Source organism: Scyliorhinus canicula, chromosome 8 (genome assembly GCF_902713615.1).
Source record: "Scyliorhinus canicula chromosome 8, sScyCan1.1, whole genome shotgun sequence".
NCBI classification, from domain to species: domain Eukaryota; kingdom Metazoa; phylum Chordata; class Chondrichthyes; order Carcharhiniformes; family Scyliorhinidae; genus Scyliorhinus; species Scyliorhinus canicula.
The window spans coordinates 56,116,323-56,260,501 of NC_052153.1; the positions used below are offsets into that span (position 1 = coordinate 56,116,323).

Sequence of the window (144,179 nt, forward strand, 5' to 3'; positions counted from 1 at the left end):
ACATGGAGGAAGTGTGTGCACAGTGATCTTAGAGGTCGGTAAAAAGGTTGCAGAAAGAAAGAGGTTTTCCATTCGCTGGGCCTCCACCCATGTTGGAGTTTGACATGAGGAGAAACAGGAGTTTTCATCAATTATTGGATCACCACTATCACATATTGTAGTTCAGATCTAACTCTACACAGACAGGGATTAAACAGATGCACCTTACTGTTCCATAAGGTTCAGAGCCACGTCGAAAGGTACATCTAATAACTGAGTAATTTGCACTAGAAAAGGATTTCATAGAAAAAAAATCAGCAGTTTACTAACTCCACTGTTAACTTCAATAACATACCCATTCACTACACAGTGTATCTGGCAGTATTTTAAAAGTGTGATGCTGTAATGTAAAACACCATTTTTTGGTAACTGTATTTTTAACATTCTCAAACTAATGTGCTGAGAGGTTAGATAAACGCGGTCTGTTCTTTATTTTTTAAAATTTAGATTACCCAATTATTTTTTCCAATTAAGGGGCAATTTTAGCGTGGCCAATCCACCTACACTGCACATTTTTGGGTTGTGGGGGCGAAACCCACGCAGACACGGGGAGAATGTGCAAACTCCACACGGACAGTGACCCAGAGCCGGGATCGAACCTGGGACCTCAGCGCCGTGAGGCGGTTGTGCTAACCACTAGGCCACCGTGCTGCCCTGCGCGGTCTGTTCTCACTGGAATGACGGAGGTTGAGAGGCGACCTGATAGAGGTCTACAAGATTATGAGTGGCATGGGAAGAGTGGACAGTCAGATGTTCTTTCCTAGGGCAGGAGAGTCAAGTTCTAGGGGACATAGATTTAAAGTTCATGCGGAAAAGTTTAGAACAGAAATGCGAGGCAAGTATTTTACACAGAGGGTGGTAAATGTATGGAACGTGCTGCTTGGGGAGGTGGTGGGAGCAGGTACGATAGCGGCATTTATATGAATAGGGTGGGAATGGACGGATACGGACTCTGGAAGTGCAGACGCTTTTGTTTATGCAGGTAACATGGTCGACATAGGCTTGGAGGGCCGAAGGGCCTGTTCCTGTGCTGTATTGTTCTTTGTTCTTTGTACTCACATCATACTGCTTCTTAATTTAACTTGTATTTACTCGGGAGTTAAAAAGTATATGACTTCCCTTCCCTCTACAACTGACAAGCTTGGCATTAATTATCCATTAGAGACAGTGAGGGATGCTGTCACTGGAGAGAGTGCATGTGCCATAAGGTCTTGAAGGAGAGGAAAGGGGTGGTGAAGTGGAAAGAAACAAACTTTCTAGTTTGTGGGTCTGTGGCTGTGGATCCAATGTGACTCTCTCCTTAAATGTCTTTACCTTGAGTAGCTGAAGGCGATACCATGATTTTCTTGAAAGATCTGACATGGAGCTTAATATGGCCAGGTACTTTCCCAATCGATCGACAGGAATATCTGAGACGACCTGTTTCTTTGTGATGCTGCCAGCTGTTGTGAAGGCCTTTGACCTCACAGAAGCAGAAACAGTAAGGACATTTATAATTATTTTTAAATGTCTGTGAAATCTGTAATTTTTTCAAAAGAAGTATTTTTGAAGGAGTTTTGAGCATTTGTATCAATTGTACATGAATCAAATGTTATTTTGTTGCCGAATACAAAAATTGATGTGTGACTTGATGACCCTTGACCTGCAAGCAGTACTAACAGGAAGGAAGTTCAAATATGGAGGTAGAGTCATTCAGTGTTGCAGTTGGATGCTGTTATAAATGTTTTAAAATAAATTCAATGAAATAAGGCACATGACAGGTGGACAATCAGCATTAAATGCTGCCGAATGCACAACAGATGCTTCAAAAGATATAAGCATCGAGTTTAACCAAGATCAGTGGAGTTAGGACACAGTTATAGAACTCCTGATGTGTTTAGGAGTAAGTAGAACTCTCCACAAAAAGGTCATTTTTCTCTTTGGCAGTAACAGAGGCAACTTACATGTGAGCTAAAAGGGACTGAATCTTAAAGTGTGAATAGCTAAGACGTGATAAACAGCTGAGGGTATCAGAAGTGACCAGATTGTGAACCAGATATTGTTGGTCAGCGAGATAAAAAGAAAGCTATGCCATTAGGACAGTCGTGACCCGAGCGGAAAGGGATTTGTAGAACTGCACATTGTCAGTATTAATCATATCCCGGGAACTCGGATGGAATATGACTGCTGGTGAAAATGACTCAAATGCCAAATCCGTTGACTGGGAAAAGTGAGAGATCCTGGGCTGGATTCTCTGATTCTGCGGCTATGTCTGCAGGATCCGTCTGGTCTTACGACCAGAATATCGGCGGCGCCCCCACTCCAATCCTCCACCCGATGGGGGGCTAGCAGCCGTGCTGTGAAAAGCCTCCAGCGGATATGGCCGTGGAATGGCCGCGCATGCGCACGGCGGCGGCCGCACCGTACTACATGGCGTCAGGTGTGCACGGATCCAGCCTGCCAAAAAGTGCCCATGTGTAACCTCCCTCGCCACCTCCCACCAGTCCCCCCCAGACCCGCCGAAGCCCCCCTCCCCCACCCGCCAGCAGAATGGCTCCCGCCCCCGACTGTGGCGGCGCTAACAGAGTCCTCAGCCGCCATGCGAGGCCCCCTGAAAGTTGTGAGGACACGTACCCCGCAGCGTCAGGGACTCGGCCCATTGGGGGCGGAGCATCGGGTGTGGGCCGCAAGTGACGTCCTGAGGCCATGCCGACGGTGTGCAGCATACTCCTCGAGTATGCCATTTTTGAGGGGGCGGAGCATCGCAAAAACTGCGCCACCCCCAATTCCAACGTAAAAGTAGATTCTCCGGCCGATCAGCGGGTGCAATTTCAGCATCAGCGATCGGAGAATCCAGCCCCCTCTGTGCCAGTGGTCAAGTTCGAAAGACTGAGATTGCACATGGTACCATATATGTGTGGAGAATGATGCAAGTGCTTGTAATTGTGTGAGGTATATCTATGTAGTATCAACTGTTTAATGTGGAATTCATCTTTTCAAGTGAAGCACTATCATTTGTGTGTTAATTCATGTTTAATTTGCATGTTTTCCTGACTCACATTAAAGTTAAAGTTACAAAAAGTTAATTTTTGCCTGGTAATATCTTGAAATTAGAGGTTGATTGGTAAATTTGATTATTTTGGTTTACAGATTCCCAGATCGCAACGGTTGCCTTTTTCACAAGGATTCATGGCGATGAGGTTATGTGAGTAAAATCACACAGTATCCTATTCATATTTCTAGATCTCTCATTTGCCATTCAGCGTCGACCATTACTGGTATGGTTAATATGAGTTACAGACTTTCATGGCCATTTTGGGATTTGATATCTAAATAAGAAGGGATTTCTGTTTCCAAAGTGGAGAGTGTGGTCCCTGAACTTGAGTTCAGTCCAACCTAGAGTATACAAAATGAATCCGTCCGGTTTATTTCATTTTAAGCAAATGGTAATGATGTGGAGTGGATCTCAGGTTGCAAAAGGCTTTAATGTAACTGTAGAATGTAATAAATTCTTCTTTTTCTAAAGTGCAATATAAATATTTCAGCAGGAGCAAGAAAAATTAGGAAGAACTGGAGAAATTGTTGACACCGCACAGTCAATACCCGTTTTTGATTGCCTCAAAAGAAATAAAGCTACAGGGTGAGATACAGAATTTCCTCCACTGCAGGGTCTGATTGTGCACAAGTACATCCCTCCTGGCGAAACCCACATCCTGCCCAGTGGTAGTAGCTACACTCAGGACTGGGACCAGATGAGGCAGCATTTTGGTTTGACCAAGATGTCCCCCATGGCCCCCATCTGCGGAAACCATAAGTTCCCACTAGCCATGCTCGACACCACTTTCCAAAAATGGAGACAGGATGGGGGGGCCGCAAACAGTCAGGGACTTTTACACGGGAGACAGAGTAGTGACACTGAGCGTACTGACACAGGATCTGGAACTACCGACAGGACAGGAACAGGTTCTTCCCAGAGGTGTAAGATGAATGTGAACCGTGCCAGGGAGGCCTGGCCAACCACGCCCACATGTTTTTGGGTTTGCCCCAGACTTGCAGGGTTCTGAACAACCTTCTTTGAGGCAATGTCCAAGGTTGTAGGGGTGAGAATGGAGCCGTGCCCGAGAGTGGCAATCGTCAGAGTATCAGAACAGCCAGAACTACACATGGGAAAGAGGGTTGACGCCCTTGCTTTTGCTTCACTAATCGCACGCGAGAGAATCTAGCTCGGCTGGTGATCAGCAGCACCATCTACAGCTGCAGATTGGCTGGCAGAACTGGCAGAATTTCTCCGTCTGGAGACAATCAAGTACACCATCCTCGGGTCAGAAGAAGGCTTCCTCAAAGCATGGGGACAATTCATCGGCCTGCTCCAAGACCTATTCAAGGCCAACAGCGCGCAGGGAAAATGAGAGGCAGGGGAGAGCAGACAGAGATACACAATTCTAAAAGGTAAAATGGGAAGGGGGGAGGAAGAGAGGAGGAAAATCAGGGGAACTACAGGGAGAAGCCTGGGGTGAGGGGTGCGGGGGGGGGGGGGGGGAGCAACCCACAAGGCCTGCAACAGAAACCAGAAAAGGGGGGGAGGGAGAACAGGAGCAGGGGGATAAGGCACACAAAATGAAAGAGGGAGATACCAAGGAGGGGTCAGGGAGGGGGGGGGGGGGGGGGGTTGAGAGGGCAGAGAGGAAGTGGGGGTGAGTTAGAGGAAACATCAAGACAATTGTATGTACATAAGAACTGCATAAACTGTAAATATTGGATGCAAATTTTAATTATGTAAAATTGAGAATGCCAATAAAAAGATTTTCTTTAAATAAATAGTGAAGGCCCTGCGCCTCAGAGGAGATGTTGTTGCATTGTCAGATGAGTGTCAAAGCTCTAAATGTTGTCCAACTGTTAGCTGACCCTGGGACAGATGGCCAATCATAGGCTTTCCCTGTGGTAGAATTGTCATCGTTGCTACTTAATCACAGTGTACTCTACTGAACTGACTGAAAGCATGGAGTGGATTCTCACGACACAGCCATGGAGATGGCATTATCCTGCAATCACTGCCTGGTATAGATACCGTGCAGTCATGTAGTTCGCTGCCAAGACTCAGAGGGTAATGAATGATGACCAGTGCCATGCTCATTTTCCCATTTTATTGCCCTCTTCCCACATAACTATGACGATGTACCCACACCATTAGCCCATGTCAAGGCATAACAGTGTGATTAAGGAGGAAACCTGTTGGGCTGTCAGTGGTCACACAGCACAGCGTGCTACCTCTGAGTCACAGCCATGACGTACATGGCACCAAACATTTGCACAAAGCTATTTTCTCCAACAAATTTTACCAATAATCATTGATGATAAGGTGCAAATTATTAGTGCATATAAGCACAAAAGTGAACGAGAACAATGTAATCTGAATGGCTCATGGCCCTTTTAACCTCACATTTTTATTATAAAATCTCACACAGAGGAAATGCGGGGAAAGGGGATGCGTCCAGCTGCCAGGGCCTTCTAACCAGGGCCTTCAGGTTTTGGTGGAAGAGATCCAGAAGATGAGACCAGTCCTCTACCCTGCTGGCTGGGGTAATACCCTTCAGCAAATGAGTTGGCCTGGATTCATGTACCCGCTATGATGAGCGCAGCAACAGACCATCAGCGCTCCTGGATTCAGTGCAGGAAAAGGTTCAATGACTTGCTGCATTTTAACATTGTGAATGGTTCATCCACACAGAGCTCCAAGGGAAGGGTCATATCTGCATGCATCTAAGGCGGGAGCTCTGGCACATAGCCCTGCTTTAGCATTGTAGATGTACACACAACAGATGTGAATGGGCAACGTGACGCACATCATTGTGAACAGAAATATCCTAAATGCACAAATATCAGGCTGACATAAATTGATGTTGTTGCTGCAGTCAAAAATGGTGAAGAATGCCATGTTGATTGTAGACTAGGAATGGGTCAGTCTGTCTGAGACCCAGGTGTCTCATAGAACAGATGGCCAAGGAGGATGCCAGGCTGCCTGAGAGGTTGTCTGTTGGTGATGGCGCATTACCATTAGCCATTGATAAAAGTGCCATTGAAACCACCTTTTGTTTTTTAAATTTAGTGTATCCAATTATTTTTTTCCAATTAAGGGACAATTTAGCGTGGCTAATCCACCTACCCTAGGTCATTGAAACCACCTTGGCAAATGGTGGTAATGGTGGAGATCGTGACTTCAGTTCACTGAGCCCAATGAGACATGAGCATGAGAGTGCCATGATGGGGTTACATCATAAAGACACTATGAGTATGATTATGGCAATGACGTGCGTCAGAGTGTGATTACACAATGAGAAAGGCATTATCTAAATGAGACCTGCCACACAGGTCCCTCACCCAACCATGCCAGATCATCCCTCAGGCAGAAAGAGGAGAGAGAGAGATATCCAAGGAGACAGTGTCACATCATATTAACCCACACTCTGCCAACTCTGATAGAAGTACATCAGAGGGATGCAGCACAAGTGTAGAGTCATTGGCACAGGGTGAAAGTCATTGGACCAGAGTGTAGGAGGTACAATGGGAAGGGGGGATAAGAGAGGAGGAAACTCAGGGGAACTACAGGGAGAAGCGTGGGGTGGGAGGTGTCAGAGTCAGAGACATCTGTGCAGAGTTCCAATTGGAGGAGGGAGGAAAGTTATGATGATGCTCCAGTGGGCAAGAATGTGAAACATCAGGAACAACCTTTTGGGGAATAGTATTTAGATAATCAGCAGCAGAATTGTGGACATCTGGCAAAGTTCCCTCGAGGTAATGGGAGCTCCAGGACTACGAATGGAGGAGTCCATCGCCATCATGAGTTCCACGTTGTCCCAGGGGCTTAATCGTGTGAGCTCCGACCATGAGAGATTGTCCAATCTCATTGAGAGACATATGCAGCAACCTTTGGAGGGGATGCAAGAGCAGCTTCTTGGTGAGGAAAGGGTGCAAGCCTCCCTTAGTAACCTGTATCAGGCTGCTCACAGTATGAGCGCTGACATCCGCGGAATACATTTACATTCCAGGTGTCACAGGATGTGCTCTGTGCAGTAAGCAGAGGTATATGGAAGTCAGCAAAGTTTCATGTCATACCTACTTCAGATATTGGACCATTACGCAGAATGGATGTTCTGCAAATTCTTTCAAAGAATTGTTGTTGCTCAGTTATGTGTTCCTCGTGTGTGCAATGCCTTAGCTTTATGTATGCTACAACATACAATCCTATCATAATGTATAGGGTTTGAATTCTGATATTGTGCCACTCTTAGACTGGGGTCATTATTTGATTATGTCACCAAATTTTTCATCAAATCAATCAATAATACCCTGAGGGAAGCCAACTCAATGGGCAAATGCCGTGGCTCTCTGTGTCTGAGATGTCAAATCTCCAAGGAAATTAATGTAACCGCCCTACCCCCAATGAGCAAGCAGGATATTACTTACAACTTTAATGTAGCTGTGTGCTGCTGATTGGGACATATCAGACAGGTCTCCTGATGATCCCTGGAAAGATCCTAAGGTATAGAGATTGAAAGTGATGGCTACCTTCATAGCTAGAGGCAGGGTATGGGGGTCGGTGGTTAGAGTTGCTGCTGGACCATGTGACATATGACTGTCACCATTTCATGGCTTAACCTCAGTCGCCTTTAGCATTGGTTCACCATTATATTGAAGTAAGATGCCCTGATTTGTACAATCCTCCCCCAGGGTAGTTAGTACCTGCTTGTCCTGCCTCTCTCCCTCCTTCCTGGTGTAAGGGCAGCAGCTGCTGCCTCCTGACCTTCTGGCCCTTCCTCTGGCTTTTGGCTGCTCATGGTGACTAGCTTCTATTGTCTTTTTGTGTGAGGGTGCCGTATCCAGTTTAGGTCTTTCTTCACACAAAGTATGATGCGCCCCTCTCTCACACAAAACCTTCCTGGTACCAGGGTGCACGAGTCAATAGGGGCGAAAGGAATTAATCTGCAAAACTGGAGCCCCACCCTCTCACTCCATTGGGTTAATTGAAGGCAGTTGGAATTTGTTTTGTGCCACTTCTGGGGACTGTGAATAACATTTTAAGGCAAATCCCACAGATGTACCCTAACTTTCCAAATGGGTCCCCTGGCTATTGAAAGGAATACCCCAAATTCTGACCTGCTGTTACCACATCAGCTTTGAATTTCGCAGTGCTAGGCTACCAAAATCCGAGTGGAAGCAGCTGCTGATTGAAATATCTAGGTACCTCCATGAAACATGCATATGTGAAACACCCCTATTCCCACACCGGTGAATATGGGAAGTGCCATGCTTAGGGGCAGGACTTATGATTTTCAGGTATTAGAACATAGAACATACAGTGCAGAAGGAGGCCATTCTATTGAGTCTGCATCGACCCACTTAAGCCTCACTTCCACCCTATCCCCGTAACCCAATAACCCCTCCTAACCTTTTTGGAGACTAAGGGCAATTTATCATGGCCAATCCACCTAAAATGCACATCTTTGGACTGTAGGAGGAAACTGGAGCACCCAGAAGAAACCCACGCAGCCACGGGGAGAACATGCAGTCTCCTCACAGACAGTGACCCAGCGGGGAATCGAACCTGGGACCCTGGCGCTGTGAAGCCACAGTGCTAGTCACTTGTGCTACCATGCTGCCCCATTTGGGCAATAACAGGCAGTTCTGTTATTTTCACCATGATGGAGAGAAAAATTCCACGCTCATGTGTACAGAGGTGAGAATGCTAATCTTGAGCGAGGATGCTTACCTGGACAGTTCATTCTAGAGAAGAGGTGCATACTTATTTAACTGTGAAGTGAATATGTTAAATAAACCTATTCAAGGAATGAGAACTCTTTTATTTTGTTCAGCATGAACATATTGAGGCATTCAAAGGGAAACTGGAAAGTGTTTGTGGGGGATCTACAGTTATAGAATCAGAGAATCCCTGCAGTGAAGAAGGAGGCCATTTGGCCCATGTGCTCTGCACCTCCCCTCTGAAAGAGCATCCCAAGCTCATTCCCCCGCCATAATCCCACCTAACCTTTGGACACATAACCATGGCCACCTAACATGCACATCCATGGACACTAAGGGTCAATTGATAATGGCCAATCCACCTAACCTGCACATGTTTGGACTGTGGGAGGAAACCGGAGCATCCGGAGGAAACCCACGCAGACAGATGGACACGGTGCAAACTGCACACAGTCACCCAAGGTCAGCAATGAACACAATGGTGAGCAGCAGTGCTAACCACTGTGCCACTCTGCAACTGAGCTCTTTGAAAATGTTGATGTAATCAAACCCGCAGATAGCGGTACATTTCTGGTCTGCACAATAAATTTAGTACTTAGTCTTCAGAACTTGTGGTGGAACAATCTGCTGCACAGCTGTGGCCTCCAAACCCCATTACAGAAATGGTCATTGTTAATCCTGGCTCAGTACTTGGTCTTCATTGATGTAAATGCTAAAAATCCAGCTTTGCATAAGTAGGTTGTACCTAATTGGTTCAATATTCAGTGCTGTAGAAGAAAGAGTGCTGAATTCATCAGAATATTCAGACCAAAATATCTCACATGGCATTTCAGTGAATTTGGTTCTGTTGGAGTTGTCTGAGGAAATGTCAATGAACTCTTCTAATAGTTTTTCTGGGACCAAGGGTAAATTAGCTTTGCTACTATAAACAATCGCAGATACATGGTTGAAAAAAAGCAAACGCGGGAAATGGTAGATTTCAAACCGATATGGGGCTTTCTTTGATAATTTGTTGTGGGAGGGGGGGGGGGGGGAGTGGAGTTAGTACCTGTGAAATAAAGAAACGTTTTCTCAGCATGATGAGACCATCAATTCACAAGACACGTGATTGGAAGTGAACAGTGGTTTTAATAGTCTTACAACTGAGCCTGCCTGCGACAAGGTGAACTGGCAGCAGGCTCACAACTGCAGATCTTTGTACTTCTGGTTAGTGGGAGGAGCCATGTGCGGAGCCATGGGCGGAGCCAAGGGTGGAGCCCAGTACAAACTCCTCATCTCCCACTATGGGAAGAGCCGTGCAACTGCTCGTATACTGAGCTTACAAAGACACAACACATATAATATAACACAGTGTGAATTACTAGGATTATGATTCACCACATTCACCCCCTGTAAAAAAATCAAGTCCGGCGGGGGTGATGGGTCTACACATTGAGCCGGTCCGGCGGCCGAGTCCTCCTCTGCGATCGGCGGAGCACCGAGGTTGCAGCCTCTTCTGGTGGCTGGGTGGTGGCGACCGGTGAGGGTACGATGGCGGACTCCGGGGGTGATTCGGTCCGAGCTTCGTACCCGACTTGTTTGACTGGCGACGGGGAGTGTCGGAAATCCATAGGCGCGGGGGCGCGGAGCACAGGCAGTGAACCTGTAGGCGTGGGGGCGCAGGGTGCGGGGGGTTGGGTGAGGTGTAGTGTGAGGGGTACCTCAGCGGTAGTAGTGTTGGAGTTGGATCCTGCAGGGGCCAGGTCCCGGAGGGAAACAGTGTCCTGATAGCCGTCAGCGTTTTCAATGAACGCATATTGGGTGTTCGAGTGGAGCAGGAGCACTCTCTCAACGAGTGGGTCAGTTTTGTGTGCCCGGACGTGCTTCCAGAGGAGAACCGGGCCCGGTGTTTTCAACCATGCTGGGAGCGAAACCCCCATGGTAGTGCCCCTGGAAAAAACAAATAGCCGCTCGTGAGGGGTCTGATTGGTGGCCGTACATAGGAGGGGCCTAATAGCATGGAGCGCGTCGGGGAGGACCTCCTGCCAATGGGAGGTTGGGAGCTTCCTGGACCGGAGGGTCAGTAGGACGGTCTTCAAGACTGTCGCATTCTCCCTCTCCACCTGCCCGTTCCTCTGGGGTTGTAGCTGGTAGTCCTGCTCGAGGCGATGCCCTTGTCGAGCAGGTACTGATGCAGCTCGTCGCTTATAAAGGAAGAGCCCCTGTCGCTGTGTACATAGGTGGGGAAATCAAACAGGGTGAAGATACTGTGTAGGGCTCTGGTGACTGTGTGGGAGGTCATATCGGGGCACGGGATAGCAAAGGGGAAGCGGGAGAACTCAGCGATGACGTTTAGGAAGTACACGTTCCGATTGGCGAGGGGAGTGGCCCTTTGAAATCGATGCTCAGGCGTTCAAAGGACCGGGAGGCCTTTACCAGGTGGGCCCTGTCTGGTCTATAGAAGTGCGGTTTGCACTCCGCACAGATTGGGCAATCCCTAGTGATGGCTTTTACCTCCTCGGTGGAGAAAGGCAGATTTTGGGCTTTGACATAATGGGCGAGCCGGGTAACCCCCGGGTGGCAGAGGTCATTGTGGATAGCTTTCAAGCGGTCGTCTTGCGCGCTGGCGCACATGCCACAGGACAGGGCATCTGGGGGCTCGTTGAGCTTCCCCGGTCGACACATAATATCGTACCTATAGGCGGAGAGTTCGATCCTCCACCGTAGGATCTTATCGTTTTTAATTTTGCCCCTTTGTGAGTTGCCAAACATGAAGGCTACCGATCTTTGGTCGGTAATGAGGGTGAACCTCCTACCTGCGAGGTAGTGCCTCCAGCGACTTATAGCTTCCACGATGGCTTGTGCTTCCTTTTCGACTGAGGAGTGTTGAAGTTTCCGAAGCGGAGACGGTTCGGGAGAACAAGGCGACTGGTCTCCCTGCCTGGTTTAGTGTGGCTGCGAGAGCGACCTCTGAGGCGTCGCTCTCCACCTGAAAGGGGACGGATTCATCCACCGCCCGCATGGCCGCTTTGACAATATCCTCCTTGATGCAGGTGAAGGCCTGGCGAGCCTCATCTGATAGAGGAAAGAGTGTGGCCTTAAATAGTGGGCGAGCTTTGTCCGCATACTGAGGGACCCACTGGGCATAATACGTGAAAATTCCCAGGCACCTCTTGAGGGCCCTGGGGCAATGAGGGAGAGGAAGTTGTAAGAGGGGGGGCATACGGTCCGGGTCGGGGCCCAGGGCTCCGTTTTCCACAACAGAGCCGAGGATGGCTAGCCTGGTGGTGCGCAAAAACGCATTTCTCCGTGTTATACGTGAGGTTGAGTTTCTGGGCAGTCTGGAGAAATCGACTGAGGTTAGCGTCGTGGTCCTGCTGATCATGGCCGCAGATGGTGACGTTGTTCATGTACGGAAACATGGCCCACAGCCCGTACTGGTCCACTATTCGGTCCATTGCTCGTTGGAACACCGAGACCCCCGTCGGCCTCGAATGACGTGTAGTGGCGGTCCTCCGGGCGGATTGGGAGCTGGTGGTATGCAGACTTCAGATCCACCGTGGCAAAGAGCCGATACTGGGCGATCTGATTCACCATGTCTTCAATCCTGGGGAGGGGGTATGCATTGGGGAGCGTGAACCGATTAATGATCTGGCTATAGTCCACTACCATTCAGAATTTTCCCCCGGTCTTGACGACCACCACCTGAGCTCTCCAGGGGCTGTTACTGGCCTCTTTGATCCCCTCACGTAGAAGCCTATGGACCTCGGTTCTGATAAACACCCTGTCCTGCAGGTTGTACCGCCTGCTGCGAGTGGCTACGGGTTTGCAGTCCGGAGTGAGATTGGCAAAGAGTGGAGGGGGGGCGATTTTTAGCGTCGCTAGACTGCAGATAGTGAGTGGGGGGAGGGCCCCGCCGAAGCTGAGTGTGAGGCTTTTGAGGTTGCACTGGAAGTCGAGTCCCAGTAAGAGTGGGGCGCAGAGTTCAGGGAGTACCTATAGCTTGAAGTTCGAGTAGCTAGCGCCCTGAATCATTAGGGTCGCGATGGTGCGCCCTTGGAGGTGAACAGAGTGTGAGACCGAAGCGAGGGAGATAGTTTGCCGTGCAGGGAACATAGAGAGCGAACAGCGTCTTACCAGATCTGGGTGTACGAAGCTCTCGGTGCTTCCGGAGTCAAAGAGGCACGGTGTCCTGGACCCGTTGATTTTAACGGTCATCATCGAGTTGCGGAGGTGTTTCGGATGCGACTGGTCCAACGTGACTGCGCTGAGTTGCGGGTAGTCGGCGGCTCGATCAGCTGTGCTGGAGTAGCCCCGTGATGACTGTCTGCTGAGGTTGTAGTCTTCGAGGTGAGTTTCAGAGTTTGAAGAGGATGGATCCCAAGATGGCCGTCCCCGTGGATCGCAAGTGGCGGGCGGCGAGGAAGATGGCGCCCAAAATGGCGGCCCCCATGTGTCGCAGGTGTCGGGTGTGGGCGGAGTCGGAGTACAGGCCGCAGCATTTCGGGGCCTGCGGGCCTGTGAGTTTTGGAAACGAGTGCTCTGGGCTGCGGGAGAGTTTGGAGAGGGGGAATTCTTCGCCAGGCAGACCCGGGCATAGTGTCCTTTGCAACTGCAGCTGCTGCAGGTTGCGTTGCGGGCCGGGCAGTGCTGCTGTGGGTGCTGGGGCTGCCCACAGAAATGGCACACAGGGGTTGCGTAGTGGGTGGGTGGTCGCATGGTGCAGGCCTGGGGCAGTCGCTGGTCGGGGGCCCAGGATGGGGTCGCTTGGTCCGCGGGGAATGAGGTGAGGCTGCGGAACAAGACCTCCATGGTGGTTGCCAATTCTACAGTGTCCTCCAAGTTCTGGGCCCCTTTTTCAAGTAACCGCTGGCGCACATAGTCTGACCTGAGCCCTGCCACGTACACATCTCGGACAGCAAGCTCCATATGCTGTTCGGCTGATAGAGCTTGATAATTACAGTCCCGAGCTAAGGCTTTTAAGTCACGCGGGAATTCATCCAACGAGTCCACGGAGCGCTGGCGGCGGGTCGTAAAAATATGGCGCGCGTAGACCTCGTTGATGGGCCTCACATACATTCGATCAAGCATGGCCAGGGCCGCCATATACGAGGTAGTACTGTTAAGTTGAGTAGAGATACGGTGGCTCACCCTTGCGTGCAGAAGGCTGAGTTTCTGTTCCTCTGTAGTTTCTGATGTGCTTGATTCAGCCAGGTAGGCCTTGAAACATCTGAGCCAGTGTTGAAAGATTTCTTTCGCCTCTGCAGCCTGCGGGTCGAGTTCTAGTCGATCAGGTTTGAGGGCTGATTCCATAGTCGTTTTCTTCAAGTTCCCTAAGACTATTAAATTGATGAGACCATCAATCCAGAAGACACGTGATTGGAAGTGAACAGTGGTTTTAATAGTCTTACAACTGAGCCTGCCTGCGACGAGATGAACTGGCAGCAGGCTCACAACTGCAGATATTTATACTTCCGGTTAGTGGGAGGAGCCATGTGCAGAGCCATGGGCGGAGCCAAGGGTGGAGCCCAGTACAAACTCCACATCTCCCCCATGGGCAGAGCTGCGCAACTGCTCGTATACCGAGCTTACAAAGACACAACATATATAATATAACACAGTGTGAATTACTAGGATTATGATTCACCACACAGCATTAACGCATTAAATAAATATAATTTTAAAAGGGCGCCAGAGACCTGGATTGGCCCCTCTTGCAAAACTATTCATTACATTTAATCAAGACGAGGTTTACAAATGTTTCCTAACGGCAAAGGCAACATTAGATGTGACTGAAGCCGCCTTCACCACGAGGTCAGTCAGGCATTTTTTAAAAATCCAGCCTGTCAAACATCGTTCTGTCCTCAGAGACTCGCTGACTTCATTTCCTTAACAGACCGTTGCCCCGGTTTCTTTTCCCTTTGCACTTTTTTTTGCGTATTGAGGTCAACTGTTCTAACACTGTATATGCCATTCGAACTTGCTAACAGCGGAGAATGAAACTGTTTTCAGCAGTCGAGAATATTCGACTTGTGTATAGAACCCATTTTGTACTGGTTGCTGTCACTATTTCCTTCCCAGGAGAGATTTGGAAATGTATTTGCATCCCTGGTGTCAGTTGGTTCACTACAATTATTTTTAATCTTGCGTCTGAAAGGCAATTTTTTTTTTACTGTTTACTAATTACTCTTTCTTCCCTAACGAGCATTTTTTTAAAAACTTACATGAGGTGTGTGGACGTCACAACAATGTATGTCCATTTCGATTAGCCCTTGAACTGAGAGCATTTTAGAGTCAACCACATTGCTGTGTCACATGCCGACCAGACCAGATAAGGACGGCAGATTTCCTTCTCTGAAGAACATTGGCGAACAATGTTTTGTTTTACAACAATCAATGATAGTTTCATGGTCACCATTACTGAGACTAATTTTATAATCCCAGATTTATTCACTAAATTTAAACCCCTGTTGGGATTTGAACCCCAGCCCCCAGAGAATTAGCCTGGGTCTCTCATAGACTCATAGAATTTACAGTGCAGAAGGAGACCATTTGGTCCATCGAGTCTGCACCAGCCCTTGGAATGAGCACCCCATTTAAGCCCACACTTCCCGTAACCTAGTAACCCCCACCCAACATTTTTGGACACTCGGGGCAATTTAGCATGACCAATCCACCTAACCTGCACATCTTTGGACTGTGGGAGGAAACCGGGGCATCCGGAGGAAACCCACGCAGACACGGTGAGAACGTGCAGACTCCACACAGACAGTGACTCAAGCCGGGAATCGAACCTGGGACCCTGGAGCTGTGAAGCAACTGTGCTAACCACTGTGCTACCATGCTGCCGTTTCACAATCTCTTGTCAAAATGAACAGGCCAATCCTGATCAGCTTCAATTTGAAAGTAGGGTTCTAGCATTGATCTCTTTGTTGTTCCAACGCTTAGGTTTGTTTAAATCCGTTCAAAATCTTTTAGTAATTCCAGCGAGGATTAATGTTTGATGAAAATACTTTTTCAAATAATACTTTTTTTTTAGCTATTCTGAAACTTTCCTAAGCATTGGATGAACCTGCCATTAGCAATGCTCCCATAGGTTTTCAGATCATTAACCCTTGACAGCTTATCGCTTTATGCGTGTTTTGAAAATCTTTACAAATAAAAATCTTAGTTTTTCCACCAAATTAACGAGTCATTGCCATATCAATAAGATTTTGAGTCGTTGAGCGAGATTATCCGATCGCAACACTGACCCATTTTGTTTTAATTGATTGCAAATCCAAGATGGCGCTGGAGCGAGGCGCCATCTTGCAAGCTGTGCCCAGCATACCCTCTAACTCTATCTTTTACTCTCGTTAACATTACATTCTGCAGTCTCTCCTTCCTTCTCTATGCACGGCATGCGCTGTCTGTACAGCATGCAAGAAACAATACTTTTCACTGTATACTAATACATGTGACAATAATAAATCAAATCGAATCAAAATATCAGTGCTACAATTGAAAAGCTGGGCTATTGACTGTTGGAACTTCCTCACATCTATGCCAAAGAAAATCACATTTCCTGGAAGATAATTTAGTTCAATCCAAATGCAATGCGTTCACATGTGCTTTTTACATTATGTCAGAATGCCCATCATTCCTGTCAGTGAAGAATTCAGACAGTGCATTAAAATTGAAAATATATGAAATAGGTTTAGAGAACACACATTTAAGGTGGCCCTCCAACTCATATGTAATGTTCCGCAATATTTCAAAGCCGTACAGAAATACTCCAATTTTCTTCAAATTCAACCCTGCAGTCTTTCAATATATTGGCTAGCATTTGTCTTAGAAGATAACATCCATTTAAAACTGAAAATTCTGTAAATATTCTATTGTCTTCAACAATGCTTCTGGGATACCAGATCATAGGTCATAGAATTTACAGTGCAGAAGGAGGCCATTTGGCCCATCGTGTCTGCACCGGCCTTTGGAAAGAGCACCCTACCCAAGCCACTCTATTCCCACACCTTCACCCTATCCCCGTAATCCCATCTAAACTTTTTTGGACACTAAGGGCGATTTAGCATAGCCAATCCACCTAACCTGCCCATCTTTGGACTGTGGGATGAAACCAGAGCATCCGGAGGAAACGCACGCAAACACAGCGAGAGTATGCAGACTCTGCAGCGACAGTGACCCAAGCTGGAATTGAACCTGGGGCCCTGGAGCTGTGAAGCAACTGTGCTAACCACTGTGCTACCGTACAAACAATGTAGTAAGACTAACAATATTCACAGAGATATTATTCACTTGTTTGTTTTGGAAAAAATTTTTATTGGCTTTTCTCACATTTATAAACAGTTGTTGTGCATATTCATTACATTTTTCTTCACCGCGCTAATTTACATTATTTTGCAGAGAGGTTTATTTTGTCCTTCATTTAACTAGCTTTATGTACATTTTGTTGCCCTCTAGATTGGTCTATGTTACCCTCCCCCGCTTTCTCCCCCCTCTGCCCCCATTGGCATCAGCACACTTCCTCTTCTCTTGTGGTTTCCCCATTTTCTCTCTCTCTCTCTCTCTCTCTCCCCCCCCCCCCCCCCCCCCCCGCCCCCCCCCCCCCCCCCACCCAGGTTGCGCAGTCCTTCGGTTCTTCATCTTTTTTTTTCCATGGCTTACTCCTTGTTGCTGGCCTCCAACAGGTTTTGGAACAGGCCGACGAACTGTCCCCAAGTATCCAGGAAGCCTTCCTCTGACCCTCAGATGGCGTACTTAATCTTCTCCAGGTGGAGAAATTCCGAGAGGTCAGCAAGCCAGTCTGCAGCTTTAGGTGGTGCTGCTGATGGCCAGCCGAGCAGGATTCTCCGGGGTGCGATTAGGGAAGCGAAAGCAAGGGCGTTGGCCCCCTTCCCCATGTGTAGCTCTGGCTGCTTCGATACCCCAAAGATTGCCACTATTGGGCATGGCTTCACCCTCACCCCCACAACCTTGGACATTGCCTCGGAGAAGGCTGTCCCCACCCCAGCAAGCTTGGGGCAAACTCAAAACATGTGGGTGTGGTTGGCAGGGCCCCTCTGGCACCGTTCACATTTGTCCTCCACCTCGGGGAAGAACCTGCTCATTCGGGTTCTAGTCAGGTGTGCTTTGTGCACCACTTTGAGCTGCATTAGGCTTAGCCTTGTGCAGGAGGAGGTGGAGCTCACCCTGCTCAGGGCTTTGCTCCAGAGTCCCCATCCTACCTCTCTCCCCAGTTCATCCTCCCATTTTTGTCTGGTACCATCCAGTGGTGTTTGGGCTCTGTCCAGTAGCTGTCCGTATATTTTCCCACATAGCTCCCCCTTCTCACTGCTTGTGCCTATCAGGTCCTCTAGTAGTGTGTTTTCTGGGGCCCTGGGGTACCCTACTGTCTCTTTGCGGAGTAAGTGTTTTATTTGGAGGTGTCTCAATTCCTGTCCTTTTGCTCATTTCCACTTCTTCGTCAGTTCGTCCAGTGTCGCCAGTCTGCACCCTATGTAGAAGTCCCCGACCGTAAGTGTGCCCCCATCCTGCCTCCATCTTTTGAAGGTGATATCTAGCATGGCAGGGGCTGATTTAGCACAGGGCTAAATCGCTGGCTTTGAGAGCCGACCAAGGCAGGCCAGCAGCACGGTTCAATTCCCGTACCAGCCTCCCTGAACAGGCGCCGGAATGTGGCGACTAGGGGCTTTTCACAGTAACTTCATTTGAAGCCTACTTGTGACAATAAGCGATTTTCATTTCATTTTATCTGTGATTGCCGCAGATGGCGGCAATGAGGGACATTTTGATTATCGCAAAGTATTGTCTCAGCTGGGTCCACGTTCCCAGCGTGGCCACCACCACTGGGTTTGTTGTGTATCATGCTGAGGAAGATGGGAGTGCTGCTGTGGCCAAGGCCCGGAGGGTCGTTCCTTTACTGCAGTATTTTTCCAAAAAATTTTCCAGGGAGCCATTTTTGCCAACCAGCCAATCTTCGGTACCCAACCCGGCCGACCTTCGTGACCCACGCCGGCCGACCTGCGCGACCCACCATTTTCTCCTACATTGTTTGTTGCTGACAAAAATGGAGGAGATGGTTTTGGGTCCCTTTGGCCCCAATGGTCCCTTTGGCCCCCCCCCGAACTTGAAAGAAAAAGGCTGCGACCATGTAAAAGAAATGCAGCCGCACTGCACATTCGTGCCCGATTATCAATGCGCAGAGTGGCCAAATTTTAAAAATCTCTTCCTGGCCATTTTGAAGACCGCTTGCAGCCGGCATTATTAAAAGTCGGCTGCTGTGGCTGTTCCACACGGATTTGCGCAATTGGGAGCGCCGTGACAGACGGCTCCGTGACCATCCCAATACCCGCCCGTGACCCACCCGCGGGTCTCGCCCATGAGTTTGACAATGCCTGCTTTACAGGATGCCTCCTCCATTTGCACCCAATCTGTATTGGGTTCATGTACCCATCCCCTTACTTTTTCTGCTGTTGCTGCCCAGTGGTAGTATTGTCAGTTCGGTAGAGCCAGGCCGACTCTGACTTTTCCTCTTTGCAGTGTCGATTTGGGAATTCTTGAGTTCTTACCCCCCACACAAATTCCATGATTAGACTATCAATGTTTTGGAAAAAGGCCTTGGGGATGAAGATCGGGATGGATCTAAACAGGAAGAGGAACCTTGGCAGGACGTTCATCTTGATCATCTGCACTCTTCCCGCCAGGGAGAGTGGGAGTGAGCCCCACCATTGGAGGTCTTTTCTTACTTCCTCCACCAGGCTGGTCAGGTTCCACTTGTGGATCTGTGTCCAGTATCTGGCTATTTGGATCCCCAGGTAACGGAATCTGTTCTGGGCCATTTTGAATGGGAGCCCCTTCAGCTCTGCCCCTCCCCATTTGGGTTCACTGGGAATGTCTCATTTTTGTCCAGGTTAAGTTTGTAGCCCGAGAAGGTTCCAAACTCTTTCAGTATTTACAGTATTGCCTTCAGTCCCTCCTGTGGCTTTGAGACATAGAGGAGCAGGTCATCTGCACAGAGTGAGACTCTGCTCTCTGTCTCCTCTCCGGATTCCCTTCCAGCGTTTTGAGTTCCGCAGGGCTATCGCCAGGGGTTCGATCGCTAGCGCGAACAAGAGTGGGGACAAGGAGCAGCCCTGTCTTGTTCCTCTCTGTAGCTGGAAGTATTCAGAGCAGGTGGTGTTAGTTTGGACACTCGCTTTGGGAGCATTGTACAGGAGCCTCACCCAGACGGTGAATCCCGCTCCTAGCCCAAACTGTCCCAGTACCTCGAGGAGGTATTTCCATTTGACTCTGTCAAAGGCCTTTTCTGCATCCAGAGAGATGGTCACCTCTGCTGTTCTCTCTCCGGAGGGGGTCATTATTACGTTCAGCAGCCGCCTGATGTCCGCTGTGAGCTGCCTACCCTTGATAAAGCCCGTTTGGTCCTCTGCGACCACCTCTGGTACGTAGCCTTTTGGCCAGGACCTTTGCGAGTATTTTTGCATCCACGTTCAGCAGTGAAATGGGTCTGTATGATTCACATTCTGTCAGGTCTTTATCTTTTTTGGGTATCAGTGAAATTGTGGCCTGCGCAAGCATGGAGGGCAGGGTGCCCCTTGCCAGTGAGTCTGCAAACATGTCCATTAGGTGTGGGGCCAGGACTGGTGCGAAGTTTTTGTAGAAATCCACCGGGAACACGTCGGGTCCCGGGGCCTTCCCCGTCTGCATGGAGCTGATGCTCTCCATGATTTCTTCCAGGACTATTGGTGCTTCCAGCTTATCCCTTCTGTCTCCTGCCACAACTGGTAGCTCCAGTCTGTCTAGGAACTGTTTCATTCCCGCGTCTCTGGGGAGCTCGGAGGTGTACAGTCCCCGGTAGAAGGCCCCAAATGCCCGATTGACCTCCTTTGACTCTGTTACCAGTCTGCCTCTGCTATCCTTAACCTGCGCTATTTCCCTCGTGGCTGCCTGCTTTCACAACTGGTGAGCCAATAGACGGCCGGCCTTGACTCCGTGTTCGTAGAAGGTCCCCCATGTCTGGCGGGGTTGGTACACTGCTTTCCTAGTGGTTAGCAAGTTAACGTCCATTTGCAGATTTTTCCTCTCCGCCAGCAGCTCTACGGGTCGGAGCTCGGTGTATTTTCTGTCGACTTCCAGGATGGAGTCCATCAGTTGTTGCCTGGCCACCCTCTCTTCCCTATCTCTGCTTGCCTTGTAGGCTATGATCTCTCCTCTAATCACGGCCTTCAGTGCCTCCCAACGTGGAGCATGTGATCTCCCTGTTTTGGTTGTTACTAATGTAGTCGCCTATGGTCCGCGATGTTTTTTGGCAGAAAGCCTTGTTGGCCGGTAGGTCCGTGTCCAGCCTTCATGTGGGGCGCTGGTCCCGGCCTGTCTCCAACCTACATCCATATAGTGTGGAGCATGGTCAGAGATAATGATCACGGAGTACTCTCTTCCCGTGATCCCTGGAAGCACCAATTTCCCCACTGCAAAGAAGTCGATACGGGTGTATACATTGTGTACTTGTGAAAAGTATGAGAATTCCTTCTCACCCGGGTGCAGGAACGTCCATGGGTCCACCACCCCCATCTGCTCCATAAATGCTCCTAGTTCCCTAGTCATGCCAGTCTTTTTCCCTGCTCTGGGGTTTAATCCGTTGGTCAGTGGGTCCTGCATGCAGTTGAAATCACCACCCCCCATAATCAGTCGGTGTGTGTCCAGTTCGGGGACTTCTGCCATGGTCTTCTTTATGAGTTCTGTGTCGTCCCAGTTAGGAGCGTACACATTTACCAGTATGACTGGTGCCCCTTCCAGGCCACCGCTGACCATGACGTACCGCCCCCCCCCTGGGTCCGTAACTGTCTTGGTTTCCGTAAACGTCATCCACTTACTAATTAATATTACTACCCCCCCCCACCCCTCCCCCCACCCCCACCCCAGGCCCTTGTCCCATAGCATGAATGGTAAGTCTGTCCCACCTAGCCCTTCCTTACCAGCAGTCAGTCCTTCTCCCTCAGGTGCGTCTCTTGTAGGAACATTATATCTGCTTTTAGGCTTCTTAGGTTGGCGAAGACTCTGGATCTTTTAACTGGGCCGTTGAGTCCCCTTACGTTCCAGGTAACAATCCTGGTGGGGGGTTTTTGACCCCTCGGTCCTGCGGGATCACCCATACTTACCTGGTGGACGCGCCCCTGCACTCCGGGTTTCCCTTTGTTAGGGAGCTGTCCAAAATGGCCGCGGTCGCCGCTCTCACCATTTGGTCAGGCCCCAGCACTCCAGGGTTTCCCTTTGTCTGGGACACCCAACATGGCCGCCAGTTATGTGTATGCCACGTGGCTGCATCCCTGCACACCGGGATTCCTCTTCGCCCTGAAGCCCTCGCAAGTGGCTGTTTGCGGCCATCTTGATTCCTCGCCCTGCTCCATGCCTGCCAAGGCTTGTGTTTGTGTTGCTTATCTAGCTCACCCTTCTCTTTGCTTCTCTTTTGTTCTGCGCTCTCCCCCCACCCCATAGTCCCTGTCACTCTGCCCCCCCCCCCGTGTTCTTCCCCCTCTTCTGCCCCCTCCTCTTTGTGCCAGGCGCTCCCTCTCCCTTGGGCGCGCCACGTCCTCCTTTCCTCCTGCCCTCCCGTGTTGGCCCTCCTCGCTAGCATGGTGGCCCCCCTCCCAGTACTTGCCCTGCTGTGGCCTTGTTTTACCTTCCTCTTGCTAGCCCTTGTCTCGCCCTCCTGCCCACTTTTCTCACCCTCATTCCCTTGCTCCCCCCCCCCCTCCCAATTGCATTGAGAGAAGAAATGAGCCCGGAAACGAGTCAGCACAGTCCCACACAATATACCAAACACGAGTGTACAGGTCATGATCTTATTGGCTCTGTTTGCGGTCTGTACTCCGCTCTTTGTTACGATTCTTCCTTTCTTTTTCATCCTCGTCGCTTCCACAATGGCCGTTGCGACTATTTTCCTGTAGTTTGTTCAGTCTAACAAACTCCTCAGTTCCGCCGCGGTGTTAAAATTCAGCTCCTTCCCCTCAAATGTTACCCAGAGTTTGGCCGGGAATAACGTCCCAAATTTCACATTACTTTTGTAGAGTGCTGATTTGGCCCGGTTGAACTCAGCCCTTAGAACATAGAACAGTACAGCACAGAACAGGCCCTTCGGCCCTCGATGTTGTGCCGAGCAATGATCACCCTACTCAAACCCACGTATCCACCCTATACCCGTAACCCAACAACCCCTCCCCTTAACCTTACTTTTTAGGACACTACGGGCAATTTAGCATGGCCAATCCACCTAACCCGCACATCTTTGGACTGTGGGAGGAAACCGGAGCACCCGGAGGAAACCCACGCACACACAGGCAGGACGTGCAGACTCCGCACAGACAGTGACCCAGCCGGGAATCGAACCTGGGACCCTGGAGCTGTGAAGCATTTATGCTAACCACCATGCTACCGTGCTGCCCCTTTTACATAGAACCTTTACATAGCCCTTCTTTTACATAGAACATACAATGCAGAAGGAGGCCGTTCAGCCCATCGAGTCTGCACCAACCCACTTAAGCCCTCACTTCCACCCTACACCCATAATCCAATAAACCCTCTTAACCTTTTTGGCCACTACGGGCAATTTATCATGGCCAATCCACCTAACAAGCAGGTCTTTGGACTGTGGGAAGAAACCGGAGCACCCGGAACAAACCCACGCCCACACGGGGAGAACGTGCAGACTCCGTTCAGACAGTGACCCAGCAGGGAATCGAACTTAGAACCCTGGCCCTGTGAAGCCACAATGCTAGCCACTTGTGCTACCGTGCTTCCCACTTTTGGCCAGGTCCACCCCAATGTCCTGGTACACCCTCATGAACTTCCCTGCCCACATGTTCGATCTCGTCTGCCAGGCCCACTTTAGGATTTTTTTCTCGGTCTTGGAACCGGTGCAGCTTCGCGATAATCGTTCTGGGCTGCTCCCCGGCTTTGGCCCTGGGTCGAAATGACCTCTGTGCCCTGTCTGTTTCTGGGGAGTTTGGAAATTTCTCCCTTCCTATTAGGTTGCCCAGCATTTGGGAGATGTAGCCTGCTGGGTCTCTGCCCTCCATCCCCTCTAGCAGACCCACTATTTTAACATTCTGCCATCTGGATCTGTTTTCCTGATCCTCCACTTTTCCTCTTAGGGCCCCCGGGACATTACCAGCCTTTTCACCTCGGTTTCCAGAGTTACAATCCTGTCGCTCTGGCCCGTGGCGGCCCTCACCTGCTCCAGAATAGTTTTCTCTTGCGCCTCCACCTTCCTTCCCAGGCCATCAATGGTTCGCTGCATTGTCCCCACCAGCATCCCCTTCATCATTGTGTGGAGCTCCGACCTGAGTGCCTCCTACATGGCGTTTATCTTTGTTTTTATCTCATCCTTTATGGCGTTTATCTCCGTTTTCAGCACACTTCTCCATTCCTGTGGGGGGGTTGCCGCATCCAGTACCTGCTCCGCTGCTCCGCTCGCCAGCTTTTCCGCTTCCTGGGGTTCCCCTGAACCTCCGCCTCGCCTCGTGGGGCTGACTGCCTGCGCGGCCGCAGCTCCTGCCTTTTTCCTTCGCCTTCGCCGCTGCTCCTTCTTGCATCTCGCTGTCCCCTCGATTTATTATTTGCAGGCATATTTCTGTTATGTGCTTTTCTCTTTTTGCTGGGTTTTGGTGCGAAAAAGAAATTATTTTTTTCAAAGAAAAAACTCCAAAGGGTTTTTCTTTTTAAATTCCCCTTTTAAAAAAAAGATTTTTTTCAGTTTTTAAATCTTTTCAGGAGAGGGAAAAAAATTAAATTAAAAAAATTGTCTTATCCTCTTCGTGCTCTCTGAGTCCTCCGACTTGCAGGCTGCTTCTTGGTCGCGATCCCCACTCCTCCTCCACGTGCAGCCCACCGGGAAACACCCCGAAAAAGGCGCGATTTCGTGGACTTGCGGGAGCCCCTTTGCTGCGGCCGCCGATATCATTCACTTGTGAACTGTTGATAAGAAATCCGGAAGGGTTGTTCAGTTAAATAGAACAGGGAATGGGAAACTTTCATTTTCAAAACAAAAGATATGAGGAACATGCACGTTGAATGTGGTATTAGACGGTGCGAAACATGGGGAGGTTTTATCTACATAAAAGTGTTTGTGAAAGAAAAGTTTGATTGTGAGTGTGTTGTAAAAATAGTTCAAAACGGAGGTCTAACAAGGCAAAACTTACGAAGTGAATATAAACTCTTAGTGTTAGTTAAAGTCACAAGGCATAAATAAATGGAGAATATGACAGCTCCGTCATTCTCGGCAATACAGAAACCCTTTCATAACTCGCCCAGCATAGTGAGATTCATTAGTAATTACAGAACCCGACTTTTCTCTAAATGACACGAACTAGATTTTCTCTTCATAAATATACTTCTAGTGCTTTCTGCTTTTATTTCGATTCCAATATTTGCAGTTTTCCTTTGTTTATATTAGCGACAGGCATTAAGATATATTAAGGGTGGAAATATACAGTTTATGACAGAATATATGCAGAATCGGGCACATTATTATAAACCAGTGGCATTTACAAATAAGTATTGCTATTACATAAAATTAATTAATAATAGTCTAAATTATATACTTTTCGTCGATAAGACATATTTCTAATGCAGCGCCCTAATGGGTACAACAGAATTTTATTCAATGTTTTTTTTGGCGGGGGGGGGGGGGGGGGGGCACATTGGCATCGCTATTCATTCTGCAGGACAATCATTGAGATTAGGGCCTGGATTTGTGACATTTAGACTTCATGAATTATATTTAATGTCTAGCGTGTTACTATAGAAGAAAACGGACCCCTTAGGAAATGATTCACCCGATACTTTCCACACATTAAAAACCGCCTTCAGATACTTAACGAAACAGCCTGGATCTCAAAGCTAAAAGATAATTCTTTACTCGGGCTTTCTTAAGGAAATGTAAAATAATACAATAAAGTGATAAGGCTCAACGACAGCTTCTAAGATCAATGATGATAGCCTTCAGAAACATATACCCCGAGTGACCGAATCAAACAGAAAGAACACGTTCCTCATGATGAGAGAACTCGCATTAAAATCAGTGTATAAGGGGGAGGCAATGGCGTAGTGGTATTGTGTCTGGACGAGTCATCCAGATGCTCTGGGACCGTTTAGATTGTTTTGCCTTTTTGCGAATCCAGTATATTTTTCTGTGTCAAGGCGACAAGACGAAATGGATCTCGCAATTGAAAATGGATCAGACGGCAGCTTGCAGGACGGAGATTTGTCCACGGTGCGTTGAATATATATTTAAAACAAGCACTTCCATGTAGTGTCTGGAAACGCCGTGTATGGACGGGGAAGGTCAGCAGTGAGTTGAGGCGATGGACAGACATGCAGCGAATAAACCCGGCTGGGTAGCCCGCTGTTTGGCCCAGGGTCAGAGTCAGCGGACACATCAGGTCGAATGAGTTAGGAGGCAAATCTACTGAAGGAAGTTAAGCCGCACTACTGGGAGGACATCGGAAGATGGGCGATACTGTTGGGGTACCCCCCCCCCCCCCCCCCCCCACCCACCCAATGAAACAGTAACATTCTGCTCCGGATCCTTCTACATAAACTGCATGGTTTACAGAATTAATTTACTTAAACTCTTCCAATTCTGTCTTCAATTATTTCTAAAGATGCCGTTAAGTGTGACATAAATCAAACAACGATCTGAGTTTTAACTGAGCCCCCAAAAGACAATGTAGATAAATTACAGAAATGAATTATTTTTTAAATGGAAATTAATAGAAACATAGACAGCCGAATAGTCCGCCTGTTCTACACTGGTTACTGCAGTCATTAACACCAGGTGAAAATCGAACAGATGTATTTGGAATCACTAGATTTTGGATTAAACGACAGGTTAAACAACATCAAAGCGTGCTTTAAAAGTAAAAAAAGATACAATTGGCTCGGTATTAGCAAATGCGCAGAAAGTGACCTGAGATTGGTTGAGTCATGTAGAGAATTTTTCTTTTTTTTTAGAAATCATGAACTGTAAGCACGTAATTGCTGTAAATGTAGTGATTTTTCTATAAATTAAGTGTCGAAAGATTTTAGGCTAAATATTTCATTTGAGCCTTTACATATTAATTCCTACAATATCGTTGTTGTATTTACAGTATTTTTATTTTAAATTTGTACATTTAACAGCAATATCAAAGTTTTTTTTTAATGTCCCTGCCGTCCGCTATATCTTTTAGTACCAAAAGGGAAAAGGGAGGCGGGGTGTCTCTCTGGAAAAAGACAGCCACTCAATCGCTTTGTGTTAAATTACTTAAATATGTCACCACATCCCCGTGGTTATTTTGCATTGCCAGATCGATGGGTAGACGGTTGTTTCTGTCCCGGAGATTGGTGTCAGCATTCCCAATTTCTACCAGAATTTGCAGCGTGTCCAAGAAACCCTCTCTGGCTACATCGTGGATGATTGCGATTTGTTGATTATCCTGCCGGTTGGGATCTGCGCCGTGTCTCAGGAGGAGCTGACAGAGTGAGGGACAGCCCATTTTCATCACCTGAAACAGGAGGGAGATGGAGAGAGAGAATGAAAGACATGTGCCTCAAAATTGCTGCTAAATAATTAAGACCCAGTGTTTAGCAGCACACGGAGCTGAATTTACCACACCTAAATTTGTATTCGATTTTTTCCTTTCCAGTTAATAGCCATAGAATCACTCCAGCACAGAAGGAAGACATTCGGCCCGTCCAGTCTGCACCGACCTTCCAAAGGAGCACCCTACCCAGGCCCCATCCTTATCCTCGTCAGCCCACCTAAACTTGTGGACACTAAGGGACAATTTAGCGTGGCCAATCCACCTAGTCTGCACATTTTTGGACCATCCCGATGGCCCTTGTTCACAACTTTTTAATATTCGTCTATTATATCAATGGGCTAGGTGGATAAATGCTGGTGTGTGGATAAATCTGTCAGCAAATGCGTTGTTTTCTTAATTCTATTTCCTTCCTTGATTTAAATGTTCGGATAATTGAATTCTCAGCTCCCCATCTTTGTTACTTCTGGGATTTAATGTAGTTCTAAAATGATTCAATTCCTTAAGAAGAATTAACGGTATATGTAAAAAAAAAGGCAACAATTACAGCAAAGTCTAGCCTCAGATAGTTATCATGGCACTGGAGGAACAGAACAGAGGTTAAAACATTCCGTTTTTAACATACTGCCTAATCCCAGTTGAAATTGCATTTCCCAGGTGCCTGGATTATTGTCACGTGTACGGAGGTACAGTGAAAAGTATTTTTCTGCAAGCAGCTCAGCAGATCATTCAGTACATGGAAGAAAAGGGAATTAAACAAAATTCAAGAAAATACATGAGAATACATAATAGGGCAACACAAGATAACGAGTATAAATTAAGTTAAAAGTGGATCTGTTGTGGAGAGCTTGCTGAGAGTCACCTCGCTCCGGCGCCATCTTGGATTGTCTGTCAAATTGAATGGGAGAAATCGACAACAAAATTTAAAGTTACTTCAAAACAAAAATCATCCTGGTAGAGGTTTGGACAACACATTTCAAATATAAATATTATAAAATATAATTAGATGAAGCTTTTAAATCTGTAAATTCCAAATAAAAAATACTACAAACGTACAAAGATATTTTAGACATGGATATATAAAAAACAAATAAAATATTTACAATGACGCTTTTCGGCATTTATTTACAGTTAATTTGCATACGATAAGGATTAAAATAAATGATAGCTTATGGTTTTTAAAATGCAGAAAAATCTTCTGCAGCACATAGTTAAGCTTTTGTTACTTTTTCTAGTCTCTCTTTCTGGCTGCACATCCAATTTTCCCCACAAAGCTCCTTGGGCTCGGTCTTTACTTTTAAGGCCCGATTTATAGCGATTCATTTGGGTTGACGCCGTTTCCCAGTTAAATTTAAAAATAACAAATCTCAATTCGTTCAATGTCCAGAGTCCACCATTAAAATAATTTATTGTGAATTATGCGACATCAGATTCAATCAGTACGGATTAATATCCTTGATCAGGAGTGGAAGATTAATTTCTCCTATTTGGACTGCCTTGGAGTCATTAATTTATCTACAGCTTATTGAGCGAGCCTTGTTCCTTGTTTTGCTTCATATTGGTAGAATTTTCAGTATTGGATACATATCCATTTCGTTAGTTTTATCTGCCGTTGATATTAATAAAATACACACTCCATTAAATACAGACTCAATTTAAATTGATCGATATTGATAGTTTCCTTATAATGTACAGTAAGAAGTTTTACAACACCAGGTTAAAGTCCAACAGGTTTGTTTCAAACATGAGCTTTCGGAGCACTGCTCCTTCCTCAGGTGCTCACCCCAGTCCAACGCCGGCATCTCCACATCATGGCTACCTTATAATGTAGGCATCAAATGACACCAAAAATAACGTTTCTTTTGTAATATATTAAAAATAATTTTACAGTTAGAATCTTCTTCGTTTTATTTGGATCCCTCTATAAAAGTGCGGGTCGGTTTAAAATACTTCCGGTATTTAAAACTGCCAATGCTTTAAAATTGGAACATCTCCTGCCGCAAAATTATATTCCCTCCTCCAAAATGAACCCAAAATTTGAATCAGCGAATTAATTGAACAGGTAATAGAGACTGAGGAAAGTGCTCCTCAGAGATATCGGTTGGCAATTGCTTAGCCGTGCAAAGATTAACAGTCAAGTTGCGTAAATCACAAGGAGGAAATGCATTTTTATGATGAGCGAAACGCAATAATAGAATATTTTTAAAAATATGTACCTGTATAGGAGTCCTGTCAAAACTATTGATACCATTTGGGTCTGCTCCATTATTCAACAATTGTTCTACCTTGCCAATGTTCCCTTGAGCTGCTGCATTTGCAAGTTCGTCGTTATTGGCCATGGTGCCCGGTTAATTTGTTTTCCTTCTGCACTGTTCAGAAAATAACAGTAACAATAATGAATCCAAGCTGGCTACTTTTTCAGCCTCCAACCTGTTATCGCACTGAGTGACAGGTCCCTTTGTGTGAGAGTATTTAAATAGTTTCAGAAGGTGGAGTGATTTCAGTAAACCATTCTCTGGCCGGTTTTTTTTTGAGTGACAAAGATACATAGATTAGGTGGGAGGAACTGCTGGCTGGCTCACTCTGCGCATCGACGACAGTGGGGGGCCCGGCGAGGGGCGCTGCTCCTTGGCCGACGAGCCGCTTGCTGAGATATGTTCAGACTTGCCTGTGCGCATGACTGGGAGGAGGGTAGGGGCGGAGGTCTGACGTCATGTCACGACAGTGATCTGGCCCGAGAGAAAGAAGCCGTCCAACTGAGGGCGGCAATCGTGCGCATGCGCAAGACCGCAACCGCCAACGCGCCTGCGCTGGGCTGATCAGCAGGTCAGGAATGGGTGCCGGATTATGGGGGGGGGGGGAAGCAAGAGTGCTGACTAATGATCAAGTTCAACACAAAAAGAAGCCCTCCCCAGATTTAACAGGGTTCACAGATAGACTGGCCTCACTGCCTGCAATTCCAGCAGGTTCCCTGCGGAGTAGCAACCTTGGGGCGCGTGCGCGGTGGAGGGCGCGAGAGTTAAGAAAGGGAACATCCTCGTCCTGAGTTCGAGTCCAGATTCCGCCGAGGACCCCGGGCTCAACTCTGCGCCCGCTGGAAGGGCATCACTGCCGCCGTCTGCAGCAGCTTCCGGTCAGCGCCTTTTGCAAGCACAGAGCTGTTTGATCATTTTTGCACGAGAACGTTCACTGATGTAATTTAAATGCATGCGGATAATCTAACTTGTGTTTGTTTAAATTGATGTTCTTGTGCGGTTGCGTTTATAATTTGAGATAACGGCGAGGCCAGGCTCGGGCTGACAATAGCTTTACTGTCAAGTTCGCAATCTGGAATAATGACCTTACGTTTATTGGAAAACCCGGAACCCAGACCTCCTGAATAACGATCATGTAGGTTAGGTTGTGAACTGCTAACGCGTGCTCCCATTGTTACTGTATAAAGTAACGTTTCCTCCAGTTCAGCACCCTTTCGGCTCTGTGAAGCACGTTTAGATGTCTGGAGGTCCCGAAAATTGCTCAATAAATGCCGGGATCATACTAAGAATTTTTCAATAACCGGAAAATATAGGCCAGAAAGATAAGTATAATACGAACAAATTAGAGAAGAACATAGAACAGTACAGCACAGGCCCTTCATGTTGTGCCGAGCAATGATCACCCTACTCAAACCCACGTATCCACCCTATACCCGTAACCCAACAACCCCCCTTAACCTTACTTTTTTTAGGACACTACAGGCAATTTAGCATGGCCAATCCACCTAACCTGCACATCTTTGGACTGTGGGAGGAAACCGGAGCACCCGGAGGAAACCCACGCACACACGTGCAGACTGGGCACAGACAGTGACCCAGCCGGGAACCGAACCTGGGACTCTGGAGCTGTGAAGCATTTATGCTAACCACCATGCTACCGTGCTGCCCCAGAGTTTAGACCCGTCACACATAAATCCTGCCGCAGTGAAATAAATATAAATATTCACTGAAAAAGTGCCAAAATGGAAGGAAGGGGTGTCAGTTGGGTTTATCGTTTGGAACTCATCCGATAACTGGGACCACGTAGAGCATTTCGTTTTAATAGTAATACTGTGCAGATGTTATAACGCATTCATGTGCATAACTATGAATTATAAGTCCACCTTCAAATATCAGATTGTGTAAACTGCCGGAGGCGTGATACAATCATTTAATGCAATAATTAGAACAAACACTGATATTGCAAACGCCGCCGAGGCAAACGTTCCTCGCAGATTTCAACAAAAAAAGATCAATCCCCATTACTGTGAGTTTACTGAGGTCGTGCAGTTTTTGTTGGTCTGTGCCATTCCAGGAAGAACATTAATTATTTTTTTTTTAAACTCGCGATAATCGACAATCATCAAGTGGGGAATTTTTTTTTTGTTTAAAAAGCGGTGGTTGAAATAAACGCATTAATATTCTCCCTGGCTCATAACATCAATGCATTGATACTGAAAGAATGTATCATTCACATTATTGCTACATAGTCTTAGTGTGAGCGAGCATTTTACCTTTTAGCTTGGTTGCCACAAGGAATTTGTTCCTCTGGTGAGGTGTCCGTTCCACTGACTTGTGTATGTGGATATTCTGCTGGTTTCTTAATTCCGGGTTCCCAAGCCCACCCTCTGCGGGGCTTTCACGATCACCACTTTACCTGCCATCCTCAGGGCTGGTGTGAGTTCCTGCCCGTTAATCATCACACATAAAGGCATTGCCTTTGAAAGTACGCGATCACCACCCACCATCACTCTATAATCCAAAGTGAATAACTCTTCCCCCCTCAGGATAAAATTAGACTTTCAATTGAATTGATGCTGTTTTATTCAATGGAGATGATTTTCTCCTAATACTGATTACTTCGGGGACCCGAATCGAATATCGAAATTAGATATCTCTTTTAATGTTCAAAGAGAATAGATATCCAATGCTGTGTGCAATGATTGGCTGCCACTATTAGCTTTGTTTTTTTCACTTGCACTGCACCATTCCCGATATATAGTTTACATTCCCCCAGCACCCGAGTCAGTATTTTTCTTTTCAAAATGGCTCCCTTCTCTGCTATATTTTAAATTGTTTAATAATAAGGATGAGCACCTATATTGTTTTATCTCAATTCCCACCGTCACACGTGATAATCTGTTCATTGATAATTGAACAGTGACAGCTGCCAAATGTAATTATTTCTAGCTGAATATTCTAAACAGACGTATTTATGGCAAAAGTGGAACTATATTATTCCAAGCAAATTCGTTTTTGGATCGCAATTTCCCTCTTTGCGTTTGCTTTCAATACACACATATATATTTAAAATGACATTGATATGAATGCAAACTTTGCAAAGAGGCAATAGTTGTATGAATAAATAAGGACAATGTTTTCTTTCACTATTTGCAGGCTGTGGTCTGATTTAGTAACATGCTAGCCTTATTTGCCTTTTTCATTACCCCGTGTCGGCGTGGGTTTCCTCTGGATGCTCCGGTTTCCTCCCAACGTCCAAAGATGTGCAGGTTAGGTGGATTGGCCATGCTAAATTGCCCCAAGATGGAGTTATAGGGATAGGCTCCAGGTGGGTTGCTCTTTCAGAGGGCCGGTGCAGAATTGATGGGCCGAATGCAATGTAGGGGTTCTATGATTTATTGCACAGCCCCCCAAAAAGCGTGACCAAAAGGTCTTTCTCGATCTCGGCTTATGGTAGAAATTATTTTATCCTTACGCTTTATATTTTGCAAATCGGATTAAGATCAACGATAGAAGCTATGTATTGCTCACCGACCATGCTTCTCATCGAAGATCTGAGGAATAATTGCCAGCGGCGACTGCATCAGCTCAATAAACAAGTTAAAAGACAGTGCGGGCTCGTAATCGGCTATCACAGGCCAATTGCTGTGAGATAGCTTAGCAACATTAGATAGGAAATTAGATAGGAAATCAAAGTTATTTTAGGAAATAAATAAATCAACACTTGCCTAATGTGGATACACATGGCGAATATGTTGTCTCTGAGAAAAGCCTGTCAAGTTTTTTCTCAATTGATGATGCTGTATATTTGCAAGTTGTTATAGATGAAATTAATCATCACACATGATTTGTATAATAGAATTAAGTAATGTATAGAAGTCACTTGAAAATAAAAAGCTATCTTAAATGTGATATTTTGGCAAAGCAGGAGGCTGTTCGACCCTGTTGTCATGCACTGAGTTGGAATTAGTACAAGTATCTTGAGACATTAGAATCATTCAACCCATCGAGTCTGCACCGACCTTCCGAAAAAGCACCCTACCAAGGCCCACTCCCCCGCCCTATCCCCATAACACTGTAACCCCACCTAACCTGCACATCTGCTGACACGAAGGGGCAATTTATCATGGCCAATCCACCTAACCTGCGCATCTTTGGATTGTGGGGGAAACTGGAGCCCGGAGGAAATTCACACAGACAGGGAGAGAAAGTGCAAACTCCACACAGTCACTCAAGGCCGGAATCGAACCTGTGCCCCTGGAACTGTGAGGCAGTACTTTTAGAAACGTAACTAGTGTTCAGATTTCCCTCTGTAGTTTGGATGTTTTTCCTTTATAGATTCGTAAGTTATGGAGAGATATAAATAATCATATTCAAGCTATTGAGATGAATGCAGGTCCACTTTATGCTTCTAGCATGACATCATCATGTGTCAGTTGTGCATATATCAATAAACACAGTATGCCTTAATAGCCACTCCGCCATGAACATCAGTTGGTTTTCTGATACATATGTTTGAACAGTTGTTTCAGTGGTATCAGTCACAATAATAAACACACAGAATGTAAACATGGCCTGACTATGAAGTCACATTTCGAGTTATATTCCCTTAGTTGTTTAACATTTAGTTCCCTTTCCGAGATTTGGAGCCAAATGTTTATATTACACTAAAATGCAATTCTATTCCACAGGTTCCCTGAAATCAGGTCATTCAAAATTATCCTATACATGCTTCATTGAGTGACCTCTAGTAAGATTGTTGAAACAACTTTGAACAACTCACACAGTCCAATGAGTCCCAAGAACATTGGATGGGAATTAAAATCACATTTGTAGCATTAACGCTACCGTTCTAGTACGAATTTGTCCAAGCAGATACACAACTAAATTATTTTGCAGTATATTTCGGGATATTCACGATGAGATTATATGAAGGGAACAACATAGAGCCATGTTCCAAGTCTGAATGCTGGAATTTCGAATAGAATGACCATCTAAACAGTATGGGTGAATAATTCACATTTTCTAGCTTATCTCTCACTCACACACATACACACACAATCATTATTTTAGGCTTTCAGTATAATTTTCCCCTATATTTATTTTTAATTTGTTAACTATGTGGGGATTCGCCAAATCATAAAACATTGGAATGTGCGGGTTGGTTTATGAGGAAAGCTTGGACAAGTGGACAAGCTAGCCTGCATCCGCTGAGAATTAGCCCAGTAAGAGATGACTTGATTGAAACTTATAAGTTCCTGGGAAGACTTAATGGGGTGGATGTGGGAAGAATGTTTCCTCTTGTGGGAGAAAATTCAGTGTTTAAAAATAAAGGGTTCCCCTGTTTAAGACAGGTGCAAGGAGACGTATTTCTCTCTCCGAGGGTGGCTGGTCTTTGGAACTCTCTCCCTCAAAAGGCAGTGGAAGAAGAGTTTTGAGTGTTTTTAAGGCAGGTTAGATAGATTTTTGATGGACAAGGTGGAAGGTTATGGGGGTAGGAGGGGATGAGTTTAAGATCGGATCAGCCGTAATCGTACTGAATGGCGGAGCGGGCTGGAGGGGTCGAGTGGCCTACTCCTGTTCCTAAATCATATCTTTGTATTGCCTGCTTCTGAGCAGCCTGATGCCCAAGAACCAAGAATCTCCAATAAAGTAGTTTATGATCTGAAGCCTTTGATTGCTAAATATTACTATCCACTCAACTATTGTAGAACTATTATAATGGGACGCCTGGCGAGTGTATTCTGAGTGCTTACAGTTAATAACTAATTAATTTACTTAAACCAGCAGGCCTTTCCCAAATGGACACGAGTTATATAAATGTATCTAATTTTAAGTCATAAAAGGTAGTATTTTATGGTTTTGTGCATAAATGTAGAATAATGATTGGGAAGCGTGTCTGTTCACACGTGGAAATAAATGCATATGGTGAATCTGTGTCCTTTGCCTCTTTGTTTCCTCTTTTCTGTACCGCCATCTGACTCCTACCACCAACCTGCTTTGAGCGTTGTTTGTGAGTGGGCTCTGTTGTTTGTCTGAGACCTTGCTGCCAGTTTCTTTAAACCATAAACTCGCTTAAGTAAAATATATGACCTTCCGGCGCTTCGAGCTGATTTAGGAAATAGTACAAAATATGAGATTGTTTAAATACTGAAAAGAGACATGCTTATATATCAGACGAATAAATACACGTGGAGTGCAATAGACTAGTGCAAGAATTAGAAAGAATTCACACCATTGTCAGCAACATTACGGACAAGAAATTCAGTAATGCGTGGTTTTAGTACGGAGCTTCGATATCTTACAGGCATTAATTGACGTCTAATTTAAAATGTTTCGTCTTGGTTTCATGCAGATTCTGCTCTTATATATACATTTCTAAAATATAGCGAGCATTATCTTCGGCAATATTGCATAAGGACGTAGTTAGGTTGAATTCCTGTCATGAAGCTTTGCAGGGTCTACATCTGATACTTTAATCTTGCGCTCTTGCATACACTGCACTATCGAATTATATATAACCCGATAAATTAAGGGAGTAAAATGCTGTAGGTGTGGTCTTGACTAAATTTAACAAAATTGGCAAACGGAGGATTTCTTACGTCGCTTTACGTAATATCTTTAGTTCGATATTTATTTTCAATTTTGTTTAATTCCATTTCAGCTGGAAACAACCGTGGCGGAGGGATGGATGAAGAGGGTTGTTTGCTGCAGGAGTTGTGATCTGCTATGAACTGTGTAGAAGGGTGATGGAAGCAGATTGAACAGTAACTGTCAATGGAAATTGAAAAAACTACTTTTAAAGGAAACATTTGTGCAACTAAAATCAGGAGGATTAGCATTAGTTAGACAGCTCATTGAAATATCTAGCATGCATGATGGGCTGAATGGTCTCCTGTGTACTGATTGTGTGATAAGTACCAAAGAGGAAATCATTACAAATGTATTTACTATTCCGGAAACATATACACATAATCTTCGTCTTTCCTTAGAATTAGTACTGAAGTGCCTACCATGTATACGCGTTGTGAAGCACTTTGGGACGATCGACGGCAGTTTATATCTCATTCCTATAAATGACTGTTACTAAGTAACTTTGCTTTATTTGCAACAACACGTGAAGCTGGAACGCACTGTGACACCAACGTTCAATATGTTAAATCACAGACGTCAATTATGATTCAGCATCAAGGCAGCATTTGACCGAGTATGGCATCAAGGAGCCCCAGCTAAACTGGAGTCAATGGGAATCAGAGGGAAAACATTCCACTGGTCGGAGTCATACGTGGCAGAAAGGAAGATGGTTGTGGTGGTTGGAGATCAATCAACTTAGCTCCAGGACTTCACTGCAGGAGTCCCTCAGGTAGTGTCCTCGGCCCAACTATCTTCAGTTGCTTCATCAAGTACCTCATTGATCAGAAGTGGGGATGTTTGCGGATGACTGACTGTTCCGCACCATTCGTGACTCATCAGATCATGAAGCATTCCATGTCCAAATGTAGCAAGACCTGGACAATATCAAGGCTTGGGCTGATAAGTGGCAAGTTACATTCGCACCACACAAGTGCCAGGCAATGACCATCTCCTACAAGAGAGGATCTAACCACCATTCCCTGACATTCAATGGCGTTACCATCGCTGAAGTGCCCACAATTAACATCCTGGGGGGTTGCCATTGATCAGAAACTGAACTGGACTAGCCACATCAATACTGTGGCTACCAGGGCAAGTGAAAGGCTAGGAATCCTAGGGCATGTAACTCACCTCCTGATCCCCCAAAGCCTGTCCGCCATCTACAAGGCATAAGTCATAAGTGTCACGGAATACTTGCCTGGATGAGTGCAGTTCCAACAATACTCTAGAAACTCAACACCATCCAGGACAAAGCAGCTCGCTTGATTGCTACCCCTTCCATAAACATTCATACCCTCCACCACCGTCAAACTGTGACAGCCATGTGTACCATCTACAAGATGGACTGCAGTAACTCACCAATGTTCCTTAGTCAGCATCTTCCAAACCCACGGCCACTACCATCTAGAAGGACAAGAGCAGCAGATACCTGGGAAGCCACCACCTGGAGGTTCCCCTCCAAGTCACTCACCATCCTGGCTTGGAAATATATCAACGCTCCTTCACTGTTGCTGGGGCAACATCCTGGAACCCCCTCCCTAATAGTACAGTGGGTGTACCTACAACTCAAGAAGGCAGCTTGCTACCACCTTCTGAAGGGCAACCAGGGATGGGCAATAAATGCTGGCCTAACCAGCGACACCCACATCCCACAAATGAATTTTTAAAAATGGCATGTTATCCTCATGGTACACACTGTAACAAAAATATAATGTGTATATTGGTGGGGATATTAGTCAGTATCTAAAATTCCTTAAAACATGATCATTAGCTGAAGACATTGTGTAAACATTGACCTTGTATTGTTTTGTCGTGAGTACTAAGTGTTATAATGTTGCAGTAGACTTTTAGCTGTCTGTATAAAATGCATTTGGAAGTGACAACTACTCAGATCTGACTTTTTATGAAACAATTGCAACTGGTGTATGTTTCGAGGGAGAAATAATTTGCATTTGTATGGCTCTTAAGATGTTACTTGGTAGATACATGAATGGGCAGGGAATGGAGGGATACAGATATTTTTAGCAATAAGTAGTAGGTCTAAATAAGGAATCTGGATTGGCACAGGCTTGGTAGGCCAAAGTGCCTGTTCCTATGCTGTAATGTTCTTTGTTCTTCTTTGAGGAAAATATGGTAATATTTTCCATATGAAAAATGAACTGAAAAATGAACTGCTTACTAAATAAATCTGCAAATCCAAGGCCACATGTAAGGACAGGGTGGAAGAAATAGCTTTCTGTTCATTTATACCAGTAAATTATTAGGATCCTTATGCCTGAAAATGATGTTTATTTAAAAGTTATTTTTCCCATCAAATGAGTATCATAACAGCAAGCCATGATACACTATCATTGATAACACTCATCAAGTAAAATGGGCTTGACCTCCAGATTAACAACATTAGAGACCCACATATTGTAAATCTTGTGAATTGTAGTCTATACCTCCACAGGCTACCTTAAAAATAGAAAGGACTGCTTATCACATCTTGCCTTCACTGTACATGCTAAAAGTAGAACCACGCTCACATGTTAATTTGGATTTTCTTTTAAAGCAAAACACTGTTTTGGAATGAAGTGCATTAAACCATATCTGTTTTCATTATGCCTGCATGTAAGGCATGTGTTAGTGTAGTGTTGGGTTACTATATTATTTTCCTTCGTTAGCACATGATGAATCACTTATGGGTGAGGATTAGCTTTGTGGTCAAGAGGAAGCAGTAGAGGCAGTTGAACCCAACTTATTAGAAGGTTTCAACTTGATGACAAAGATGACAATGAACGTCTTGCAATTGTTAGAGGTGGGGACAGAGGGAACAGAGGTAAGGGTTTTAAGGACATAACGAATATCACAGAAAACAAGCTGGCGGTTACATTTGTTTTCTGGGACAATCCAGACAATATAGACAGAGATAGATAGGTTCTTAATTAGTAAGTGGATCAGGGGTTATGGGGAGAAGGCAGGAGAATGGGGATGAGAAAAATATCAGCCATCATTGAATGACGGAGCAGACTCGATGGGCCGAGTGGCCGAATTCTGCTCCTATGTCTTATGGTTTTATCTACCGGATTGAGTAATTGTTGCAGAGCAGGGTGAAACCCTACAGTCCTTGTTATGTTGGAGGCAGCTGAGGTGATGGATGGCTAAGCTAGCTGTGCACCAGACATTCAGGCCTTTATCTTTTGGACTTTATTTATTTATTATTTTGGGGGCTGTGAACATCTTTGGCAAGGCCAGCATTCATTGCCTGTCCCGAATTGCCCTTGAAGTGAGTGACATACTCAGTCATTTCAGACGGCAGTTAAATGTCAACCACATTGCTCTGGATCTGGAGTCAACTGCAGCTCCCCCCGGGTTATTTACAAAAATCAACATTGGCTGGCGGTCACCATTATTGCGACTAGAATTAAATTTAAATTACACCAGCTGCCATGGTGGCATAAGGCCTCTGAACACTAGCCCGGGCCTTTGGATTACTTAAGGAAATGAAGGTGACAAATTTGTGGGGGAAACAATTGAGATGGGAGTGAGTAAAGAGCAGCAGCAAATCAAAAAGTAAATTGGATGGGTGCACAGAGGTGGGGTATCCTTTTCAGTAATGCTTTTCTGGTAATTTAAATATAGTATGAAATTGCTAAAGGCAATTTGTCAATTTGTCTCAATTTTGTTAGAGTGAAGCATTTTTATATTGGAGGTCCTGCCATTTGGAATTTCCTGTCCACACTTTGCACATCAAATCAATCAGTTTGTCGTATGTTTTGCAGAAGACAGGGCAATGAAAAATATACTTTCTATTGTGTTGAGCAGCTGAACTGTTTCTACTTGATTCCATGTCGGAACAAATGAATGATTTTGCAATCCAGTGCCTTCATTGCCGTCCACTACTTTTCATGAAGCAAATAAAAATTTGTGAATATTATTATTATTTTTTAATTTAGAGTACCCAATTATGTTTTTCCAATTAAGGGGCAATTTAGCATGGCCAATCCATCTAACCTGCACAACTTTGAGTTGTGGGGGTGATTCCCAGACATGGGGAGAATGTGTAAACTCCACACAGACCGTGACCCGGGGCCGCACTGTGAGTATTAATTATAAAACAATTGTGCATTCTTTAATGCTCAGTTGATCAATAGCTATAATTACTGTTTGCGTCTGCCTCAGGTACAGCCCAGAAATTGCACCAGAGACAGAGACTACACTCGACCCTATTGGAACATGACATCTTTGACCACACGTGCACAATAATAACATTACATTTAGCAACAGAGCTTCATAGTAATAAGACATCTCAATCCTTCACAGAACCATCAAACAAAGCAAAGGACTTTGAAGAACTTTAAAGAGGGAGTTAGACCATAAGACATAGGAGCAGAAGTAGGCCACTCGGCCTATCGAGTCTGCACCACCATTCAATCATGGCTGATATTTTCTCATCCCCATTCTCATGCCTTCTCCCCATAACCCCTGATCCCCTTATTAATCAAGAATGTATCAATCTCTGTCTTAAAGACACTAAGTGATTTGGTCTTCACAGCCTTCTGCGGCAAAGAGTTCCATAGATTCACCACCCTCTGGCTGAAGAAATTTCTCCTCATCTCTGTTTTAAAGGATCGTCCCTTTAGTCTGAGATAGTGTCCTCTGGTTCTAGTTTTTCCTTCAAGTGGAAACATCCTCTCCACATCCATTCTATCCAGGCTTTGCAGTATCTTGTAAGTTTCAATAAGATCCCCCTCATCCTTCTAAACTCCAATGAATACAGATCCAGAGACCTCAACCGTTCCTCATACGACAAGATTCTCATTCCAGCGATCATTCTTGTGAACCCCCTCTGGACCCTTTCCAAGGCCAGCACTTCCTTCCTTAGATACGGGGCCCAAAACTTCTCATAGTACTCCAAATGGGGTCTGACCAGAGCCTTATACAGCCTCAGATGTACATCCCTGGTCTTGTATTCTCGCCCTCTTGACATGAATGCAAACATTGCATTTGCCTTCTTAACTGCCGACGGAACATGCATGTTAACCTTAGGAGAAGTGTGAACAAGGACTCCCAAATCCCTTTGTGCTTCTGATTTCCTAAGCATCTTCCCATTTAGAAAATAGTCTATTCCTCCATTTCTCCTTCCAAAGTGCATAACCTTTCTACATTGTATTGCATCTGCCACTTTTTTGCCCACTCTCCTAGTCTGTGCAAGTTCTTCTGCAGCCCGCCTGCTTCCTCAATACTACCTGTCTCTCTACAGATCTTTGTATCATCTGCAAACTTAGCAACAGTGCCTTCAGTTCCTTCTTCCAGATCATTAATGTATATTGTGAAAAGTTGTGGTCCCAACACAGACCTCTGAGGTACACCACTAGTAACCGGCTGCCATCCTGAAAAAGACCCCTTTATCCCCACTCTCTGCCTTCTGCCAGTCAGCCACTCTTCTATCCATGCCAGGAGGTTACCCTGAACAAAAGTACAGTCAAAGAGATGTTTAGAAGGCTTTTATTGGAGTGTGACATGTAGGAAGGTGAGAGGGTTTCAGAAAGATTTTGTAGAAGGGAAAAGGGGTGGCAATATGGGTGGTTTAGGAAAACATTCGTTAGTGTGAAGCTACAACAGCTGAAAGTTCTGTGATCAATGATGGAGTGAAGACAAGCAAAGGAATTTAATGGAGCCTGTAAGAGTGGCAAATGTGGTGTGTGGGTGACTTAATTAGGAAGGGGGAAAAATCTTGATTTTCCAATGGTGGGTTGAGATGCAGAGGTAAAGTCAACGGCATGTGTCGGGCCTCACACCAGTTGGTGATTAGGTAAAAGTTGTATTCCATGAACATTCATTGGCATAAAACTTTCTTAAAATGATGTCCTAGCTTCAAGATGAGGTCAATGCCACATCTCATGGCACCAGTCCACATTTGTTTAAAGGTGGCATGCACCAGTTGGCTTTGTGCAGTTGTGCGTAAATTCAATGATTTTAATTGTTTAACTTTAATGCACAAGGAGAGGGAAGGAGAATGGAAGCTTGCATGGAGGCTTGGGACTGGCAAAGGTGAGTTAGTGGTCAGGGAGGGTGTGGAATGGGGTCCTGAACATGGAAGAGTGAAAGATAGATCCAAGGGAGGACAGAGAGTGTCGTTGGGGGCATGCAGGAATGAAACGGGAAGGGCACCCTTGGTGTGGTGTGTCAGTTAGTGGAGAGTCATTCATGGTAAGAAAATGAGGGGCATAAAAGGTGATGTTAGCACTGTCCACGTGCTTACCCATCTTAGCTTGTGACTGGCAGAGTCCTTACAGGGCATTGAATTCACCCACAAATTTCAATTATCCCGGCTGAGAGTGATAATGTCCTTGACAAAGCATAGGAGGGCGAGCCATCTCAGCCTGCAAGTTCAGCCATGTCCTACAGAGTGGCAAGTATTGGGCACTAAGTTGAGCAAAATAAGTGTTTCTTCTGCAATAAAGGAAATGTCCCAAACTACTCTGTAACCATCAATGTGTGCTAACCATGAGGCATGCCAGTACATTTAGCTCTCTGACAAAGCTAGTCAAAACAAATAATAGTGATGCACACATGAATAAAGTAAAACCAATATAATATGAAATTTTATTTTGAAAATACCCATGCTGCTTTTGTGGACTCAACCCATATGTTCATGGCAATGCAGTTGGGCAGAAACATTTTGGTTGTGATTCAGAGCTTCCTTGTATGACTAGGAGGCTCTTTTCTAGCCCAGCTGTAGCGACAGCATTGACAGCTGATGGCAGGGTTCACTACTGAAAAGCATCCTCTCAGCAAAAGCACACGTGTCTTTTGTGCACACTGCTGGAACTTTACATTTTAATTGTAATTGCATGGAAAATGGGAAAAATGCAAGACAGCAGAAGTGGTACATACTCCTGCCATCAGGGAAGGCATGCGACTGGCAAAATGCCTGACTCTGAAGTGGTGAATGCAGAGAGTAAGTCCATCTACAACTGCAGGAATCTACAGAGCTAAGGAGCAGGATGCCTACGAAGGGACTAAAAGAGGAGTGCAACCATTTTCAAATTGATGCATTGGAATGTAAAACCATTACCTTGTTATATGCGATGAAAAAGATTGTCAAGACGCACCATATGGACGAGTAAGAGAAAGAATGTCTCAGAAGGAAATTGAGGCACACCCTCTGATTCGAAACTGTAAGTGCTACCAGCTGAGAGATCACCCGAGAGAGTTTGTTTAGTTGCAATAGATCACATGTAGCTGGGGACTGAAAGTATAACTTTGAGGGAGGGGGGATGTACATTAATTGTGGGATTTAACACCATGTTATGGAAGAACAGTACTGATTCACTAGTTGTCGCCTTCTCATTCCAAATGTTTGTAACACAGATGTTGGGATGTGTAACAGATAGGATATGACACATGCTGGTGTGCATTGCCAAGAAATAACACATGGGCAGTTCAAATAGTTTCAAAAATTCTAAAATAATTTGAGTCATGAGATATTTGAATCGCTGAAACAGAATTACATACAAATAAAGCACAGAAACAGGCCTCAGGGCCCAACCAACCCCTGCCAGCACTTATATTCCACTTCCTCACCCTTCCTCATCTAGTTCCAACAGCCTAACTTTGTATTCCCTTCTCTCTCACCTTCTCTGTTTATCTAGCTTCCGCCTACATGGTATACAGGAGTAAGGATTTCCCTGTGGTAGCACGTTCAACATTCTCAAGTGTCCCTGGGCCAAGACATTTCTTCTGAATTCCCGATTTGATTTTTCAGTGGCCATCTCGTATTAATGGCCCCTTCTCAAGTTCTTATTTCCCAAGTAATGGGGAGCTCCTTCACCCTCTTGCCAAAATGTAAAACCTCACACTTACCTGTATTGAAATTGGTTTGCCAATTATATGTCCACTCTGCAAATTTGTTAATGTCCTCTGGTTTTTTTTGAACCTGTTTGAACATTTGAACCTGTATTAATTTGTGTGATAATATGAAAGATAGTGCAACTATATTTTAATTCTCTGTGGCGGATCTTACCGTTTCATTGTGAGTAGAGTATTGCTATAATTTTCCTGAGCAGAAGTTTGCCACCGTCAGTGTGCAGTTTGGTTCCTTCATACTTCCAGCAGAGAGAGAGAGGGAGAGAAAGAAGCCTTTTCATGTCTTCGCTATATTGAACTTCTGTTCTATTTGTTATAGAAAATACAACTCTTTAAAAATTAACCCATCAACATTTCCAGATTTTAGTTGCAAGGAAGCTTCCATTTAATATTTACACAAATTTCCCATGGAACTTCACAATACCATGCACAGTGCAATAGGGGTATGTTTTGAATATTACAGAAGGTAGCTATTTTATTTTAACATGAATGGAAATTTCCTAAACCATTCTGATTCTATAATTGTCCAGATTAATCTGAAATTCCCTTTATACATCGAGACAGAAATACCATAACGTTTTATCTCCAGAACTCATCTGCGGAAATGAGTTGCGGCTACCAAGTGGAAATATTTTTATTTAAAGACAGGTTTTTTTCAAATTTGAAATTTCGCAATTGCTTTGGTATTTGAAAATTTGTTTTCAAAATGACATTGCGGAAAGTAATACAATTAAGATGCAAGCAGCTTTATCTGTACAAGAACTTCTCCAATGTCAGAAAAACATGGGTCCTCAACATCAAATGTATCACTTTACCAGTGCCCTGACCACTGAGGTCACTTTCTTGTACTGGAGGATTTTCCCCATCGAGTACAAAGCACTCCTCCCTCCCCCAACCCTCACTGGACTTTACCAAATTCCCCGCTCAATTACCTCGTATCTCCCCCCTCCCACCCCCATCTTTCTTGGGTCTGTACTCATCCTACCTCACACCCTTATCCAGATTTTCTCCCCTCCAGTTTCCTTCGCATTATGCTCCTCTCCTCTTTCTATCTCTCTCCTCCCATCTCCTTTCCTCTACCTTTTCCTATTCTTCCTCTCTCCCCTTTCTCCTGCCTTGATGCAAATATCCTCCTACCTAACCGCGGATTACATGCAGACATGGATTTTGATTTCCCCTCTGCAGCGCAATATATTATATTTTAATATGAGTTATCTGTTTGTTATGCCAAATAACACACATGTCAACCTATATTTCTGTGGAAGGTCAAACAGACACGGAATGTTACCTCTGCTTCTCTCTCCAAAGGTGATGCCAGACCTGCTGAGCATATTCAACATTTTTTGTTTTTATTTCAGGTTTCCAGCACCCTCAGCTTTTATTATTATGAGGGGCTGGTTTAGCACAGGGCTAAATCGCTGGCTTTGAAAGCAGACTAAGGCAGGCGGCAGCACAGTTCAATTCCCGTACCAGCCTCCCCGAACAGGCGCCAGAATGTGGCGACTAGGGGCTTTTCTCAGTAAGTTATTTTGAAGCCTACTTGTGACAATAAGCGATTTTCATTTCATGTCAATATGTAGGTTGACATTGTGCGGTGCATTTCTGTTTGGCCAACACTCTCTTCCTGTAACTGTGTCTCGGCTCATTGCTTCTTCTCAACTGCTTTCTGTGCCTTTGTTTCTGATTGTATTCGACTCATCTCTGTCTCTCGTTCTCAGAATTATTTTGCTGCTATGATATTTGACTCATTTCCTCCTAATTGATGTTGTTCTGAAAGCGACTTTTTCAATTTTATAGGACAGCTACTGTATCGAGTAACTAGTTCAGTTGATATCAGAAAAACATTCCAAAGGTCTATCCTGAGCACTTGCAGGCGTATGCGGAAGTTTATTTTTGAAATGCCTGGTTAATTTGCTACCAAGTTTAAATTTAATCTGTAGTTGCCCACATCAGATAGATTATAAATGCAATTGGCATCTCTCCCTCCATCTTTCCTAGGTTTTGTATGTTTCGTTATTGCCCTATCACTCTCTCCTCGGGCGAAATGCCACATTTATATGTCATGTCGTTGGGGTAAATTACCAGCTAGGCGGCAGTGGCGGATTTTATTTCTCGGAATACATGGAGAAATGCCTCAGTCCCAGTCAGTGTTCCGATACATGCATGTTAGACGTTAACATAAATTGATAGATTCAATTTTATAAAATACGCTGATGGTTTGATTGTTATTTATTGTCACATGTAGCGAAGTACAGCGAAGACACCATATTTTGATTGCAATTATACACTTTAACATGCTTTTATCAAATCGTGGATTGGGATAATTAAGTAAGTTTTAATAAATAATTTTCAATTGATTTTGTTTGGAGAGATTCCGATTCTGACCTGAAAAAATGCTTAATTATCCTTGGTCTTCATGGGTCCTAGAAACATATGAACGACCTGTATGACATGTCGCATATATGCATGCCTGAGTGCAGATGTCTCTGGCCCCCAGTAGCCCAAGGAATACCTGCTGAACAATGCTATTCAAATTGACTTGGATTTCTAAGTTATGATTGTCTTTGATGCAAGGTTAAAAGAAGCGCAGAGGTGGTGTGCTGCTCAAAGTAAGCTTTAATTGTGCTTGCCAAAGACCGCTATGGCAGTGGGACACCAAGGGACGCAGCGACTGTCACGATATTTTTGCCAAAAGCTTCAGGTGCATTGCAGCATGTGAGTGCTTTGCACAATGCACAGAGGCTGGCTTCCTTGTTTATTGAGTAAACAGCCAAAATCATATATACATACTCAACTGGCTAATTCACATTCCGAGCTCAGACTGGACTGGGGCTCACCTGGGTGTTCTGAATTTAACTGGCATTATATCTCGCTGTAAAAAAAAACAAAAGAAAAATCTGTGATGTAAGATAAAGAATCTTTATCAGAAAGTGGTTGTCCGAAAGAAAGAATGAAATGATGTTTTACTGATTTTTTTTTTGGTGTGCAAACTGTAAGTCGGCCTGATCTGTAGCCAGCTAAATTCAGGGAGAAAGAGCACAATCTTAATTACTGCAAAAGTAAATTACTGCTGATGCTGGAAATCTGAATTAAAACAAACAGAACATGTTGGAAGTACTCGGCAGGTCGTCTGGCAGTATCTGCGGAAAGAGAAATATAGTCAAAGTTCCAGGTCGGGCCACCTTTTATCAAAACTCAATTTCCGTGAATGGTCACAGACTTCGAAAGATTAATTCTGTTTCTCTCTCCTCACTAATGCCATATCTGCTCAGGTTTTTTCGCCAATCCTTTACTGGTCCGACCTCCATCACTGTTTCCATCCCCTCCAAATTCAATTTAAGGTGGGCTGCACTTTAGTTCCGAATGAGTCTTTTGTGTTTCGAAATTAGAATACTGCGGTGGCCAGAAACCTGAAATTAAAAACAAAACAGAAAATCTGGACACACGACACATTCTGATGAAAGGTCACAGATCTGAAACTCTTTCCTGCCACAGGGTTTTGAGCTTTCTTGCTATTCCAACTGATATTGCTGATACTCTCCGGATTTATCCTGGTTCTTTTTTTGCTCCTGGTTTTCTGCTGTGCTAAAATATGTTGAAATTGGAAAGCTCTCCAATTCAGACTTTGGACGCAGCATTAAAAACTGATTTTAATAATACCCATGCACAAATACCTTTCTCTCACTACTAACACAAGAGGGAACGCCACATTATTAGCAGCAGACGTTCATTTCGAAAGTCTCTGCCGCTATCATAGTTTGTCATCGAATTCAAGTTTGGTGATTTAAGTAGACGATTTAAACAAATAACCTTTTTTATTATGGCTGCCTTAACCGTAATTCTCCCAAAAATAATATTCTCTCCTGAATACCGTTTCTCGAGTTTTACTAATTAATATGTCATGAACCGAAAAAAAAAAGTTGCTCAAACTACAACGGATATGTTTATTGAGAGAAGAACGATTACATTCACACCCTGGGTCGGGGTGGTCGCTAACTGTTTCTAACATTTCTGGCTCCCCTGGTTAAAGGAGGTAACTTTCTGCTCAGATCCACCTCATTGCTCCAATCAAACGCGGCCAGCCAGCAGTCATTAATTTGCACTGTTTTCGCATTACATTTCCAACCAACAGGCAGGTATACAAATATCTTTCACAAATCCTGATCCATTAAAAACACGACTGAATTGGGCGTTTTCGAAGTGCAGAAAATCAACACAATCCCCACTTTCTGACCGCCTATGAGCTGCAACATTTATTCCTCAGGCTAAGGCAAAGACGGTTTAGTATCAATACACCCAACAGGAAACTAGTGTGAATCTAGAGGCAAAGGGGCGCCTGCAGAGTTTTTCTTTGCCTGTACCCAGTTCACATTTACTGTAACACTTACGTTCTGATAGTTTTATTCAAAGATGCAAAATATAAATACATTTTATGCAGTGACTCTTTTTTTCCGTTCTTAATAATAATTCACCGGAACCTCGTTTCCAACCAGTGGAAACAAAAACACAGCAATTTAATTATTTTAAAATAGAGTGTCAGAAAGTCTGAGAGTGATCAACTAGATTTTACTGGCTGGTTTGATTGTATTTTGACTGTCCATCCAGAGTTTAAGAATTTAAAAAACGTAATCTATTGCTCATTTTTGTAGTTTTAATGGCGATCGATCAGTCAGTGCAAACACCGGGTTCCCACTCATTCTGTGTATTTTATGCGATCCAGTGAAATCATATTGGAAGAAAATGGATGGAAGATTGAAATATGGTCGGACCTTCCTTTTGACCTGACACTTCCTCTTCAAAATGACTCCCGCGCAAGTTCAACAAGATGGAAGACTAAAATCCCGCGTACATTTAGTTGCACCTCTGAAAAAACTGGCCGGATAACCTCTGTAAATGTGGGTGTAGACTTAAAGAAAATAAAACTCCTAACTTTGAGAATCCTATCAAAAATCACCTGTTGGGTAGTTCGAGGATTCAGTCATGTTTACTGACAGAACAATGCGATAGTGCTTGCATTAAAAAAAAAGAAATGCTCACTAACAATTTCGCACCATGTTTATAAGAACAAACGATGGCGAATATCGAAAGGGGGGAGTGTCAGTCCGGCGCTGAGGCTAGCTCTCAGTTTGAGCAAGCGTTCCATTGCGGTCAGGCGTAATTTCAAAGTCAGTTTCTTGGAAGTGTTACTATAATATTGTAATAAAGCACGGCCGATGAGCGCTTTCATGATACGATTAGTGAGTGCATCTGTTCCTCCCGAAAGGCTTTAAAAATCGCACATTTGCACGGAAGTGGGGACATGGACACAGTGACAAGCCATTCAGCTCCTGCAGCCCGTACTGCAATTCAGCCCGATCATGGTTGATCTGTACTTTAGCTCCACACACCGGCTTTTCTGGTATTTCCCTTTGATTACCTCAACTGACTAAAACCGATCACGCTTAGTTTTAACATCAACAATTGGTCGTGCCTTCTTTATGGATTAGAGTTCCAAATGTATATCCTTGGCTTGAAGAAGTTGTTTCCCAATTTCAACTGCTCAAAGCTCTGGCTTTTTTTTTCACTTTGCTCCCTCTTCCGGGACTTTCCAACAACTTCGCCCGATCCACCCCATCTGTTCCTCTTAATATCTCGTAAACTTTGGTCAGATCATCCCAGTGTGTATAATTTAACCCCTGCAGCTCAAAAATAATGCTGGTAAACTGCCTATTATCTCAATAATCTCGTCCACACAGGTTTGAAGAAGTATACCATTGCTACGCCATCGATATTGCACAGCACAATTTACAGCTCAGCGGAGTTAATTTCGGTATCTAATTCCTCAGCCATTTGAGAGAGAGGGGGTAATGTAACCTGTTAAGAAGATGGGTCCTTTCTGAATAGCCTCAGCAGTACGGGACCTGAACCCACGCGTCCCTAAAACCAGCCGTCCAGCCAACTGAGGCAAGCGACCCCCGGACTAATTGCAAGACAGATCTAATGTATGAGGCGAGCTTGTGCGTGGGATTATAGTAATTGATGCCAATCTCAATGTGTAACAAATTATAAAGAGATTGGTGTTTCCAAATTCTCTTATATAAATTGTTACGCAGTATATTCCGATGGCTTTTTGTTTGCAGGCATTGCATTTAATTATTTATATTAACCAACAATGCAGCATTTTATGGGTTGAATTTTTAGTGTTAATGCAGTATTTTCATATAAATGTTGACCACAGAGCTCGCACTGTGGCCCCTTCCACTTGGGGTTGAATAAGAAATGGTTTCAAATATTACAGTTATGAAGAGGTGTCATTTTTTTCAATTTAAAATCCTTCGAGTCGACCACATCGCCCCATAAGTCTCCCCTGCCGCCAGCCTCTTGTGACATGTAACAATGTAATATGATTCATAACACGGTCGTTTTATTTGATTGCAGTCTCGATGAAAAAAGCTTCATTCTTCCTCTCACACCGGCCGACTTCATGTTTTGAGCGGTGCAGGTTGACGAGATTTTTGAATTGAGCTTTTCAGAAGCACGGCATGGGAGCAGTCGTGAACATGTGTTGGAAATAGGGGTAGCGAGGCGGTTAGGCAGATGGGTGCTGACCATCAGTATGATCCAGTATCAAAGAGCCGGCACGGGCCCGATGGGCCGAAGGGTCTCCAGCGCTGAATGATTGTGATTCTATGTCAGTCAGTTATTGACTAAAGTTTCAAGACTAAATTATTACAGTATGTCAGAGTAATCAAAACTAGCTATTTACTACGTTTTAAGTTGCCGTTCTCTTACATTTGAGAAATATTTCTATATTTCCCTTTATTTGTTTGATGGGTTTTCAAGAATCTATTTCAGTCAACTGTATAAAAGCGAGCCAAATAGCCTTACAATTCTCACATATCTTCCATACTCATTCCAATTTCTGACGGAAGATTAGTGAGATTGAAACACACATTGTTCTACACGGCGGCCCCAACCATGACTCCCCACAATCACATCAGGGGATGCGGCCTTATCTAAATGGTCTCGCCGTCTCTCCTACTGCCCAAACTACCTTCAGCACTGGCTGCAAAAGTCAATCTTGTACACATGTCATGGGAGCCGTGAAACGGAATATTGCAACATTGGCTGTCACCGTTCATCATGCAGCCAAAGGCCTATAATTTAAGGTTAAGAAAAAACATGTCCAAATGAAATTATGAATGCCTCTGGAAAATGCAAGAATGATGTTTATATTCACAGCTCCCAGTTCTAATCTTTTACACCAATTCGAAAAGATAAAATAAACTTTTGTATGTTGCATTCATACAACCACTTGCTGCACTGCCAGGGTGACCATTTGTTCACAGTCTTTGCAATCTCCTTATTTCCCATCATCAATTCCATCGTCTCCTCCTTTCAGGGACCAACCTCTAATTTAGCTACCCTCTTCCTTTTTTTTTTAGAACAGTACAGCACAGAACAGGCCCTTCGGCCCTCGATGTTGTGCCGAGCAATGATCACCCTACTCAAATCCACGTATCCACCCTATACCCGTAACCCAACAACTCTCCCCCTTAACCTTACTACTAGGACACTACGGGCAATTTAGCATGGCCAATCCACCTAACCCGCACATCTTTGGACTGTGGGAGGAAACCGGAGCACCCGGAGGAAACCCACGCACACACGGGGAGGACGTGCAGACTCCACACAGACAGTGACCCAGCCGGGAATCGAACCTGGGACCCTGGAGCTGTGAAGCATTGATGCTAACCACCATGCTACCATGCTGCCCTTTTTTATAGTAGCTTTTCCTGTCTGCTTTTATATATCTGGCTGCTTCACAGCTCCAGGGTCCCAGGTTCGATTCCCGGCTGGGTCACTGTCTGTGTGGAGTCTGCACATCCTCCCCGTGTGTGCGTGGGTTTCCTCCGGGTGCTCCGGTTTCCTCCCACAGTCCAAAGATGTGCGGGTTAGGTGGATTGGCCATGCTAAATTGCCCGTAGTGTAAGGTTAATGGGGGGATTGTTGGGTTATGGGTATACGAGTTACGTGGGTTTAAGTGGGGTGATCATTGTTCGGCACAACATCGAGGGCCGAAGGGCCTGTTCTGTGCTGTACTGTTCTATGTTCTATGTTCTATTCTCAATCTCCCTCTTTTTCTGGTCATCCTTTGCTGGTTTCTGGAATGCCCCGAATATTCTACCTTACAGCTAATCTTCACAGCACCTTTTCTTTCAATCCCATTTCATCCTTGACCTGCCATTGATAGTGCATCACTTTTGTAGTCAGTGCATCACTTTTGTCGTCTTTCTTTCTTCAAGTTGGAATAATATAAAAATATAATACTACCCCCTCAGGTTTGTTTCAGGAACCAAAGCCTTTTGGTGACATCAGGCGTTACAAAATACAATAGACATCAGGTAGCAGAAAATGTGTGATAATTTGCTACCTTTTTAAGAAACGTTTAGGACACCTTTGACAGGTCTTAAATGGGAGATTGTTCCTTTAAAAAACAGATAAATGGTCACTCTGAGCACTGTCCCTGTTACAGGCCCTGCACAGCCAGCTCATTGCAAAACTGAAGTTTCCTCCAAATACTTACAACAAAATATTCAAGATTTTCATTATAACAAAAGCACCAATTACAGCAAATCCCAACCTCATATTATAGAATCCCTACAGTGCAGAAGGAGGCCATTGAGACTGCACCGATGCTCCAAATGAGCACTCCACCCATGTCCAACCTCTCCCCCGTCCACTCCACCCTATTCCTGTAACCCCATAACCCAACCTGCATATCCCTGGATACTAAAGGGCAATTTATCATGGCCAATTCACCTACCCCATACATCTGTAGACTATGGGAGAAAACTGGAGCACCTGGAGGAAACCCACACAGCCATGGGGAGAAAGTGTAAACTTCACACAGAGAGCGATCCAAGACTGGAATTGAACAGGGGTCCCTGGTGCTGTGAGCCAGAAATGCTAACCATTGTGCCGCTGTACCCAAAGTACACCCACCCAATCCACCAGTCCCCCTCTCCCCTTCTCCCTCACCCCCATAAAGAAAGCAAAACATTAATAAATTAAAAAGACAAACCGCCCCCCCCCCTCCCCCCAACAGCTGACTGTAATCAGTTGCCTGCAAAAGGGAATTCGAGTAGAACCCTTGCACCGACCTGCTTTTGGTATATTTGGGGTGAGAACCATTGGTTGCATGGTGCTCTTGCTCGAGCGCAGTGCAGCCTGTGGATGCCGGGACAGGCCTCCCGTTGGCTTACGGCAACCTTCACACCTCGTGGGACCTTCCCAAGTCCCACGAGGTGCTGGAGTCAGATGGCTCCAGCAGAAGATGGTTTTAAATTGAGTTCGGCGAGCTTACCCGGGATCTACCATCCGCTGAGGAGCTACCGGCCTCCCCAGTGAGATCGCAGCCTGGCGCCATTCAGTACTGTTCCACACAAACGTGGACCAGACAGTAAGGCACCCAAAGGGTCTCCCGGGCTATCGCAGACCCCTGGGTGGTCAGGGCAGTGCAGAGTGGCTACCCGACCCTCCACCGGAATGTATGCACCTTGGCACTGACGCCCTGGCAGGAGCACTGCATGGGTGCTAGTGCAAGGGTACCAGGGTGGCACTGCCAAGCGTCAGTGGTCGAGAAGGGGCCATGCCCATGAAAGGAGGGTGGAGTTTCAAGGGTGAAGGGGTTGTAGGGCAGGTAAGTAGCAGCCTCTTGGGGGGGGGGGGGGGGGGTGATGGATGGGGTCCTGGAAGGGGGGGGGGCCTTTAAGCGGATCTGAAGAAGAGGGACCCCCAGGGACCCCATAGCACGGTGTCCTCACTTGGGGGCATGTGGGGTAGTGCCCATGTGTGTGGAGGCTGACATTGCCCATGGGTGGAGGTGCAAGCTCACTTAGCGATTGGGGCACTCTTTCAAAATGGTGGCACGATCTCTGAGTTCAGCTCCACAGTGCTGAAAAAAAGTCTCAGGGCACAATTCTCTGGTTGCGCTGCACTCAAGCGAGAGCACAACATGGCAAGAGAATCTCGGGAGAGCACTCTCGTGGGGCTCGTGGCAGCCTCCATGCCTCGCGGGATTCACCCAAGTCCCGCAAGGCGTTGGAGTTGGAACTCCACCCCAAAGGGGCATGACCAAATAGCACTCCTCGAAGTAGGTCTCAAACTACTTAAGACCTACCTGCCCAGGATAGACTGGCCTCCAATTTGGTGAGCCTCACACTGCTGCTGATCCTCATCAGGTGAACGCAGGAACCCCCAGGCAAGACAGCAGTCGGAGGGCTGCTGGATTCCAGGACCCAGCTGGATCTCAGCCTGATGCTGAACTGTATTAAGGAGGTACCCAGAGATGATAGCGAGTAGCCAGGACATTCAGAGGGAGATGTCAGCATCACTCCAGCAGATTCATAGCCGCTTTGAAGAGTCCCAGAGGCTACGGGCGCAGGTGATTTCGCTGGCAATGTGCGGCACTGAGAACAACAGTGCTAGGGTGGCAACCGCGGTACAAAGCCTGGTGCAACGTGTCGGCACAATAAGCGAAGGTGTCCAAGGCATTGCGCAGATGGTGACAGCCATAGCTGACCTTGATGAGGTTCTGTGGGACATGTCCCACTCTCAGGTGGAAATGGGCGAGGAGCTGAGGAACTTGTCCCAGTCACAGGTGGGCAATGCCAAGGCGCTGAAGAACATGTCCCAGTCACTGAATAGCATCGCCAAGGGCGTTGAGACAATGGTGCAGATCATGGGGGACCACCAAGTCTGGCAGAGCCAGATGATGCAGGGGCAACTGGGGCTTGAACCAGTTGCCCTCCATCCCAAGGTGACCCCCCAGGGCCCTATGGGCACCAACCGGGAGGAGCTGGGGCTGGATGCCAACCCGTCCTATGGAGTGGCGATGGTGGCCATCGGCTCCTCTGAGTTCTATCCCTCTGATGAGGCCACATCTCTAAGCCAGCACACGGGACAGGGCGGCACAGCTGTGCATGTGGTGCCAACAAGTGCGCCGTGGCCATCCGGCCTCAGAGCTCCAGAGGATGCCTGCCAGGGGCATCAAAGGCCACGGGAAGTGGTAAGTAGCTGGCTGCCTCCACCTCTGATGTGCATCCTGGTAGAGCTAGGAGGGCCGGGCCAAGCACATTGAGAATCACTGAGGGCACCAGGCGACGAGGGGAGGGGAGGGGGGGGGGGGGGGGGAAAGGGTGGCGGCACCATCGGGAGAGTGGAGATTTGTATTACACATTAAACACCATTATAAGCACAACCATTATGATGCCTCTGTCACTTTGCTCTACAATGGGGACTGACCTCTGAACCCTTGGTCCATCTCTCCAGTCATCACCCCCTCCTCGTGGTACTCAAGCACCCTCCTGCCATGTACACGTCCCAGGAGCTGTATCCCATCTCCTGGATGTTCGGATGTCGGCTGCTGCATGTGAGGTGCTGCCTCCTGCTGTGTTCAGGCACAGTGTCCAGGCATCAATATGTGATTGGGATGCTAGGCAATGATTCTCACATGCTACATGGCCCGCCCACCCTTGGGAATCCACTTGGGATGTGTAAAGTGCTCACTTAACCGCGATTGCCATTTCTCTATTAGCGATAATAGTGCCCTGCACCCTCCTATGGTGGCCCACCCCTTCGGAGGGTTCCACACCCCCCACTGAGTACTGGGGTGACAAGTCCAGTGCCCCATGCTCTTTGCCTGTTGCTACCGACAGAAGCTCTTCCGTGAGATTCACGTTTTTCAATCGGTGCCAGCGTGAACACTTGCTGATCATGGGTGGCTGTTGGATATAGGGTGGCTCCCATTAATTGTATGGAAATAAGGATAATTGGTTTCTCGCCACACTACGGCGGGATCTTGATTTCGCCTATGGGAGTAGGCTGGTTGCATCGCAAATAGTTTGCTGCTCTCTTTTTTGGTCTCTCCCGGTATTCACTGGCCTCATTGCACTTTCGCTCAAGTGAAATGAAGGCAGAGAATCATGTCCTAATTCTTTTATTTTAAAGGAATATTATGCACTAGCCAGTCACTCAAATAGCAGGAATGCTTTAGCGATGTGGGGTGAGATTCTCCAGCGTGTCTGCCCGGCAACCGGAGAATACTGCCCGAGGTCAATGGAATTCTCCATTGTACGCAGCTCGACCATGGCATTCCTGTGGCGGGCAGGGCAGGAGTTTAGGTTTCATCAGTACCTTACCATTAGTATAGATACACTATTTGATTTGACATTTATTTGTACTACCTGCACTTATTGACAATTGTCCTCATACTACTTATCATCAAACATGCGGCTAAACGCGCTTGCTTGCAGAATTTGTTCTCTTTTGCAAAGATTGCGCCCTTAGTCACTTTTTTGGACCCTGGGGAGTTTCTCACAAGTTTGGCCCACACTGATGGCATGATTCTCCGCCCCGCCCACCGCAAGAACGCCATGGGTGAGATGTGGACAATGGTCAAGTTCATTGATCTCGGTGGGATCTCTGGTCGCTAGGCGAATGAGGCTGGAGAATACCACTCTTAGACTTTTTTTTAGCACTGGGGAGCTGAACTCCGAGATCGGGCCGCCATTTTGAAAGGGTGCTCTAAGTGAGCTTGTGGGTCCCCCACACCCTCCACCCATGGGCAGTGTCACCCCCACATACATGGGCACTACCCTACGCCCCCCCAAGTGAGGACACCCCGCTATGCAGTCCCTGTGGGTCCCCCTTCTTCAGGTCCCCCAAGCCTCCTTACAGCACCCCCTCACTTGTAGGACCCGCACCCATCACCCCCAACCTCCCAGAGGCCCCTACCTATCTTCCCTGTACACCCTCACCCTTGAAACTCCCCTCCATCCTCCTTTCAATAGCACGGCCAGGATGGAGGTGCCAAGGTGCCAGCTGGGCAGTGCCAAGATGCCCACGTTTTAGTGGGAGGGCCAGGGGGCAACTCTGCACTGATTCCAATCACCCACTGGTCTCTGATAGATCGGGAAACACCCCGGTTGCCGTTCTGCCTGGTTTGTGTGGACCAGTGCTGAACGGCGCCCGTCTGTGGCCTCGCTGGGGAGGCCGGTAGATCCCATGATGCCGGTAGATACCGGTAGGTTCGCCGAAGTCGGTTTAAAAATGGCTTTGGCGCGTGCCGAATCCCGTAAGGCTAGAAGCCTGCCCAGAAGCCCGTGAGAGGGCTCTCCCGGCATTCACCAGCTGCACAGCCCTCAAGCAAGAGTGCAACACCATCGGTGGGTCACACTCTGTGTCTCATTCAGTTCACAACTATTCTGTGAAGCATTTTCCCCCTCAACACAAAGCAGATAATGCAAGAATGCTTTTAGAAATCCTCTAATACAAGGCATAGTCAAAAGAAATGAATGGAGTTTAGGGTGGGAGGGGAATATCACAGAATCACCAGTGCAGAAGGAGGGCATTCAGCCCAACAAGTCTGCACCGGCTCGTGCACTCTAGAAAGAGCACCCTACTTAAGCTTATGCCTCCACTCTATCCCCATAACCCAGTAACCCCATCTAACCTTTTTGGACAAGAAGGGCAATTTATCATGGCAATTTATCATGGCTAATCCGCCTAACATGCACATCTTTGGACTATGGGAGGAAACCAGAGCACCCGGAGGAAACGCACGCAGACACAGAGAGAACGTGCAGACTCCGCTCAGACAGTGACCCAGCATGGAATCAAACCTGGGACCCTGGCGCTGTGAAGCCACAGTGCTAGTCACTTGTGCTACCGAGCTGATACGAATAGAGGAAGACAGTCAGTTTCTGTGGTAATTAGTTAGATGGGCTGACTGGCATTCCTCATCTGCATTTTGTTGCGTGTCTGGGCAGGTGTAGGTTAGTTAGCTGAATTTCAATACACTGGGGTTAAACACTCTGAAGGGAGAAAAAAAATGACTCGATGAATCATCCTTTTGTTCCTGGGAAAATTGGATAGTTGACCAAATCATTTTTTTTAGCACTGGGGAGCTGAACTCAGAGATCCGGCCGCCATTTTGAAAGGGTGCTCTGATCTCTAAGTGAGCTTGTGGGTCCCCCACACCCTCTGACATTGGTTGCATCCAACCAGTTTCCTTTGTTGTGACTCATAAATATTTTATTCTGTTACTGCAAGGAAGATACGCTATAAGCTTGTGAGTTGTAGCTTTATTCTGGTAGAGTATAATTAAACTAGAATCCTAATACAAAGGTCTGGAGAAATGATTGTATTCTGGACAAAGTCTATCTTAAATGTTTAATTTATGCACTGTAATTCTCAAACATTACAGCAGGGACAAAGTTATTTAAATGTCAGGAGTCATTTTGTTAGAGCCATATTAATTCTAAAGCAGAAAAAGCATGTCAAGTGCAATTTTAAATCATAATTCAAAATTTAATGTACCTGCTTGCTCACCTTTCTATATCACTATTTTCTTTTTTCATTATTTCAACACTAATATTGTTTTTTCTTTCTTTTGCTCGAAACTAAATCTATTCTAATCTTTCTTAGCTTAATTTTTAAAAAATAAACATTTTATTGAGGTATTTTTTGGTTTTACAGCGACAACAAAATAAACAATATACATGAATCTATAAATATAGTGCAAAGCCGTCTTCCTCCCTTACAGGTTCCACCTTTTTAGCTTAATATTTTTAACTGTAACTATTGATCTGGAGATATTGATTCAAACCCCATCATAGTAGCTAAGGGAATTTAATATCAATTAGATTAATAAATCTGGAATTTAAGAAAATGAGTATCTCGAAATGGGACTGTGGCTACTGGATTGATGTTAGAAACATCCGTTCACTCATACCTTTAAGAGAAGGAATCTGTTGTCTATACTCAGTCTGGACGAAATGTGACTCCAGACCACAGCAAAATGGATGACTCTCAATTACCCTTTGAAATGGCTCAGCAAGCAACTCAGTTGTATTAAACTACTATGGATAAGTCAAATAAGAATAAAACAGGACAGACCACCTCGGTTACGGACAGGATAACGGCATACCCTGGCCAGTCAACCCTTAGAAGTCTCCGCATTAGCGTCTAGAGACTTAGGTCAAAATTGGGAGAGTTGTCCCAGCAGACTGACATAATCACACTCTCAAATTCATACCTGATAGCCTACAGTCTAGGCTGCCTCATCAGCTAACCCTCAGTAAATCCTTCCCCAAGCAGGGCTGACCAGCTGGAGATAGTGATGCTGTTGGGAGACAGTGGCACTGGGAACCTCAACATTAATGTAGGACCTCATGAAGTGTCATGGCATCTGGCCAAACATGGGCAAGAAAACCTTCTGCTGATTACTACCTACTGCCCTCCCTGTTGAATCAGTACTTCTCCATGTTGAGCAGCATCTGGAAAAAACATCGAGGGTAGCAAAAATACAGAATATGCTTTGGATTGGGGTCTTCAATGTCCACCACAAGAGAGGCTTGGTCACATCACTGCTGACCCAGCTGGCCTACTCCTGAAGGACATATCTGAAGACTGGGCTTAAAGCGGGTGGTAAAACCAACTTGACCTCATCCTTACCAATTTACCTGTTGCACAAGCATCTGTCTATGCCAGTATTGGTAGGAGTGATCACTGCACAGTCCTTGTGGAGACAATGTCCCATGTTCATATTGAGATATCCTCCGCTTTGCTGTGTGGCAATATGACTGTTCAAATCTATCTAGGATAGATTCAGAACTAATCAAGCTGCTTGAAGCTGCGCATCCATTAGGCATCTGAAACCTCAATGCGCAGCACATTCCTCACTCCACCATTACCATGAATTGAGGAGACCAATCCTGATTCAATTAAAGTGTAGGAGAGCATGACAAGAGCAGCATACGTAGAAATGAGGTGTCGGGCAGCACAGTGGCACAGTGGCTTAGCCCTGCTGCCTCACGGCACCGAGATCCCAGGTTCGATCCGGGCTCTGGGTCACTGTCCGTGTGGAGTTTGCACATTCTCCACATGTTTGCGTGGGTTTCGCCCCCACAACCCAAAAATATGCAGGGATTGGCCAAGTTAAATTGCCCCTTAATTGGAAAAAAATAATTGGGCACTCTAAATTTATATAAAAGAAAAAAAAATGAGATGTCAACCTGTTGAAGCTACAACATGGTGGAGGATGACTAAACAATGGGAGGAAGAGGTTCCATCCATATCCCTACCTTGAATGATAAAGGAGATCGGCACAGTTGTGCAAAAGACAAAGGTGAAGCAATTGCAACCATCTTCAGCCACAAGTGCCAAGTGGGTGATCTCTTTCCGTCTCCTCCACTGCTCCCCAGTATCAGAGGTGCCAGTCTTTGGCAAATTTGATTCACTTCCATGTGATATCAAGAAACTTGCTAAAGGCATTGGAAACATGCAAAGGCCCTGATAATATTCCAGCTGTAACCCTGCTCTCCAGGTAACCTTGTACCTAGCCAAGTTGTTCCAGTACACCTAACACGAGCAACTACCTGATATTGTGGACAATTGTCCTGGTATATCCTGCCCACAAAAAGCAGGACAAATCTATTTCAATCAATTACTGCCTATCAGCCTACTCTCGATATCAACAAAGTGATGGCAGTTGTTGTTGCCAATCTTACAAGCAGGAATTACTCATAAAAACCTGCTCATTGACACTCAGTCTGGGTTCTCTCAGGGTCACCTTGCTCCTGCCCTCATTACAGCTTTGGCCCAAACATGGATAAAAGGATTGCTCTCAAGTGGCGAGATGAAAGTGACAGTATTTGACATCAAGGCAGCATTTAACCAAGTGTGGCATCAAGAAGCCCTAGAAAATCTGGAGTCAATGGGAATGAGAGGAAATATTTTCCACTAATTGGAGTCATACCTAGCACAAAGGAAGATGGTTGTGGTTGTTGGAGGTCAATCATGTCAGTCTCAGGACATCACTGGGTGAGATCCTCAGGACAGTGTCCGAGGCTCAACCATCTTTAGCTGCTACATCAATGACCTTCCCTCCATCATAATGCCAGTAGTAGATGTTTGCTGATGATTGCACCATGCTCTGCACTATTCCTATCCCGTGGGCGATGACGCCAGAAGCGAGCGACGCCCGAATGACAGCAGTATGACGCCGCTCCGCGTCGTAAAAAGGCGCGGACGACAAAATCCACAGATGGAGAGAAGATGATGGAGCCACGGAGGGCCACCCCGAGGTTCGGAGAGAGTGACCTCGAGAACCTCCTCGATGCGGTGGAGCAACGGAGGGAGAGGGGGAGGGGGGGCGAGAGTGAGTGGAGGGTGGTTAACAAAGTTGTCACAGACCCACATGAGCACTGCGACCCCCTGGAGAGATGCCATGGTTTAGCTGCAACTTTCCCTCCAACCTGTGTCAATATCTGAACGGCCTGCTGATACCTGCCGAATTGTAATGATCTATCTATGCCCCCCACAACAGGACAAGACTGCTCACAACAACCGGGAGCGCAACAAGACCGGAGGGGATTCTCCCATTATGCACCCCCTGACCACGTTTGAGCAGAGGGCACTGGACCTTGCTGGGGGATCTGCCACCCGGGAGGTCACGCAATGCGAGGTTGGCGGTGCAGAACCAAGTGAGACAACCCCCCCCTTCCCCGCAGCCCATCCTCTCTCCCCTCACACTCAGCCTACTGGACCCCCCATCCTCTCTCCCCTCACACTCAGCCCACTGGACCCCCCCATCCTCTCTCCCCTCACACTCATCCCACTGGACTCCCCATCCTCTCTCCCCTCACACTCAGCCCACTGGACCATCCAACGCCCAGGCGAGCGTGTCTAAACAACCCCGTCTTATTCTGTTCCCTAGGGCATGCTGCCGAACATCCAGGGCCGTCTGCTGCCACACCCAACTGGACATCCGCCACCACCACCACACCCAGGGCCGCACGCCAAAGGGTGGCAGGAGGTCAGAAAGGAGTGCCATCCTCCCAAACTGGCACCGTCGAGCAGGACGCACACATGGCGACACAGTCAGCAGACTCCAATGAGGGAGAAGAAGACATGGGCCGCGTGCACCCTGCGGCCAGATATGACTGGGACGATGACACAGAGGAAATAATGACGGACGAGGACCTTGAGCTTGCGGCACTGCTATCTCCCACACCATCCACCATCCCAGAGACACTCACCTCGGTTGGCCAATTAAGTGATGAGGCTCTTGGGTCACGGTCTGGTGCGCACCACACAGTCGAACCGGTACAGCAGGTGGAGGTCGGAGCAGCCGAGGGGCTGGACTGTCGGAGGGCAGCCCAGGCCCAGCATTCAGCTGGCTTCCAGACGTTTCCCATGTTCCTGGATTTACTCGACCCACCCGCACAGCCGATGCATTTTGAAACCCAGGGACACAATGACGGGATGAGGGCTGTCTTCCAGCAGCTGCAGACGCAGTTAGAGGAGCCAAATCACGTCCAGGAGCAGGGAGTGGTGCCGCTCATGGCAGCCACCCAGGCCGACACCGCACGGGTGGCGTCCGCGGTCGAGGCAATGGGTGAAACGGTTTCGGCCATGGATCAGGTTATGCAAGACATTGGGCTTAAGTGCACGCGTCATCCATGGCCCTGGATAGGGTTGCCCTCTCACAGGCAGCAATGCGCCAGAGCCAGCATGACATTGCTGGCACGCTACGGGCCCTGGCCGAGTCTCAGCAGGTCATGGCCCAGTCCCAGCAGTCAGTCGCGGAGAGCATCAACCGCCTGACACACGTGCTGGATGGCGTCGCGCACTCACAGGTTGAGGTCGCACAGTCCCTGGCGGGAATGTCTCACTCCCTGGACTCCGTCTCTGCGAACCTTCGGACCCTGGTTGATACGGTTGCAGGCCTCCAGGACTGGCAGCGCCAGGTGTCGGTGGGGCGATGGGGCACCTCCCCGCTCGCACCTCCGTCCCACAGTGAGGCTCGGAGGCCACCGGGCTCCCCAAGGGAGGAGGGGGTTCTGGGGCCCATCCCATTAACTCCATCACAGGACGTCCCTGAACTCTCGGCCTCCCCCGTCCCATCCCTGGTGCATCGGGTGGGCAGCGGGCAGAGCAGGGTGGCACCCCATCATCCGAAATGCCCACGGAGCAGCCTGGCCCATCAAGGTTGGGTCGCCCCAGGAAACGAGTGCCGACGGGGGGACATGTTGCAGGTGGTGATTCTCAGCTGTCCGCCTCCACTCCTGCTGTATTAGACGTAGTGGTAGGGCCCATTTGGCAACGAAGAGGGACACATAGTAAGTTGACATGGGTGAAGGGCACAGATTAGTTAATGTTAACCATTAAACTCACTGTTGCACCTAACTTGTAAGACCGTGTGATTTTTCCGCAGCCACAGGGATCGTGATGGTGGCCGAGTGTCGCTGGGGTTGACGAGCGGTGAAATTTCGGTGCCGGGTGTGCAGTCCCTTCCCACAGCATCCCCATGCGGGCATGTGATGGAGTGTCCCTGATGAACTCAGCGACCACCGAGATGGATGGTTCAGCTATTGCCATGAGTCAGACTTTGTCTAACGATTCTGAGCTCACAGCTCATCGCAGAGCGGGCTGTCATCATTCAACATGGCACTGATCACACCCGCTGACACAGCCATCAATGTCGTGCCATACCGTCTGGACTCAGTGGTAAGGGTGATGTAGAACTGGAGCAGTGTACGCAGAGCGGGGGTGCGGGGGTGGGGGTTGGTGGCGGTGGGAGTTGTGTTGACCGTCTGCGCGACTGGCGATGCAGGTGGTTGTGTTGGTGTTCAGCGGTGACGTCGCGCGTGGCGCGTGAATCTTGCTGCCACCAACGTGTCGCGTGCCTGCTGTCCTTGCCGGTGCCGTCGTGCAGTATCCTGGACATCACCAGCACCCGGGTCCTGTCTGCGTGCTGCGCTCGACACTCCACCAACCTCGTCCTCCACCTCCTCCTGCTCCTCCTCCTCCGTGTTGGCACCATTGCCACTAGCTTCTCCCTCCGCCTCCTCCACCAGGGCATCTCCCCTCTGCATCGCTATCTTGTGCAGCCCACAGCAGACAACGACAATGCGAGCGACCCTCTCAGGCTGGTATTGCAGGGCCCCTCCGGGGCGGTCCAGGCACCTGAATCTAATTTTCAGAAGACCAAAGCAGCGCTCCACCACACCCCTGGTTGCTGCATGGGCCTCATTGTAAAGGGTCTCCGCGTTGTTCTGAGGCCTCCGTATGGGTGTTATCAGCCATGACCTCAGCGGATAACCCCTGTCGTCCAGCAACCAGCCCCTCAGCCAGGGGGGCCGTCCCTCAAATAGAGCAGGGATGAACGACTGTGTAAGAATGTACGCATCATGCACACTCCCAGGGAACCTTGCGCACATGTGCATGATCTTTATGTGGGGGTCGCATACCATCTGGATATTTATGGAGTATGTCCCCCTCCTGTTTGTGAAGACCTCCCTGTTGCCTGCAGGCGGGCGCATGGGGACGTGAACACAATCAATTACACCCTGCACCATCGGTATCCAGGCCACGTTGGCAAATCCACGAGCCCGTGAATCTTGACTTGCTCGGTCCTCGGGAAAGGTGATGTAGCGGTCGGCGATGGATTAGAGGGAGTCGGTCATATCCCGGATACACCTGTGCACCGATGCCTGGGAGATCCCGGAGAGGTCCCCGCTCGGAGACTGGAAGGAGCCGGTTGCATAAAAGTTCAGTGCAACCGTCACCTTGACGGCAACCGGTATCGCGTGTCCTCCTCCTGTTCCACGTGGGGCGAGGTGCGACACGAGTTGGCAGATATGTGTCACCGCCTCTCTGCTCAACCGGAGTATCCTCCTGCAAGTGGTGTCCGGCATTGTTTGGATTGAGATCCGGGCATGGTACACCCTAGGCCTCGGTCGTCGCCTCTGGCTCCTTGGCTCCACCATCAATGCCTCCTACTCCTCCTCCTCACCCCCATGCTGCTCGACGACGGCCAACTCCTCGGCCATTCACTCTGCTCCCGCAGCTGGCCCTGCATCCACTGTGGGATGTGGCTGTGGACGCTGCTCCATCTCCAACTGCAGTGCAGCGGCCCCAACCACTGCGTTGTTCTGTTTGAATACATTGTACTAACCTACAGAAGGATGGTAGGGGGCAGAGAAACAACATGCTAGACGGAGGTTAGTCGACACCTCGGCAGCCGCCTGCCACGGGATACCTGTGTGTCCCGGTGGCCTGGTCGCGCTGCTGACACGCGCCCAGCCTAACCCCTGGTCACTTTCTGCGTCCAACGGGCAGTTAACAACACGTCCTCCTCACCAGTGCGTCAGTGGCCTGTGGCCATAAGCCACAGGGCAAGCAGCGGCCGTGTCCTCGTAACCATTCTGCCATGGCAGGGCGGCTGACATGTTGCATCCGGGGGTGGACAACCCAATCCACTCCACTCACTCCCTCTCCCCCCCTCCCCCCCCCACTACTCACTCTCCCTCCCCTCCCATTCCTCCCTCCCTCTCTCTCTCCCCCCCACTTCTCCCTCCCTCTCTCTCCCTCCCACTTCTCCCTCCCTCTCTCTCTCCCTCCCTCTCTCTCTCCCCCTTCTCACTTCTCCCCCTCTCTCTCTCCCCCTCCCACTTCTCCCTCCCTCACTCTCGCCCCCCCCACTTCTCCCCCACTCCCACTTCTCCCTCCCTCTCTCTCTCCCCCCCCACTTCTCCCTCCCTCTCTCTCTCCCTCCCTCTCTCTCTCCCCCTTCTCACTTCTCCCCCTCTCTCTCTCCCCCTCCCACTTCTCCCTCCCTCACTCTCGCCCCCCCCCACTTCTCCCCCACTCCCACTTCTCCCTCCCTCTCTCTCTCCCCCCCCACTTCTCCCTCCCTCTCTCTCTCCCTCCCTTTCTCTCTCCCCCTTCTCACTTCTCCCTCCCTCTCTCTCTCCCCCCTCCCACTTCTCCCTCCCTCACTCTCGCCCCCCTCCCACTTCTCCCTCCCTCACTCTCTCTCCCCCACTTCTCCCCCACTCCCACTTCTCCCTCCCTCTCTCTCTCCCCCCACTTCTCCCTCCCTCTCTCTCTCCCCCTCCCACTTCTCCCCCCTCCCACTTCTCCCCCCTCCCACTTCTCCCTCCCTCTCCTCTCTCCCTCCCTCCCACTTCTCCCTCTCTCTCTCCCCCCCCTCCCACTTCTCCCCCTCTCACTTCTCCCTCTCCCCCTCCCACTTCTCCCTCTCCCCCCACCCACTGGCCGCAGCGTTCTCGGGATGCCTTCCCCAGTTTGCCGAGACTCCGGGACGGTCCGCTCACCTCCTCACTCCTTGTCAGCCAGCACGACTGGCTGGCGACTTTAAAAAGCAGATGTGGACGACGATGTCGTGACATGGCGTCACGACGTCGGGACTTCGGCCCATTCGGGCTGGAGAATAGCGGGGGTGCTGGAGAGTCGCCATTTTGCCTCCGTCGGGCGACTCGCCGTGGTTTTGCGCGAGGAACCCTACTACAGATATTTGGCCGGTGGGGAGAATAGCGGGAGCGCGTCGGACCGGCGTCGCGGGAAAAAACAGCGCGGCACGCTATTCTCCGAACCGGTGTGACATCGGAGAATCGCGTCCCATCTACTTTATAATTATTATACATATCCAGAATTTGGAAGTTGTCACTGTAACCTCCAAATTATGCTTATAATTTTGAACCAGCTTTACTGAGAATTTATAGAAAACTATAGAGACCAGGGACTACTTGATTATACATTGTGCAGGGCTCATGTAGGATGACGTCTAGAGTTTGCAATATGTGTAGCTCCATGAGGAAAGTGCAACCAAGTGCTGCTTTATGTTGAAAGATTTCCCTGGAGATGTTTAAAACATGTTATATTAGTGAACTTCCCGTGATGTTGGTTTCAGTTAATCAAGCAGAGGAACAAGTGGACACAGAGCAAAGCAGACAACAAAGCAGACAGCAGAGTGGATGAGAGATCCTGCAGTGATTGAGGATTGAGACAGGAGACAGCAGCAGGAAAGGCTGGCAAAACAAATAAAAAGGGTTGCAGCGCCACCTCTGGAGCAGTAGGAATAGGCAATTTAATAACAACATCACCCATTAATTTCAGTGTCAAGAAAGCACACATTTATATTTCTACATCACTTTGCGGGACATGTCAAAGTGTTTAACAGTCAATGAAGTACTTGTTGAAATGTAGCCAATTTGCATATTCAAGGTCCTTCAAATACCAATGAATAACCAGATAATCTGCTTTAATAATTTGGGTTGAGGGATACAAATGTAACCATATAGTAGGAGAATTCCTCTTTAATTTTTGCCATAGGATTTTTCATATCCATCACAGAGGGAAGACCCATGTCTCAGTCAACATGTTATCCAAGAGATGGCCCCACCATGATGGTGCACAATCTCTGAAGGAGTACCTGAATACACAATCTCCTAATGCACTACCAGTGATCAAAGCTGAACTTTGGATTCATTTTAAATTCGTTTCAAACATTTTTATTGATGTTGAACTTACTAATAATTTATGACAAATTATTTTCTGACAAATTTGCAATGATTATATCACAGTTGTCAATTCATTAGCAATGAAATTATCCCACATCAATTACATGCTCACCTTATAACAGGCAGTGAAACAAAAAGGATCATATGAAAAAATACTCAATTTACTGTACAGATTATGATTTTAAAAATTCCCTCCCTCATGGCTCAACTGTTTAATGGACTGCACAGTGCACAACAGAGTTAAAGATCACAAGCATTTCCTGGTATGTGTGGTATTTTCTGGTCTCAATCAGGCCATCAGCAATGATGCTGCTATTTGCCTAGGCATCCTAGGTTAGAGAGAGAAAAAAAATCAGGGCTTCCACTTCTGATTGCTGCCCAATAAACTTTGCTGGAAAGTGCGACTATGCGAGTATTGGACAAGAGCAGGTTCAGATTTGAATGTGATGCCCCTGTGGTGGAATAGTCTGACTGGGCTTAGCCATGAAGAAAGGCCATTTGATTGAAGTGCTGAAGGACATTTCCTGCCTGTGGAATCATCGCCCAGTATGAACCAATGGCAACAGCAGAGGAGAGGAAACATATGTAAAAATAAACAACTGAATTGGAGCAATTCCAAGACCATAGTCATACAAACCTTGGAGGTCAAATAAGGGTTACAAACTCAGTCAATATTCATCATTTAGAGTATCATCTGAGTTCCTATGATTTTACTGTCTTGAAATATTGTTGAGCACACTTCTATGCGTAATATAAACTCACTAGTTCACACACTGGCACATACTGTTGAAGATGAAAGCAGTCTAATTTTGCTGCAGTGCCTATTGTTTAATTTAAAAAAATAATAATTTCCAGGATGTGGGCATTGCTAGCAAAGACAAAATTTGTTGCCCATCCCTAATTGACCTTGAACTGAGTGGCTTACAAGGCCATTTCAGAGGGCATGTGCTGTTGGTCTAGAGTGTCCCATGTAGGCCAGGCCAGGCGAGGACAGATTTCCTCCCCTTAAGGACATTAGTGAACCAAATGTTTTTTTTAACACTCATTTGATTTTTAGTTTGAGATTTTTATTGTATTCAAATTCCATCATGTAATAATAATAATCTTTCCATAGTGTGATTTGAACCCTGGGTCTTTGGATTACTAGTCTAGTGACAGTATCATTACACTGCTGTAATGCTGGGTTCCGTCTGGTATCACAGTGAACCTTAACACTTAATACCTAAGCTATGCAATTGCAGCTCTGTTCAATGTGCCTATCACTTGACAATTAGAAAAGTATATTTGTTTCATCCCAGTTAATCACTGCACTGTATAAATAATAACATGGGATCTACAAATATTCACAAATCACTTGAGATTTTGTTTTACAATTTATAATATCATCTGAGTCCTATGCTCGAAATCTGACCAGGGCAACTTTTAAAATTAAATTCAACTAATCTATTAATTTGCAGCAGAAAAAGAAATCCATGAAATTTGCCAGATTATTGTAAGATCTGGTTCACTAATTGTCGGCAAATATTCTCTGAAGTGACAAAGCAAGCCACCTAGTTTTAACCAATGTTTAAAAAGAATAGGAAAAAGCTGGACCTCGTGACAATGAGTCTCTTACACTATTGTCAAATGCCATCATTACAAAACTTACAGTGCCTCAAAATGAAAGCCACTGCCACCTTTTCAAACCCAAGATGTGGGTTTTAAGAGCAGACTTGCTGGCGTCACCTACATCTTATGAACAAATGAAAATCAATTTCATTAAAAACTTTGCTTTGAGCTGGATTTGATAAAAGGCATTTCACTTTACAGCAATGTGACATGTTTCTGAGCACATAGGGTCGCGCTGCTCAAGTGTTACAGAAGTCTACGGCATAGTAGATTGCCATTTTTATTTGTAAGGCAATAACGCTTGTGGTAAAAAGGACAAACTATTTTAATCAAAATAATGGATAATATTGAGAAAAATTAAATCATTATTTGGACTTCAAATGCAAATAGCAAAGCATGTAAGTTGTCATTATGTTTGAGGGGATTTGTTTGTAGAGTTGAGTTACTTGATGTACTTTTAAAAATATAAATTTTGAGCACCCAATTCCTTTTTTCCTGATAAAGGGGCAATTTAATGTGGCCAATCCTGCACATCTTTGGGTTGTGGGGGTGAGAATGGACTATTCCACAGATGATGATGCCAGTTGTTTCCTGGATGACTGGTTCAATCCATTGAAATTCAGTGAAGTAGCTCAACAGAAGTGTTCGAAAAACTCTTTAGTTGTCAGAATCTAAATATTAGGCCTGGGCTGTACTTGAGTATTGATGAAAGTACACATTTAATGATCTATATTAGCCATGAAAGTAAGATTTTAGTGTCAGAATAGGCATCTAACTCAATATAGACATTTATTTGTTTTTAAAAAAGATTTTCCATTAAAGGGGCAATTTAGCGTGGGCAACCCACCCAACCAGCACATCTTTGGGTTATGGGGATGAGACCCATGCAGACACGGGGAGAATGTGCAAACTCCAGACAGACAATGACACGGGGCTGGGATCGAACCGGGTCCTCAGCGCTGTGAGGCAGCAGTGCTAACCACTGCACCACCATGCCGCCTAGATTTAATTCAACTGAGTACCAGGTAAATTATTTTTTTGGCACCAATCATTTTTAAAATTATTTAATTTATGAAGCTTCTCTGTGCTTTAGCTTTGGAAATATATCTTTCTAATCTGATAACTTGTTAAACGAATGATCTCAGCAGGAGTAAACTAGGAGAAATTCTCCTAGAGCTCTTCAAAATTTGTTTTAGGAATTTATCTTAGAACCACACTCTTTATTATTCTTTCTCCACCATTTGCTTTCCGCTAACCTTGTAGTATTTGTCTTGTAGCATTTGTGGTCAAAACGTCAGGCAGGAAGCCAGCTCCCGGGCCTTCTACAATTCAGTTCAGTTACTATCTGGAGGGGAAAATATCTCAGGGAGAATTTCTACAACTTATATGATCGACTTCAAGAAGTAGCATTTGCTACATGCATAGCAGAACTAACCATTTCCTTTTGTGCTACTATTTCTATGGTTCCATCACTCTTACTTCCTTTTCCATAGCCTAACTCGCACCAATTTCTGTTCACCCATCATCCTGATCTTAGCTGGTCCAGCAATGCCCCATTTTAAAATTCTCATCCTTATTTTCAAATACCACCATGGCTTTGCCCAACCTTATTTCCTCTAATCCTTAAAGACATCTGCATACCTCTATTTCTGATGGCTTTGAGCATCTCTGATTTTCATCATAGCACATTGGTGGTCGTGTCTTCAGCTGCCTAGGCCCTAAGCTCTGGAATTGCCTCCTTTACCCTCTCCATCTCTCTCTCCTCTTTCAGGACACTACTTAAAATGTCCCTCTAAGTGGCTCAGTGTTAACCTTTGTTTGATAATGTCACTGTGAAGCGAATTGGGCCATTTTATTACATTAAAAGTGCTGTATAAAAGCAAGTAGTTGTGGGAAAATGCTTCAACAACTCTGCACAGCAGTGTAGCTGATATAATGAAGTCAGGAAAGTGCTGAAGCACTTGGTCTTGGAATATTGAGACCAGTTGTAGAGTATCAGGACCATTGTTGTTTAAGTGACTTATTTTTATTGAATACCAAAACACAAAACCTCCTGACTGGGGCTGTTTAGCACAAGGCTAAATCGTTGGCTTTGAAAGCAGACCAAGGCAGGCCAGCAGCACCGTTCGATTCCCGTAACAGCCTCCTCGAACAAGCGCCGGAATGTGGCGACTAGGGGCTTTTCACAGTAACTTCATTGAAGCCTGCTCGTGACAATAAGCAATTTTCATTTCATTTCAATGGTGTCTATTTGATTAGCCTGTTTACAGACTGAAATATTTTCCAGAGGTGACAAATATCAGTGAGATGTACAAAGTAGACAAACCATATCGTGGGAATATGAAGAACAGGAAGGAAACATATTTCCGATGGACCTGCTATGATCACCCATTCTTTAACAAGTGAAACTGAGGAATAGAAAATTCCTTTTATTCATCCTGCAAATGAAAATATTAAAAACAATTGGTCCAATATATTTCTCTGAAAAATACAACTTGCCTGGAAACATTCACGCCCTTGGTAGCAGGGCAGAGAATGGGGAAAAGCTGAATTCATAGTATCAAAATGAGGAAAAATTCAGAATCTTAAATTATTCATCCCCGTAATGAGGTGAACAAAATGGCTGGGGGGAGGGGGCTTATAATATTATATAGGATAGATACTAAGTAAAATAGAAAAGGCTAAACCTAAGCACTATTTTAAGATGAACCATAACTGCAGGGCGAGAGGATATAGGTACAAACTGACAGAAGGTAAGCTCAGGACTGCCTGCATGAAGAAATGTTTCCTGACAAGATGATCAATATCTGGAATGGATAGGATGAACAGAGCTAGTTAGATGCTATGATAGTCAGCATGGGCTGGTAGGCTGTGGAAGGTTTCTGTGGAGGAATTAGATGTGAACATATGGTATTTGTGTCACCTGTGACATTATGGGTGGCGCGGTAGCACAGTTGTTAGCACTGTTGCCTCACAGTGCCAGGGGCTCGGGTTTGATTCCCATTTGGGTCACTATCTGTGCGGAGTCTGCATGTTCTCCCACTGTCTCTGTGGGTTTCCTCCGGGTGCTCCGGTTCCCTCCCATAAGTCCCGAAAGACATCCTTGTCAGGTGAATTGGACATTCTGAATTCTCCCTCAGTGTACCTGAACAGGCGCCAGAGTGGTGGTGACTAGGGGATTTTCACAGTAACATCATTGCAGCATTAATGTAAGTCTACCTGTGACAATAATAAAGATTAGTATTATTTCCTTTTTCACATACTTTAACATGGCTGTCCACTTTTAGACTGCCCACGTTTAGCTCTCTTATAATTGCAACAACAAAACCAAAATCACACTTTGTTTTGGGTATTTATTCCAAGATCGAGCTGACTATAGAAGTATTTTATGGTTGTACAATGTTACACATTTGGGCCTGGCATAAATGTGTTACTGAGTTCAGGGATATTACGTGTTCTAATGAGTAGCTCCTGTGTTCTGGAGTTGATTCACACCACCTAATAGCCATTGCATAACCCTGAGGATGAAACAATGTATGACCTTTACAAAACTGGATATCTGAGTCAATTTCAAAGCCTCCCGCTTGGTTGAAATGGAAAGACAGGGACCTCCCTCCGAAAAAATGATAAACCACGACCTTTGCTCTATTGCTGACATCACTGTGGTCTGGCTGATGTTTTCCTGGGACTACTGCCAGGCAATCAGTACTGATGCACGATCAATAACTCCAGAAGCGGATTGGAGATAATTGAAGGCTTTATTGCACTAGATGTTTCCCCCAGCAGCACAGGTACAGAAGGCAGCTGCTGGGGAGACAGGGGCTCTTATACTCCGCCTTACTGTGCGGAACCAGCAGGCAGGCTTAACCAATGAAACAGCAGTCTCAGGTACCTCCCACACCCATGGTCTTACAGCATTATTCAGAGGTACCGTAATACCTCTAATACTGACTACCACATTCACCCCATTTAAAAAAACGTCCGGCGGGGTGGTGACCTCGCATTTCACAGTGGTAGAGGTTATGGAGGTACCCGGTATACATCAGTACAGTGTTTTACCTTGTTACGTCGCAACTATTTACACATTGCGCTGGTGGGAGGGAGGGGGTGGTGGTGGTAGTGGGGGTGTGGGTGGGGACCCAGTGGGCGCCCGGTCCCGAAGGGAGACCGTGTCCTGTCGGCCGTCGGGATACGCCACGTAGGCGTATTGAGGGTTAGCATGAAGGAGGTGGACCCTCTCGACCAATGGGTCCGACCTGTGCGCCTGCACGTGTCTGCGGAGCAGGGTGGGTCCCGGAGCTGCCAGCCAGGTTGGGAGCGAGGTCCCGGAGGAGGACTTCCTAGGGAAGACAAGGAGACATTCGTGAGGTGTTTGGTTGGTCGTGGTACACAGCAGTGACCGGATGGAATGGAAAGCATCCGGGAGGACCTCCTGCCAGCGGGAGACTGGGAGATTCCTGGACCTTAGGGCCAGTAGGACGGTCTTCCAAACCGTTCCGTTCTCCCTCTCTATCTGTCCGTTTCCCCGGGGGTTATCACTGGTCATTCTGCTCGGGGCGATGCCCTTGCTGAGCAGGAATTGATGCAGTTCGTCGCTCATAAAGGAGGACCCCTATCGCTGTGTATGTAGGCGGGGAAACCAAACAGTGTAAAGATACTGTGGAGGGCTTTTATGACGGTGGCTACGGTCATGTCGGGGCAGGGGATGGCGAATGGGAACCGGGAGTACTCATCAATCACATTCAGGAAATACGTGTTGCGGTCGGTGGAGGGGAGGGGCCCATTGAAGTCCATACTCAGGCGTTCAAGGGACGGGAAGCCTTTATCAGGTGCGCTTTCTCTGGCCTGTAGAAGTGCGGCTTGCACTCCGCGCAGATTTGGCAGTTCCTGGTGGTGGTCCTGACCTCCTTGATGGAGTAGGGCAGGTTGCGTGTTTTAATGAAATGGAAGAATCGAGTGACCCCCAGGTGGCAGAGGTCCTCGTGGAGGGCCCGGAGGTGGTTCACTTGTGCGTTGGCACATGTGCCGCGGGATAGGGCATCAGGAGGCTCGTTTAGCTTCCCGGGACGATACAAGATCTCATAGTTGTAGGTGGAGAGTTTGATCCTTCACCGCAAGATCTTGTCGTTCTTTATCTTGCACCTCAGTGCATTATCGAACATGAAAGCCACCGACCGTTGGTCGGTGAGGAGAGTGAATCTCCTGCTGGCCAGGTAATGCCTTCAGTTTTGCACAGCTTCCACTATGGTCTGGGCCTCCTTTTCCACCGAGGAATAGCGGATTTCTGAAGCATGGAGGGTGCGTGAGAAGAAGGCCACGGGTCTGCCCGCTTGGTAGAGGGTGACCGCCAGTGCTACGTCGGACGCATTGCTCTCGACTTGGAAAGGGAGGGATTTATCAATGGCATACATCGTGGCTTTTGCGATTTCCGCTTTGATGCGGCTGAAGGTCTGGAGGGCCTCTGTCAACAGGGGAAAAACCGTGGATTGGATTAGTGGGCGGGCCTTGTCCGCATAGTTGGGGACCCACTGGGCATAATAAGAAAAAAATCCCAGGCAGCGTTTCAGGGCCCTGCAGCAGTGTGGGAGGGGAAACTCCATGAGGGGGCACATGCGTTCGGGATCTGGGCCTATAACTCCATCATGCATTACGTAGCCAAGGATGGCTAGACGGTCGGTGCTGAGCATGCATTTATCCTTGTTATATGTGAGGTTAAGGATTTTTGCGGTATGGAGGAATTTGTGGAGGTTGGTGTCGTGGTCCTGCTGGTCGTGGCCGCAGATGGTGTCATTATCGAAGTACGGAAACGTGGCCCGCAAACCGTACCGGTCAACCATTCGGTCCATCTCTCGTTGGAAGACTGAGACTCCATTCGTGACACCAAAGGGAACCCTTAGGAAGTGGTAGAGCCGCCCATCTGCTTCGAAAGCAGTGTATTTGCGGTCGCTAGGGCGGATGGGGAGCTGATAGTAGGCGGACTTTCACTGTGGAAAAGACCTTGTATTGTGCTATCTTGTTGACCAGATCGGATATGCGGGGGCGAGGGTACGCGTCGAGCTGTGTATACTTGTTGATGGTCTGGACTATAATTGATAACCATCCTATGCTTCTCCTCGGTCTTTACAACCACTACTTGAGCTCTCCAGGGGCTGTTGCTAGCCTCAATGATACCTTTCCTCAATAATCGCTGGACCTCCGACCTAATAAAGGTCCGGTCCTGGACACTGTACCGTCTGCTCCTGGTGGCGACAGGTTTGCAATCCGGGGTGAGGTTCGCAAACAGGGAAGGCGGATCGACTTTGAGGGTTGCGCGGCTGCAGACAGTGAGGGGGGTATAGGGCCGGCGAATTTAAAAGTTAAGCTTTGGAGTTTACATTGAAAATCCAACCCAAGGAGCGTGGCAGTGCAGAGATGGGGAAGGACGTAAAGTTGGTAATTTTTAAACTGCCTTCCCTGGACCGTGAGGTTCACTATGCAGAACCCTTTGATCTCCACTGAATGAAACCCGGAGACCAAGGAGATTTTTTGGTTAACTGGGTGGATGGGAAGAGAACAGCGCCTTACCGTGTTGGGGAGTATGAAGCTCTCTGTGCTCCCGGAGTCGATCAGACAGGATGTTTCATGCCCATTGATGAGCACGGTCGTTGTTGCAGTCGAGAGCGTTCGGGGCCGAGACTGGTCCAGGGTCACTGAGGCGAGTCGTGGCAGAGGTTAGAGGTTTTCCTCGGCGGTGTGTGGTCATCTGAGTCAGGGTCCTGAGAGTCCAGCCAAGATGGCGGCACCCACAGATCGCACATGGCTGGGGGTGCACAAGATGGTGGCGCCCATCCATTGCACGTGGTGTCCGAGGGGCAAGATGGCGGCGCCCGGAGACCGCACGTAGCTCGTGGAGAGGGTTGTGATGGTGGTCCCAGTTCGCCTCCAGAGACCGCAGCAACCGCCCGGGCCAGGCCTACTGCCATGAAATGGCCATTTTTGCGCACCCTTTGGAGATGGATGAGCGGGCTGGGCAGCGCTGTCATGGGTGCTTGGCTTGCCTGGAAAAGTAGCAGCGGAGCCCCCCTGGGTTGCCTGGCAGTCTCGCAGCGCAAGCTTGTGGGGGGATGGGGGATGCCTCGGGGTCAGCCGCGGTGGTGGTTCCATGCTGCCCAAGGGGCTGCTGTGCGGTCGGGGCCATAAGCGCGGGCGTTTTGGGAGGCCACATCTAGGGAGCTAGCAAGGGCCCGAGCCTCCTTGAGGCCTAAGTGTCTCTTTCTCCAGCAATCGCTGGCGGATTTGGGTGGACAGCAAACCTGCAACAAATGCGTCCCGGATCAAAAGTTCTGTGTGGTCGTTGGCCGAAACTTGCGGTCAGTTACAGTTCCTCCCTAACACCAGGAGCGCACGGTAGAATTCCTCCAGCGATTCCCCAGGGATTGTCGCCTCGTCGCTAGTAGATGTCAGGCGTAGACCTGGTTTACAGGGCGAATATAGTGTCCTTTTAGCAGATTCATCGCAGCCTCAACATCGTCCACGTCCTCGATTAGGGTGTAGATTTCTGGGCTCACTCTTGAGTGCAGAACTTGCAATTTCTGGTCCTCAGTGGGTGTAGTTGTGGCCGTTCTGAGATATCCATTGAAACACCCCAGCCAGTGTTTGAAGGTTGCTGCTGCGTTTGCCAGGTGGGGGGATGAGTTGCAGACACTCCGGCTTGATTCGGAGCTCCATTCTTTAAAATCTAGTGCAATAAGTTGATGCTCGATCAATAACTCCAGAAGCGAGATTGGAGACAAATGAAGGCTTTATTGCACTAGATGTTTCCCCCAGCAGCGCAGGCACAGAAGGCAGCTGCTGGGGAGACACGGGCTCTTATACTCCGCTTTACTGGACGGAACCAGCAGGCAGGCTTAATCAATGAAACAGTAGACTCAGGTAACTCCCACACCCATGGTCTTACAGCATTATTCAGAGGTCCCTAATACCGACCACCACAGTACCCAACAGCTGGGTTAAAATTAGAATTCTAAGCAGAGTCCTACAATTGTACCACAACTGGCAATGTTGGGCTGAGATAGGTGGAGCATGCACTGTGGACAGAAAGGACCTCACAGCTCTGTTTGTCTTCACATTAGGAAGCCGAAAGAAGCAGGATTGTCTTTTTGCACAAGTCCTTCATTCACTCTGTAGGCAAATCGTTTGCACTTCAGTGAGTCAAGGCCAGAACAAAATACTTAAGAGAACAGACGGCAATGAGCCTCTGTTGATTTAATCAGTACGGGAGCTATTTAACTAAATGGGAACAAAGTCCCAGAGTGAGCGTGTTTAGCTGCATGTTTCCCAGCACTCGCAGTGCCGATAAACATCCCGCTAGGTTAGATAGGGTGCCTCAGCCAGGACCATGTGGCCGAAGCTGCACATAACTCCGTTTTCTACATTGAGGAGTTCGCTCGCTGGAACTCCTCGGTGTCGCAAGAGATCAGGAAGCCTTGGCACACTTATTTTTAGGCCTTAGTGGCCTTTTGATCGCGCCCTACATGTATTTGCATGATAACACAATATGAACATTAATCTTCAAATCAGTCTTGTATAACTTGAGAAAGCTTCCATTTGCTTTTCAGCATCTTTTAGTCTGAGCGGAGGCCTGCAGTTAGTCACATTGTTTAAAAATATGAGGGGAGAAATGGCTTTGTATTGCTGCCGCTTCCAATGCCGTGATACAGATTATGTGGATTCCCCGGGTAGACAGCGTTGCTGGCTGGTACTTGCGCGGTCTGGGCGGGTTTTTGTACAAATTTCTCCCCCTGAATGTTGGTGTATGCTTCTGTGCTGGCTTTGTATCCCCGTATTCCCAATCAGAGGGCAAGAGCTTTGTTAGATAACCTCCGCCAGTCAATGGGAAAGAAGGGACTGACCAATATAATGAATGAGTTGTTTATTGATGGTCGAAACTACATTTCTAAGAAATTTTCAATTTCTGAGGCAACGTCTTCGATGCCCAGTTCAGTAATATTTTAACCATCGCTCATTATGTTTTCAAAACTTTTGAGTGCACTTAACTTGTTTTAAAGCCCTATATTTCATCATGATGATTTCCTGAATATTACCCATGAAGTTAAAGTATGACACACCTACTTCCTTATCAACTGTACAATACTGAAATAGTACACAGCTGCAGAAGGTCTTTTAGACAGACGCTATTGAAGGATAAAAGCTGGATGCATTTTGAAAAGTGATAATTGGTTCATGGAAGAAACCTCTTGATACGCTGAGTGTTGCTACCTTTCAATCCTGCAGGGGCTTCATGCAGCTGATACAATGAAACATTTCAAAGCTGTTGTCCAAAATAACCTACAGGCGGCAATCTCAATGCACATATCAGGATGGTACCCTGTGGTACCTCACAGCATTAACTCCACCAGAGTTTCTGAGGTTTTACATTGGGTATAGAATACAGAAACAGCCCATTTGAGGGACTATTGAATGTACTAAGATCCAGCAAGCACTCAAGTCTGATAAGACACCTCTCCAGTGCTTTGCCTGCTGCCTGAAAATTGAAAAGCTGGTGGCTGCCTATCTTCTCAAATGGAGGGATGGGGTAGTGGTGGTGGAGTTGGACCATCACTCCAGAATACCCCCCATGTCTTACCTTTGGTTTTCTGTATATGTAAAACAGATAGGCGCACTGCCATAAAAATATTTTGAAGGAAACTTAAAAATTAAACAATAATGTTATTTATAATAATCTTTATTGTCACAAGTAGGCTTACATTAACACTGCAATAAAGTTACTGCGTGAAGCCCCTAGTCACGACATTCTGGCGCCTGTTCAGGTACACTGAGGGAGAATTCAGAATGTCCAAATTACTTAATAGCACGTCTTTTGGGCCTTGTGGGAGGAAACTGGAGCACCCGGAGGAAACCCACGCAGACACGAGGAGAACGTGCAGACTCTGCACACACAATGACCCAAGCTGGAAATTGAACTTGGGACCCTGGCACTGTGAATCCACAGTGCCAAGGATTATGCTACCGTGCTGTCCCTTCTGGGGCCGCAGTCCCTGCAGTGCCCACCAGTGGGGGAAGGCTCTCTTGTACCAGTGGACACTGTGTGCTCTTCTCCAGGGACACCCAGATGTGAACATAGCCAAGGAAGAGGGACAGACAGCCCAAGGTCTGGAACCATTAGTATCCACCTCGGCCAAGCCCAGGAGCATACTTACAAAGAGGTCCCAAGCCCTGCCTGCCCTCTTCTGCACCAAAGATCAGGGGCGGGACTCTCCGCTTGCTAATGTCAATTTCTAACCGGCGATCGGGCAGAGAATCCCTTTTTACGACTGAATCGGAGGGACGGCGCCTGTTTTCTGATGCTCTGCCTCATCCAAAATGGTGTCATCAAAGAGTGCGACACACGCCGTTGAGATGGCCTCAGGACATTACCTGAAGGCCCTCCCCTGATGCTCAGCCCCCGATGGGCCAAGTTCACAACTCTGCGGTTGACTGATGGTCTCAGCGGTTGGGAACCCGGCGTGACAGCTGCGGATTGTGTCCAGCACCTCTACAGTCAGGTGAGAGCCGTGCTGCTGGCCAAGGGGGCTTCGGTGAGGGCTGGGAGAATGGTGGGGGGGTGGCTCGGGGGTGTCCAAAGTGGGGTCTCCGTACGCAGCTGGCGCCATGTTGTACGGCATGACCGCTGCAGGTCATCGCCGTGTGCATGCGCGGCCATGGACCCAGCAATTCTCCAGGCATTTATATCGGGAAGACCATGCGTTTTATGTGGCACGGCTGCTAGCCCCTCACCGGTCAGAGAATCTGTGCTGGGGACTCAGGCCTCACCGATGTTTCCCATGTAAAATGCCATGGATCCCCCGGACATAGTCCCAAAATCGGAGAATCCAGCAATATGGGGCAGAAGTGCAATCAAAGTTTGAGGAGCAGCTCCTTCAAGTAATCAAAAAGGGGTTGCAACCTCACACAACCTATGTAAATGTGGAATATGGACTCCTCAACGCTACAGAAAAAACAAGAGACCAGGGAGTCTGTGAGTCAAGTGAGGCATTTGTTGCACAGGTTTGCTGCATGCAACACCTGGTTCTCTGCATAAGGGGGCAGTCTACTTTAAAAGCATATAATTTCCTTAATCATCTGTGGTGAATGTATTATATCAATAATCCACCATTGTATCTGTGCTGTGCTGTTGCCCTTGTGGGCTCCACCTATGGGCCATTGTATGGCATTATTCATGAAGTAACATGTTGGGGCCTGTATGGGATCTGCCCATGGCTCCTCCCCTTGAAGGGAGGTATAAAGAGCAGTTGACCTGTAGGCGGTTCTCAGTGTTAGATCAGTCACAGGCAGGCATTGTTCTAGTTGATTAAAGCCACAGTTTATTTCTACTCTTGTCTCGAGTGAATTGATGGTTGCATCATCATCCAATCTACTTCCCAGATCTGGATTCACCATTGCTTTGTGTGGCTTAGTTACCCCCATCTAGAGGCCAGTTCACTTAATCTTGCCTTGCGGAAATTGTGTTATGTTAGGTAAATGGGAACTTTCACCATAGAAAGTCTCCAGTCCTGGCTCTTCCTCTTTGGTGTCATAAAGCTTGTAAGGGATGGACAGAGATCCCACTTTACAAGGTCAGCTGGAAAATTCTGGAATTAATGGGATCTACCGTAAACTGGTCTTCCCCTTTCATTTATATTCCTGTCTGAGTTACAACAGGAGCCTTGTGGACAGCCAGAGGATATTTGTGCCCATGATTCTCCTGTTCATTATAGAGCAATGCTCAGGAAGAATTACGGATGCACCAGTCGGGGATGTTAAAGTGAGGATGGTGTCTCCTCTTTACTCTCCAGAGCATTGTCCCAAAGAGAGGAGGGGCCCAGGGTGTCAGGTGCACAGGTCCATGTCCAACATCACCATCACCATTTTAATCTCTAAACCTTCAGCTATTTGTTTGCTGTCACTTTCTGTCAGTTATGCAGACCCTCTGCTGAATGAATGTATACTTTCTCTTCCAATAGTAATTAATGTATAAATGGATGCTGCACTTCTTTATATGGCGAGAGCAACAGAAGGAAATCTGACATGTTGCCTTGCAAACTCCCAATGAATGACTGAGTGCAGTCTGTTCGGCAATGCCTTGACCTGTATCATGGACGGGATTCTCTGATCCTGAGGCTAAGTGTTGACGCCGTCATAAGCGCCATCGAGTTTCTCGATGGCATCAACATTCCCTCAGGAGCAGAAATTCTGACTCCTACAGGGGGCCAGCACCCGGCGTCAGATGGGCGCTGCGCATCTGTGCATGCGCAGTGGGACCGGCACCAATACGCGCATGCGCAACATACGCAACCTGGCATAGGGCTGCAGGGGCTGGCGCAGAACAAAAGAGGCCCCCAGCTCGAGAGGCCAGCCTGCCGATCGGTAGGCCCCAATTGCAGGCCAGGCCACAGCAGAGGTCCGCCCGGGGTCGGACCCCCCCCCCCCCCCCGTGCCCCCCCCCACCAGGTCGCCACCGGATGCATCCACGACGAGGTCCCGCCGGAGGAGCAGGTGTGAATGGCGCCAGCAGGACTTGGCTTTTTCTGTGTGGCCGCTCGGCCCATCCCAGGCTGAGAATTGTCGGGGGAGCCCTGTGGACCGGCCCCCGACCGGCACGCGCCAACTGCGCTGGCACCAATGACACCGATTCTCTGCTCTCTGGAAAATCGGCGGACCAGCGTCGCGGCGGCGTGGCGCGATTTGTGGCAGTCCTGGCCATTCTCCGGCCCGACCCAGGGATGAGAGAATCCCGCCCCATATCTCAAGGTGCAGACATTGTGGAATTTAAAAATAAATAAATTTAGAGAACCCAATTCATTTTTTCCAATTAAGGTGCAATTTAGCATGTTCAATTCACCTACCTTGCACATCTTGAGGTTGTGGAGGAGAAACCCCCGCAAACATGGGGAGAATGTGCAAACTCCACACGGTCAGTGACCCATCGAACCTGGGACCTCGGCGCCGTGAGACTGCAGTGCTACCACTGCGCCACCGTGCTGCCCTACATTGTGGAATTTTTAACCTATAATGTGTCACAAGTCCAATTTGTTGACACTAATTTTTAAACTTTATACACTCTGTTTTGAATTGACGATTATTCAGTAGGCAGAAATTGCTGAGCAAATTTTCACAATTGTCATTAAAGTTCTCCGTGTGAGAAACACTGAACACAAATTTACTGGTCAACAGAGAACAAAATAGTTGGTATTTTATTGGAACATCTTTTAGAGTTAGCTTATGTTGGTGCACAATAAATTAGTTGCAAATTGGGCTGTCAAATGAAGCAGAGGACATCTTTGGAACAGTGCATTCGACCATTACATTGTGCACATGTCGATAAAGTTTATTAGTGAACAGAGTGACTCATGCACTTCATTAAATATTTTTTCTACAACAGCCGAGTATTTTATTTTCCAAGGCTGCAATGTTCTATCTATGGTGACGTCCATGTTATCCTGTGGAGTTGGATGTAGAGAGGGCTCCTCTTCTGTAATCAACCACAATTAGGCTACTTTAGATGTTATAAAAAGGACCATGGAGCATGTAGCCAGCAATATAAACCTGGTGACTCAGGCATAGCTGTATTTCAAGATATCTCCTAATCTCTCCATACATTCGAAATATTGTTTCAGTAAATAATAATTTGTTCTATCATTACCCGCTACATTCATTAGCTTCACTGTATCTGAATTCAGTTTCTGACCATGCATAGGAAAGGTGTCATTAGTCAGGGCTGCACAGTGTCTCTCACATTGTAGAGTTTAGCCCAGAGAGACTCCGGCTCAGTTTGATTTCAGTACAGGAATGGAGGTCCGTGTGTCTGGAAAGCAGAGGGGGTTTGCTTTCTGATGGGTAAAAACGGTTAAGTGGCCATTGTAGGTGGTGTGTGGGATGGGGGTGGGGAGAACGTCAGGGCCAGAAAGTTAGGCAAGACGTCAAAAGAATGGAAATATGGGCGCAATTCACACACTCTCGCTCGAGCGAAACCAGTCCGATGAATAGCGGAGGGGCCGAAAATGAGAACCGTGCCAGGCACTACACAGTTTGCGATGCAACCGGCCCGAACCCATAGGCGATATCGGGACCCCGCCGCAGCATGGCGCAAAACCAATTATCACCACTTAAGTCCCTTTTCCATACGATTCAGGGGAGCTACCCCATATCCTCTCATCATTCATCGGCTTCCCCAGCAAGTGGCCACGCTAGCGCCAATTAGTGCTCCGTTGTAAAAACGTGAACCTGGTGGAAGGGCTTCTGTGGGGAGCCGAGGGGGTGAGTAGTCATCTTTGCTCACAGGCAAAGAGAGTGGGGGCCCTGAGCTTGCCGCCTCAGTGCTCAACGGGGAGTGGGGGACCCTCGGCTGCGCTGGGTGGGGGAGGGGGGGGCATGGCGCCGGGGGGACAAACGCGCATGGCTCCACCAAGCCAACCCATGGAGTGTGTGTACCCTTTCCGGGGGCAACCCTTGTCCCTGCACATCTGCCTCACCTATCACCCATAACCCCCATCAAATGCCGAGGCCTCAGGATGTGCAGCCGAAGGCTATTGATAATAGAGATTTGGCAATCGTGGTTTAAGTGAGTACTTCACACAACCCAAGTGGATTCCTGTGGGTGGGCGGGCCTTGTGGCATATGGGAGTCATTGCCTAGCATCCCAATCACATCTTGATGGCTGGACACTGTGTCTGAATACTGTGGGAGGCAACATCACACTCGTAGCAGCCAACATCTGAACACCCAGAAGATGGGACACAGCTCCTGGGACATGTCCACAGCCAGAGGATGGGTGAGTGCAATGGGGAGCGGACCAGCACCTGGTCCAGATGTAGTTATGTTCAGGTGTCTGGGGTATAGGGTCTGTTCAGGGGACTGCTGCGTCCGGGGGTGCATTGGCAGGGCATTCCGGATGTGGGGGAGGGGGGGGGGGAAGGGTAGATTTGGGGCAGGGGACCTGTGAGAGACTAAAAGCGTATGCTGTGGAGGCAAAACCCAACATGGTCGAAAATAACTCTTCTCCCCTGCTCACAAATCCGGCTCCAGTGATTATTAGGGCCTCAGTGTCACAGACATTTGACAGCTCCCTGCACATTAGATTTTTGAAAGTAAGTACCACAGATTATTGGTGACTAGCTAAGGCACTTTGTCAGTTGCCACGAGGCAACCCCTTGGACTTCATGGCACGCGCCACCTCCGTCCTCCACTGACCCCGACCTCCCCCCCCCCCCAGGCCTGCGCTGCGGGACACTCCGACAAGCTAGCGGGGCCCCGCTGCTATTTTTGCGGCCTCTCAAAACACCCCCGCCCGCGCTGCCCGGCCCACTCCGCTCTGTGTAAGAGCTGCAGGAAGAAGGGCCATTACCCTGGGGTCTGCCAGACCAAGTCGGTCGCTGCTGTTCAGCGCAGTGACCGCGGATCGCACCCCCCGGGCCCTCCCAGGGCCCAGTGCCGCGCACCGACCTCTCCGTCCCGCCTCCCGGCCCCCGCAACAGGCCCACGGTCCTCCCTAACCCCGCTTCCGGCTGCCCTGACCGGCCCGCAGACACCGCGAGGGTCCCACGGGTGCCGCCATCTTGGGCTCCGGATGCCATGTGTGGGCCTCGGGCGCCGCCATTTTGGGGCTCCGACTCCACGTGCGGGTCCTGGGCGCCGCCATCATGGGGCCCCGGCTCCACATGCGGGTCCCGGGCGCCGCCATCTTGGGGCCCCGACTCCACATGCGGGTCCTGGGCGCCGCCATCTTGGGCCAACACGGAAGGCTCTGCCAGCGATTACTCTGCCACCGAGGATGATCTGGAACTCTCGCCACGACTTGCTTCCATCACGCTCGACCAGTCGCGACCACGCACGCTCGCCAAGACAACGACGTCGATCCAGCTCAACGGGCATGAGGCGAAATGCCTACTGGACTCCGGGAGCACGGAAAGTTTTGTCCACCCTGACACGGTAAGACGCAGCGCGCTCCCCATCCACCCAGTCAAACATAAGATCGAGTTAGCCTCGGGTTCGCACTCCGTCCAGATCACCGGGGGCTGCATAGCGGACCTCACGGTCCAGGGGAGGGTTTTCAAAAACTACAAACTCCTCATCCTCCCCCGTCAATGCACTCCGGCACTCTTGGGCCTGGATTTCCAGTGCAACCTGCAGAGCTTGACCTTCCAATTCGGCGGCCCTATTCCCCCCCTTACTGTCTGCAGCCTCGCGTCCCTCAAAGTGGACCCCCCTTCCTTGTTTGCTAATCTCACCCCAGATTGTAAACCTGTCGCCACTAGGAGCAGACGATACAGTGCTCAGGACCGGACCTTCATCGGGTCCGAGGTCCAGAGGCTCATAAAGGAAGGAGTCATCGAGGCCAGCAACAGTCCCTGGCGAGCCCAAGTGCTGGTAGTTCGGACTGGGGAGAAAAACCGGATGGTCATTGATTACAGTCAGACCATCAACAGGTTTACGCAGCTGGATGCGTACCCTCTCCCCCGTATTTCCGATCTGGCTAACAGGATAGCGAAATACAAAGTTTTTTCCACGGTGGACCTTAGGTCTGCCTACCACCAGCTCCCCATCCGCGTGAGTGACCGCAAGTACCCCGCGATTGAGGCAGATGGGCGCCTCTACCACTTCCTCTGGGTTCCATTCGGTGTCACAAATGGGGTCACGGTCTTCTAACGGGAGATGGACCGAATGGTCGACAAGTACAGTTTACGGGCTACCTTCCCGTATCTCGATAACGTCACCATCTGCGGCCACGACCAGCAGGACCATGACATCAACCTTCAAAAATTCCTCCGAACCACAAAACTCCTTAATTTAACCTCCAATAAGAATAAGTGCATGTTCAGCACCGACCGTCTAGCCATCCTTGGCTACGTAGTGCGTAACGGAGTGATAGGCCCCGATCCCGAACGCATGCGCCCCCTAATGGAACTCCCTCTCCCCAACACCCTCAAATCCCGCAAACGCCGCCTGGGCCTCTTCTCCTATTACGCCCAGTGGGTCCCCAACTATGCCGACAAAGCCTGGCCCCTCATCCAGTCCACCTCCTTTCCCCTGTTGATGGAGGCCCGTCAGGCCTTTAGCCGCATCAAAGTGGATATCGCAAAGGCCACGATGCATGCTATCGACAAGTCCCTCCCATTCCAGGTCGAGAGCGACGCGTTTGATGTAGCTCTGGCGGCCACCCTGAACCAAGTGGGCAGACCCGTGGCCTTCTTCTCCCAGACCTTCCACGCTTCCGAAATCCGCCACTCCTCAGTGGAAAAGGAGGCACAGGCCACAGTTGAAGCTGTGTGATATTGGAGGCACTATCTGGCCGGCAGGAAGTTTACCCTCCTCATGTTCGATAATGCACAGAGGGGCAAGATCAAGAACGACAAGATCTTGCGGTGGTGGATCGAGTTGTCCACGTACAACTACGATATCTTGTAACGTCCTGGGAAGCTCAACGAGCCTCCCAATGCCCTATCCCGCAATACCTGCGCCAGCACATAGATTGACTGCCTCCGCTCCCTCCACACAGACCTCTGCCATCCAGGGGTAACCCGTTTTTACCACTTTATCAAGACCCGCAACCTGCCCTACTCCGTTGAGGAAGTCAGGGCCGTCACCAGGGACTGCCACATCTGCGCAGAGTGCAAACCGCACTTCTACCGCCCCGAGCAAGCGCATCTGATCAAGGCGGCCCGCCCCTTCGAGCGTCTCAGTATAGACTTCAAGGGTCCCCTCCCCTCCAACTACCGCAACACATATTTCTTGAGTGTTATTGACGAGTACTCCCGCTTCCCTTTCGCCATCCCCTGCCCCGACATGACCACAACAACCATCATAAAGGCCCTCCTCTCCATTTTCTCCCTGTTCGGTTACCCCGCGTACATCCACAGCGACCGGGGGTCCTCCTTTATGAGAGACGAACTGTGTCAATTCCTGCTCAGCAGGGGCATAGCCTCTAGCAGGATGACCAGTTATAACCCTCAGGGTAACGGGCAGGTCGAGCGGGAGAATGGCACCATCTGGAAGACCATCCTGCTGGCCCTACAGTCCAGAGACCTCCCTATCCCCCATTGGCAAGAGGTCATCCCCAACGCCCTCCATTCAATCCGGTCTCTCCTCTGTACCACCACTAATCAAACACCTCATGAACGTCTTCTTGTTTTCCCTAGGAAGTCGCCCTCTCCCGACCTGGCTGGCCACCCCCGGGCCCACCTTGCACCGGAAGCATGTGTGGGTGCACAAGTCCGACCCGTTGGTTGAGCGAGTCCAGTTACTCCACACCAACCCGCAGTGTGCGTACGTGGAGTATCCCGATGGTCGGCAGGATACGGTCTCGCTTCGGGACCTGGTACCCACCGGCGTGCAGCCTCCCCCCCCCCCACATCAACACCTCCCCCCAATCCCGATTCCCCCCAGCGCCCCCTGCACCCCCATGACCCAGCGCACAGACCCCCCTTCCCCGATCACAGCGTCTGCACCACCGGCCCGGGGTACGGAGACACATCTACGCCCGACGCTCCTGGAGTCAAGGATGACCATCGGCCCGACGTCACCGGCTCCACTGCGATGGTCCTCCAGAACACCACGGGCACCCGACAGGCTGATCGTGTCCATCTGATGCAACCATGGGACTTTATTGGACTCTATTGTATTTTTTTTGCACCCAACTGTATTCGGTTTTGTTCACTTTTGCCACGAGCCAGTGGGCAGCCCCCATCTTCTCGATTGTCACTACTCATACCACCAGTCCTCGCCCCCCCCCCTCTCTCTCTTCCCCTTACAACACCCCCCCCCCGGCTTCTTTCTCCACAAGGGGTGAATGTGGTGGTATGAATAGGAGCACTGCCATTGGTGCAGAGCACTGGTTTCCCATTGGCTCTGGCTGGTCATGTGCCTCTTGTCTGATTGGCTGGGATTAGTCATGTGACTGCTCACCAATTGGACGAGAGGCAAGTAGACCCCGCCTCCAAGGCGGGGTATAAGTACCCAGAGTTCCCGGCGGCCTTTCACTGTAGTCGACCACCGGGCTAACATCTAGCTGATTAAAGCCTAAGTTTGGACCTTCATCGTGTCTCGCGTCCAATTGATGGTACATCAATTAGCAGACATTTTTTAAGGTACGGCTTCAACAAATCTCAGTCCAAATTGCTAGTATATCCAAATGAGTGGGAAGTAACTTACTGTCAGTGATCAATGTACAAGATAGAGACCAAAATATTCAAGTTTAATTCAGGCAGGATTGTCTATTCTGTAAATCGCATTTGAAAGTATCAGGGCTAATTTTCTGAAATGCCAACAATACTACCAATATTTAAAGGATTGTCATATTCATGAACAATCAGGCTAAACAAAGTAAATGAGGCTGGTAAATTTAGTTGAACATTCCAGGTTGAGATCTAAAGTTGTGAAAACAATGGCCAAAAATGAATTTCAGTGCCCAAAGATCAAAAAGGCACCATTGAAGCAACTTCTAACTTAGCAGGTGGGCCCGATTGTAAAGGCCTTGAAAATTATTTTGAAGGCAAATATCTATCCAAGAATCCCAGTTTCCTGACAAAATAAGTTACATCTGGTCCTTCCATAAAATTTTAAAATACACAATATCAATTTTGGTCATAGAAAAATATTTAACCGTGTGAATTATTTTCAGCAGTTTTGATGTAGTCAGTAGTATGGAATGCAAATATTATTATGGCACAGTAAATTTGCCAAGAAACAAAGTGTGTAAATGCAGCTTAGCAATCTGTTAATAAATATACATATTGAAATGCCTTTGTACAATAAATCCTTAGCTACATATCACTTGTGTACCTCGAATTTCTAAAATGTTATCTGAATGTGTCTGTCTCCAATTGTAAAGCAGGTTTGCTCATTATTAACAATTTGCACCTAACTTTTGGTCTTAAAATTAATTGTTATATTTTAATTCCACTACATAAATTGAAGAAACCAGATAATTTTGGACAAAACAGCAGAAAATCCACAGCTTGCAACCTGTATCCACGCAAATAGGGGAGGAAGCCCAGTGTCTTCAGGGTCCAACAGTATTGCTGGATCACTCACAGGATCTGCCTCCAGGTACCTCAAGCTTTTGGTAAATCCTGAACTGACAGCTGAGAACGATTTTGGTCACAAGTGGTAGGTGACAACCTTTCAGACCCCTCACCCTTCCAATTTTGCATAGAATCACACTGAGTCCACACCACAGAAACAGAATATCCAGTCCAACTGGTCAATGCCAGCATTTATGCTCCAAATGAGTTTCCTCCCACCCCTTTTCATCTAATTCCTCAAAATATTCTTCTATCCCAGTACCCTGCAGAAGGGTCTATGTCCCAGCAGAAGTAGCAATGAACAAAAGCCAAGTGAAGGCAATATATTGGAAGTTCCAGAAGCATAGGATTAGGGGGAATGAATAGGAGCAGGAGCTGGGGCAGGTTGCCTGCATTACATCATGCAATTGGGCTGGGTGTTGTTAGCTGGGCAGATAGGCTATCTACTCAATCTGCTCAACACACTTATGCCAATCCTACTTTATGTTGCTTTAGGATGTAGCTGTTCAGAGTTCTTTAGAGGCATCTGAAGGCCTTTCCAGGGGAATATGCAGCAGTACCATTTCTCCTGTGGTTACCCCAACCTGTGAAATGCCATTTGATGAATGGGTCCTTAATAAAGTTCCAATGTCAGTTTTTATATTCATCTAAAATAAAGACAAACCATACTTTAGGGATTTTATTCCCATATTTGTGTTCTATAGTTTTGACTTTTGTTCCATTTAGTTTTGCACAGAAATCTGGGAGTTAGTTTTAAATTTGGTTGGGCTGCAATGTGAAAGGGATTAAAATGATGGGGCTGCCCATTACACACAACATATAAATGATGTTCCTTTTCATTAAAGCCGATGGGGAGGAAAACCATCTAGTTCTATAACAGGCAGCGCAAACAAATATTACCCTTTCCACAACATTACCCAAAGTTAAATTTATCTTCCCAAAGTTTAATCAGACACTGACTGAGAGACGTTCGCACATTTTTGCACATACATATTCGGTCGCACAAAATATCTTAGATTACACTAGAGGTAACTGCAGTTAACGATTTATTATTTTTGTACTCAATGAGATTGTTTTACCTGCACCATTTTTCTAGATGGTGATATAAAATGGGCTCATTCTTCTTTACTTTTAGAGTCCTCTCTACTTCCTCTTAGATTATCTTCCAAACCAAGTTTTCAGACAAGTTGGAATCCATTCCAGAACAGTGGCTCTGGGTGGAGGTCTGACTGTTTGAATATTCAGTCTCATTTGCACCATCGTTCTGTTATGGCCTGGACAACATTGCAGGGTTGGTCGGATAATTATCTGTGAGATGTGCAAGTGACGATTCAAAGAGCGTAACTACACCTTTCACTGTGAGCACGTTCAAACAATACATTGTTGTAATATGCAAAAATTTAAATGCATTGCATATAAAGCAGTGTTCGACAATTATCTGGGCTGATGCATGTTAGTGGCCACCCTTTTTCACTGCAAAATGTAAATCCCCTCTCTTTACATTAACTTTTCACTCATAACATTAAATGAAGGTCTGATCTCAGTGTAATTTAAAATTCTGGTAGCAAACTCTCTAGTTTGAAGTGATACTCCCCATAAGGGGTGGAATTTTTCAGTCCTGCCAGTGGTGAGCATCATGGGGGGCAGAACTGGAAAATTTGGAGTGTGGTCAAAAGTCAGCTTCCCGTCGGCATAAAAACAGGCTGCAATTTTCCGCACTAGAATTTCATTGGCGGATCAAATTGCCCATCCCCTTCTTGCATAGCTATTGATGGATCCCACTCATAGTGATGGTATGCAGATCTGAGTGCATATCTAGCACAAACCGCTGGCCCAAAGTCTCCATGGCAGTCACCACCCTTCCAATGGTGATGTTGGTGCCTCAGCATCAGACAGAATATGGGCAGACTCCTTCATCCACTGTTCTAATCTGCTGACAGCCTCTGACAACTCTGCCTGCTATTCCCCTGCCTGGGCAGGATTCTCTACCCTCCCAGCCATGAGTTTCTCGGCAGTGCACCGTTCGCTGGTGGCAGGATTCTCTGTTCTCACTGCTGTTAATGGGAATTCCCATTGAAGCCACCCGATGCTGTCGGCAAACCCATGGGCGGGGATATGCTGCCAGAGGAACCAGAGAATCCCGCCATCAGCTAACAGCCGGAAAATTCCAACCCCTGGGCTGGATTATCCGTCGGCGGGATCCTCCATTTTGCCAGAAGCGCACTCACACCCACGGATTTCCCAATGGTGTGGGGGGCCAACAATGGGAAACCCCATTGGCCGGTTGGCGGGATGGAGAATCCCGCTGCCGGCGGGGGTGCGCCGCATCAGAAAACGGGTGCCGTGGGACAGAGAATTCCCCCCGTCTTTGAAGCAGCAACATGTCTCTGAAGGCCAGTTCCAGAGGTTCGACATTGGACTCGGACTCAGCAGGAGCCTGGTTTTCAGTAGTCCTCCTACTGTTGATGATCTTGGCTGTCAATACCTCCACCTACTGCGTACGGTAACCCTGAGTTTGCGCTAAAACTAGGTCATATCAAAGTGTGTGTGTCTGCCTTGGTGGGGAATACAGGGGAATGTAGTGATGACTCTACATCTTATGGATCCTCAAGAGCACCGTCCAATGTCACCTGGGGGGCCGATTGGCTGACTGGCGTTGGACCACCTTGTTTTCTTGTTGGCAGGTGTAATAGAAAGAATGATTGGCTGGATAATCTCTTATATGAAAGTGCACTCACTGTTTTGGCGAGTGGGTGAAGACTAGTGGGTAGGGCCTCACCGGCTTGTTGGGAGATGCTGATCTCGCCTTCAGTGCAGGAACGGTTCCTGTCCTCCACAGCATTCCCACTCCGGTGTGGAATCTCTTCCTGTTATTGCGGGTGACCTTGTCTTGCATCAAGACAGATGGACAGACTGTGATCTGGATAGATGCCCAATCAGATTATATGCTTGCCTATCTTTTGTGTGTGGCTGAGTCGATTTATGCAAATCCTAAAGATCTGACCTGTGCAGGATGTGACAAGAAATAAGATGTTAAAGTGTGTGTGAGAGAATCAATGATGATGTCCCTTGTGCTGGTAGTGCGTGAGATCTCTTTGGCCCATAGCCCTGTGAAAGCCTGATGGCCTTATGAAAGTATGGGTGGAATTTTCTCATTTGGGATTAAATCTCATGGCAGGGTGGTGACTGGGGAGTGTTTCCCACTGAGGAGGCTGACGGGAAACAATGCCTTATCTTCTGACCCTGCCCTAGTTAGTTATGTATCTGGGGTTTAGCTCCGTATTCTGTGCAGAAGTGGTTTGATTGCACATGTTCCACTGTCGTGTCCGGGTGCCATATTTGGAAGACATCCAACATGACTGATCCACCATTGAAGAAAGATTGACCTTCTGAAAAGGAAGATGGACATTCAGGAACATGCTAAGGCTGGAATATAGACCTCCTCGAAGACACTGAAGCTAGAAGATTCAGCTGGTAGATGTTATATGTCACCCCTCCCCCCCTTCACCGAGTATTCATACATCTTGCCAACATAATGTTTAGAACAGGTATTTATAAACTTGAAGCATTCGGGGAGGAATCTGTCAGGGGCGCAAAGCTAAACATAGCCCTGGGGGTGGGGGGGGGGGTGAGGAGGACATACCCAGGTACTGTGCTAGCACTTTACGCTGTTCCACTGGCACTGCCCACAGCACTGCTAGGATGGGCCGTCGGGCAGGGTGTCCTATTGGGGGAGGGTTTTCCATATTTTAGAGTGGGTGAGGGGTTTTGCTTTCTTGCTTGTGTGGGTGGGGTGGGCGGTTGCCCCAATGCTCATGTGGGGTGGGGTATTGCCTGTGGTAGTCGGTATTAGGGGTATTACGGTACCCAGGTTGATGCTGTAAGACCATTGGTGTGGGAGGTACCTGAGACAGCAATATCATTGGTGAAGCCTGCCTACTGGTTCCGCCCAGTAAGGCGGAGTATAAGAGCCTGTGTCTCCCTCGCAGCTGCATTCTGTACCTGCGCTGCTGGGGGAAACATCTAGTCCAATAAAGCCTTCAATTGTCATCCAATCTCACTTCTGGAGTCATTGATCGAGTATCATTGCCCTAATGCTTGTGAGGGGGTCCCCCATGTTCATGGGGGAGGCTCAGGGAGTTCAGCTCAAACACTCTGACACCCCAGATTCTCTGCAAGAATCTGGAGATAAAATCCGTCTGTGCAGTTGGTGAGCTACATGCTGGTTTTCCTGCTGAAACTGACACTCTGAGAAATTAAGGGAAGATTTTGCTCAATGTGTTGAGAGTGAGGAGAAGGTTGATTTACCCTGATGAAGTGGATGAGATTATTCATCCTTTTTCAGCACCCGATAGCAGCCCTCTCCTGATGGCTGCAGGTGCTGACCGCCCTGGGGACCTTCTTCCAGCCTTGGTAGTAAGATTGGTAGACCAGCGGCTCCCATCACGGGGGTAAAGGATCTTCACCAGGTCCTCAACTGGTTGAGTGTTGCCAGTTCCTTGTCGCTGATCAGGGCATGCATGGTTTGACTCTTCTGGAGGCAATTCTGGTGCTTGTCACGACTAATCCTGGAGAGCAGAGAGTAAATGTGTGCACGGGTGCCGTTTAAATATGGCACCCGGAAATACAATCTGATGAGGTAACGGGAGCCTGGATGAATCCAAGTCTGCCCCACCATTCATTCATACATAATGAAATGAAAAGTGGACGATCTGGTCTGCAACCAGCCACACCAGGTGGTGGGAACTGCACCAAATGTTCCGTCTCTGGAGTGGAAAATTCCACTCAAGGGGCCTCACGGTAGCATGGTGGTTAGCATCAATGCTTCACAGCTCCAGGGTCCCAGGTTCGATTCCCGGCTGGGTCACTGTCTGTGTGGAGTCTGCACGTCCTCCCCGTGTGTGCGTGGGTTTCGTCCGGGTGCTCCGGTTTCCTCCCACAGTCCAAAGATGTGCAGGTTAGGTGGATTGGCCATGCTAAATTGCCCGTGGTGTAAGGTTAATGGGGGGATTGTTGGGTTACGGGTATACGGGTTACGTGGGTTTAAGTAGGGTGATCATTGCTCGGCACAACATCGAGGGCCGAAGGGCCTGTTCTGTGCTGTACTGTTCTATGTTCTATGTTCTAATGGTTTGAGAATTGAAAATAGTCACTTTGCATTAGTTAGCTTACTAATATTTTAAGTTTGATGCTTATTTCACCTCCAGTTTTCTCCTGAAGCCAATGACTTCTACTTGCGTGATGTTTAATGGACAATATCAGCCCCTCACCAAGTGCCATTCAACATGCCAGCTTGGATAGTTGCCTAGAAATTGGTTTGTGTCAAGCTTCCAGCATAAACCCAGTGGTAAAGTTGGAACTGCTGTGCCAAAACTGTTAAGTAAGAGAAGCAGGCAAAATTGATCCGGTTGTGTCACCAAGACATGATGGGCTTGTGTGAGTCGACAATTAGAACAGTACAGCACAGAACAGGCCCTTCAGCCCTCGATGTTGTGCCGAGCCATGATCACCGTACTCAAACCCACATATCCACCCTATACCCCCAACAACCCCCCCGTTAACCTTACTTTTTAGGACACTACGGGCAATTTAGCATGGCCAATCCACCTAACCCGCACATCTTTGGACTGTGGGAGGAAACCGGAGCACCCGGAGGAAACCCACGCACACACAGGGAGGACGTGCAGACTCCGCACAGACAGTGACCCAGCCGGGAATCGAACCTGGGACCCTGGAGCTGTGAAGCATTTATGCTAACCACCATGCTACCGTGCTGCCCCGCAAGCACCGCAAGAATCAACTAGAAGGTGGTAATCGTCAGCCATCATGGATACTGCAACAGAGAAACTAGTGAGGCGAGGAGGGAGAAGGGATGAGATCAGGACAAGGCAAGCAGAGTTTGGCAGTCTCCTGCAGTTGTAACTTTCCTGTGTCTTCTGGTTTCACATTGAGGTAAATATTTTAATGTACATTTTTGGTGGCAGCATGTAGAGCTCCCTTTAAGATGCTCTGCAGCTGATAGAATTGATCACATGTCCTTAAACACCTCAACCTTTGATGAGGGGCCTGCAATAGGCTGATTTGTATCGGCCAAGGGAGTAAAATCAGTTTCAATTTGGTGCTCTGAAAACTAGAGGGCGGTGTAACTAATATAATATATAACCGAGAATAACTACAGGTGTACCATATCAGATTTCTCTGCGCGATTTGTTCCTTTAAAAACAGGCAGTGAACCGAGGCCAGTGGATGCTGGCAGGGTATTTGACTATAGCTCGCCTTATAGTCAAGTCAAACCTGATTGTCGCCTAGAATGGGAAACTAGATAATTGTCAGGAGCAAAAACCATGGCCAGTACCGGAAAATCACATTTCATGCCTGAGCTTCCCTTCTCAAGCCCAGCGACATTGGTAGTGCCTAAGAATTCAGTACAGGATCTTGCAGGTCTGCCATGCAGCCTACTGATCAATTAAATTATTGGGTAACCTCAGAAAGTGATGTCTTCATTGATCAGTACGTAACTTTCATCTCATTTTATTCCACAAACTATGAAGTAGTATCAATGTACTGTAACCTCTGCAGACGTTATTCAGAAGAGAAAGAGAGGTCAATGGATATCAATGGAGGTCAAAGGGCACGACCTGCTGGCCCGCTCGCACCGTGATGTAATGTGGCCTGTAACTGCCGGGAGACCCCGCTCCCTTGATCTACCCGACTCACCACGCCTCATGAGATCTAACGCGATCTCGCGAATCGTCACAATGTGAAGCTGCCCATTGTAGGCAGGATCACTTTTTGGCAAATATGCATATTGGAGCGAGGCAGCTAGTCTCACTCTAATTTTAGTTCCCTGAAGTAACTAAGGCATTGGGATCCATCCCCTTCACCTTGCAGACCGCGGATGAGTGCCGTTCAGTACTGGTCTCCATAAAAAGGGATCAGATGGAATGGCACTCATGGAGGTCTCCCAGGGGACTGGAGGCCCCAGGTGCATGCCATCTGGGCTGGGTTGTACCCTGGAACTGCTGTGTTACCTGGGCACTTTGGCATTGCCATCCTGGCACACTGCCAATTTCAGCCTCGCACCCTGACAGTGCCACCTGGGCAACTTGACAGTGCCAGGCTGGCACCCATGGTCATTGTCAGGGTGCCAAGCTGGCATTTTTTGTGTGGCGGTGTTTAGGCCAGGAGATGCCCCTAGTTGGTGGGGGAGAGGTGCAGGGAGGCCCGAGGTCTCCCTTGCAGTGAGTTGGGACCTGGGGGGGGGGGGAAGGTTTGGGGCTCGCGTCAGGTGCCCGAGAGATTGGAATGCCATTTTTAAATGGCACTGAGGAGTTTCGACGTTCGGGTCTCCTCAGTGCAGGCAACGGGACTAAGTGCGGCCTGAGCCGCGCTGCCTCACTGAGGCCCCAAAACGAACCAGAGCCACGTTAGATAGTGTTGTGTTTCTTGATGCTGTGAACACCGGGAAACACGTGGCTAAATGTGTTGGCTATGGGTCATAGTTCCCATTTGGTTTGATCACGCCCAAAGTGAACAGAACAATACTTTTCACTGTACCTCGGTACGCGTGACAATAAATCAAATCCAAACCCAATCCAAATGCTTCATTTTGAACTGCAGTGAGCTATAATTACATAGGTAAGCATGACACAGCGGTCGAATTAAAAGTACTTCCAGTGAGTCTGTAATGCCAGTCCACCAACCACTGTTATTGATGTGAAGCACAGCAGGGAACAGTGGGTTTTGGCTTACCCACAGCACCTACCACTATGCATGGGTTGCCTTTGACAGATGTGCTTTGGAACACAAATCTTTGGTGTTCTATTTGCTGCAGCAGACTCAATGCCAATTTTTTTTGGTAAATCATTCTTCCAGTCCTGCCGTACAGATTTATGTACTGAACTACTTGATTCGATCCCTACTCTCAGTTTTGACTGGAGAAACAGCAATGCTGCAAACATAATTTGTAATAACCCTCACGCAAATCACGGTGTCACCCAAATTGATCTCCCCGCGGAACTTATGGAATACGAGTTGCCCCGTTAGTGGGCAGAGGCCCATCAGCTGGGGCTCCTAAACTTTGTCTCATAAAAGCTGGCCTGGAGTAGACCAGCAGGAATGGGAGTCCTTATTGCCACTGTAAGCCATATTGCTGTCTTTGCTTTTGTTGTCAAATCAAACTTATTTTGGGTTTACCCTCTTGGGGCACCTAAGCTTTTATAGCTACAGTTTTCAGTGTGAGCAATATATTAAATATTTTCTGAATTCAATGCATATATGCAGGTGATTCCTTTTGCCTGCATCCTGGTGCTGGATAGGAGAGTTGGAATTTCCTGTCCAAGGACCCTAGTATTGACTTATCACATGTTAAGGTCCAGTGCCTTCAGGAAGAGAGGGAATATATTGCTGGCCATCCAAGATTAGTGCAAACTCTCCAGAAGATCCCAATTACCTCCAAAAATCCTGCACAGGGCTAAAAATTAAAATAACCACTTGCCTTTCCTTTCTTTGGGCTTATGGTTCTCTTGGTAATGATTCGGGGGCAGACAATAGTGCTACATTTCCTTGGATGTCTCAGCACTTCTGTCCTCAGTAAATAGTCTTTCAGAAAAATGAGACAGAGGGCCAAGAATGCTCCTGTCATGTATCATTTACCTCATGGCATTGTTGGGCCTATGCCTTCTCCAGATGTAGGGCCAGCTCCATTAGCCACCACCTCCATTCCCCCACACACATCTATAAAGCCTTACAAAATTCCAGAAGAATGTAACAGGGGGAGACTCCAAATAACATGAAGCTCTGCCCCTTTTTCCTGAACTTTGGACCTAGGAAAATGGATACTTCAAGGTGGGAAGTGTCAGAAAAATAGGCTGTAAACACTATGGCTTTACAAGACTGGTCATGAAACACTGATTTGAGCATATTTACTGTCCAGGTAGAAAATATTTCAATAATACTGAATGCATCACCTGGGCCGCAATCTTCCAGTCTAACTTTGCCTGAAAAGCAGCTCACCACGACGCAGTGTGGTTGGTGAAAGGTGAGAGACGCTGCTCCCGCAATCTATATGGCTCGCAATGCGTTGCGAGATTCAATGCAATCTCGTGAGATGTTGCAAGGGGAATCCTGCCCACAATAGGTAGAATCACTTTTTAGAATATCTGCATATTAGAGTGAGGCATTAAGCCTCACTCTAATGTGCAGAATCCCAATGTACCTGAGACTTTGGGATTCAATCCTTTGCCTCGGGGACCTCGGGCAAGTGCTATTTGGGACTGGTCCCCACAAATGGGGACCAGATAGACTGGCACTTGTGGGGGTCTCCAAGGGGATTGGAAGCCCTGGCAGCCTGCCCTTTGGGTAGTGTGGTGCCCTGGCACTGCCAGCCCAGCACCCTGGCAGTGCCACCTGGGCAACTTGACAGTGCCAGGCTGGCACCCAGGGTCACTTTCAGGCTGTCAAGCTGGCATTCTTTGTGTGGTGGTGTTGAGGCCCGGAGATGCCCTGAGTGAGTGGGGGAGAGGTGCAGGCAAGCCTGGGAACTGCCTTACAGCGAGTTGTGGCTTGGGGGAAGGGGTAGGGTCTTGCATCAGGTGCCCAAGAGACTGGAACATCATTTTTAAGCTGGCATTTTTTACGTGCGTGTGATTGGGCTGGGGTTGCCTGGTGTGGGTGTTGGGGGCTGGGGAGTAGTGGGGGGTTGTGTTCGGTCTGTGGGGGAGATCCCATGTTGTGTTCGGGCTGGGGTGGGGTGGGGTGGGGGGGGAGGTTGGAGATTTTTTTTGTGGGCCTCTGAGATTGGGACGCCATTTAAAAATGGCATCCCAATCTCATTACAACTGGGCTATGTGCGGCCTTGACCACGCATTCATCGTTTAGGCCCCTTAGTCAAAGCGAGTTGCATTGAATAGCCATGTGTTTCTTGGCACTGCGAGTTCCGGAAAACACACGGCTAAATGTGCTCACTTGGAACTTTGTTACCTTTAAGGAAGATTGCGACCCGGAATCCAAGGAAACTGGCATCCTATGGGAATCAAAGATAGGCTTCATTCACAGCAATAGAAGTGTGATGAGGTGCTATAGGGCTAAATTGGCTGTCTTCTTTGTGAAATATTGTCATGACAACCAACAGGAAAGAACAATATGACAATGAGACTCATGCCAAAATACATTAAGTTGTATTATGAAATCTTAAACAACAATTTTGCTGTTGTTGTTAGTTACAATAATAATATTTTTACATTACATTAACACTGCAATGATGTTACTGTGAAAATCCCCTAGCCACCACACCACAGCCTGTTCGGGTACACTGTGGTAGAATTCAGAATATCCAAATGTCCCAACAGCATGTCTTTCGGGACTTGTGGGAGGAAACCGGAGCACCCGGAGGAAACCCATGCAGACACAGGGAGAACGTGCAGACTCCACACAGACAGTGACCCAAGCCGAGAATCAAACCTGGGAACCTGGTGCTGTGAAGCAACTGTGCTAACCATTGAGCTACCGTGCCGCCCACTAGAGCATATTAGACCCACTTTACTGTAAAAATGTCTAGGGTGGCCAGAATGACTGCATGACTTGCCAACTCGGCAATTACCAACAGTATGGATGTTGGAATTCTGAACTAAACACTGAAAATGTAGATCAGGCATAGAATCTGAGCTACTCTGTTTTTCTCTCACTACAGATGCTGCCTGAGTTGCTGGTCCTCTTGGTAATGATCCAGGGACAGACCACTATTTTCAGCAGTTTCAGGTTTTCGTTTTAGATTTTCAGCATTCACCCTGTTTTTTTTGCTTTCAGGCAATTGCCTGCTGGCAATCTAGCAGCATGTACACAAATTCTGACTGAGCTTTCCTGTGAATTCAATGCCCAATACTTCTATTCACAAAGGTACTGCAAGGGCCAACATCCTCTCTGATGTCGTTGTTCATGATGGTCAAAGCTCCTGAGAGATGTCAAAGAGAGATGCCAAAGCATCCTGAGCGATGTTTGCCGATTGGTTGTCTTTTGTGCCACTCTCAGTGGCTGCAATAAAAGCAGTTTAAATAGAGGGGACTCGCACTGGCTGCTGCTAATTTTTACTGTTATTAGGACTGTAGATGATAATGGTTGCTAAAGCAACCCTTGAGATAGTTTATCCTTCTCATCATCTTTTCCCTTTTGATCCTGAAGGAGCCCACACCAACACACTGTCAGAAACACACTGGACTGTTTCGGTATGAAGCCCACCTGGCAGCCATCTTTAATGCCTCTCATCAATAACCATCAGAATTAAAATCAATTGATGTAACTAAGATGCCTGCACCGCTTATTGCTTCTTGAAGTTGTCTATATCTGGTATTCTCAGTTCTTTAGCCCAGTTGCAGCTTATTTGGATTGCGTGGTTGCATACACTTAATGCCAACATGTTTGAGGGATACCTTGGCTAGAAACCACATCCGTCTCTCTGAGCAATGTATTAAAAGAAATCCTTACTTCATTACCAAAATTCACTAGTATCATATATGGTTAGACAGCATGAAATTCGGATTCTAGAAGAGGAAGCAGTTTGCCACTTTCAGCCTCTGACATAGACTGGAATAAATGATCATAGTAAAAACAGGAGAAACATTATTCAGCTGTTTAGAAACATTGAAAAGATTACAACATTTCAAATAGTGGTATCTCTACCTTCGCATCTTGGTCACAAAACCTCAGCTTCTCTTCAAGACAATTTTCGCAAAAAAAAAATGTTCAGTCACAAGAGAAGAGAGCTTGCACTGGGCACCAGTCAGCAACAGTGAATCAGCAGCAGCAGCAGCAGCACAGCCAGTGAAATGACAGTTGGGACCATGTGATCAGTTCAAATTGAAAGGAAACAAGCGTCCTTTTTTGCTGATTAATCCATTAGCGCTTGCCAAGTTCAAGCAAGATGCAAACCAGTTCACATAAATATAAGGCACGATTTAAAAATGACAGCAGCAGTCCACAAACTGAAAATAAAATCATACGCTACCTGCACAGAATTCAAAAGCAATTGACTGGGATGCAGAGAAACACTGGACTGGATTAGGTTACATTCTGCCGACAATGTAGTGTTCCTTTCCTTTCATCTTTAATTCTTCACATTAAAAGAAAACACTTCAAGAAGGAATATCTGCGTGCGTGTGCGTGTGTCTATTTAAATATGTTTGTGGGTGTGTGAATCTGCGTTGTGGGTTTGTGTGGGAGGTGGGCGACCCCGTTTTCTCAGATCATCTCCTCCTCGATTCAGAATGCAATATTAGTTCTAATTGCACACAATGTCGAAACAACATATGCGTGTTCGATGAACTAGGCGACTCGGTATCCACACTGTGGAACACAGAATAAGTCAACACAAGGGTGGTAATGTAAGGTTGTTCTGCCAAGCAGCTTGAGTCAAAAGCAGGTGATGTGGAACATGAAGCCAAAAATTTGTAATTCTGCACAGGTCACCAGATTCTTCTGATCAAACGTTCCCATTTTTCAAGCTCTGAGTACTTCAACCTTATCATTCAAAGTCATTCTTCCTTAACCTTTTGGGATTAATGATGGCATATTTGCAATATAAAGTAAAAAACAGTAACACGTGTACAACATTTCACTTTATTTACAAGGCAGCACAGTGGCGCAGTGATTAGCACTGCTGCCTCTCAGCGCCAGGGACCCGGGTTCAATTCCGGCCTCGGATGACTGTCTGTATGGAGTTTGCATGTTCTCCCCGTGTCTGCTTGGGTTTCCTCCGGATGTTCCGGTTTCCTCCCACAGTCCAAAGATGTGCAGGTTAGATGTATTGGCCATGATCAGTTGCCCCTAGATAGGGTTACGGGAATACGGCATAAGATTCGGGTAGGTGCTCTTTCAGAGGGTCAGTGCAGACCCGACGGGCTGAGTGGTCTCCTTCTGCACTCTAGGAATTCTATGATTCACAGAAATAAAGACTCTGGGTGTCATCAGAAAATTGAAATCAAATGCTGTTGAAACTAATGAGGATTACAGCTCTCAAGTTACCACTAAAATTGATTTGCATGATCCCGAACATAAACTAGTCCAGAAAGGCCAGTGCACTAGAACATAATTATTTATTTTTTCCATTAAAAAGTATTCTTTTATGTATCTAAGAATGTTATGTCGTGCATTTTTATGAATACAGCTGAAAATGAATTTATCACCAGAAAAAGGTGGCCACCTCCCACCTGTAGGTAATAACTAAAAAAAAACAATGCTCAATCATATAATTGCTTCATCGGTGTGCACTAGTCAGTGTCTTAATAAAACTAAGTAAAAACTTTAAAATGTGTCTACTGTGTGTTTGGTCCCTTGTACTTTAAGATGAACTCACCAAACACTTCAATCTGTCCAACCAAGATCCTTTTATTGTGTCTCGCGCAGTAGGATGGCAATCTGATACAGAGCACGTTATCATGGAGTCTTGCTACTCCTCTGCAACTTACAACTTCTGCTGACCTGTTTCATGTACGTCTTATTACCCTCTGTGGTGAATGTAACATGGCAATTCACACAGTATCTTTGTAAGCGCAGTAGCGTTATCCGACCACTGGGGGAGTAGCTCTGGGAATGCTCATGAGCTTGTACATGGCTCCACCCTTGGCTCCGCCCATGACTCCTCCCCCTTGTGCTGCTGTATAATACCCTTGTCCAGAGTCAGCCTGCAGTTCACCGAGAGTTCATCAACGGGTAACAGGCTGGCTCTGTAGTAAGTAGATTAAAGCCTATATTCATATCGGAAAACACGTGTCTGGTGAATTAATGGTTCCATCAATTTAATCTACTTAAGAACAGTCAAGATCGATCATGGAATCGGCCCTCAAGCCTGGACTCCTGGAACTCGCCCCGCAGGATGCAGAGGCAAAAGAAATCTTCTCCCACTGGCTGCTTTAAGGCTTACCTGGCAGAAGCAAGCACAGCCGAAACGACAGAGGAACAGAAGTTAAGTCTACTGCACGTGAGGGTGAGCCACAGAATCTCAACGCAACTAAACTCGGCCGGTTCATATACCGCAGCGCTAGCGGTACTCGATAAGATATATGTAAGGCCCATTAACGAAGTTTAAGCACGCCATGTGTTCACGACTCACCGCCAGCGGCCTACAGAATCACTCGCCGAATTTTTAAGGGAACTCAATAATTTGTCAAATGACTGTAATTATCAAGCGGTTACCGCGGTTGAACACAGAGAACTTGCTGTAAGCGATGTTTTTGTAGCGGGCCTCAGGTCTAATTATGTGCGCCAACGACTGCTGGAAAAGGGGGCCCAAGATGTAGAAACAACTGTGGAAGCTGCGACCACGATGGAGGTCTCCTTCCGCAGCCTTAACTCGTTCCCAGCGGACCCCGCGACCCAATCATGGGCCCCCGACCAGCGACTCCCCCAGGCCTGTGCCACGCGGCCGCTCAGCCACCATGCTGCCCAAGCCAGCCACTATGCTGCTCCAGCCAGCCACTATACTGCTCCAGCCTGCCATTTCTGCGGCCAGAATCAGCACCCACGGCAGCACTGCCCGGCCCGCAAAGCGACCTGCAGCAGCTGCGGGCGGAAAGGCCACTACGCAAGAAATGAAAAACAAAATGAAAATCGCTTATTATCACGAGTAGGCTTCAATGAAGTTACTGTGAAAAGCCCCTAGTCGCCACATTCCGGCGCCTGTCCGGGGAGGCTGGTACGGGAATCGAACCGTGCTGCTGGCCTGCTTGGTCTGCTTTAAAAGCCAGCGATTTAGCCGAGCGAGCTAAACCAGCCGCTGAGTGTGCCTCGCTAAAAGGGCCCCAGCTTCCAACTCCCCTGCGGCACGAAGTAATCGCTCCCCACACCCGCAGGCCCGCGGGGCCCGAAACGCTGCGGCCTACGCCCCGACTCCGCCCCCTCCCGCCACATGCGATCCATGGGGGCCGTCATCCTGGCAAACTCTTTCTGCAGCCTTAACCCATTCCCCGTGGACCCCGCGACCCAATCATGGGCCCCCGACCAGCGACTCCCCCAGGCCTGTGCTACGCGGCCGCCCAGCCACTATGCTGCTCCAGCCAGCCACTATGCTGCTCCAGCCTGCCATTTCTGCGGCCAGAACCAGCACCCGCGGCAGCACTGCCCGGCCCGCAACGCGACCTGCAGCAGCTGCGGGCGAAAAGGCCATTACGCAAGAGTGTGCCTCGCTAAAAGGCCCCAGCTTCCAACTCCCCAGCGACTTGAAGTAATTGCTCCCCTCACTCGCAGGCCCGCGGGGCCCGAAACGCTACGGCCTAAGCCCCTACTCTGCCCCATTCAGCCACGTGCGATCCATGGGGGCTGCCATCTTGGAAAACCTCCACCACGCGGCCGGCCACGTGCGACTCATGGGGGCCGCCATCTTCCTCGCCGCCCGCCACGTGCGATCCACGAGCCCGACCTGCAACTCCACGCTCGGACAACTCATCGGAAGAGTACGACTATGAACTCAGAGGGCAGTCATCACGGGGCCACTCCAGCACAGCTGATCGAGCCGCCGACTACCCGCAACTCAGCGCAGTCACTCTGGACCAATTACGCCCGAAGCATCTGCGAAATTCGATGGCAGAGGTCCAAATTAACGGGTACAAAACGCCATGCCTCTTCGACCCCGGGAGCACTGAGAGCTTCATACATCCAGACCTGGTAAGACGCTGTTCGCGCCCCATTTTCCCCGTGCGGCAAACTATCTCGTTCGCTTCAGGCTCCCATTCGGTCCAGATCCAGGGACGCACCGCCGCGACACTCACAATCCGAGGCGCTAGCTACTCATAATTCAAACTCTACGTTTTGCCCGACCTCTGCGCGCCACTCTTATTAGGCCTAGACTTACAATGTAACCTTAAGAGCCTCACCCTCTGCTTCGGCGGGCCCCTGCCCCCACTCACTATCTGCAGCCTCGCTACACTGCGAATCCCCCCCCCCCCCATCTCTCTTCGCCAATCTCACAAAGGACTGTAAACCCGTAGCCACTCGTAGCAGGCAGTACAGCCTGCAGGTTAGGGTATTTATCAGATCAGAGGTCCGAAGGCTACTCAGTGAGAGGATTATAGAGGCCAGCAATAGTCCCTGCAGAGCTCAGGTGGTGGTCGTTAAGACCGGGGTAAAATTCCGCATGGTTGTCGACTATAGTCAGACCATAAATAGATTTACGCTCCGCGACGCATATCCCCTCCCCAGGATTGCAGACATGGTAAACCAGATCGCCCAGTACCGGCTCTTTTCCACGGTGGATGTGAAGTCTGCATACCACCAGCTCCCAATCCGCCCGGAGGACTGCCACTACACGGCATTCGAGGCCGATGGCCGCCTCTTCCATTTCCTCCGGGTCCCTTTCGGCGTCATTAATGGGGTTTCGGTGTTCCAACGAGCAATGGACCGAATGGTGGACCAGTACGGGCTGCGGGCCACGTTTACGTACTTGGACAATGTCACCATCTGCGGCTATGACCATCAGGACCACGACGCCAACCTACACCGTTTTCTCCAGACGGCATAGAAACTGAATCTCACGTATAACAAGGAGAAATGCGTTTTCCGCACAACCAGACTAGCCATCCTCGGCTATGAGTCCTGGGCCCAGACCCGGACCGTATGCACCCCCTCTTAGAACTCCCCCTCCCCCATTGCCCCAAGGCCCTCAAACGGTGCTTGGGCTTCTTCTCCTACTATGCCCAGTGGGTCCCTCAATATGCGGACAAAGCCCACCCACTCTGTAGGGCCACACGATTTCCCCTGTCAGCCGAGGCACGCCAGGCCTTCGACGGCATCAAGGAGGACATCGCCAAAGCAGTCATGCGGGCGGTGGATGAATCCACTCCATTCCAGGTTGAGAGCGACGCCTCAGAGGTAGCTCTTGCAGCCACGTTAAATCAGGCAGGGAGACCAGTCGCATTTTTCTCCCGTACCCTCTCCGCTTCAGAACTCCGACACTCCTCAGTCGAGAAAGAAGCACAAGCCATTATGGAGGCTATTCGTTACTGGAGGCACTACCTCGCAGGTAGGAGGTTCACCCTCATCACCGACCAAAGATCGGTTGCCTTCATGTTTGACAACTCGCAAAGGGGCAAAATTAAAAACAACAAAATTCTGAGGTGGAGGATCGAACTCTCCACCTACAATTACGATATTAAGTATCGACCCGGGAAGCTCAACGAGCCTCCGGATGCCCTATCCCGCGGGACATGCGCCAGCGCGCAGATTGACCGATTGAAAGTCATCCACAATGACCTCTGCCACCCGGGGGCCACCCGGCTCGCCCACTACATCAGAGTCCGAAACCTACCTTTCTCCAACGAGGAGGTAAAAGCGGTCACCAGGGACTGCCTGATCTGTGCGGAGTGCAAACCGGACTTCTCAAGACCAGGCAGGGCCCACCTGGTCAAGGCTTCTAGGCCCTTTGAACGCCTCGCGGTTGATTTTAAAGGGCCACTCCCCTCAACTAACAAGAATGTTTACTTTCTAAACGTCGTAGATGAGTTCTCCCATTTCCCATTTGCTATCCCGTGCCCCAACATGACCTCCGACACAGTCATTAGTGCCCTGCATAGCATCTTCACCCTGTTTGGTTTCCCCAGCTACGTACACAGCGACCGGGATTCGTCCTTCATGAGCGATGAGCTGCGTCAGTACCTGCTCGACAAGGGCATCGCCTCGAGCAGGACTACCAGCTACAACCCCAGGGGGAACGGGCAGGTGGAGAGGGAGAACGCGACGGTCTGGAAGACCGTCCTACTGATCCTCCGGTCTAGAAAGCTCCATGTCTCCAAGTGGCAGGAAGTCCTCCCAGACGCGCTCCATGCTATTAGGTCCCTTTTGTGCACAGCGACCAATCAGACCCCTCACGAGAGGCTCTTCATTTTTTCTAGGGGCACTACCACGGGGGTCTCACTTCCGGCATGGCTGAGGACACCGGGCTCCGTACTTCTGAGGAAACACGTCAGGGCACACAAAACCGACCCCCTTGTTGAAAAGGTGCGCCTGGTCCAGTCCAACCCCCAGTACGCATTCGTCGAGTTCCCTGATGGCCATCAGGACACTGTATCCCTCCGGGATCTGGCACCCGCCGGATCCAGCGCCCCCTCTATCCCCACAGAAGGACCTCTCACCCTACACCCCATGCTGCCGCCCTCTCGCGCTCCCGAGCCCACGAGCTCGCTCCACCAGTTTTGCGCACCCGCGCCGGCCAGCCCCCAGCGCCTCCAGTCCCCGGTCGAACCAGGAGAGTATGAAGCTCGGATACAACCCTCCCTGGAGTTCGCCATTGTACCCCAGCACACAACACCCATCCACCCACCGAAAGAGGCTGCAACCCCGGTGCTCCGCAGATCACAGCGGACAGTTCGACCACCGGACAGACTGACTTTGTAAACCACTACCCCCGCCGGACTTGATTTTTTTTGCAGGGGGTGAATGTGGTGAATGTAACATGGTAATTCACACTGTATCTTTGTAAGCGCAGTAGCGTTATCCGACCACTAGGGGGAGTAGCTCTGGGAATGCTCAGGAGCTCTTACAGGGCTCCACCCTTGGCTCCGTCCACGACTCCTCCCCCCTGTGCTGCTGTATAAATACCCTTGTCCAGAGTCAGCCTGCAGTTCACCGAGAGTTCATCAACGGGTAACAGGCTGGCTCTGTAGTAAGTAGATTAAAGCCTATATTCATATCGGAAAACATGTGTCTGGTGAATTGATGGTTCCATCACCCTCTAGCTCATGTTCTTCTGGAGGTGGCTGGATGAGCCTCTCTTTATATATAGGTCCCCAGGTCACATGACATACTTTTGAAATAGGAGGACGATTTTAAAATCAGCCTTTTGTTTGGCCGCCATTGCTGGGCTTAAAATTCCACTCCGTGGAACTGGAGTGTGACTGAAAAAGTTGAAGAACGATTCTTTGGATGCTGTTCATGTCGCTGTTTGTGGATCGCTTCGACCCCCGTGGTTTGGTTTTGTTCGAGTTTCTTAAACTGTGAGTTCTTGCTTTCTGTCCAGTTGATTGTGCAGTCTGGGGAGCCAATGATCTGCGGCTCATCTACACACAATTTCAGCGTCTGTGAGTCCACCTGATACACTTTGGTAATCACCTTATTCGTGACATACTCATTAGGCCCGAATGTAAACTCCAGCGTGAAGCTCCATGGCTTTTAATTCTCTGTCCATTTAACACATCACGTAGATGGTGTACTACGGGCTCATCATATCCTTATATTATGCCATTGAGTCGATGCATGTTTTTGAAGACTGTTAGTCAGAATTGCGGAATGTTCGCCAGCAGTTCCGTCCCTTTGTCTGGTTTGTCATCTTGCTCTACAATTTCTTCTACATGGACTTCCGGTGGCGGCCATGGAGGAGTATGCAGCATATTTGATAGCTCCCACCTATGACGGACTTTTGAACCTTTTTCCTCCCGTTTTTTATGGATTTTATTGGATGAAGCGGTTGAGGATGAGACGGTGAGGAGAAGTCCCCTGCCACTGCAAGGAAAATTGGACCAGAAGTGGCCGTGTGAGAAGACAAAGTTTTACAAGAAAGACGCGAGCAGAGCTGGCAATGAGGGAAAGCATGGCGGAGAAGCAGGGCCGCGGGGAGATGGCACAGTGGTCGACGGAGCAGATGGTGAAGTGTTTTGAAGAATACTTTGCCAAGCTTAAGTAGGACACGCTGGACCCGATCAAGGCTTCGATTGATCAGGTGGTGCAGAATCAAAAAATCCATGGACGTGCGAGACTGATTACATGGCACGTTAGAGGGTTGAATGGGTCCGTCGAGAGGGCTCGCGTGTTCACGCTTCTGAGGGGGCTGAAGGCTGATTGAGGAAGGGGTGGGTTGGTCAAATATTCATCTCAGGGCTGGACTCAAAGACCAGAGGGGTAGCGATCCTGATCAATAAACGTGTGGCATTCGAGGCAGGGAGAATCGTGTCAGACATGGGGGGTGGGTACATAATGGTGAGTGGGAAGCAGGGGGGTGCGGGTGGTACATGTGAATGAATGTGCTCCGAATTGGGACGATGTGGAATTTATGAGGCGAGTGTTAGGTAAGATCCCAGACTTAGAGTCACATGAATTGATTATGGGGCGAGATTTTAATACAGTCATTGATCCGGAATTGGACCGGTCAAAATCCAGGACGGAGAGGGTGCCAGCCGCGGCAAAGGAATTGAATGGGTTTATGGAACCGATGGGGAGAGTAGATCCATGGAGGTTTGGACGGCCAAGAAGGTATACTCTCGCATCAACATTTTTGTTCTGAGTAGGGCCCTACTACCGGGGGTGGCAGATACTGAGTACTTGGCAATCGCAGTATGTGGATCTACGGGTTAGTTTGGAGAGAGGACAATGCCCGCTGTGGAGGCTGGATGTGGGGTTGTTAGCAGACAAAGTGGTCTGTGGGTGGGTGAACAAGTCCATCCAGAACTACCTGGAAACAAATGATATGGGGGACGTCTCTGCAGCAACGGTGTGGGAAACTTTGAAGGCAGTGGTCAAAGGGGAATTAATCTCGATATGGGCCCACTGAGAAAAGGTGGAATGAGCTGAGAGGGATAGGCTAGTTGCGGAGATACTCCAGGTGGATAGGAGATACTCGGAAGCCCCAGACGCCGGGTTACTGAAGGAATGGCGGAGGCTACTGGTGGAATTTGGGCTGTTGACTACAGGGAAGGCGGTGGAACAATTGAGGAAGGCAAGATGAGCGGTCTATGAGTATGGGGAAAAGGCAAGCAGAATGTTGGCGCACCAGCTCAGAAAAAGGGATGAGGCCAGGGAAATAGGGAGAGTAAAGAGTAGAGGTGAGATCACGGTCCTGGACCCAGTGGGGGTGAATGAGGTGTTTAAGGACTTTTACAACAAATTATATGAGTCGGAACCCTCAGCTGGGGTGGAGGGGATGAGGCAGTTCTTGGGTCAGTTGAGGTTCCTGGGGTGGATGAGGATCTGGTGGAAGGGATGGGAGCCCCAATTGAAATTGAAGAAATAATGGAGGGATTGGAAGGCATGCAACCTGGCAAGGCCTCAGGGCCGGATGGCTACCCTGTGGAATTCTATAAGAAGTGCGGAGATATTGAGCCTATTGCTGGTGAGGGCATTTAATGAAGCAAGAGAGAAGGGAGTCCTCCCCACAACAATGTCGCAGGCCTCGATTTCATTGATCCTGAAACGGGAGAAGGATCTGGAGCAATGCGGGTCATATCGGCCAATTTCTCTTCTGTCTGTGGATGTCAAACTGCTGGCTAAGATATGGCCAGAAGGATAGAGGACTGTGTCCCGGGGGGATAGGGGAAAACCAGCCGGGATTTGTAAAGGGCAGGCAACTCACGGCCAATGTTCGAAGGCTCTTAAATGTTATTATGATGCCCTCAGTAGGAGGGGAGATGGAGGTGGTGGTCGCGATGGATGCGGAGAAGGTTTTTGATCGGGTGGAGTGGGATTACCTGTGGGTGCGGTTGCTCTATCACGCACCAGTAGCGAGCGTGCGTACGAACTGGTTGAGGTCGGTTTATTTTAAACTGCACCAAGGGATGAGACAAGGGTGCCCCCTCTCCCTGCTACAGTTTGCTCTGGCCATAGAGCCACTGGCCATGGCATTAAGGGCCTCTAGATATTGGAATGGACTGGTTCGGGGGGAGGCGGGGGTGGTGGGTGGAGCACCAGGTTTCGCTTTACGCTGATGACTTGCTCTTGTATATCTCAGACCCGTTGGAGGTGATAGGGGAAGTTATGCAGATCATAGGGGAATTTGGTAATTTTATGGGGTATAAATTGAACATGCGGAAAAGCGAGATGTTCGTGATCCGGGCGAGAGGGCAGGAGAAGGACTGGGAGAGCTGCCGCTTAGAATGGAAGGAAGGAGCTTTCGATATTTGGGAATCCAGGTGGTTCGGGAATAGGAGGCACTCCACAAGTTAAACCTATCCCGGCTCGTAGAATAAATGTAAGAAGACTTTAAGAGATGGGACATACTCCCACTTTCACTGGCTGGGAGGGTACAGACCGTGAAAATGACGGTCCTCCCCAGATTTCTGTTTGTCTTTCAGTGTCTCCCCATCTTCCTCTCAAAGGCCTTTTTAAAACGGGTGAATAGATTATTTCGGGTTTTGTGTGGGCGGGTAAAACCCCGCGAGTGAAGAAAGTGTTGCTGGAGCGCAGTCAGGCGGGAGGGTAGATTGGCGCTGCCGAATTTTTGTAATTACTACTGGGTGGCAAATATAGCCATGATTAGAAAGTGGGTAATGGGGGAGGAGTCAGTGTGGGAGCAAATGGAGGTGGCGTTATGTAAAGACAGTTTGGGAGGACTGATAACAGTACCTCTCCCGTTCTTGCCGGTCCGATACTCCACAAGTCCGGTGGTGGTGGTGGCTCTGAAGATGGGGGCAATGGAGGAGGTATAGGAGAGTAGAGGGAGCATCGGTTTAGACCCCGATTTGTATTAACCATTGGTTTGTACCGGTAGGCTGGATGGTGGGTTCCGGAGATGGCAAAAGGCAGGAATTTGGAGAATGGGGGATCTATTTATATTTATACCCAGCTTGAAAGCCTTGGAGGATAAATTTGAATTGCCAGCAGGGAATGGGTTTAGGTATCTGCAGGAGCGAGACTTTTTGAGAAAGCAGGTTCTGGCCTTCCCGCTGCTGCCGCCACGGGGGATACAGGACAGAGTATCCTCCAGTACATGAGTGAGAGAGGGGAAGGTATCAGACATCTACCAAGAACTTATGGAATTGGAGAGAACTCCAGTGGAGGAGCTAAAGGGCAAGTGGGAAGACGAGCTGGGGAGAGAGATCGAGGCGGGTCTGTGAGCGGATTCCCTAAGCAGGGTTAATACATCCTCATCATGTGCCAGGCTTAGCCTGATACAAATCAAGGTAGTCCAACGGGCACACGGGATGCTGTGCCCTGATGAGCAAGTTTTTCGGGGTAGAGGACAGGTGTGCGAGGTGCGCGGGTAGTCCAGCAAATCATGTCTACATCTTTTGGGCATGCCCTAAGCTTAGAGGGTTTTGGCAGGGTTTCGCTAAGGCAATGTCCACGGTACTCAAAACACCGGTGGTGCCGAGTCCGGAGGTGTCGATCTTTGGAGTGTCAGAAGAGCTGGGAGTTCAGGGGGTGAAAGAGGCTGGTGTCTTGGCCTTTGCCTCCCTGGTAGCCCGGAGACAAATCTTATTAATGTGGAGGGACTCGAAGCCGCCGAGTGTAGAGACCTGGGATAGTGACATGGCTGGGTTTCTCAGTCTCAAGAAAATAAAGTTCGCCTTAAGAGGCCAATGGTCGGGTTCACCCGGAGGTGGCAGCCGTTTGTCGACTTTCTCGGGGAAAATGAAAATGTCAGCAGATGCAGTATTCCAAAGGGCGGGGAGGGGGGGGGGGGGGGGGGCGCGCGGGGGTGTTGAGGGCCAGACTCTTGTTTTATTGTTGGGGGGTGTGAAGACTGTGATGGGGGTGGAAATGTTTATTGTGCCATGTTCATGTCATTGTTATTATGATAAAAATTGCAAATACCCTAATAAAAATATCTTAAACAAATTTTTTTCTTTTAATCCTCATACACCATGCATACCGTAACGCTTTGCAGTGATCCACTGCGTTAAGGTGACTAGCTATCTCCTAGGAGATTTAACCGCTCATCTAGATTTAATAATTCACACATTTTGAAACCAATTACTGAGTCCACATCCAAATCTACTATATGAAAAAGTATTATGTGTTTTACAGCTGCTAAAGAGAGCACTAATTCACAAACATCAAAAGTCTCTAACGTTCTGTTGCTGAAGTCTATCATGATTCCTGACTGATTCATACAGCCTTGTATTACATTTAGCTACTGCAAAATATGCCAATTTACTGGGTTCGCTGACGCTTTAGGGTCAAAGTCACACATAATGAAGGTATTATTGAGCATTACGTTTGACTTAAGTACGGCCGGGAAATTGTTCAGAGCCATCTGTTCGTCTTCATCCTTTATTCTGATTGTCCTTCCATCTTTGTTTCTGTGCACAGCATGGTTTCTTGGCACAATAAAATTGATGTAAAATTGTTGTTCTACGGTGATTTTATCTATTGTGGCACAGCTCGTGCATGATCTGTGGAACGTGCAAAGCATCGCTTTACAAAGTGTCCAACTTGGAACAGGCCTTGTCGGAGGCCAGACATTGCCATGGGGGGGTATCTTGTGCCACATTTCTGGCACAAGATGGCAGTGGCAGCTCCTATCGGCCACGTAAAATGGCCGCCCGCACCGGGACCACGTTTCTTCATTACGTGACTCACAGCACTAATGGTGCTGGTTTCTTCATCCACGTTGATGACAAAACCTTTTGAGCAGAGTGCGCCTATTCTTTGCGCAGCAATCTAGCTTGCCTGACAAATCTTTTCCAGTACTAAATCTTCCTACCGGAATAGTATCACCCGAAGCTGATCATCAAGCACACCATAGACAATTTGGCCGCGGATTAACGAGGATTTTATGTCACCTTGTTACGTGAATGGGCCTTCAGCCTCAGGTCGGTGACAAAACTATCAAACGATTCAGCAGGTCTCTGGGTACGCGTACTGTAATGACCTCAAATTGGTTGGCCAATTGGAGTATGAGCTCCCTCAATGATAGCTCATTGAGGGGGCCCATATAAGCACCTGTGTAGGCTTTGTGATCCAGTCTTAAGTTGACTGGAATGCTAGCAGCACTGTTTGGAGCTGCTCTTGTATATAATTATTTGCAATAAATATTGGTGTGGTGACGGGACTCCTGCCTCCTGTGGATTATTACAGTGGCGACGAGGTAAACAAAGAACTTTGCGGAGACCAGCTGCCGCACTTGGAGAGTAAGCCTTGCTATTTCAAAAATGCCGTTTTTTGGGAGGTTAGATGCATTCGACCCAACTATTGAGAGAATGTGTTACTTCTTCCGGGTCAATGATATAATTACGGACGAAAGGAGACGGGTTATCCTGCTGTCGGCGTACGGACCCTCAGCTTTCGCCATTATACGTAGTCTAACTTATCCTGATGTGCCGGACACAAATTCTTTCCAAGAATTAACGGAATTGATGAAAGAGCACCACGACCCAAAACCACCCCTCATTTTGCGTAGGTACAGATTCTACACAGCGAAGCGGGAAGGCAGAGAGTCAGTCGCGAATTTCTTGACCCGCCTGAGAAGACTGGCCGAAAAATGTGAGTTCGGCCCAACGCTAAATGAAATGCTTCGGGACCGGTTAGTGTGTGGCATAAACGACCTCACAATACAGAAGTGCCTGTTGGTGAAAACGGAGCTAAACTGCAGGCAGGCGTTGCAGCTCGCACTGTCCCTAGAAAAGGCAGCAACTGGGGTGCAGGAACTACAGGGCATGCCAATAGAGGTAGATACCTGTGAGAGGGACTACCACAACGGGTCCAGCTACCAGATAGCCGCTCTCAGGAAAAGCCTGAGGAATAGAGGGCCAAAGGAAAACCCCAGAACTGCCCCCAAGTCTGCAAGGACTAACTGGAGACAGAGGAAAGTACTGGCTGAGGCTCCCCAACAGAGAAGGACCGTTTCTGGCACCAGACAGAGTGGGGTAACAGTGACAAAAACCCTAGAAGGAGATGGCAAAAGAGGAATAGCAGGTGGGGACGCAGGGAAATACACAACCTAGATGCCCCATTCTTCTCCGAAGGGGAACAATTATATAATATTGCGATGAAGAAAGCAGAACCTATTAAGATTACCCCACGGGTGAACGGTCGGACGACAATAATGGAAATAGACACGGGGGCGGCAGTGTCAGTAATGGGAGTGGCAGCATTTAATAAAAATCAAAGATGGACTCCAGCCACTAACCCTAACAAAAACATCGACGAAACTTAAAACCTACACGGTGGAACTCCAAGAAGTTCTAGGCACGACTCATGTACCCGTGGAATATGAGAAATAATTGCTCAGATTACCGTTGACGATAGTAGAGGGCTCCGGACCGAGCTTAATTGGACAGAACTGGCTGAAAGACCTAAAATTAGATTGGATGAAAATTTTCCAGAGTTGAAGCGGGCAGTTGAGTGGAGTACTCCAAAAATATCCGGAGGTCTTCCAAGAAGGTTTGGGGGAAATCATAGGCGCCAAAGCAACTTTGCACGTGGACCCAGAAGCCCTTCTGAAATTTTGTGAGGCCAGGCCGATACCTTTCGCGTTAAGGAAGAAAGTAGAGGTCGAAATAGAAAGGTTACGGCACGACGGCATTATCAGACCAGTATAGTTCTCGGAATGGGCAGCGCCGGTGGTACCAATTTTGAAGCCAGACGGCTCGATACGTCTCTGTGGAGATTTCAAACAGACAGTAAACAAATACGCACTGCTGGACAAATACCCGATCCCGAAAATAGACGACCTATATGCCAAATTGGCAGGTGGGCTTTTGTTCACGAAACTGGACATGAGCCACGCCTACCTGCAGTTAAAACTGGACAAGGACTCCCAGAAGTTCGCTACGATCAACACCCTGAAGGGCCTTTTTCGTTACACTAGGCTACCTTTCTGAGTGTCATCATCCTGCGCTATATTCCAGCGTACGATGGAAAATATTCTGCAGGGACTACCGCAGGTGGCGATTTATTTGGACGATGTCTTAATCACGGGTAGGACGAACAGGGAACACTTAAGGAACCTGGAGGAAGTGCTCAGGCGTTTCGCAAAGGCAGGCGTACGGCTAAAAAGGGAAAAATCTTTTTTTCTGGCCCCACAAGTGACGTACCTGGGATATAAAGTAGACGAGTCGGGCTTGCACCCATTGGAAGACAGAGTAAGAGCAATAAAAGAAGCCCCAGCTCCCACCACGGTCCAGGAACTACGATCATTTCTAGGGTTGGTAACCTATTATGCCAAATATATTGAAAATTGGGCGTCCATCTTAGAACCCCTCCACCAGCTACTAAAAAAGGGGCAAGAATGGAAATGGTCCGCCCGCCAAAACCGAGCATTTAGGGACATTAAGGAACAGCTGTCATCCAAAAATGTCCTAGAGCATTATGACCCAAGGAAGGAGTTGGTGGTCACTTGTGACGCATCCCCTTACGGGGTAGGAGCTGTCTTAGCCCATAGAGGAAGGAATGGGGAAGAACAGCCAATAACCTATGCTTCGAGGACCTTGGCGATGGCTGAGAGGAAGTACGCCCAAATCGAGAAGGAAGGACTGGCGGTGATATTTGCAGTAAAAAAATTTCACCAGTATCTGTACGGGCGGAAATTCACCATAGTGATGGACCATAAGCCGTTATTAGGGTTATTAAAAGAAGACAAGTCAATACCCCCGATCGCATCAGCTAGAATCCAACCCAGTGTTGCTACTGGCGACGTATAGATATGTTCTGGAGCACAGACCGGGAACGCGAGTGGCAAATGGAAATGCTTTGAGCAGACTTCCCCTCCCAGACACCCCGCCGCTAATACTGAAAGTAGAGAAGACAGTAATGACTCTAAATTTTTTGGACACCCTACCAGCGGACGCACAACATATTCAGTTGTGGATGCAAAAAGACCCAGTTTTAGCCAAGGTGAAGCATTTACTGCTAACAGGGGAACTGGAAAGACCAGTGGAGCCCCAGATACACCTATACTGGAGCAGAAGGGACCAAATAACCGTTGAAGATGGTATCCTATTATGGGGAGCCCGGGTAATAGTCCCAGCTCAGGGCCGTCGGTCAATCTTAACCGAGTTACATCACGGACACCCAGGGGTGTCTAAAATGAAGATGCTAGCTTGAAGCTACGTTTGGTGGCCACGATTGGACACAGACATAGCAGCCTTGGTACGTCGGTGCTAGGAGTGCCAACAGGGGCAAAGAGTGCCACCAGCTGCGCCATTGCACCCGTCGGAATGGCCAGGCAGACCGTGGACCCGCCTGCATATTGACCACGCTGGCCCTTTCATGGGCTCAATGTTTTTGGTGATAGTGGACGCCCACTCCAAATGGTTGGACGTCCACCGGGTAAACATGGCAAGCACAGCATCGACAATCGAAAAGCTCAGGGCCTCATTTGCAACACATGGACTTCCGGAGGTATTGGTGTCGGACAACGGAACGGCATTCACAAGTGGGGAATTTGGAAAATTCCTAAAAGAAAACGGAGTCTGCCACATCAAAACAGCCCCTTACCATCCAGCGTCCAAAGGTTTGGCAGAGAGAGCGGTCCAGACACTTAAAGCGGGACTCAAGAAGCAGCCGGCAGCGTCAATGGACAGAAAGCTCTCCCGCTGGCTGTTTGATTACAGGACTACACCGCATTCCACAACGGGCATACCGCCAGCTGAACTCTTAATGGGAAGGCGGCTGCGAACGAGGTTGAGTCTCCGTGTCCCAAATTTAACGGGGAAAGTGTTGAAACAACAGGAGGCCCAACGCAGGGGGCATGATAATAGTCAGCAGCAGAGACATTTCCAGGTGGGGGCACCGGTTTGGGTCAAGAATTATGGGAATGGACCAACGTGGGTCAAAGGCACGGTAGAGTCCCAAACAGGGCCCATATCCTATGTAGTTTCGATAGGAGGTAAGGTGCTGAAGAAACACCAAGACCAAATAAGGGCAGCGGAACCACACCTGGAGGCAGGCGAAGCAGGACCGCCTCAAGCTGGGATAGCCCAGACGGAAAAGATACCCACACCCCAGCCCCGAGCAATTTCTCCAGACCCCGTCATCCAGTCATCAGAGTCGGAGATGGAAACACTCGACGAGGCCGCCACGGCACCTCTCCCCGAGGAGGAAGAAGAACAACTTCCAAGGAGGTCGTCAAGAAAAAGACGGGCACCTATAAAGGTACACCCCGCCTACGTCGAAGAAAGACCCGGCGGACGACACAGAGGTGACAGACCTGAGGGACATGAGGAGCAGGAAGAAGCTTAGAGGAATGCCAGCTGGCAGGAATTCCTTGGACCTGGGGGGGGGGGGGGGGTGTAATGACCTCCAATTAGCATTATTGGTTGGCCAATTGGAGAATGAGCTCCCTCAATGATAGCTCATTGAGGGGGCCCATATAAGCACCTGTGTAGGCTTTGTGATCCAGTCTTAAGTTGACTGGAATGCTAGCAGCACTATTTGGAGCTGCTCTTGTATATAATTATTGGCAATAAATATTGGTGTGGTGACGGGACTCCTTCCTCCTGTGGATTATTACACGTTCGAAACATAAGGTGCTCAAATGTTTCATTCCTCTTGGGGGAATAGTGCTTATCAAAGCGTTTCATTACTTCATCAAAATTCTTCTGATTCCCCTCACTTTAAAAGACAAATGAGTTATATAGTTTGAGCGCTTCTGAACCTGCCAATAGTACGAAGTCTGACAACACCAGGTTAAAGTCTAACAGGTTTGTTTTCAACCATTAGCTTTCAGAGCACAGCTACTTCCTCAGGTGAATCCTCGGAGCTGCGCACCAAAAGCTAGTGATTCGAAACAAACCTGTTGGACTTTAACCTGGTAAGACTTCTTACTGTGCCCACCCCAGTCCAATGCTGGCATCTCCACGTCACAAACCGGCAAATGTTAGCAGCAATGAGATTTGCCTTTCATCTGGCTGGGCCGAAACATAAAGTTCAAACTGCTGTTTGAACAGCCACCAGTTCTCACCTATGTTCCTGGATATCTGAAACTAGTGGGGGGCCCTCAGTCCATCCATCTCAAGCTTCAACATATTTACATGTTGGGTCGCCTCAGGTTGAGTTCACCAGACTGGTCTTCAAGCCGAATGCCTGACGTTATCACTGCCGTTGCTGACCTCAAATCTTCAGCACATCTGATACCATGTTGTGTTTGGTCCCTTGCACTTTAAGATGAACCCACCAAACACTTCGATCTGTCCAACCAAGATCCTTTTATTGTGTCTCATGCTGTAGGGTGGCAATCTGATAAAGAGCATGTTATGGAGTCTTGCTACTCCTCTGGAACTTACAACTTCTGCTGACCTGTTACATGTACGTCTTATTACCCTCTAGCTCGTGTTCTTCTGGAGATGGCTGGATGAGCCTCTCTTTATATACAGGTCCCCAGGTCACATGACCTCAGTTTTGAGACCACATGGTGTATCTGTACCGCCACCTGCTGGTTGGAGGTCTCACACCATTTAACTGTGATATGGCCCATAGGCATATCACCACATCTACTCGTGCCTGTATGCCTAAGAAAATGAATGCAATTTGCCGAGACTTCCCCCAAAATGGCAGTGTCACAATTTGAACCTGAGGGCAGTCCTGTGGGCAGAACCCTGAGTCTGGGCAAATGGAAACTTGGGCCCATGTGGACAATTGCTGAAAACGCCAAATGTAGGTGGTTTTGGTGATAACTCACTCACATTTAAAATTCCTCGGTCTTTTGCACAGGCTCGATCCATTTTGCTCCAGTTGCTCGTTCAGAATTCTCTTGAGCTAATTGGCACCAAACTGTCTCATGCATTTGTGAAAGAAAAGGATGATTAGCATGTGAAATAAGAAATATTATACTGCTGGCGAACGGGCAGCTGTTATAGGGATGCAGGTAAGGGATGATACAAGGAGAGTGTCACTGTGCATTTGCCCATGCAATGCATGACCTACTGAAGCTTCCATAAATAGACAAACAAAAATGCACTGTAGTTTGGAAGTACTTATCTCCATATTGAAAGTAACAATTCTTGGATCCCTGTTGTCCACTGGATGTGTGTGCTTAATGCTGCACAATGCTCAGAAGAATGTATTCAAGATGCTTTCAATGCAGAGGTTAAAATCTCCACAGACTTCAAATTGTGTATTTTTAGTTCACTCATGATAAATAGGTGTATTCATTGTAAATTTCTGTCCGCACTATTTTAATATAGCCATGATAATTCTTTTGAATGACTTGGATTAAAATAGTACAGACTGGGTAGTAAAGGAAACAAGATAATGAATGTACTAACAATAGCGCACAAAGGAAATTAAGGTCTCATGTGCCTTTGTAAAATTAAATAATGAAGGTAAATGAAGAACACACAAACTGATTGATACAATTTTCTGAAACAAATGTATATTGAATCTGCAAATAGAAAATCCATTGAGCCAGAGAATTTGCACTTGAATTCTTTTAACATTGATGAATTTGGCCATGCAAATACTTCCAAATATCTTTCTTTTCTGTTCTGTATTTTCAGAGCTGCACTATGATGTCTGTTCCAGATTAGCCTCACCTACTGAAGTCCCATTGGTCTGCTGTTTCAGCCAATGATAATTCAGTGCTGGGATAGCTCACTTTTGCCCAGGGTATCCAGGCAGCAACAGCTGCGGTGGTTTGAAAGCAGAACAGTTACATTTGAATAGAGCATGGCAAATCATTAACAGTATTTCAGTAGTGTGTCAAAGGAAAGAGTATACAAGAGACTAGCACTTAATATTATCTTCCCATCTAATGTTTCATATTTGGGAAATAACATTGACCTGAGGGGATTGGGGGGTTTCCATGTCCCCTTCCAGGTGTTGCCAGTCTTGTACCAGGGACTGATCAGAGTCTGGAACAGCCTCTAGCTGGAGTTCTTTCACATCAAGAGTGGTGTCTGGGAGTCACTGCTCAGGAATGCACAAGGGTTCACCACAGGAAGATGCCCTTGTGTGTATACAGTGGGCGGGATCTTGGTCAGGCAGGAAAGTTGGAGGAACTGGAGTATCTAACAGGAATCCCAAAGTGGCATATACGCACATACAATTTCCCGTTGCGATAGTCCTCATCCCTCCCCGCCAATGACATAATGAGGTTTCCGCCATATAGGTCAGTGTAGTTCTGCATGGTCTGTCAAATCAACAACTGCACAAGGGATGTTCACAGATTGAAGATTTATTAACTAAGCATACAAACTCTTATTGACATGCCTACTCTGCCTGAGGTGCCTGGTAATTCTGACAAGCTGCACCTCTGTGAAGCTCCATGTGACTGCGTCATCACATGACGACCTGGTCTACATCCCCCACATTTAGTTTGGGCCCCAGTCCGTATGAGATGTAACAGTGTATGCAAATAACTATGCACAACAAAGTATGTGCAAACAGAACAATTAATTTACAGACGGGTACAACAGTCTGTACAAACATTGAAACACCAATTTGGCTCTTGGAGTTGGTGCATAGTCTGTTGTGTGCCCATTGTGTGCACTCCGGATAAGTTGGGAGGAATGTCAAAAGTAAAATGGACAGAATGACCCCAGTCAGTCCAAACAGTTTAAGACATGACAAAGTCCTGAAATTGCGTGCTGGGCCTGCTCAAGCATCCAGAACATGTATGGACACCAACAGGTGCAGGTGGGACTGTCCTATTGGCAGTGTACAATGTGGTGGACATGCAAGGCACATCGTTCATGCGGTGTAAAGGCTTTGGAATTGTAAAGTAGGACTCCAATTGCATATGGACTGAAGGAGGCTTGTGGGGCTTGAGGTCCAGGAAAAGTGGTCGATCTGAGTAATCAGCTGCCGGTGATGGTTTGGCTACTGGAACAGGTGGTGGCAATTGCACATATACCAGCCGTTATTGACAGCCACCAGATAGCTGTTGGGCTGTAGGTCCTTGTTGTTGACCACTGCTAACTGGTCATGGCCTCGTGTGGTCTGCATATGGACTGATTGGTCCAGTGCGAGAGAACATAGGGTGTGGCCATGTTTGTCACAGTGCATGTTGTTGTTTAGTCTGCTTTCTAGCAGTGCTTGATGCTGGTTGCGTACAAGTTCTGGTTGCAACATGGCCTTGCGGTCAGAATCATGGCCCTGGTGCATCTGGAGCAGAGCCATTGAGCTGACCAGAGCAGTCCCTGTCGGGGAAGTTTACACTGGCTTAGAAGTGCAGCAAAAAATTCAGTGTTGTACTGCGCACACTTTTCCAGAAGATGTTCGGCAGAGCGTACAGCTCTCTCAGTGAGCCCATTGGACTGTGGATATAAAGGGCTGCTTGTTGTGTGATGAAAATCCCAGGTGTAAGGAAAAGTATGGAATGTGGCAGAGAAATGCTGGCGGGCATTGTCGGTCATGAGCTTTTGTGGTATGTCGTGCGTGGCAAAGTGTCTCGAGTTTCATAATGACCGAACTGCTGGTTGTACTCGGCAAATAGTCCAGTTCGAACCATCCAGAGTACGAACCCACCAATACCAGGTGTTGCTTACTGTCCCATTCAAGCTATCTGCTGCCGTGAACACCCATGGTAGATCTGGGACTTCATGTAAGTGTAGGGGCTCTTTTGTTTGGTGTGGCTTCAGTGCGTTGCAGGGAGAGCAAATGGCGACCCGCTCTCTCAATGCCAGCTTGCATAGACAGCCAGTCCAGTGACTGTTTGGATCTGGTCTCAGTTGTATCCAATTCAGGATGCCCTGGATGGACTTGTTGGGTGTACAACTGGAAAGCAGGTGGAATGATGAATTGCTGACCTCACAGGATTAGACCATCTTGAATGGTAAGTTCCTCTCTAAAAGTAAAGAACCCATGGAGGTGATGAGGAAGCTCCCTGGAGGATTTTGGCCAGACTTTCAGAATAACATCCTGCAGTCGAGTGTATGTGACATTTTCCTGCAGCACCTGCTTCAACTCCTGGATGCGGTGGGCGGAAAACACATCTAATTCCATGATGTCGATAAATGCCTGACGATTAGCCTGGTCTGTGGTGGGTAGGAAGGCTTTGGAGAGGACATCAGCTCAGTAGAGTTCCTTGCCGTGCTTATACACCACACTGATGTAACGCTGAAGCTTTAACATCATGCGTCAAGGTCGTGCAGATGCAATGTGAAGTGGCTTTTTCAAGATGGTTATGAGCAGTTGATTGTCAGTTTTCACTGTTGCTGGACTCCTGTAGGTGAAGTCGTGGAATGTTTGACATGCAAAAACCAGGGCAAGGAGCTCTTTTTCAATCTGCGCATATACCGAGCTGTTCCATACAGCGCTGAAAAACCTCTTTGCTGGTCGAGATAGTACATTGCGTTGGAGAAAATGGTATCTGCCTACTGCGGCCATGAATGTGGTTAATCTTGAGGATGCCAGATCCAGTGGATTTACCAAAATCTGAATTTTGCATCGAACACGCTAAACATTCTTGCTGTGGCATGACTGAGATAATCTGTTCAACTGTCTTCATGGAGTGCTGTGACCTGAATGGTGCTTTATTTAAATGTACAAAGTCCATATATATTCTGACTGTACCATCCTATTTCATCAAGGCTACCATTTCAAAAGTCTATTCTTTTTTAAAAAATATTTTATTAAAGCATTTATAAATTTTAACAACAATTTTCAAGAGGAAAAACAACAAAGTAAATAACACCCACCCAACCAACAACCAGACCCAGCCATTATGGCTCACATACATAGTTCCCCAGTCCCCCTTTCCCACTAACTATTTCCCGCCTCAAGCAACTCCTCTACCTCACTCTTTCCCTTGACCTGCTCCTCCCCTTTTTTCTGTCTGCTGACAGCTTAATTTCCCCCCAAAAAGTCAATAAACGACTGCCATCTCTGGGCAAACCCTAGCATCAATCCCCTCAGGGCGAACTTGATCTTCTCAAGCCTGAGAAACCGGCCATGTCACTGACCCATACCCCCAATTTCAGGGGTTTCAAATCCTTCCACGCCAATAAGATCTATCTCCGGGATACCAGGGAGGCAAAGGCCAACACATCAGCCTCTCTCGCCCATTAGACTCCCGGGTCTTCCGGCACACCAACAATCGCCATCTCTGGACTCCGGAAACACTCGTACCTTTAATATCGTGGACATTGTGGTGAATGTAATACATAAATATTATGATAATTCACACTGTCTTTGTAAGCGCAGTAGCGCTATCCAACCACTAGTAGGAGTAGCGCTGGGAGTACTCAGGAACATGTACTGGGCTCCACCCTTGGCTCCGCCCACGACTCCTCCCCCTAGTGCTGCTGTATAAGTACCCTTGTCCAGAGTCAGCCTGAGTTCACTAAGTGTTCATCAACGGGTAACAGGCTGGCTCTGAAGTAAGTCGATTAAAGCCTAGATTCATATCGGAAACACGTGTCTGGTGAATTGATGGTTCCATCAATTTAATCGACATAAGAACAGTAAAGATCGATCATGGAATCAGCCCTCAAGCCTGGACGCCTGGAACTCGACCCGCAGGATGCAGAGGCTAAAGAAATCTTCTCCCACTGGCTGCGGTGCTTCAAGGCCTACCTGGCAGAAGCAAGCACAGCCGAAATGACAGAGGAACAGAAGCTAAGTCTACTGCACGCGAGGGTGAGCCACAGAATCTCTACGCAACTAAACTCGGCCAGTTCATATACTGCAGCGCTAGCAGTTCTCGATAAAATTTATGTAAGGCCTGTTAACGAAGTTTACGCTCGCCATGTGTTTACGACTCGCCGCCAGCGGCCTACAGAATCACTCACCGAATTCCTAAGGGAACTCAATAACTTGTCCAATGACTGTAATTATCAAGTGGTTACAGGGAACTTGCTGTACGCAATGTTTTTGTAGCAGGCCTCAGGTCTAACTATGTGTGCCAACGACTGCTGGAAAAGGGGGCCCAGGACTTAGAAACGACTGTGGAAGCAGCTACCACGATGGAGGTCTCCTTCCGCAGCCTTAACTCATTCCCCGTGGACCCTGCGACCCAATCATGGGCCCCCGACCAGCTACGCGGCCGCCCAGCCACCATGCTGCTCCAGCCTGCCATTTCTGCGGCCAGAACCAGCACCCGCGGGAGCACTGCCCGGCCCGCAACGCGGCCTGCAGCAGCTGCGGGCGAAAAGGCCATTACGCAAGAGTGTGCCTCGCTAAAAGGGCCCCAGCTTCCAACTCCCCAGCGACTCGAAGTAATTGCTCCCCTCACTCGCAGGCCCGCGGGGCCCAAAACGCTGCGGCCTATGCCCCGACTCTGCCCCCTTCAGCCACGTGCGATCCATGGGGGCTGCCATCTTGGAAAACCTCCACCACGCGGCCGGCCACGTGCGACTCATGAAGGGCCGCCATCTTGGATGCCATCTTCCTCGCCGCCCGCCACGTGCGATCCACGGGCCCGATCGGCATTTCCGCGCTCGGGCAACTCAGCGGAAGAATACGAATATGAACTCAGAGGGCAGTCATCACGGGGCCACTCCAGCACAGCTGATCGAGCCGCCGACTACCCGCAACTCAGCGCGGTCACTCTGGACCAATCACCGACCAAAGAATCTACGAAACTTGATGGCAGAGGTCCATATCAACGGGTACAGAATGCCATGCCTCTTCGACTCCGGGAGCACTGAGAGCTTCATACATCCAGACCTGGTAAGACGTTGTTCGCTCCCCGTTTTCCCCGTGCAGCAAACTATCTCGCTCACTTCAGGCTCCCATTCGGTCCAGATCCAGGGGCGCACCGCTGCAACATTCGCAATCCGAGGCGCTAGCTACTCGAAATTCAAACTCTACGTTTTGCCCGAACTCTGCGCGCCACTCTTATTAGGCCTAGACTTCCAATGTAACCTCAAGAGCCTCACCCTCAGCTTCGGAGGGCCCCTGCCCCCACTCACAATCTGCAGCCTCGCTATGCTGCGAATCTCCCCCCTCCTCTCTTCGCCAATCTCACAAAGGACTGTAAACCCGTAGCCACTCGTAGCAGGCGGTATAGCCTGCAGGATAGGGTATTTATCAGAGCAGAGGTCCGAAGGCTACTCAGTGAGGGGGTTATAGAGGCCAGCAATAGTCCCTGGAGAGCTCAGGTGGTGGTCGTCAAGACCGGGGAAAGATTCCGTATGGTGGTCGACTACAGTCAGACTATAAATAGATTTACGCTCCTCGACGCGTATCCCCTCCCCAGGATTGCAGACGTGGTAAACCAGATCGCCCAGTACCCGCTCTTTTCCACGGTGGATGTGAAGTCTGCATACCACCAGCTCCCAATCCGCCCGGAGGACCGCCACTACACGGCATTCGAGGCCGATGGCCGCCTCTTCCATTTCCTCCGGGTCCCTTTCGGCATCACTAATGGGGTCTCGGTGTTCCAACGAGCAATGGACCGAATGGTGGACCAGTACGGGCTGCGGGCCACGTTTGCGTACTTGGACAATGTCACCATCTGCGGCTATGACCAGCAGGACCACGACACCAACCTCCACAGTTTTCTCCAGACGGTCCAGAAACTGAATCTCAGGTACAACAAGGAGAAATGCGTTTTCCGCACAACCAGACTAGCCATCCTCGGCTATGAGTCCTGGGCCCAGACCCGGACCGTATGCGCCCCCTCTTAGAACTCCCCCTCCCCCATTGCCCCAAGGCTCTCAAACGGTGCTTGGGCTTCTTCTCCTACTACGCCCAGTGGGTCCCTCAATATGCAGACAAAGCCCGCCCACTCTTTAAGGCCACACGATTTTCCCTGTCAGCCGAGGCACGCCAGGCCTTCGATGGCATCAAGGAGAACATCGCCAAAGCGGTCATGCGGGCAGTGGATGAATCCACTCCATTCCAGGTTGAGAGCGACGCCTCAGAGGTAGCTCTTACAGCCACGTTAAATCATGCAGGGAGACCAGTCGCATTTTTCTCCCGTACCCTCTCCGCTTCAAAACTCCGACACTCATCAGTCGAGAAAGAAGCACAAGCCATTATGGAGGCTATCCGTTACTGGAGGCACTACCTCGCAGGTAGGAGGTTCCCCCTCATCACCGACCAAAGACCGGTTGCCTTCATGTTCGACAACTCGCAAGGGGGCAAAATTAAAAACGACAAAATTCTGAGGTGGAGGATCGAACTCTCCACCTACAATTACGATATTAAATATCGACCCGGGAAGCTCAACGAGCCTCCGGATGCCCTATCCCGCGGGACATGCGCTAGCGCGCAGATCGACCGATTAAAAGTCATCCACAATGACCTCTGCCACCCGGGGGTCACCCGGCTCGCCCACTACATCAGGGCCCGAAACCTGCCTTTCTCCAACGAGGAGGTAAAAGCGGTCACCAGGGACTGCCCGATCTGTGCGGAGTGCAAACTGCACTTCTATAGACCAGACAGGGCCCACCAGGTCAAGGCTTCTAGGCCCTTTGAACGCCTCGCGATCGATTTCAAAGGGCCACTCCCCTCAACTAACAAGAACATTTACTTCTTAAACGTCGTAGACGAGTTCTCCCGTTTCCCATTCGCTATCCCGTGCCCCGACATGACCTCCCACACAGTCATTAGGGCCTTGCATATAGTATCTTCACCCTGTTTGGTTTCCCCAGCTACGTTCACAGCGACCGGGTATCGTCCTTCATGAGCGACGAGCTGCGTCAGTACCTGCTCGACAAGGGCATTGCCTCGAGCAGGACTACCAGCTACAACCCCAGGGGGAACGGACAGGTGGAGAGGGAGAACGCGACGGTCTGGAAGACCGTCCTACTGACCCTCCGGTCTAGAAAGCTTCAAGTCTCCCAGTGGCACGAAGTCCTCCCAGACGAGCTCCACGCTATTAGGTCCCTTTTGTGCACGGCGACCAATCAGACCCCTCACGAGAGGCTCTTCATTTTTTCCAGGGGCAATACGACGGGGGTCTCACTTCCGGCATGGCTGAGGACGCCGGGCCCCGTACTTCTGAGGAAACACGTCAGGGCGCACAAAACCGACCCCCTTGTTGAAAAGGTGTGCCTGCTCCACTGCAACCCCCAGTACGCATTCGTCGAGTTCCCCGACGGCCGTCAGGACATGGTATCCCTCCGGGATCTGGCACCCTCCGGATCCAGCGCCCCCTCTACCCCCATCGATGGACCTCTCACCCTACACCCTATGCTGGGCCCCCCTCCTTGCTTACCCGTAAATCCACCCAATGTGGGGCATGATCCGACACTACTATCGCCGAGTATTCAACATGTACCACCTCCGCCAACAACGTCCTATCCATGACATGTCAATTCGGGAGACCACTGGGCCGGCAAGCTTGGACCCTGACCCTCTGCCATCTTCCCCTGTGTTGCAGACTCCACACCAGCTTTCAACAGTTGTTCCCTTCTTTTTCAACCACGCCACAAATCCATAAACCGGTGGAATACACTCTTCCTCCACCTCTCCTGTACCTTATACAATCACTCAGGTCCGCTGTCAGCCAGGGAAAAGGTCCAAAAAGTCCACCAAAGCGGGAGCCACCAAATGTGCGGAGCTCACTCCATGGTCACCACTGGAAGTCCTCGAAAATCTATTTGGTTGCCTCTTCCATTGGGGTAATTGCGCCCATTTCTGACTTCAAGGCAGCTCATTCATGATCCTTTGCTGCATCGCAATTGGTATCCTTCTTGGCGCACATAATGGTGGTGTGACCGCGTCATCTGACCATATGTGGCATATTACAGATAGCTTGTCGATTGTCTGACAGTCATAAATGTCACTGTATCTTGTCATCTCCAGGGTTTGAAGTTGCACAGCATGGACATCTGAGCCAAGTTGAATGAGATGCATAGTGGCTTGAGGTTTTGGGCCACAATGTGGAAGGCGATGTCTCGCTGTACGCAGTGATGTGTGGCGATGCCCTCAGTGCTGATTTTCTGCCCACCGTAAGCCACAAGGTCGGACTGCTGGTTGAGTTCCAGTATTGCCTCCGGATCTGTTTCTCAGAGTTTATTTCTGGATAGAGCATTGCACTTTGCCCATGTGTCGATTTTGACATTTAACTTGGTACTGGTTGAGATTATCGGTAGTGTAGTGAACATTTCTCCTTTTGGAGTGGTCGATTCCATACTTTCGCAATATAGCCTGGATGATTGCATTGATGGTAACTTGGTTTGTTTCATTCTGATGACACTAATTAATTGATCCTAGTTAAACGCCTGACCCTGGGAAAGCAACTGGCAGGGGTACTGGTGGCATAGGAGAGAGAGAGAGAGAGAGAGACTGCTGTTATTTGGATCTGCAGCATTTGACAAAGTGATTCCACTTGCCACAGTGATTACACTTTTTTCCAAAGGTGAAACATTTGTGCCCTGTTTGCAAGGTGTTGGCAGTTGGTGCAGGGCGACACCCTGAGCTGAAAATAATTCAGTGTCACGCTAAAATGGTGCTGTTTCCCACTGAAAATCATCATGCAATGTTTCAGATTATCCAGCAATCGTGCGCACAGGCTTCTGCAATTGATGCAGAGCACCCCCTATATGCACATACTTCAGGGGCTGGATTCTCTGGTCAGCGGCGCCAAAATCGCGTACGGAGAATAGCTGGAGAATCCAAATTCCTGACGAAATCGGGGGCGCCGCCGCTTTCGCGATGTCATGCCCCCTCCAAAGCAGTGTACTTGCAGAGTACGCCGCACCATGTATCGACGGCCTCAGGCCATTGCCCGGTGCTCCGCCCCCTACCGACCGAGTTCCCAACGGCGTGGGTCTCTCATGGACTCACCCATCGGGGACTCGGCGTGGCGGCTGCGAACTCAGTCCAGTGCCACTACAGTCGGGGGAGGGCCGATCCCCGGGTCGGGTGGACATTATTCCCGGCTGGGGGCACTGTGGTGGGGCAGACCAGCGCGTGCGAGCCGGCCGAAGTGGGGTCTATTTTGCGGGCCGGGCCGGGTCCGTGGACTGCGTCAGCCATAAAGCACGGCTTGGCCGCTGCAGGCTGCCGCAGTGCGCATACTCGGCCATGGACCTGGCAATTCTCCGGGGCGTATCGGCAGCTCGAGTTGGGTGTTCTCCGCTGCCATCCTGCTATCCCCCATCAAAATGAGGAATGAGTGACCATTTAGTGCCAGTTTTTCTGGTGTAAAACGCCACCGTTTTCAAGCTGGCATGGGGACTTAGTCTCCAGAACAGAGAATCCAGCCCCCTGTTTCCTTCCTAAACTCTGCTATTTCTTGCCTGAATTCTGTTCAACCTTCAGACTGATAGTTTAAATGGCGCAATTGCAAAACAGACTGTAAAGTCACGTCATCCTGTTTCAGTAGCTGGTTTTGGAATACATAATTTTCTATCCCCCCACCAAACGATCTCTCAAATGCACCGCTCCAAATGCACATTTTTCTGCGAAGTCCTTTAGTGTGCGATTAGTAGAATGGAAAATGTAGTGGTCTAAAGTTATGTTTTTAAGCGGGGATCATATTTCTTTGGTATTCTGTCGGATAATTGCAGGATCCTCTTTATGTCCTTCTGAATCGAATTTAAACAATCTAAACTTTGTGAATGTGGCGAGAACTGCAAAGGGGTGCAATTCTCCGGCTGCGTTGCGCTCAAGCTAGAGCATGATCCTGCTGGAGAATGCCGGGAAAGACCTGCTGCGAGCCTCCCGACAGGCTCCATGCGTTATGGAATTCTCCGATGTCCTGCGAGGCGTCGGAGTCTGAACTCCACCCCAAATGGGTGTGACCGAACTGCGCTCCCAGAAGTAGGTCGGAAACCTACGTACGACCTAGTCACCCGGGATATGCCAGCCTCCATTGATTCTTCGGTCTCCCCAGGGAGGCTGGAGCCGGGCGCCGATCAGTGCGGCTCCACACAAACGTGGACCAGATGGAACACCACCCAGGGGGTCTCGTGGGCCATAGGAGACCCCTGGCTAGTCATGGTAAGTGCAGTGTGGCACCCTGCCCTCCTCCTGGAATGTGAGCACCTTGCTGAGTTTATCCAGCATTCTCTGTTATTTCAGATTACCAGCATCCACAGTATTTTGCTTTAATACAAATATTAAAGCTCCTCCCTTCACATACAGTTACAGTTTGCAATGGAGCAGACTAACCTCATTGTAAACATGGCAGAGTCAGACTGTTTCGAGAACAGGTTCAGGTTTTATCTAACTGTTCTCGATTGACCTTCCCCATTTATTTTCAATATTAGCTTCCATATTAGCTTCTGATGTCACACTTGCCTGAATTGTTTTCAAATTCATAACGTTATGACTTACTGCTGATAGAGTTTCCGTTCCATTTATAAACATTACAATTAAGAAAGACTATGAATAACCTTGCTCATTTTCAAAGTACGGCACATAGTTTATTCAGAACAATAATCATTGTCTCTGCAGCCTTGCTGTTCCAGTCAGGTCCAACAACTGCCAAAATATCTAATGAATTTAAATTATAACAAACCTAACTTACTTCCTGCAGAAACAGACATTAAAGCAAGCTAGTGAACAAGAGTGGATACAGTATACGATTTAGTGATTCTCCAAAATTGCAATGCTTTTCATAAGAACACATGGGGTAATTTCAAGCTCAGTGTACATATTCAAAGATTAATCAACTATTGAGAAATTCAACTTTTAACATCCCGTAATGTTGAATGTTGATCATGCCTTGTTACAGTTGCTTTAAAAAATAATTTTTCCTGCCTGCCCTATCTTGGTAATACATATATATCACACATTGCTGATTGAACCAAAATTGCTTGGGGGTCTTTAAAATATGTTATCAAGGGATTCTGAAGTTATTGTCCAGATTAACTAAGATAAAATAAATTATCAGCAGCTCCCACTTAATCATAGAGTCATTGTGCACAGAAGGAGACCATTCCTCCCATCGAGTCCATGCTGGCTCTCTGTAGCGCAATCCAGTCAGTCCCAGCCCCTGTTCTATGCAGGTTTATTTCCCTCAAGTGTCCATCCAAATTCCATTTGAAGTAATTGATTGTCTCCCATTCCACAACCATTTTGGGCAGCAAATTCCGGGTGCTTAATGAAACTTGCTGTGTAATAAAATTCTTCCTCACATTACCCCCTGACGCTCTTGCCCAAAATGTTATGGGCAGGATTCTCCGTTGCCTGACATCGACATCATAATCGGTGATCGGGTGGAGAATCGACTCCGATGTCCTCATTGGGGCCGGTGCCGGTTTGGCGCCGGTCAGCCCTGCTCCGCCCCCTTAGAAATGGGATCAGTGCGTTGCGCGTTGCATAACGGGTGCCGTTGCAACGGCGTTGGCATTCATCAGCCGGCCCTCCCACGATACTCCACCGCTGATGGGCTGCGTTCCCTACGGCGCTGGATACGTGTGGTCTCAGCAGTTGGGAACCTGGCATGGTGGCTGCGGACTGTGTCCAGTGCCGCCACACTCAGCCGGGATCCGTGCCGCTGGCCGGGGGGGCGTACGCGAGGGCTGGGGGCACTGGTGGGGGGTGGCCAGGATGGCCAGGGGTGGCCTGTAGGATGGCGGGTCGGGACCGCACACGGCTGGCGCCATATTGTACGGCGCGACTGCTGCAGGTCGTCAGCCATGCACATGCGTGGCCATGGACCTGGCCATTCTCCGGCCGTTTTTGGCACGGGAGCCGAGAGTTTCACCCGGCGCCGCTGCTAGCCCCTCACCAGTCCCAGAATCGGTAAGGGATCGGCGCCGATCTTTTCCTCAAAAACCTCCCGCGGATTCTCTGTTTGAGCAGGCACTGACCCGCTGAAACCGAAAATCCAGCCCTAAATCCGTGTTCCCTAGTCTTGGACCATCAGCTAATGGGAAGAGCTTTTCTCTACCTACCTACGGAAACCTGTCATAACCTTGTACACCTCCATCAGATTGCAGGGTGATGGTGGTGCAGTGGTAATGTTATTGAACTGTTAATCCAGAAGCCCAGAATGCTCTGGGTACATAGGTTCATGGCAGCTGGTGGAATTTTAATTCAGTTATTAAAGCTCGTCTCAGAAACTATAATTGATTGTTGTAAAAACCCATCTAGTTCACTAATGTCCTTTAGGGAAGGAAATGTGTCATCTTTACCTGATCATGTGATTCCTGACCCCAGCAATGTGGTTGCCTCTGAAATGGCCTAGTAAGCCAGTCAGTTCAAGGCACTTACAGATGGGCCGCAAAGGCTAGTCTTGTCAGTGATGTCCATATCCCATGGAAGAATAAAAAGTGCCCTCAACCTTCTTTTGCTCCAAAGAGAACAATCCCAACTTCTTTAATCTAATCTTATAGCCAACGTTCCTTATCCCTGTAACTATTCTGGTAAATCTCCTCTGCACCCTTTTAAGAAACTAATCAGGTAGCTCCCGGCGAGCTTTGACTGACTATCTACCAGGAAGGCGGTACGCCAAGTGAGGCGAGCAAGGGGGGCAGTTTGCGAGCATGAAGAGAAGGTGGGCCATATGTTGGCGGGTCACCTCCGTAGGGAGGCTGCGGCAAGGGAAATTGTCCAGGTGCGGGACAGGGTAGGGAAGTTGGTGGTCGCTCCAGATCAGATTAACAAGGTCTTTAAGGAATTCTATGAGAGATTGTATAGGTCAGAGCCACCTGGGGGAGGCCGGGAGATGCAGGAATTTCTAGATAGGCTGGAGTACACGAGGTTAGAGGAGGAGGACAAGGCTACATTAGAGGGGGCGATAATGGAGCAGGTGATAAAAGATGCGATTGGGAGGATGCAGTCGGGGAAGGTGGCAGGGCCGGATGAGTTTCCGGTGGAATATTATAAAAAATTCAAAAATAAGTTGGTAACGCTGATGGTGGGGGTGTTTGAGGAGGCGATAGGGAAGGGGGTGTTACCACAAACTTTGGGGCAGGCACCAATTTCCTTGTTACTTAAGAAAGATAAGGATCCGACGGAGTGTGGGTCGTGTAGGCCCATATCACTTTTAAACGTGGACGCAAAGATATTGACGAAGTTACTGGCAGGTAGGCTAGAGGAGTGCCTCCCGAAGGTGATAGGTGAAGATCAGACGGGGTTTGTGAGAGGGAAACAGCTCTTTTCGAACATTAGGAGGGTATTGAACATGGTTATGGTACCAGCGGAGGGGAAGGAAACAGATGGTTGTGGCATTGGTGCCAAGAAAGCATTTGACCGGGTAGAATGGGGGTACTTGATGCCAGTTCTAGAATTGGAATTGGACCCAGATTTGTGGACTGGGTAAAGCTATTATATAAGGAGCCGAGGGCCATTGTCCATAACAAATAACATCAGCTCAGAATACTTTTCTCTCCACCATGGGACGAGGCAGGGATGTCCTATGTCTTCCCCCCCCCATGCTGTTTTGGATCTTTCTCGGGGTACAAATTAAATCTAGCCAAGAGTGAATATTTTGTGCTGTCTCGGCCAGGGATGGGGGCAGGGTTGGGGGGGCTGTCATTCCGTAAGGCAGAGACTCACTTTAGGTACCTGGGGGTGCAGGTTGCCCAGGAGTGGGGGATGGGGGGGGGGGGGGCTCCGCAGATACAACATTTTTAGTTTGGTGGGGAGGGTGAAAGCTGATCTGGCAAGATGGAATGGTCTCCCTCGGTCACTGGCGGCTCAGATACAGGCGGTTAAAATGAATGTGCTGCTGCGATTCCTGTTTATTTTTCAATGCCTGTTGATTTTCCTGCCAAAGACATTTTTTAGAGAGATTGAAGGAATGATTACCTCGTTCATATGGGGAGTGAAGGTGGCCAGAATTAAAAAGGTGCTACTACAGAGAGGAAGGCAGCAGGGGTTTGGGTCTTCAGATGTATTATTATTGGGCGGCGAACGTGGAGAAGGTACGGAGCTGGGTCAGAGGGGTTGACTCCCAATGGGTCAGAATGGAGGGGAGTTTGGGTAGGGGGTCGGGATTGAAGGTGTTAGTGACAGCGCCGCTCCCGACAGCTCTGGGGAGATACTCAGGGAGTCCGGTAGTAATAGTTTCCTTGAGAATTTAGAGGCAGTTTCGACAGCACTTCAGGTTGGGGGCAAGGTCAAGGGAAATGTCGATTCGGGGGAACCATAGATTTCAGCCAGGGAAGTGGGATGGAAAATTTTGGAGATGGGAGGAGAAAGGAATTAGGACACTAAAAGATTTGTTTCTTGGGGGTCGTTTTGCGGGATTGAAGGAGCTAGGAGCGAAGTTTGGGCTGGAGCAGAGGGAATATTTAGATACATGCAGGTTCGAGACTTTGCCAGAAAGGAGATACAGAGCTTCCCAGTGGAGCCACATTGCTGGAGAAGGTGCTGATGACAGGGGGATTGGAGAAAGGGGCAGCATTGGTGGTTTATGGGCCATTTTGGAGGAGGAGAAGACGCCGCTAGAAGGGATCAAGGCAAAGTGGGAGGAAGAGTTGGGAGAGGGTATGGAGGAGGGGTGATGTGTCAGGCAGGTTGGTTCGACGTCAACTGCAACTGGATGCAGGGAAGCTAGAAACAAACGTCTGATACCGGAGATGATCCAACACTGTTTTATTTAACTATGAACTGCTGTACATGTTCAGCTGTGGGTTGACACTCTACTAATCCTACTGATGACCTCTTATTGGCTCGACCAGATTTACTAGCTACCACATGGCAATAGTGCCCACTAACTTGTGCACTCTGACTGTCTCAGTATCTGGGTCCCGAAAGAGCGGGAGTCTTAATGCCCTGTGGGCTTTATAGTGGTGGTGTCCTGTCTGGTGATTGGCTGTTCTGTGTTGTGTGTTCATTGGTCATCCTGTGTGTCAATCACTGCCTGCATCTCATTATATACATGAGTGGATATTATTTTTTTTTATAAATGTTTTTATTCAGTTTTCATATTTTATATTGAACAAATTACAAATTGTTAGGAGAGAAAAAAAAAACAAACACGCAAAAATTAACATACATATTTACAGGTAAGCATCTTCGTAGTAGTAACTGCGCCCGCCCCCCCCCCCCCCCCCCCTCAACATGTTTATTTAGTTTGGTTTTGGGCCTTAGCTAGCCATCGAACCCCCGTACCGAACCTGTAGCCCCCCCCTCCCGCTACCTTCCCCCGACTATTCTTCCTCTTGTACATTGGCCACAAATAGGTCCCGGAACAGTTGCATGAATGGCTCCCACGTTCTGTGGAAGCCGTCGTCCGACCCTCGGATGGCAAATTTGATTTTCTCCATTTGGAGAGATTCCGAGAGGTCGGACAGCCAGTCCGCAGCTCTGGGCGGTGCTGCTGACCGCCAGCCAAACAGGATTCTACGGCGGGCGATCAGGGAGGCAAAGGCAAGGGCGTCCGCCCTCCTCCCCAGGAATAGATCTGGCTGTTCTGAAACCCCGAAGACCGCCACTATCGGGCATGGCTCCACCCTCACTCCCACCACTTTGGACATAACCTCGAAGAAGGCTGTCCAGTACTCCACGAGTCTGGGGCAAGACCAGAACATGTGGGCGTGGTTGGCCGGGCCTCTTTGGCACCGTTCACATCTGTCTTCCACCTCCGGGAAGAACCTACTCATACGGGTTCTTGTTAAGTGGGCTCTATGTACCACTTTTAGTTGCGTCAGGCTGAGACTTGCGCACGTGGAGGTGGAGTTGACCCTATGCAGTGCTTCGCTCCAGAGTCCCCACCCTATCTCCATCCCCAGGTCGTCCTCCCATTTCCTTCTTGTTGCGTCCAGTACGGTGTCGTCCCTATCTACCAGTCGGTCATACATGTCACTACAGTTCCCTTTCTCTAGGATACTTGCGTCCAGTAGGTCTTCCAGTAGTGTCTGTCGTGGCGGTTGTGGGTACGTCCTTGTCTCCTTTCGTAGGAAGTTTTTGAGCTGCAGGTACCGTAGCTCGTTCCCCCCAGCTAGCTGAAATTTCTCTGTCAGTTCGTCCAGTGTTGCGATCCTGTCGTCCGTGTATAGGTCCCTGACTGTCAGTGTCCCCCCGTCCTGCCTCCACCTTTTGAAGGTGGCGTCAGTCAGTGCTGGTGTGAACCTATGGTTGTTGCAGATGGGAGCCCTGTTCGACATTTTGGTCAGGCCAAGTTGCTGCCGCAGTTGGTTCCAGGATATGAGTGGATATTATGACAAGGGGTTCTGGTGTGAGGTGCTCCAGAGGGTGAACGCCTCCACCTTGTGTGCGAGGTTGGGGCTGATGCAGCTGAAGGTGGTGTATAGAGCACACCTCACAAGGGAGAGGATGAGCCGGCTGTTGAGGGGGTGGAAGATGTGTGTGAACATTGTGGGGGGGGCCCTGCAAACCACGTTCATTTGTTTTGGTCCTGTCCAAAGCTGGAGGATTACTGGAAGGAGGTGTTTAGGGTAATCTCTAAAGTGGTGCACGTGAAACTTGACACGGGCCCGCGGGAGGTCATATTCGGGGTGTCAGAATAGCCGGGGTTGGAAACAGGAGTGGAGGCAGATGTTGTAGCCTTTGCCTCGTTGATCGCTCAAAGACGGATCCTGTTAGGGTGGAGATCAACCTCTCCACCTGTGCCCTGGCATGGCGGGGAGACCTACTGGAATTCTTAATGCTTGAAAAGGTCAAATTTGAACTGAGGGAAGGATGGAGGAGTTCTACAATTCATGAGGGGTTAGGTACGTTTTGGCGCAGCCATTTGGGCGCGGCCGTTGTGGCCCGGCCGTTTTGGCGCCGGCTGTTTTGGTGCCGGACGTTTTGGTGCCGGACGTTTTGGCCATAATAACATTTCTTTATTTGTAAATTAGCCTCAGTTGACTTGGCTGCTGGTGCGGGTCCGCTGTCACAAGTGTTTCGTTCTATCGCCATCTTTTTATATATTTTTTAACTAAACCAATTCGCATACCCATATGATGGCTGAGGAAGTATCAACGAAACGTGGTAAAGAAAAATTTGTTCATAACGGATTCCTTTACGTCTTTGACAAAACAAGCAAAGGTGACAGCGAAGTGAAATTTTGGCGTTGTGAGCAAAAATACCGGTGCAAAGCACGGCCCCATACTAAAGCTGCAAACGTGGTGAGGCAGCTGAACAGCCATTCGCATGATGCTTCTGCTGCACAAGTAGAGGTTGCACTCGTGAAAACTAAAATTAAAAAGAGAGCACAGGAAACCCTTGAGGCACCGACTGTAGTTGTTAATGAATGTTTGACAGACATATCCCAAGCTAGTCTACCAGCCATTCCTAATATATCTGCTTTGAGGAGAATGATAAGCAGAAAGCGTAATTATGTATTGAACGCCCCCACCAATCCAAGTAATTTACAACAATTGATTGTGCCAGAATGCTACAGGATATATGTCCCTCAACCAGGAGTGGAAGAAAATGTTTTACTTTGTGATAGCGGACCAGGTCACGACCGGATATTAATCTTCGGAAGACAGAGCTGGCTACAGATGGCATATTTAGTATTGCTCCCAGCCTCTTTTCTCAGATTTATGTAATTATGGTAAAAAAACACGGAGGAGTTACTCCTAAGGTTTATGCTCTTTTGCCCAACAAGCAACGCAACACATATGCGAGAATGTTCGCATTATTGAAAGAAATCGAACCCAACTTGAAACTCAGTTCAATCATCTGTGATTATGAACAAGCTGCGCACAGTGCTATGAAAGACATATTCCTTGATGTTGAAATAAAAGGATGTTTTTTTCATTTAGCTCAAAATATGCAAAAACATCTAGCTAGTCTGGGGTTCCGTAGTTTGTATAACACTGATCCAGATTTTGCGTTAAAAGCTAAAATGGTTATTGCCATTGCCTTTGTACCTTTGAACAAAATCGATGAATATCTGGATGCTTTAGCGACCCAACTGCCGCAAGAACTTCAAGATTTACTCAACTGGTTTGAAGATACATATGTTGGTCGTCTGAGCAGACGAGGAAATGGTAGACGAACACCTTTATTTCTGCCTGAGATTTGGTACCTTTATCAGAGAACATTAAACGGGGAAGACCGCACAAACAATAATGCGGAGGCAGCCCACCGTCGATTGAAATACGAACTTGGCATGCATCATCCCACCATATGGAAACTAATTGATGGCCTGCGTAAAGTACAGAAAGGTAGAGATGCATATTATGAAAGGTTACTAGCCGGCCATGAACCACCACAAAAACTAAAAAAGTATAGAGATGCAGATAAAAGAATACATGAAACTGTTCTTAAATTTGAAAACATGGATGCTATCGAGTACTTGAGGAGCCTTGCTCATAATTACCAAATGAACTAAACTAAATGAACTAATTTAAGGTTTTTAACTAAATTAACTAATTTAAGGTTTTTAATTTACAATAAAGTTAGTTTAAAACCTTTTTAAAGCTCATCTTTTAATTTACAGTTTTAAGCTTGCTTTTAAGTCCTTCCTTCGAATGATACTGAATCTTGCAACAATTTACTTGCAACAATTTACTAGCCACAAAAACTAAAAAAAATTCTGTCATCTGCGCCCAAACGGCCGCGCCAAATTGGCTGCGCCCAATTGTCCCATGGCGCCTAAAGGCTGTGTCCAAACGGCCGCGCCAAAACGGCCGCGCCCAATTGTCCCATACCGATTCATGAGTGTTATTCATTATGCTCTTTCGAGAATTGGATCATATCGAGCATTAGTGGGGGGGGGGGGGGGGGGGGGGGGGGGGGGGGGGGGGGGGGGGGGGGGACTGTATGTGTTAATGGTGACTATGGGTGATTCCTGATTCCTTTTTTCTCATTTGTTTATGTTAACATGCAGGCTAATGTCTGGGGTTTGGTGGGAGGATGGGATCGTTGTTATTGATATGGGGATTGACATTACATTTGTTTATTATTGGGTGTAAATTTGGAAGAAAATGTGAAAAGGAGAATAAAAAATACTTAAAAAAAATAAACTAATTAGGTGTCAAAGGCCCCCTAAACCTCCCATATTCTGGGTTGGATGCACCCATTTAGTGGGAGCTGGAATGAGCCACTTGCTATATTATTATAGCTAAAGGAAATTGTTGCCCAGAGCCCTGCATTCCTGAAGCAGGTATTAGTTCCTTTGCATTTTCAAATAAAGTGCCTTATGCCTGTACTACAAGGTTTCCCTAAAGCAGCTAACGTTGGTTAACCTCAGCATGCTTACAGCACAATAATAAGTGCACTTGGAGTCTACCCATGAAGACACAAAGGTTGCTCCCTTTGATCCTAGCCCCATATTTCTAAGATTTGAATCTTCTGCTTGTTTTCATCCAGATGTGCAGCATTTAATCATTTCCATTGGTTGTTTTAATTCTCCCTGAAGGGCCCAATACATTGGCCAGCTGGGTTGTGCCTTTCCTCTCGTGACCAATAGGCATCAACAATGGCTACCAACAAACCTCAATCACATAGAGGCCTATCTTGTCACAACTCACAGGCTTGATTTCATAACCATTCTGGGCTTCCTCATTGCTGCTGAATTCACTGACCTCACTCACCGGTGTGAGATAATTACCCTTTTTATAGCATTGATGCCACAAGGTTTGTCCACCTGCAATCAGCTGACAGGTCAAAGGTCCTGGTGCCATATTTAAATGCAAGTCCTGCACACTCCTATCACTGTCTCCAGCCCACCTGGCTTCACCAGACTATGCAGGATGTCAGCAACAGGTGGCTTCATGAGTCCTGCAGCACAGTGCTGTCCAGATAGACACTGGTATGTGACACCAGGAGGAAGGAGATACCTGTACTGCCGAACCCCAGGCGCTGTACTGATCTGACTTGGTATCACAGGAGGGTCTATGAGCCCAGTAGCATGGTGCTGCCGATAAGGACCAGCTCGGCATGGAGCTGGAGAGCAGGAACCAGTCTTCCCAGGCAGAATGGTGTACAGTACATCAGGAGCAGCGCAGCCCCATGGCAAAAAGGCTTTTTATGCACTCACTTCAAAGTCTCTTGTGAAACGTTGTCCAAGCCATTCTTTAACAATCTGGTTTTAGACCAACATAATTTTCCACTGGTGTTACTCAAGATTGAAAGGACCGATGGGCAGCTGTTTTAATGAGCTTTCATGAGATGCAAATGAAGGCAAATGGCATTCATGCCACCAGCCAGTGGGAAGACTGACCCGTTTTTAACCCACCACTGGGAGAATTGCGACATGATTTTATGCTGGTGGGTTTATGACTTTAGCAGTGATTCTACAAATGCCGGCCAAGTGTTGAAGCAGGCATCAAAACTGGCGTGAGCAACACTGGCGTCAACAGGCCTCCAGGCCCAGGCATTCACCCCTTCCTAGGGGGCTAGAATGGCGCCGGAGTGCTGTCCGCTGCTGTGGCACCAAAAGCACTCCCGCCATGGCCAAAGCGGGTCCGCGCATGCGTGCCTCGTCCATCTCCGAGCCGGCCCCCGGGTAATATGGCGGAGCCCTACAGGGGCCCGGCATGGAGGAACATGGGTCCCCCCCCGAAATGAGCCCGGCCGCCGATTGGTTGCCCCCGATCGTGGGCCTGGCTACCATGGAGGCCCCCTCTGGAGTCGGCTCCACCCCGTCCCCCACCAGGACAGCCCGCGCAGCCAGAATGCCGAGGTCCCGCCGGGTAGGACCATACGCAAACGACACCGGCGGGACTTGCCGGAACTAGGCGGGCACTCTGCCTGTTGAGCGCGGAGAATCGCTGCGGGGAGGGGGGTGGGGGGGGCGTTTTCAATGGCCCCCGACCGGTGCCACAACCACCGCGCCGGCGCAATTGGTGCCGATTCTCCGGTCTCCTGAGAATTGGAGGCCCTGATTGGAGCGGCATGGCGGGATTCGCACGCCCCCCTGGTGACTTTCCGACCCAGTGCGGGATCAGAGAATCCTGGCCTTTGTGTCTCCCGCCAGATTCTCCACTCCTGTCCGCCACCGAACCTGCCCTGGACGGGTGGGAGAGTTCCGCCCTCGGACGTGACCTTTCGGCTGGCTACCTGCTCTACCTTCTTCGTGAGGCTGGCCCTTGAAGACCACCTGGTCCCTTGGGGGGCGATGCCACCTCTCCTCATGAACACCTGTACCATTAATGCCTCCAGCACCGCATTCATCATTCGAAAGCCCTCCCCAAGGACACTGTAGGAACTGTTTTTTTGTCTACTGCAGGGGAAGAAGCTGGCAGTTTGATGGATGTCTTGTGAATATCCAGTAAGTGGTTAAGGTCTATTCTATTTTTAAAGTTTAAAATATTACTGGAATTTGTGTTAAGATTAATAAGATACAAAAAAGAAAATAAATAATTGACTAAAATAATTAAGTAACTAATTAAAACGCACAAGAATGGAGGACAGGTAATGTGTTGTGGTTATGCAATATTTGTGGCTTGAGGATCTTTGCCTTACAGTGATTGAGCTGGAGACTGAGCTATGGACACGGTGACACTACTTAGTGCTGGAAATGAGCCCCCATGAGCTGCATGCCATTACTGGCTGCCTCACCATTTGATTTGCTGGACCTGTGCCTCAGTGTCTCGGCACTAATAAGGGGGAACCACTTTTAAATGCTCCCTCACCATCCTCTCCAAAGTCAATACACAAGTAAGGCAATGCGTAGACCTGCTCTTCACTTTGAGGATGCCGACCCGTCCAGGCTTCACAGCGCTGTGGAAGCGAGATGGGACATCCTGTTCCTCTGAGGGGGTTGGAGGACCAGCAGCAGGGTTACCAATCCGCCTGGGATGCATTGGCAGTGTGGGCAGCATGACCAGGTAGACCAGAGTAGGAAGAAGACCAATGACCTCCATCAAGCTGCAGAGGTAATTTACCACCTCTCTCCTGGCATCAGTTCTGCCTGCCACACCTCAAATTTCCAACCCCCCAACAAGTCACTGGCTGACACCTCGCACCCTCCCCGATCTTTGTGCTTGTTCCCCAGAACCCCTTGGCACCCACCAGCAGAATCCCTTCATGTACAGTTGCAGTGCCCACACATGCCACCTGCTATAGTACCCCGATCCATCAAGTGCGTGGCTTACAACACTCTCTCTTTGTCCCAGCAGGAAAAGATAGCCCATAGTAAGCAGGAATGGGCCACAACAGGAGTCCAGAGAATTAAGTCCTCACCCCTTATGAGAAACGGGCTCTGGAGATCGCGAGGTTGCCAGAGGAGAGAGCAGTCACCGGCAATGAGATTGGCCTGTGCCGCAGAGGTGAGGATCCACTGCCCTTGATGACCTGTCTCAAGTGAGTTGCTCACGTCAGACAAAATGATCCTTCCCTCTCATTAACCACATGGATGTAGAAAGCAGCAGGCTACCTCCACCTCTGATGTGCATCCTGGGGACACACCTAGATGTAGCGGTAGACCACATAAGATCAAGAAGAGAGAGGATCTCAGTGTGTGCACTGGGGGGGCACTGGCAGGACGTCAATATTTGTAGCTAGCAGGAAATGAAAATATCTCATGATCAATATTAAACCATGTTACACCTGATACATGCTCACCCTATATCAGGTTAATCCTCACAGCGGGCTCGCCTGCGCCCCCACCTCCTGTCGCCGTTCACTCCCCCCTCCCTCCACACCCCCTGGGCACAGTGGTCCAAGATCAAATGCCCCCGATGCAGACCCTGTTCAGAGGATCGGTGCGAGTGCGCTGACAGCAGAAAGTCAGACTTTTGCAGAAACTGACGAACACTAGAGTTAACCTCAAAGTGAGTTATCATCATTCTGCTGCCTTGTACATTGACCTGCTGACAGTGCCATCACACACCCGTGATGTTACACAAATCCCGGGAGGGTGGAATAGGACAACTGGAGTGGAGAGGGTGGGGGTAGAAGTTCGGGAAATGGGAGGTGGAGTGGGGTGGGGGAAAGGAGTACAAAGAGGAGAATGGGGGAATTGTGGGGTTGGGTAAAAGGGGTGAGCTGACAGATAAGGCCTTGATCTGTGAGAAGCAGGCAAGTATGAAGGCTCACTGGTCCTCTGTGCATGCCGAACCTTGCCGCTGCCTGTCCTCCATCCTCCAGCTTCACTTGCAGGTCCTCCCTGGGCTTGTTCTCCATCCCCTCCTGGTCCGCCTCCTCCTCAGACAAGGCCGCATATCCCTACTCCTCCTACTTCTTCAGAATGTCACCCGGCTGCTATGTGGAGGGCACAGCAGACCACTGCAAAGTGGGAGACAATCTGGGCGATGTACCACCCAAACAGTCCAGACATTAGGACCGCATTTTGAGCAGTCTGATGCACCACTCAATGACAACATGGGCCTTGTTATAGAACATAGAACAGTACAGCACAGAACAGGCCCTTCGGCCCTCGATGTTGTGCCGAGCAATAATCACCCTACTTAAACCCACGTTACCCGTAACCCAACAATCCCCCCATTAACCTTACACTACGGGCAATTTATCATGGCCAATCCACCTAACCCGCACATCTTTGGACTGTGGGAGGAAACCGGAGCACCCGGAGGAAACCCACGCACACACGGGGAGGACGTGCAGACTCCACACAGACAGTGACCCAGCCGGGAATCGAACCTGGGACCCTGGAGCTGTGAAGCATTGATGCTAACCACCATGCTACCATGAGGCCCTATATCGGGTATATCGTTATATCGGTTATATCGGGTCTCAACCTTAGTCTCCGGCCTCCATACTGGTATCATCAGCCGGGACCTC

General features: G+C 48.1%; 1 protein-coding gene across 3 annotated transcripts; it reads right to left on the reverse strand.

The window, feature by feature from the left end:
* Window positions 1-26,752: 26,752 nt before the first annotated feature.
* Window positions 26,753-100,913, reverse strand: cdkn2a/b (cyclin-dependent kinase inhibitor 2A/B (p15, inhibits CDK4)). Of its 3 annotated transcripts, XM_038804634.1 has the most exons (4): window positions 44,232-44,329; window positions 44,072-44,144; window positions 29,549-29,701; window positions 26,753-27,296 (listed from the first exon to the last, which is right to left on the reverse strand). In XM_038804634.1, the coding sequence occupies exons 3-4, from the start codon at window positions 29,669-29,671 to the stop codon at window positions 27,033-27,035; spliced, it is 387 nt and encodes a 128-aa protein (XP_038660562.1). In that variant the 5' UTR covers window positions 29,672-29,701; window positions 44,072-44,144; window positions 44,232-44,329; the 3' UTR covers window positions 26,753-27,032. The 3 variants fall into 3 exon arrangements, with proteins under 3 accessions (XP_038660562.1, XP_038660564.1, XP_038660565.1); XM_038804636.1 differs by lacking the exons at window positions 44,072-44,144; window positions 44,232-44,329 and adding an exon at window positions 100,788-100,913; XM_038804637.1 differs by lacking the exons at window positions 44,072-44,144; window positions 44,232-44,329 and adding an exon at window positions 31,861-31,875.
* Window positions 100,914-144,179: the final 43,266 nt, after the last annotated feature.

Excerpts from the sequence above, each read along its gene's own strand:
- cdkn2a/b (XM_038804636.1), bottom strand. The coding sequence starts at position 29,671 with ATGGCCAATAACGACGAACTTGCAAATGCAGCAGCTCAAGGGAACATT. Across the intron at positions 27,297-29,548 it reads TTGACAGGACTCCTATACAG|GTGATGAAAATGGGCTGTCC; the intron begins GTACATATTTTT and ends CTCCTGTTTCAG.